The following is a 111,812-nucleotide window of genomic DNA, read 5'->3' on the forward strand; positions in this document are numbered from 1 at the left end:
GCTGGCCTGCCAATTTCTATTCCATCCTCAAAGCAGCCCTCCTATAAAAATGGTTGCTGACCGGAGGCTTGGAAAGATCATTCACCATCCCGCAGGACGGCCAACATAACAGTAAGATACTAATGCAGCCACACAGCAATCTTTCCTCGGGTTTTCTATCACACTGCCACATTTCCTAGGTCTGCTTCAATACAAAACAAAATCTAGAGCAGCACAAGCGTGTGCTTAAAGGAGTATAACCTTTTTCTTTTTTTAAAAAAAAAAGCTTTAAAAATAGTTTGAAGGCAGCACAAAGCATTCCAAGTTACACTGTCAACATAATGTACATGTATCGCATGGATGATAGCAATAATTCATAACGTAAATAAAGACATTAGTGCAATCTGAAAGGAAGTTAACGCAGGGATGAGGAAGAGAGAACATAAGATAAATACAGACAACCCTAAAAGTAATCCAGAAAGGCCTTGTCACATATAATACTGAAACCAAGGAAGAGTATGCTTCTTTGATATTTGTGATCTCCACTGATGTTCCTTTCTGGAGCTGCTTGTACACATCTGCACAGATGGGAAAAGAAGCCTTTAAAAGGAAATGTACAAGTCTGCAGTGGGAGAGGGGGGGAAAGCAAGAAAGGATATATACACATTAAGACAGGATGCAACATCAATAAATAAAATATTGCATATATGTCAAGCCTCAAGAGTTTCAAATAAGAAACCTGGAAGAGGTCCAGCACCACTTCCTATCTGCTTTCACCAAGGAAACGTCTTTCTAGACTTTGCTGGTATTAAAAAAAGAAGAATATATATATATATAATATCTATATGTATGTATATAGTATTGAACAACATGGCTCCTTTAGTGCACTTTTAAAATAATAGCAGTAAACGAAGGTGCATTTATAAAATACATTTAAGATTAAATGTTAGCTTAGTAAATGGAAGAAGTTGCAAGAGACTTGCATGTTAATACTGTTAACAGGAAGAATTAAGTAGCAGCGGCAATGGATCTTAACATACTAAGTGCTACAGGAGTTCAACAACCTACCCAACACCCATTTATAGAACTTATGAATACTGTATCAAGTTTCACTCTCTTGGTGGCTGAGAAGAATTGGAGGCTTTATAATGTTGGATGGGAAAGTGGTAAAATCGTATGCACACACGGAGATAAGGAACTTTGCAAGCAACTTTTTGCTTTGGAGAAAAAAGGTGCCAAGACCTTTAAAATGAGAGGTTTTGCTTACGTTGACTGAACAGGAGATAAAAAGAGAGATGGCGTAGACCAAAGAGCCCTTGTTTGATAAACAGTGCAGCAGGTTGAACAACCACATATCATCGCATATATCCAAAATAAAAAGGGAGGCGCAGAAGCAGCAAATATTTAATTGCTGTTGAAATGTTTTTTTAAAAAAAGACATTAAAAATGATGACTACCCTGTTTAGAGACATTTTAAGAAGTTTAGCAAATATGTGTAGTTTATGGACTTACACACTGCAACATTGCTGTGACAAGGAAATGGTTCATAAAACATAAGCTACGGTACTAAGCGTTGAAAGCTCATTTGCTAATAAATCCACATAAGGTTTTACCAGCTGACTACCTGTGTGCCCCTATATTAGATAGGATGTCAATGTGTGAAAAAGAAAATAAATTGCTCTTGCAATTTAAAACTTTCCCGACTGGTTGACTGGAGGAGATCTTGACCATAGGCTCCCCACACACAAAAAAAATAATTGTTGAGAGCATGTAAAAGTTGGTCTTTAATATACTAAAAGGTATTTTGTACATCTTAAAAACTCAGAGTTGCTTCCAATGCAGAAACGCCAAGCCTTCTCTGACATTGAGGTTGATGTCTTTTCTCCTAACTCTGGCTGGGGTTCTATCCACGTAGTTTTTATTTTAAAAAATTCAACCCAAACTGACACAGTGTTTTGAAAAGAGCAACCAGTGTCAGTCTGCTGGCAGTAAACACAACTAAGTGTCTTGTAGCACCTTAAACACTAAGAGATATATTATGGAATAAGCTTTCGTAGATGAGTGTCCATTTCAGATGATGCGTTTTCATTTATTTGATAACGTGGATCAGCCTGAACCATTCTCCAGCCCAGACTTCCAGCATCCAACACAGAACCAGTATGGGAGGATAGTTCTAGTCTGTCTTCAATCCACAAACGCATCTTCAGGCTTCACCTGTATGGACTGGGGCTATTGTGTTGACTTGTAACTTGAAATTCATTACAGGATAAAGGCAGGTTCAAATGTCTATCAGTCTGAAAATAAGCACTCCCATTCAGGAATAACGTCCCTTTCTTTTCTTTTCTTTTTTAAAAAAGGTGTCCCAGGGATGAGTTCCACATTTACCTTTCTCTTTGCAAGGTGGAGGTGCGGCACACGAGCCTGCTTGCATGCAGTAATTCACACAAAGAACTTTGTCAGACATTACCCTATGGGTGGGGTGTGTGCACACAGCTAACCCAAAGAGAATTATGTTCCTCCAGTATCATCTATTTTAATGGCTAAGAAACTGAGGTTTTTCCTCTATTTAAACCTCCCAGTTAAGACTTACTAGGTGACAGTCAGAAATGCCGCATATCTGATCTATTTGCAAGCCATAAAAATAATCTGATACACCTTTCAGAGGGTCCCTTCACTTTCCAGTATTCAACTGCAACTGAATATCGTAACTGATGAAAGACTTAATTCGGCAGGAAGAACGCAAGAGACAGATAAAATCTAGCAATGTCCTAAATTTGGAGAAAAATACAAACATGAAAAGGAAATTTTTGGAATACAAGAGGGAACATTGCTTAATTTTTAAGTTAAAAATCATACAAGCGAAAGCTACAACCTACACAACTGTAGGGTGTTTCCCCCCCCTTGCAACTCATCTTACAGCAGCCCCTTCCGCCTCCCTAGCCTTCAATGCCTGAAGTCAACCTAGTTGGAGGGATACATTTAAAAACAAGCCTGGTAATACCCACACAACTTGATGCTAAATGTTCCTTTTAGAAAAAAACGAACTCCATTCCATCTGCCTAGCCCAAATTTTATCCATCGTTAGAACGCATACTTCTGGAATAAGGAAGTACAAGCCAACATTACTACTGCTCTATCAGAGGAAAATTCAGTGGACATGTTTATAAAAAATTAGCACACTTGCTTGGTTTATGAATTGTTTCCATTCCACCCAATATAAATATTTTAGAAACAAGCCTTTTATTTCTGTCTTTGCCACAAAAGCTGTATACAGCAGCAAGACACAATGACCTTGATATATAGAAAGTCAGTTGCACTTAAGTCCTCTGGAAATTAAGAGACACTTAATTTAACCACAACTGTCTTTATTCATTTCAACAGGAATTAAGTGCAACTGTCGTTCTGGGACTTTCGTTCTTGATTGTTGCTTTCCTTGGTTTTTAATGATCAACAAGAATGTATGTTCGGTTCTCAATGCATCAAATTAAAATTTAAAATTGTGTTTTTAATGAAGAGTCCTTGACATTTTAGAATACTGATAATAAGCCTGTCTCCCACTTCAATGCAAACAAGAAATAAGGCAGCCAAAGTGGAGAAAGAAGTTGATTTTGCTTTCAAGCTAGATGAAAAATGAAACAAAAATATGCCGTGGAAGACAGGCAAAACCCCAGCGCCAGCTAACAGAGAAAGGAAAGCAAGAACAGAAATAAAAAACAGAAAAAGAAAAAGATGTGGGTCCAATTGTAAAATTAAAGTTGTCTTCAAGTTTCTTTCAGGCACAGAACAAACAGGAACAGTTCTATCAGATGCACAACAGCCTGCGGAAAAGAAAAAACACTCTCCTGCCACTCGCAACAGAAAGAGAAGTCTTTGGCTACAGAAGCATTCAGCTGGCAAAATTAAGACTGCTGGAGATGTTATCTGACCTGGAATAGCAAGTGTAGTATGCATTACTTTAAAACTGGTTAACTCAATACTAATCACTGCTCTTTTGCTTCCAGTACACTACTTGCCACCAGCAAAAAAAGACAGGATGCCAATCTAACACCTTCGCTTGTAAGTGCAATTGAAAAATATGCACAGATACCTCCCATATTTTGTCTCCTGCTTCAAATTCACTATTGCAGAAAAAGGCAGATTACCAAGTGAATGATCCTTTGAAGGATCTTTTTATTTACTTTTATGCCTACTGAGGGAAATACCTGGCTTACTTCATCTAAAATTGAAACCATACTACAAAGGGCTAACAACCGCACCCTGCATTTTAATTATTATTCTACACATTGCTGAAATTTAAGAGCTCCTTTTATGTACTAGGGTGGTGCTGAATAAAGGCAATATTCCTTTTTAAAAATTAAGATGTACTGTGCATTCTCGCACAAAATGATGAGAAGAAAAACATTTTATACCGAAAATGTGACCATAAAAACCAGGTGGACTTCCAAGTTAAAGCCATCTCTGATTCCTTTCCTCTCCTCGAAAGGAAAAGGTCAATATGGTCTGCATTTCGAAGGATACACAACAAAAGTTGTTCTCTGCTGAACATTAGACACACTGAATTTTTATTTTAAGGTGAAGTTTTCCAACAAAACCTCTAAACTACTTCCATGGCGGATCCACATGGAACTACTCATCTTGAGCAACCCCAAACTTCTCACACATTAATTTGAAAAGGGTGCAAGTGGCTCAACATCTAGAACGCAAAACCTGGAAGGATCAGAATCTGAAGGGGAATTGCTAGCCTTCCTTCATGACAAAGACCCATTAACAGTACAGGCAAATATGAAGATTTGGCACAAAAGGTCAGCGAGTTTTCATGTCAGAATCACCAAGCCTGAAGGCAGTGGTACCATCTGTAGGGCAATGAATGGACTCTCTCTCCTCATTGATCTATTAAAAAATAGTCCTCAGTGGTAGATGGCAATTTGAAGACAGCATCCACCAAAGACATCCAATCAAAATCAACCCTGATACACCAGGGATGGGGAAGTTTTTGAACTATAACTCCCATCATCCCTGACCATGTTGGCTGGGACTCAGAGGCGTTTGAGTCAAATGATATATGGGGGACCAGAAGGGCACTGTTCTGCACAGTTCACTGCTTCATAAAATTTCTCCATGATGGTTTAACAATGTAGAATACTAGGCATCTGTAGGATCAAGGCACACAGTAAGTAGAATACTACTATGGTCCCATCTCCTAGGATTTCCAAGCAGGTGGAGAACTGTGATAACATGGCAATGAAAAGGATGGGTGCTCCACTTGATTAGAGTGCAGAGAGAAAAGCTTTAAAGCAATTGGCCATGCAATGAATGGTTGCTGTATTGCACTGTGATTGAACTAATCAAGAATGGAACAGGAACATCAAAGCATTTTTAACCTTAGTGATGCTAAAAGAAAATAAAAAAGAACATGGGCAAATAAGGACAAAAATCAGCTTGCCTCTCCAAATTAAAGCCAAGAGTAGGATAAACAGAAGGACATGAACACACACAATCAGGTACTTGCAGCCAGGTTACAGCTTCTGCCAGCATCTGACTATTGCTGCTAACACATTTCATAATAATTCTATGCAACACCATTGCAAATTCCATCACATAATTTAAACAGATCAGACTGGATTGAGAAAGAAAAGGTAATTCCCTTTATACAGTGGTAGCCTTGGAAAGGATGGCAACATCATTTGCCAACGGGACATTTTCGGTTTGCTACTTAGCCATCATCAGCTTTCAGGCGAGACAGGACAATTCCATGTAAACAAGGGGAAGAGAGGGGGAGATTCCGTTATTACATTCCACTAGGTGTTTTTCCAACATTTTGGCACATCAAAAGACAAAGGGAAGACTCCAGAAAGTAAGACTAAAAACATTGAGAAAGTGTTTTCTTAAAAAAGAAAAAAACAACCACCTTCCTGAAATGAGAAGTTAACAGCAACCGCAAGGAACAAAGATACAGAAAGGATGCTGGCTAAGTTTCCTGAAATGCTGTCACTCGTAACAGAAGTAGGCCCTGATCCCAGGATGGCTTCCATTCAAAAGGCAGGGCCTTCTTCTACCTTGCTGTAGCTGGCTGGACATGGCCAGGATAGGCTCTTCGTGTGCTGGTGGCTTGCCTTTGTCTAGCCAGGAAGGACTGTCCTGAACCTGTCGTAGCAAGTCTGTCTTCTGCTGCTTTTTTATGAAGAGCCATACCCTAGGAAGACAAAAGGTAGGTAGATATAAGAGCTGCCTTGTTGGATAATATCAAAGGCCCCTCCTGTCCAGCATTCTGCTCTCACAGTAACCAGCCAGATGCCCATGGGAAGCCGTGGTATGGCCATATGGCTAATGCAATAAATAAATTGATTGAGTTCCCATGGGAAGCCCACTATGAGGACATGAGTGCCACACCAAACTCCCATTCATGCTCCTCATCAACCAGTACTCGGGGAGACAGTGCTTCTGATACTGGAACTAATGAAACTAATATGACTGGTAGTTATTGATAGCTTTATCCTTCATGAATTTGTTGAATCCCCTTTTAAAGGTGTCCATATTGGTGGCCATCACTATAAATTGTGGTAGCAAATTTCATAATTGAACCATGTGCTGTGCAAATCAGTAATTCCTTGGTCTGTCCTGGTTCTGCCATGGATCAGCTTCATCGATAACCGTGGGTTCCAATATTATGAAAGAGGTAATAACTAAAACATACATTAAGTTTGCTCTACTACGGTGTGTTGGCTGTGCTGGACTGTCCCTTTCCCAAACAGGGCCACCCAGATTTGGGGCAGGGAGCCAAGAGTCCATAGTAAAACACAAAGGTTCATCATCAAATTTAGCATTTCCATTGCACGTTTTGAGAGTTCTGGCTGGCTAAAGCCAAGAGTTTGCTTAAGGCCATCTAATAAATTCATGGCAGGGATGTGATGAACTGGCAACTTCCCAGGTGACATTCTTAGCCACACCGCACCAGCATGCATGACCTTTATCAATTCTCCAGCAGCAGTGGTGAACAACTACAGAGGTATGGCAATATAGTGGCGTGTCCGTGACTAGGTTGCTTCCTGTGTACATGTGCAAAGCTTCCATAGATGAGCTGGCACTTGCTGACCAACCCCTACGTATGGGTAACTCCTGGAGGATGACAAAAACATGCCCCTAGACCCAGCTTTAAGGTTATCAAAACCATTCCTTTCACACTGCTTGACTGATGGATCATGATTCTTGAATTATGGAGGCTATGACAGTAGGAACCTGCCACCCTTTATTTCCATGATCGCTTTCTGATTAGGGTAGGAATACTTACAAGCCTCACTTCCTGGCCTGTAGAGAGAAAATTGGACTTTGGGGAAGGCAGATGCTCATAAAAGAAAGGCAAGTTTACACTCACGTAAAGCAGCACTGGGCCACCGTGAACACTGTTTTTCAAAAGCTTTCCACCTTGTCTGTCCTGTTTGTGTGCAAAGCAGGAGGTGGTTTTATATATCTTTATGTACATACATGGAAGTATGTATGGCACATACACCCTATCCTACAATGACCGGAAATCTTATTGAGGCCTCTGAAATTTTATTAGGCTCATAGCCTACTTTCAGATGCACCTTCAGAGCTAAGAAATATAGAAAAAAAAGCTCTTTTTAAAAAATGAAAGCCGAGATTCTCAGGAAGCTGGATTTTGTACCCTGCTGTTTCAGGCAAAATCAGCCAGCCATTTAGAAGGGTTTTTGAACTATGTTTGACAGTTGAAAGAAATAGGCCTGGATACAGAAGCCACAGAAGGATGAGTCATGTTACGGAAAGAATTTTAAAAATTCCTCTAGCTCACACCTGCAACTGATCTAGTAATCAGGAGGAGGGGTGAAAAGTGGTATTTAGGTGGCATTTTAAAAATCAAATATGGGTTCAAAAAAACCTGAAAGAAGGTAGGCTTTTCATGTGAAAAGTGACTTTAGCCACAGTAGACTATCTCATGTACCTCCGTTATGGAGTTTCCAGGAATGTTTGGGGCTTGGGACCAATGCTGTGCTCTCCCACCCCTCTCCCACCTGTTTTCTGCTGCATCACAGCACACACACTTCCTCCTGAGGCCTGGAGCAGAGATCCTGAAGCAGCAAAGAGAGTGAAAACGTACCACAACTACAAATCTCTATGGTAATCAAATAGACGCCCTTGCACTTAACACTCTCAAGTTTGAGAGTCATCCTTGTTCAGGAAACCATATTACAAACACAACTCATATCTGAGTGTTTATTTTCACTTTGGACTACTTACCATATTGTACCAGGCACTGACAAGGTATTTCTCCTCCATATCTCTTTGAGTTTTCGTTTTCTCGTATTCTTTCTAATTAAGAAAAGCATTATCAAGCACTTTTGATTATTTGGCATTCGTGCTAAAGGTATTTATGCAGCATTGCAGGTTCAAGTGCATAAATTTTACTCCCCATTAGTTGTAGCAACATGTGCTGGAAACCACAGACACCCAGCTCCCCATGTCATTAGAGCCATCATAAAAGAGCATTTTCAATTAGTGACCACATGGTGCAACAGGGTGAGTTCCCTTTGCTCTGTCCCAGTTCCTGCCCACCTAGCAGTTCGAAAGCACGCCAGTGCAAGTAGAAAAATAGGTACCACTGTGGCGGGAAGGTAAACAGTGTTTCTGTGTGCTCTGGTTTCCATCACAGTGTTCTGTTGCACCAGAAGCGGTTTAGTCATGCTGGCCACATGACCCGGAAAGCTGTCTGTGGACAAACACTGGCTCCCTCGGCCTGAAAGCGAGATGAGCACCACAACCCCATAGTTGCCTATGACTGGACTTAACCATCCAGGGGTCCTTTACTTTTTACCTTTACATGGTGCACGGCTGCCTGTTTTTACATTCAGGCTGCTACTTCAAATTAGGAGCCCAGGATGAAAACTTAACCCAACAGTGAACATTCAAGAGTGCAATCTAACTGCCAACAGCACTGCAATTCTATGCACAAGGATGGAGCAATCCTAACTTGGGGCCAGGAAAGAGTGAAGTGGCAGATCTCCTGCTGCATCTGGAGCTTTGGCACTCATACCAACCAGGGCAAAAGGTTTGTGAGTGGAGGTGGGCAGGTGAGGGAGCAGTTTCTTGTAATTGTTCATTATGCCAGCTCCAGAGCTGCAGGCATTGCACCCCCTTTTTTGGCATAAGCCAGTTGGAAAATCAGTGAAACTTGCTTCTGAGAAAACATGCATAGAACTGATCTGCAAGTTACTACTACAGTGGAACCTTGGTTCTCGAACATATCCATTGACAAATGGTTCGGAACCCAAACGCCAAAAACCTGGAAGTAATTGCTTCCATTTTCGAACAGCTTCCACTGCGTTCCCCCCCCCCCCATTTTTTCAATGGATTTTGCCGACCGCCCATTGATTCTCGTTTTTTGAACATTTTAGAAGTGGAACGGTCTTCCGGAATGGATTACGTTCAAAAAGCGAGGTACCACTGTACTGCTATTTATTACAGGTGTCTTACCCACCCTTGGCAATAAGGTCTCAGGGTGGGATACAACCAAGTAAAAATACAGTGGGGAAAATTCAATGTAGCCCCATGGCAATCGTTCCATCGGTGCAAGCTTTTCAGCTTTCAAAACAGAAAATCCCCCCTTCTCCTTCCGCTTGCGAACTATTCTGGGGTGTGTTTCTCCTTACCCCCCCCCCAAGTCAATTTTGAAGGGCGTGGTGGTGGTGGCGGTGGGGGGGGGAGCCCTACTGCGCAAGTGGACATCTTTGTACAGGCTTCCATTGGTGTGACTTGTTGGTTGAATCCTGCCCAATGTTAAACTCAGGTTAAAACAATTTAGGCTAACACCGCATAAGTTACCTCTAAAGAATGGAACATCCTTTCACGCTCTTGCAGCTGATTCTTCAGTGCCTGAATCTCGGGTGCCGACCCTTGGTTCTGTTTGGGATCTAAAGTACGGATCACCTGCAAGGGGCAAGAACCATACAGCTCAAAGTAGGAACACAAGAAAATGCCTTCTCCTGGGTCACACTATTTCCCTATCTATCCTAGCATTGTCTGTTATTATTGGAAGTGACTCTGCGGGGTCTCAAGGCAGAAAGACATCTTTCCCATCACCTACGTCTCCATTCCTTTAGGTGGAGATGCTAGAGATTGAACCTGGGAACCTTCAGAATGCAAAGTATGCATTCTACCAACTGCGCTGTGGATCCTTAACAAGATACACAGAGCTGGCAGAGTTTAAAAAAATAAAATCTTAAAACATTATCTAATTCATTCTTGGGATTGGCATATTGTTAATTCCAATTGATAATTTTGTGAGGCTACAGAGGGAGGACAAGTCTCAGCCCTCTAAGGAACATGGTGCAGAACAGAAGATACTCACACTTTTAGCCTTTTCCAAGTATTTCTTGTATCTTTCCTCCATTTGCTTCATTTCTTCTTCTTTTTTACGCAAAGCTTCCTGCAATTCTTCTATTTTGAGAGCTTTATTGGGAAAAGATGTCACATTTCAGATATTGCTGACAGCTTATAGAAACACTTTTTAAAGTAAGTTTGAAAAGATAGGTGTGTTTAAGAATATTTTAAAATGAAAATCCAATCCCTTTGACAGGGAAGATTGCTGGCTTGTAAACACCCTCCCCCAAGAACACCCCCTCCATTGCACATGATGTTCATGTCAGACAGCTCTCTCTCTATACCTATACCCCCCCCCACACACACACTGGGTGGGGAGACTGAAACCCCTCCGCCCAGAGTAATAATGGAGATGCAGAGGAAAATTTGGCAGCAGAGTACACCAAACCTTGTGTCCTCCTCTTCCTTTGGGTTTCATTTGCGTGGAAGTTTTTTATTGTGAGTTCTTCAAGGAACATGAAGCCATATGCAATTAAACTGCTGTTAGGGAGTTTAGCACACCATTTAAATGATGTTGTGCAAATGGATTTCAGAGACTGGACAGGATACTCAAAACTAAGATGTTGACAAGCCTAATTCTGGCATATGTATTGGGAATGTTCATGGCAAGGAGAGTGCAGTGTCTACCTCAAGCAGAAGATTTGAGGTGTAATTAAGGGGCAGCAAAATGTTCTTTGTTTATTTATTTATACTCCCGGGGAGAGGTGTTTGTAGGATTTTTTGCATGATATGGGCAATCTTACATACCATGATCCTTGACTCGATTTCTCTTGGGAGGTGGGGGAATTAGAGGATGTCATTTGCTGTTTTGCTACAGGCAGCAAAATGTCTTGGGACAGCCTTGCAACCTTTTTTTTTATTTTAAAGATTACCTATGCCAGACTATTCAATTTCTGCCATTTAGAGTGAGTGCCAGTTACAAACATACAACACTGTGTTATCTAAATGAAGAAAAGAGCCAAATAATTATCAGGGTTTAACTGATCTAAAGGAAAACAACTAGATGCTGTGTTGTAAATAAACCAAATGCAGAGTCCTAAATTAGCTGTGTTAAGACATTTATTTGTGTTTTGAAAGAAGTATTTTTACGATTATAACAATAAAAATCAGTTACGAGGCAAAATATAAAACTACTTACAACTGTTGTTATATCGAGGCTCTAACTCTTCAATGATAGCTCGCTTCTTCTGAAGCTCATTATTAGCTTCATGCAGCTTTTCACTATTAAAAAAGGTAGAGCCAGAGTATGATTGGTTGCTGAACTACTTTTCCCTGGAAAATTCCTATTTCAGAATAACACTCTAAAACCCCTGTCAAATTTAACAAAACATATGCCACCTGATCCCTATCGGTAAAATTCATTAAGCTAACAATACAGTCCCAAGATACCCTGAACTGGTGGTACTAACTTTTCAATAAAGAATATTTAGGGTTAGGCTCTAAAAATAGCTTTTAAATGCTCGATGTATTCACCATCTTCAGCCGGTTCACTCCTAACTGTGCTGCCTGGGATAAGAATAATTGTTTTACTATTATTACATAAGTAGTAGGAAACATTTTACTACTTACAGATGTTCATCAAGCTTCTTTTTCAGAATGACTGACTAAAAAGAAAAAGGAAAAAAAAGTGTCATTTGAAGCATTCATTGCGGCATAGATTTGAAAACTGAGGGTAGAACACAAAGTTAAAGCAAATGTGTGCAACAAAGCCTAAATGGGCGGCCTCAGGTACTTAATATTTTTCAGCTGGACCCTCTTAAGTTTCTTTCTTCTCATAGTGCAAGACATGTGAAAGCAAGGAAAAACAAATATAAACCTGGAATCCCACCAGAGGAGGGGTGAGAATTGGAGCAGGGAAAGGTTAAGGACCACCTGCTCTTATTCCAAATATCACCCACCTCCCAAAAGTAGCTTTTCTCTGACAAAAGCACACCACCGGGTTTTGTTGCCAACATTAGCATATAGATGTATTTTATGGGCAGAACTAACATTTTTACAATTTAACAAAATGTTTTTTTAAAAAAAATTAAGGTTGTTCTGCTTCGTACCGCTCATGTACAATGTAATGTGCATCGATAAATTCATTTCGAATCCAGTTCACACAGCAGCCCCTAAGCAAGGTCCTACGTGACCCATTCCATCTGTAGCAGCTACCTGTTCACTCACCCACCTCGAAAGATGAAGGAATCCTTGAAGCTGTTGGAAGGTCAGTGAAAAGTAGCAGTACCCTCCAAGCCGTATGCATGGCCAGGCAGCGAGGTCTCATTTAGTGCCTGCTGCATGAACTGACCCATGGTTGCATTGGGCATGCTATGTTACAGGCTGGGTATGTGGCTCCTCTGTTCTGGCAGCAATTTGGTCAATTGCCACACAGCTACTACCCTCGGCGACTTTGTAAAAAAATGAGGTAAGGTCTAGGGAGTTAACTGGTTCCACACAATCCAAAAAAATAGCTGCTACATACATGCAACGCAGCCCTATTCAGACAAGGCTCACAGCATATGTGCAGCCTTGATCTAAAAGCACTAACTTGACCAAGTATGGAAAATTTTTGCTTTCTAAATATATAAGAATGCATAGTACATAAATTTGTCAAAACCACTTCCAAATTGTTCAAAAAGGTATAGCTAGGTTTTGATGAGCATATTGCAAGTCTCATGTAAAAATCTTGTACATGCAATCGACATGTACATTGCCATGAGCAACATTTGCAAAGAAGCAGTGATGATCTCCAATGCCCTCCCCTTCAGAAGGTATAGCTGAGTCACACATAGGTTTCATGCCAAATCCTACACAGAAGTGTGTTTGTTTAGGAATGTTATAAAATATTAAGGCACCCCTATTTAAGAAACAAGGGATTTACAGCCCATGTCATGATTTCTGTCATAAGAACAATGTGAGAACACAGCAATAAATATAAATTTTAATGTGGCCCAGTCCTGCATGGAAACGCCTACATGAAAATAGTGTAAAAGCATTAACTACACATTAAATTCCGTAATAACTGAAACTGTGGTTGTTTGCAGTTCTTGTCTAAGGAAGCATGCAACAAATGCAGCTGAAGCATTGCCACAATGACAACACACATAAAAATATTTGGGAGATGCACGCCCCTAAGGTTCTGCTAAACCACAGGTGCACAACACGTAGAAAATGTGAAACATAACATGAATAAGAACGAAAACTTTATCCATTTAAGTTTCTCTTAAAAAGAAAAAACAGAGCCACAAATCGGCATTGACTGATTAAGAGCAGATTGAAGTAAATAGGAAGCCATACTCACAATAGCCTTCAGCAGAAACCCGTGCCGAGAGACAGAGGCAACAGATTAGTACGAAGCAAACAGCAGCCAACAGAATAAACTACTTAGTATCTTTCTGAAGAGAACACATTTAAAGCAAGGCATTCTCAGAGCATGCACATTTTCTTCTCTCTCTGCTCTCTAAGGTCTCTTCCTCCTGTCTCATCCTCTAGAGAGCTGTGGAAAGCTAGCACAAACCCGTTTCAAGTATATGAATAAGTGCTCTAATTAAAACACAAATGCTGCAACGAGACATCTTTAAATAAAACACATACAATACACAAATATCAACTCAACCTAGACTCAACCTAGAAGATGGCTGAGGTCACTGTAAGCAGGCACCTTGAGAGTTTCACAGGAAGGTAAGGACTATATGCGAAAGCAACCAGAAGTAATTAGATGAGGTGAATGGCAGCCCACCTAACAATGATACAAAATGCAAATCCTTTTTTCCCATTCAAAAGTGGATGGGGTTGTACAGCATATACATCCAAAGAAAAGTAAAAAAACAAAAAACTGACACACTTTGTTGAATGCTTTTAAGAGCATAGGCTGCTAATCTGTGGGCCTCCAGCTACTGCTGAATCACAACTCCAAAGGCTCAGAGTGGGAAGGGACCTCAAGGATCATCTAGTCCAACCCCCTGCAATGAAGGAATATCCTGCCCACAACCATCCCTGGGTGGGCTCAAACCAACAAACTTCTTGTTAAGAGCCAGATATACTGACTCACTGTGCCACAGATGATGCAAATTGTAGTTCTACAATGCCTGGAGGTCCACAAGTTAGCCACCTATGATTCAGTGTTTACATGGTGGTCCTGCACAGTGAACACACCAAACAGATGATCAACCCTGTTGCTCCATATTGACTAGGCTTGCCAGCAGGAAGCTTCTTAGCTGAAACTGGGAACTCTGCTCCCATTTAAAAATAGTTAAAACCAGGGAATCACATTATTTTATTTTTACATGTGAAAGCAAATGAAGCTTTGCAGAAAATTTAAAGTTGATTGAGTTAGAATACCAGGCGCTGGAAAAGTTAGCATTATTATAAACTGATTGCAAGCAGTTTTTGTCTTTTTCCACTTACATCTTCTGTTTTTAAACCTTGCTCCTGTAAGGATTTCTGCAGTTCTTCAACCTGAGATTGTACTTCAAGCAGTCTCTGATTTACGAGCCTAGAAATAATAATAAGAAAAAATCACTTTCTTCTCAGACACAACTATTTAGTCTTATTTATTCTCTTAAAAAAAAAGTCACCCAATTTTGTTTACAATTCTGTGTGCAATTCATACAGCATTTGAACAAGTGGCACAAAGTATTATTTTTAAACACACTGATAGCCTCACTTTTCCTTTTGCATTTCAAAGTGGCTAAAAGAAGTAATAAAAACATGTGAAAAATAGCAAGGTAGCAATTGAAGAAGTTAAACATAGCAGCAATAAAAATCTAAGACATAAGTAATTATGACAAGTCCAAAGGCCTTAACACTAAGGTGGCAGGCCAACAAGGAGGCAGCAAAACAAACCTCTGTAGGCAGGGAATTCCCAAATCAGGGCACGGCAATAGAAAAGGCCCTCTCTGTCATTCCAACCAAATGGGGAACTGACAATAATAGGGCCTTTCTAAACAAACTTTATAGTGTGATGAATTAAAGGGCAGCTAAAAAAGCAATTTTGATTGCCATCTCTTGCTGAATAAAAGCACCTTGCAAGCAAGATTACTAAGAAAATATTAACACAGTATAAGAAAACCCCTCTGACATTAAAACTTTTCCAGAATCCCATTGTCTCAGACTGCAAGAAAGCAGAGCTCGGCAGGGCATGCCTTTGAACCACCAAGGATAAATCTTGTGGCTAGAAGACTTCCTAGAGCCCCAGTTTAGAAGCTTAATTTCACCAGAGAGTATGATCTTTTGCGGAATGGAGAGAAGAAAGGAGAAACAGGGTCTTCAAGCTTGAAGAATTTTAGAACTACCTTTGAAAACATATAGCATGTGTCATAAGACTTCCATAAGACCTACACTTCAAACATGGTGGGGTTTTTTTTGCATTTTGTACAGATTTAAGATTACACAGTAAAAACACAGGTGTATGCAATAAATGTCTCCCATGATGAACACAGCAGCATATGAAGGGGGCACACAAAGATCTTCAAACATGCAAGAAACATATCCCAGGGTCAGCTGTGGCTTATAAGTGTGTTTACCAAATATCTGCAGTCACAATGGCCTTCTTCAAAAAGTACATTCTTCTTCCTTTCAAATATTATCATGTTTACCATGGGTACATGCATCTCACCTTAAAATACTGTGGAATTCACTGCAGAAACAGAACTTTTGCCATGTTGTATGATCAGTGAAAGATAAAACTATTAGAGCCCATAACCTTTGTCACAGGGCAAGTAGAACTGAAGAAGAGAGGAATATGGCCCCATTTTGAAGGAAAAACATCCCTTTCTTACCTGTTCTCAGTCTCCAATTCATTCTTTCGGAGATTAGCATCATCCAGAAGGCTCTGTAACAAGGCAATTTTTTCATTATCAGATCCTTCTTGGTTCAACTTTAGTATCTTGTTTTCATGTTGAAGGCGAATGAGTTTTTCCCTTGAATAAACAAGATGAGAGCCAGGATTAGAAATTCAGCAATGGGACTCAGAAGAACACATCAGTAATATCAACACAGAAAGAACAGTATTTTAAGAACTGTCTTACCAAACATTGGGGGGGGGGGACATTATAAACTGAGTGGAGACTGATAACAACAGCTTCTCGTACTACTAATGAAAACATTAATGAAATACAATGCTAAATGCATACCTATACATCCTGACATAAAGAGGACCATATAACTCAGACTTACTTGATTTCAGGGGTACTAATTTCAGCTGCTAAACTGTCAGAAGATTCCTGACCTCCCAGGGGCAACAATCCTATTTTAAAGAGTGAAAAAGAAAATGCTTAGATCATGTAGGGCTAATCTAGGATGCAACAGAAATAAATTATTTCAAATGTATTTCTATGCATATTCCAACTTTCATGATACATTAGAAAGACTTAAAATGTAACTGATATAATCTATAACTTAATTTTGATTAATGAAACCCAGGTGCTTGAGAAGAATTCCGAAATAAGGCATTTAGAGCTCAAACTGCTGAATCTGCATGCACCCTTGCTCCAGGTGAACAGGCAAATGAGCTATATTTCAATAGACTGTTATACCTTTTATGACCCATGAAGCAAACCACTGTGAGATTTTTATGATATTGTGAGAAACAACAGCCTGATCCTCCAATTCTCTAGAATTCAAGTGCTCTGAAAAAAGCAATTTATTTATAACATCTGAAGGCTCTCTCTCCCTCCCTGCTTGTTTTATCTTCCGTATAGAAGGAACCTACTCTTACACCCTAGGACCATAAAGCAAATGACCCTCTTCTCTAGCAACATCAACCAATTTATTTATTCCATGCAATATAAACCAAAATGTGGGAAAAGCAATAAAGGAATATTAATGGAAAAGAGACCCAGCAAAGGATACTGAATTGGGGCAAACCGATTATTAAAATATACTCATGAATAACAGCACCAACCTATTCCCTGAAATGCCACAACAAAATCTTGTATTTCACACCACAATCTCTACATGATGTTTTAGGTGAAATCTCATAATCTTGATTTTCTTTACCTGAAGTAGTAAGCTGCCCCTCTTGTGCTTGTACACATCGAATCTCTTCAATGGTTTCTTTCAGGGAATCTCTCTCCGTTCTTAACCGCTACATAAAAAGAAAAACATAGATAAATATTTGACAATTCTACAAGTCAACTCATGAAGCACTTCTAAAATGGCTACAATTGCATGTCAGGACTTTAATCATCTAGGTATCCAAAAAAAGTCCTCCATGTGAAGAACTTCAAAGCAAAACTAAAAGAAATGAAATGAAATATCTGCTAGTTTGTCTTGTGAAAGGGCTTATTATGCAGTAGGTAAACACATCCAGACTCCACAGACTTGTGGACTCTGAAACCCATCAACATCATGCAGGGCTTTGAACAGCAGAGGGAAAATGCCAGTGCCAACTGTCAAATAGTTCCTTCCACTAACTGGAAAATTGTATTAGCAATTCCAGAAAGTTATGGGGAAGGAAAACAGGCAAGGTAATGCAGTGATGAAATATCTTATATATTCCCCATGCCACTTTTTGGGGGACTGTGGCATCAGCAGCATTGCTTTAAAGCAGAAAGGCATTAACTCCTTGTGAGCCCCAGAGCAATACTGCCTGTGTGCCTAGCAGTTTAAGGCTGGCTGTATCCATCTACTAAACAGAAAGAAGACAAATGCCCCCCCCTGCTATATATTAATTGAATGTTTACAAACACTGTCCCAACAGTCCACCACCTCCAGTCAAACCCTCTTTTACACTGAATGAGGGGTTGTTGCCAAAAACCAAAACTTCCGTCTCAGGTTCCACTCCATAGCAACTAGTTCAATTTTTGTCAGTGTTCCAACGACATTACAATGTGCATTTCCTTGCCCGCTGTCAACCTATGAAATGGAGTGATGCAGCAAAATGCACAACATAACAGTGTCAGGGCCAGACAAGTTGAACTAATTGTTAGTGGAAGGAGGGTTGAAGGGCTGGGGAAGAGACTTGGCAAGGGGCTGCCATTTTCAGCCACATCTCAGTGTTCTAACATGTACTTAGTAATGTATTTGAATATAAAAAGCTAGACAGTCACTGCTCTAGAATGCCTGGCTCTTTAGAACCTGAAATTAATATACGTTATATGTTTTCAATGTATGAATGGTATGTAGGTTCAGAAATGGCCCAATCAGGCCTACACTATGGTGGCAGTAGGGCCCTCAACAATAAAGAACAAAAAAGGAATCATGCTGAAATATGTTGATAAGAGATTTAATTTCTACCTAGGAAGCATACAACGATGAAGCAAGAACCAAGACAAGGCTTTGACACAGCAGTTGCAATTGTGGGAGGAAGGGGAGACAGCATTAGGCTGGAGAGGCAAAGAGGTGCCTCCAAGCATAGGGAAGGCGAGGACGAGACAGACAGTAGCAGGGAGGAAAAGCAACGAACACAGATGATGGAAGAAAATATGTGCAGCAGGAAAGACGTTGATGTACAGACAAACCTCCCTTTCTCCACAGAGCCTGCTCTAGTTAATGAAATAAGGGCTTTTCTACCTAAGGTTGTGCAACTACTCATGTATATCATCTGATGAAGGGAAAAGTAGTGTTGATGACAGCTGAGCTGGCTCTGGTGTTACAGTCAAATCCATTTTCTCCCTGCACGCTGAAAGCTTTTTCAAGTTTATTTTATACTCTTTGTCAACAGAGAATCGAAGTATAGAAGCAGATTTAAATAGAAGAGTACAATGACCTTAGTGACAGGATGTTTTGTGAAAGGTATTCTGAAGTTTTTAAAGGATAGTGAAAGTGGCAGGAGAAAATGCCAGCTCTGGGGCATTGCCTGAAAGAATGCAGAGATGAGCTAACTAACTATAGTTCTGGTAAACAAGAAAGATAAATGCATCAAAAACAGTGATGGAAAAGCATAGGCTAGGGAAAGAAAACATTTTAGTTTTCACCACGTTAAATCTGAGATGGGAGACACCCACATCCAGAAGGAAACATCATACGTCAAACAATCACATGGAAGACAAAAAATCAGGTATGAGAAAGTAGATCTGGGAATTATTTGCATAAACCTAAAACCACAGATGAAAATGCGAGCACCAATAGACACCATGGGTTGGTTGACATGTAACTCCAAGCTATGGTTTTATGCCAACAAGAAAGAGCCCTGTGCTCACAATGCTCTTTTGTCCCAATCTCTGTCTGAACACTAAGTTATTTGGTTTATGGCAAACCATGGCTTCCACAGGCCCACTAAACCCACAAATAAACTGTGGAGTGAGAGAGGGAACAGCATGCAAGCTCAACCCATAGACACGGGGTAAACCATGTTTTGGCATTATATATGAACTGACATGTGAAACAGCGATGGACCTTGTAGAAAAACCACGCAGAAAGTGAGACAACATGATCAGTTGCAGTAGTTAAAAGAAGTTACTAGGAACTCTCATGGAGACTTAAGAGTGGGAGAGGAGGTCAAAGAAGGTAGACAAAGATAAAGAAGGCAGGAAACCAATAGAAGAGCTGGAAGAGGCTTTTAGAAGCACTCTGGAAATCTACTACATTACAGCACAGAAAAAGACACTTAACCTAGGATTTATAAGAGGACATCATCAAAAACCAACTCTTTTAAGAGATAAGAGTTTATAAAGTTGCTTCTATCAAGGAAGAAAAAGCAACATTTAGATACATACATCTTTTTCTTTTTGCAGACTGTCTACTTTTTCTTTCAGCATCTTGTACTCAAATTCTAATTTGTCTGCTTTCTTGGATTCTTCAGACAATCTATTCTGGAGTTCAACTACCTGTAAGAGCAAGAAGGGATCACATCACCAATAACACACAAATGTATGAATCATCGCAAGAGCCAATGGCACATTCATTTGCAACAATAAAAAATGTTTTATTGTTACAGGAATGAGCCCAGGTGAGTCTTGGACTTGTCCACTCCCCTGCTGCAATCTTCCTAGGGTGCAGAAATTTTCGGTTAAGTGCAGATTAGTTTTACTGTATATCCCAACCCTAAACTGGTAAACTTTACTATGGTTCACTGAAACGAACTGACTGATAAGGGAGATGTATCAATGGTCGATTTTCACTCAATGGCAATCACAGCTGCCTTCCATTTTCAAATACTGAAATTGCTAAACTGAGATAAATACAATTATTACTCAATCTGTTTTACTGGTGGTAATATCAGCAGATATGGAGAAGCAAGTATTAATGGAAATGAAACTGGTGTCCAGCTGCTGTCTCCTGCAGAATTAACTACCCAAAGATGTAAGCAGACTGCTACTGATATCTCACAACTTACTCCATAACACAGCTACGTTAATGCAGCTGAATCTCAATTCACTCTCTTCAACACACTGTCTCAGAGTATGACTTACTTTTCTTGTTATTATGCCAGATATATAAAATAAATGCAATATTTGTTCAGCCCTATCAGGGACTCTTAAGAAAGACAAAACTGTTGTTTCCTCAGATACATGGAGAAAAATCAGGTGGATGATTTTGCAACAAAGGATAAAACTAAACCAAAATGTGGCAAATTGGAAGCTTTTTTTGGACCATGGGCCCAGGGTGTCCTGTAAATAACCCATTTTAACTCCGTTTTACTTTAAAAAAAATTGATGCAACAACTGAAAACATTTATACAAAAGAATATAATTACAACAAAAGGCATTGTATTTTATGTTTATAATTTCAAAACATTATAAATAATGACTGTCATTTGAAAAACTATTGGCTGTTCATTACACACTCATCTAAAATGTGCCATTTTAATCAAAATTATAGTTGACCAGATTCTATCAAACATGTCTGTTAATAATTGCTTTTCTTCTAGTTTTTACTTGTTCACAAATTCACCACTATTTCTAAGTTCACTTCTAAGACTTGATCCTTTAAAAATAGCAGTCGCCGAGTGAGTTTTGTAGCTGTGGGAATTTAAACCTAACCGTCCCTAGTCCAAGTCCAACTCTCAATCCAAAATATCATATGGATTTTATGAAATTTGGAAAAGTGTTTTAAAGCATTTCTGTGAAAAATTCCACGAGGGATTTTTTTGGTCCCTGGCTTGGCTGAGGAACAGAAGAAACTGTAAGGTGACTGGCATAAAGCGATTTACAAGTGAGGGGAAATGCAGTGGCTCCAATTCCACTCACTCCTGTGCTCACCTGTCTCTTGTACGTTTCCAGCTGACTGCGGGCTGCATTGGCTTTCCTCAACTCTTCTTCTAAGCTGACAGTGTTTTGCATGTACATTGTGTTCTTCTCCTCCAAGAGCTTCACTTGCCGCCGTAGATCTCCAAGATCTTCCAACTTCTTTTTGTATGATTCCACCTGGCCTTCTAGCTTGTCCACTTTGTCAGATGAATGCCTGGAGGGAGGGATGTTGCACAGATTCCATAGGTGGAAAACCTTTACTGAATGCGTTTTAATGTAAGCGTTTATTAGCTGCTGCTTGGCTAAAGCTCTTAGAAAGCATTATAAAAAAAATAAGTATACTACAAAATAACAACAGAATTCCAGCATAATATATAATCAAGCAATCAAAAAGACATGGGGAAACAAATATATTTTCACCTGGCACAAAAGGAAGACAAAGATTGCACCAGGCAATCTCTCTGGGAATTTTAGACGCAAAAGACACATCTGAATGTGCCCCCACTCAGTTATCACACCACCAGCCTTAGTTCAGATGCTGGGAGGACATTGAGGCAGATCTTAAATGTTGAGGGAGTCATACAGACAAAGGCAGGCTGTTCCCAAGCCAATTAGGGCTTTAATGTTTAAAACTAGCACAATGAATTGTCTCAGTAATGGGCAGGAAGCCAGTGTAGCCTATTCAGAACCAGCAATCAGAACCATTAGAAAGCTGTGTATAGAATGTATCACTGAATTTTGTTCTTCAGAATCATCCCCATGAAGAAATATGCATTCTTATGGGCAGAGAACTGGCTTACCTTAATACATCCATTTCGTCCTTCAGAGACTGAGCTTCTTCAGCCAGATTTGTTAATTCTTCATTTTGTTGCCGCAAGTCTGCAATTTCCTTTTCCAACTCTTCACAACGAATTCGATAATCATCCTTTGCTGCTTCTAATCTGTAAACCACAACAGATTTCTTTTTAACAAGCAAACAAACAAGGCAACACACACAAAATGCTTAGCAGCTCCTAAGCAGGATTCAAATTTTCCTCTTCTGCAACCTGAAAACAAAGAAACATAGATAGGACACAACTGAGTTTCTAATAAAAGAAACTTAGATTACAGTGGCTGAAAATCCAAAAATAGTGTGCCAGAGTTGCCTCATTCAAGCTCCATCCTCCAGTGACCTCGCAACCAAAACCATATTTTGCCATATAAATTGATCTACTTGCATCAGGAACTCAAATAGGTTCCTGCCATCTTGTAGTAAAAACATCAGTTACAAAGCACATTCAGCCAGGCTGCACACAAAATTAAAGCAGAGCAGCATAACATGGAAGTGTGGAATTTCTTTCTCTCACACGCAGGCATTTAAAATAGTTTTCTCTCTTTAAAGTGAGGAAAGAGATAATGGGACCTTGCTCTGTGGCCCACATCCAGCTTACAAACTTCCATCTAGCACAGGAGTAGGGAACTGTAGCTGGTCAGCAGGCCACATCCTTACCTCCCCTTTCACACTGCCAGAGAACAGATGAGAGGTGGGTGGGGCACTCCCTGCAAAGAGCCCTGCACGGTGCTTTGAAACACCACTGATTACTAGTGCTTCAAAGAGCTGAGCAGGACTCTTTGCAAGGACCAAGGGGCTTTCAAAGTGTCATGCTCAGGTCTTTGCAATGCCCTTCAAGAATCGGTCCCCTGGGGAATTCACTGGTGCAGCCAAGCACAGGAAACTTTTCTGCTGCAATCAACTGGCTACAGAATTTCCCACAGGGAGATCAGTAGTGCAGTCTATCCCAGCTCTCTTGCTCTCAGCAAGCCTCCCCTGCCAAGGTACAATCAGGAGTGTATTTTACGGCTCCCCATTATGCACTAGAAACTGTGCCTCCTCCACCTGCCCTTTACCTTTCAACAAATTACATAATAATGCCAGGTCTGAGACAGGTGGGTATGGTTTGAAGTAGGTGGCCTTGCAGGAGAAATCAAGACTGTGCCGTACCTAATTAGGCCTGTAGTCTGAAGGTTGCCCACCCTAATCTAACCAATGGGAGGGAAAACAAGTGAATTTCTGATCAACTTTAATTTATTCAGTTTAGAAAGTGAAATTGTGCTAGTTCTCAATGCAACATTCATAGTAAGCTTTCAGTGAACATTTCAATTGCTTTCATTGTCAAAATTATGTGCCACTGTGGAAGTTTTCATGATCTTTGATCTAAAACAAATGAAAAAAGATAAATCATTGTGTTCCCTATTTCTTAAGTCCCTTGTGCAAAGGACTTTAGGTGGTGGGATATCAGATAGTTGAAAGGTGGATTGTCCCACCAACCTGTCAAAGCTGGTGTATGGGGTGTGTGTGTGAGGACAGATAGCAATCTCGCTTGCCAGACCAAAAGCGTTCCCCACTCATGACCTAATGTGAAGTTATTAAAATACAACTCAACAAGTTAATATAGTTGGACTGAATTCATTATCTTCCAATACATGGTGGCTGCTGTGACTTTACACCACCATGAAACTCGTACCTGAAAGTTTCCTCTTGGAGTTGCTCTAACTGTGTCTGTAGCTGCAGATGTCTACGTCCCGCTGGGCTATTGGGATCTTCTATAGAATCAGACTGATTTAGGCGTTCCATCAAGACCTGGTTCTCTGCTAGCAAACTACTCTTCTCTTCTTGCAGTGTAGCAACCTATTACCAAAACACAACGGACAAATGTACAGCTAAAAGCAAACAACGGTGCCACTAATAAGTCTTAACAAAAACTAACGTAGAGGTACAGGGCCAAACTACATATTAACAATAAAATCAGGGGGAAATCAGTTTGGGGTACATGTGTGTAATTCTCATAGCATAAACCAAAGATAACTCTACACCCACTAAGCAACTCAAACAGGGGTTGAAACAATTCAACAATGGGACAACCAAAGGAGTATGAAGGAAGAAAAATAATAATGGTGCCTTACAAAGGCAGGAAGAGCATAGATAAATTCTTTTATCAATAAGGAAAGTAAATGCAACTTCAAATACAAGTGAACCAACAATATATATGGTTGTATCCAATGTTAGTCATACTCTGAGTAGATGCACTGAAAATTATGAACATAACGAGCATAGGCCCATTATTCTAAGTGTCTAAGCAAAACTTGGTTGGCTAAAATATATTCTCTGGTATGGACTGTAAGCTACTAGTAATGGGTGGACTGATAGGAACATCACAGACATGGATCAGATCACATCCTCCCTCCTCCCTGACTTCTTCTTTTGCAACAAATCATGACTTGCTGTAATACCTAAACTGGGCAGACTGGTTTGCTATGAAAGGTGAAGTCAGGGAGAGCACAAGGGAAGTGAGATGTGAACCCACAAGCTTGTGTCTGCTTCATGTAATGCCAATAATAATAACTTTATTATTTATATGCCACCCATCTGACTGGGTTGCCCCAGCCACTCCATGCAAAATCATAATTGACCATGCTCAAATCAAGACACACAATTGTGAAATGCACTTTAAAGATACAATTACATATGTAATATGTTATACAAAAATATTTTTATTTTCTACAGGCTGAGATTTATAACCCAAAAATCTTATTTTACATTTACTGTGCAAGAGTCTGCTTACCTGCATATCAAGTTCATGGCATCTCTGAGAAATTTCTTCTTTGGTTGCTAAGGCTTCATTTAGTTCTTCTGTTGTTTTCTTCAACTGTATTTTTTAAAACACAATATATTTCCATTTGCTAAAAAGATTATGATGCAATAATTTTCTAAGGCTGTGATCCAAAGAAGTCATTCATGTATAAGTAAAAGAAACTAGGCATGCAAGGCACAGCTTAGTTTTATTTTTTAATCATTTCTCTGCAAAATCTCCCAAAGAAAGGCAAAAAAACTGACAAAGCCTTGCTTCTTTTGGGCTAGGAGATGCTACAGAGAAATGTCTGAAAGCACCAGACGTATACACAAATGATTTTTTGGAATCACGATGCACCACTGTAACAACTTGCCTAGTTACAGTATCTTAAAAGGACAACTACTATCATGGTTAGACCACTAATTATATGTAAACAAGAAATAGAAGTATTTTACATATTCACACTGAGCCCTATGATCTGTACATAAGAACACTACAGAAAAACATTACCACACAAAGTTAATAAAGCTTTTAAAAAACCACTTTTCTTTATAGTTGCATGAAATGAATATTGTTTGCTTTAACTCTTTTTCACACAACACAAAAGACTGGGAAACAAAACACAAGGAATAGACATTAAAGGTAAAACCTCCATAGACCCCTGGGTTCTATCCTTACTAGGAGAGACAGTGTGCTGGGTTATTTAGGAACATACCAAACCACTTTACATCAGGCCACACAACTTGTCTGTCTAGTCCAGGGGTCAGCATTAGGCTGCAACTGGCCCCGGTCCTTAGGTTGCCTACCCCTGATCTAGTCCAAAACTGTATCAGGTAGAGGCCTTTCCTTTTACCTGATACTTGACCCTCTTTAAAGTGGAATCATCCCAGATTGAGCCTGGGACCATTGCATGCAAAGGATGTGCTCTACTAACTGAGCTACCATTTGCTTCCAAAATGTTGCAGCATTTACCCATTTTCTATAAATAAAATGGCCCACACCAAGCATTCTGCACATAATGCTTATATACAATTAGATTCAGATTTGTTGTATGCTGCTTACTTTGATTTTTTTAAAGATACAAACTCAAAAAACAAAACAAAAAACAAAAAAACGCAAGCTGCAGCTCATTTACAATATGCCAAGAAAATTGCATACTGAGTTCCACTAATAAAAAGAAAGAAAGAAAACATCTGGCATTAGGTACCTGACGGTCAAGATCAACGTAAGCATCATTTCCAGCAGAGACTGGAGATTCTTTACTCATCAACTGCAATTAGATTACACTGGATTAGAAAAAGCAAAAGATTTATTTTTATTCGTTTAATAAACAGGGCAGTCTAAAATGTTCAGAAACTTTGGGGTTTGTAGATATATACCCAAAAAAGAAGTCATAAGTAAGCAATCAGGAAAATAACTTACTTTTACTAGTTGATTTCACAAGAATAGATACTCTTTTGCATCATTGCTTGGAGTGGGGGTTTGGGTGTGGGAAAGAGACCTTTTCGTTAGGCCGTGTCTATGTGTCTGAGCCTGCCACATTCCTTGTTACTTTATAGTCCCTTGCTATCCCAAAGTTATCTTTGTACATTTGCTAGACAGAACACTTCTCACTCCTAGAACGGAATGGTCAAAGTTTTCTTTTGTATCAATGTCAAAATTTCCTAACTGGGCCTGCAACTGTACGCTCTTATTCACGTTCTTAGTTTTATGCTGCGTTGTGATCAAAAGCAGAGATTACCTTGAGGCATGATCATAAATCAGACCATATCCAAGGTTGTGGAAGAGCCAGGTTGTCAGCTTCTACTAGCAGATGCAGTTGGACAACTCAGTATGTGAATGGGTATGTGTAACAGCGCCCACACATGGTGACTTCTATTTCATTGTTATTGTTGGAGATCATGTGCATTTTAAACTAAGCTGAGGTCATCACATGAATGAAGTGTGCCAATGGCATGAAAATTCACTTCTCTGAGCAGAATTGCAGTTTTAATATTAGTATTAATTGTGTGCCATGAAGGGGAAGAACCAAATTAGGACACAACTTAATTGACTATAGATGTGAGGTGAGATTTTGGCTCAGGCACTGGGTACTTCCTAAACCAGCCAGCCCGCCTGCCAGCTGCTCAACTGGGGTCACTCCTGAGTAAAGGATAGCCCCTATGACATACATCAAATAGGGGCCACTTATCAAGAACACCACCTTTTGAGGTGTGCGATGGCCCTCAGCCCCTATGTAGATGTTCAAACAAAATCACCTCCCCAAGGTTCAGGATACTTTGCTACCATAGAGGGTGAAGGCAAAGGCTTACAACCCCATCAACAGACTACGGATCCTACCCAATGCCTTACAAATGGCATGAAAGTTCACTTCTTTGAGCAGTAGTATATTTTTAATATAAATATTATATTTTACTACATACAGTACTATAAAGGATATTACTTGGCATGTTGTGCAATAAGTGGATGAATTACACCTAGAATTCTAGTCTAGACACATACAAATTTTGTCTGAGGAACCCATGCATGACCCATTGTTATTTGTTTCCATTTGTTGCTTGTCATTTATTGAAGCAATCTAGAAAATGTGATGCCTGGTGAGTTTCAGCTATAATATAAAGCCTTTCAACACAGCAATGGTCTCTGCTTTTCCTGCTCAATGTACTTTCAAGTGTGTGTTTTAATAACAATAGTTTTAAAAATCAGCAGTTTTGGGAATTGTGTCTGCCTTCTTTCTTCACCTTAAGGCTTTCCCTAGATTTCCTGGATCCCAGAAAGTTCCAAACATTTTAAATTCTGGGGTCCAGAGGGATGAGAATCTTAAAGCACAATATGGAGGGCATGTCCTTTAAAAACACAATGCTGAAAAGTAAACATACTGTTCTACACCAGAATGGTTTTAGTGCCATATGTGTTCCAGAATATTTTCTTCCCTGTTGACTGCAGAAGAACCTCAAGTGCTATAAAGAAGAGATGGGAAACCTCTGACCCTCCAGAAACTGTTGGACAAAAGCCATCAGCCCTAGACAGCATGGCCCATAGGGATTATGGGCACTCCTGATACAAAGGGTCCAACATTGAAAGTGCAATGCACTGACTTTCCCTCACCTGTTATGTATGTGCTTGTTATCAACATTACACTCATGCTGGACAAAAGCCAAAGAGAAAGTAAAACTAGTTACTGAATAATTAGTGAATGCTCTCTTCTGGGCCAAGGTGATTTAGCTTCATAGTACCTAGACTGCTTCCATGCTGTTTTCTTTGCAACTGCCATCCGTTGCAAGATACTTAGTGCTACAATGAATTCCACCCTTGTTCTTTGCAAATTCCCTCTTTTATACCACTCCATGCTCTGGGCTTGGAGATTATGATGAAAACCCTCTTGAACTTACTCCAATGATGGGTTTTTTTCCTTGTGAAAAGGTGGATGGCTTTAATTACTGATTTGATTTATATTCTAATTTTACTATCTCCTCTCACAATTTATTATATTTTTAGTGGCAAAACAGTACGAAGAAAAATGTTAGGCAATTAATAATTAAAGCCACACAAACCCTGGCAGGAGAAATTGACACTGGGGCAATTCAGAGAGACTATGCAAGGTGCAAATCAAAGTCTACTCATAACTAATTCCCAGATGCGATCAAGAGGAAGTGAAAAACAAAGGCTGAAACTTGCAAACAGGAAACTTTTCAACTGGCATGTGAAAGCTTTGTTGAATGGAGCCCGCAAGCAGACATGTCAGAAGGATGGGGAAGGGCACTGCTGGAATATACAGTGGAATATTAATTTTTATGTCAAACCTTTGCTGAAATTCTACTTCCAGCTAATTGCAGAAAAGCAGTGCACTAGAGTAGAGCCCTTTTCTGCAAGTGTGTCCTTCTTTTGTCTCCAGGAGTCACGGGGCAGCTTACTAAGCTGTACATTTTCTCTAAGCATGTCAGATGGTGTTTTAGTAGGAATGCAGCTGTTTCATATGGACTAGTTTGCCTTAAGGCTAGTAAGACATTCAATAAAATTACCTGCCCCTCCCAGAAAAGCCTGCTCAGTGTTGACCAGCCAGTTATGAATCCTGTTTCATGCCATACACAAAACTACCAACATGCAGCAGCTGTGTGCCAGAGGTGGTTGAAAAATAACTCCACTTAAGTTCATAAATCTAACGATCATTCAGAAGCAGCAGGGTTCAAAGAAAATGTTGCTTAACACACCACCCTATGAAATATCCAAATCAACATTTACATTGTTCTCAATTGCACCACTTACAACATTAAAACAGAAAGCTGAAATGGCTTCCCTTCCCTTCCCTTCAATTAGACTCATATCAGTTTCTAGTATTTCTTAAGCTGCTAAACTGAAATCTGGGACACAATCCAACCAACATTAAAACACTTTTCATCCCTATTAATTTCAGTGGTAACGATTTAAACAATTTTTTAAACATGCGCTCTTAAATTAAGGGGACTTAAAAGTGCTTAACTTTGGTTCAAGTGGATCATTGGTTTCCCTACTTATTCCAATACTACTAATTACTCATAAATCACCTTTACGCTAGCATACTGCAAATAGTGCTATCAAATCCAATTACAATTAACCTGAAAACCAGTCATCCAGTTTTAAAAACGATGTTCAAATGACATTTAATGATAATCACAGCATAATCCTATGCATACCTCCTCAGAAGAAAGTCCCATAGAATTCAGTGGGATTTATTTCTAGGTATGTATGCACTGAATTACAGCCTCAGTGGGCCTTGTTACCCTTACTGGAAATGAAGTTCAATCGCCAAATCTTCTATTACAAACTAAACTAGTAGTTCTAAATTGTTGTGGGAACCACAGGGAAGGAAAGGCAAGAAGGGAACCTAGTATTGGTATCCAGAAGGTTATATCTTCTAGATTTAAAGAAAAGTGGAACAGTTTATTAAATATGCGATATACATTAGAAATTTTATTTTGTCTATCAGAGGGTGACAATATTTCTCATTTTTACATACCATGCCCTTTTGTGTTAAATTACTTCTTTCTGCTAAACTGAAAGAAGCAGTTGTAACAAACTGCTGTCTCAGTCTTCCATTTACCATCATCCAATTCCTTACCTCCTGAATGGCTGTCATGACAACATGTTGAACAGACTCCTCCATCATCATGATGGTCTGGATATACTCTGTAAGAGAGAAATTTGGGCACGTAATCATCCATACTTACAACAATCAGAAGGATAAATAGCTCTGTGCTTCCTGCAGTATTCATAGCTTCCATCTATCATATAGTAAAGGTAATTTTTTGTTTATAAACATAAATGAGGGAGAAGAATGGTTTTAAATGCTTGCTGAAAACCTTGTTGAAGTTTTATTATGCATTTTTTATTTTAAAAACTGTTGATTTCATCTATATTTTGATTTATCTATATCTATATTTATCATTTTATTGTGTCTATATGTTTTTGAAGTCTGTTGATTTTATTGATGTTTTCTAACAGATATTTTATGTTACTTTATGTAAACCACTTAAGATGGTTTTTGTTTTTATTAGGGGGTATATAAATATTGTTAAACAAAACAATAAAAGTTGTGTTTGTGTGTCCAGTTTGAATGATGCACCCTTTCCACCAAAGTTTAACTGACCTTGTTTTTGTTCACAGTTTACAGCACAGCCCAAAATAAGTTGAAGCATTCTTCCAAGCTCAGCAACTTCTGAATGCTCCCCAATTAAGTTGACATCAGGAAGGATAAAATCATTGATCTGTTGTCCCAAAATCTGTGAAAATTCAAAGATGTAGACATGGTGAATAGTATAGGAGCCCATCTCTTGAATTTGGCAAGCCTCCATATGTCAAGGACACTAGATCTTCAGATCCAGGTCTGGGCCAACAAGGAACTAACCAACAGTACAGAAGGGATTTATCTATAGTGGAGAAAAACAGAAGGCAGAAACAAGAAAACCCTTCCTTTGCCTGCTAATTTCATCCAGCAACCCAATCTGCCAAGATGCTGGGGGAAATTTAGTTATAGTCATGCTGTGGTATACGTTCAAGCCCCATGACGTTGGCGGCTCATTTGGTCTAGACGCACATGCACATCGAACCAACTAGTCCACTCTTTCGGTGAGAACAGTCTTCTCTTATGTAAACAGCACAGTAACTCTTCTAAGCTACAGCTGACTTTTAACAAGTATCTTGAGCCACCAACGTTCAAACACTTAGCTCCATAAATATTTGTTGTTGTTGTTTACATTTATTGGTTGCTTTTTTGCCATGGCAACTCAAAGCAACTTACATGGGTAATTATTATTATTTGTCCAAAATAGTGGCACACCAGAATATTCTTAAACGTATTTATTGTAGATTGTTTCTCTTTGTGAAAATAGAAAGCAGAAAGAAATTTTCTGAAGTGAGAGGCTCTTCAATGGATATATCTAGAATTGCATTAAGGACTTTTTAAATTAATACTACAAAGCTGTCTACAAAATCAAATAATGCTGAACACTTAAAGTTTCCTATCTTTCCAAAATAATAAATTTGAATTCTGCTACTGATGGGAAGGCATAGCTACTGCTGAGATAATAAAGCTTAGCCTTTGTGGTTTTATCAAGAGACTTTCCAAAAGTATCTATTTTAATTGCTCTAAGAAAAAGAAGCTATGTGAGGAAACATCCATCAGCTTAATAGGAGGTACATAAACAATGGACAGCACACGGGGGGGGGGGTGAGTGTGTGGGATTCCTTTTGTATAAATTACAAATTTGGGGAAAGACTGTCAAAGGGCCTTCTAAAATATTTATAAAGGATCAGTTTTCTGAATTAAAGAGCTATACTTTTATCCTTAGTAATCCTTATTTTCCTGTTACACAAACAGAATAATGAAAATGAAGCAAAACAAGTTGAAAGGAGAATGAAGTGGGGAAAATCAGTTTGTATAAGCAAACAAAAGGCCTTACCTCATGATTGTAGTCCAAAATTCCTTTTAAAATTTTCTTCAGATTGCTCACCTTTTAAAAAAGGAAGGAAAAAAATTGCATACTGAGAAACTGTGAGAGGCCGCATCGAAGCGCAATCTTACGTTGCTCTCTACAAGAATTTATCTTTCTAGCCAAAAGCCATTTTTGCCTAAAACAGCCAATCGCTAAGATTTTTTTCGGCCTAAAGCAGCAATCATCAAATAAAGATTTTGCAATTAATCTTATTTTTCATTTATAGATTTTCTCTGCTCATATTCAAAGGGACGGGAAAGCAAATAGATATAGCAACTACCTACAGCAATGAGTTTGGGGGCTCAGGCTTATACCCCCATGGTGCTTCTCAAATATAAAGATTTCTTTTTGGGCCACACTGGGAACACTGTGCACACAGCAGGGTTTCTGAGCCCTTTCTTGGCAGTATCTGCTTGTCCAAATTGGCAGAGCTTCAAAAGCAGCATCAACACAACAGGAGTTGGGGGTGGGGAGGACAGAAACAAGTTCTTACACACAACAGAGCCATTAGACAGGCTTGAAACAAGTATGTTCATTTTTTCACCCCACTCTTTGAAACCTAACGGTCCTTTTAAGTTGATAGCAAAATGTCAAAATGCCATTAAATTTAAAAAGCTGGATGGCATTTTGACATCTTGTTTTCAGGTTATCAAGACCACAAGCTCCCAAATAATTTAGATTTCCTCATTAGCCGATACAAATCAATACTTAGGCTTGCTCTCGTTCTCAAATTCTTTAAACAGCCAATGCCAAAAACTGTACCCTAGGCAAGAATCAGGACCCACGAGAATGGATTCAATACCATGTGACAGTACTATAATAAAATGCTTGAAATGATTGTGCAAATAAGCATAATCCTTGAAGTGAAAAACTTTATTGGGCAGATAAATTATAGTGTAAACAGAAGAAGTTAAGATTCATTACCAAAAATTTTGAATTACACAGAATTTAAGGAGCGCAGTTCAATGGGAAGACATGATTTACGCAGAAAATTATATAAACTGATTATCAGAAATGTATATCTGGATCATGCACAATGCTTGCTTTGTCAGATGATAGATCACGGAATCACAGAATTGTAGAGTTGGAAGGGACCATGACTGTCATCTAGTCCAACCCCCTGCAATAAAGGAATCTCTTGCCCAATATGGGGCTCGAACCCACGACTCTGAGATTAAGAGTCTCATTCTCTACTGACGGAGCTATCCCAGGCAACATGCAAAACAACAACCCTCAATTATCTAGACAAGTTATTTCTAAATGGAACACAAGGGGTTGGGGAGTAAATGGTACCAACATAGGATGCAGTCTTGAGTGCCAGAAGAGCATAACAGAATTCCACCCAAGAAGAGCAAAGTATTTAATGTCCCTGGTGGCGCACAAAGCAGTCATTGGGGCAGTTTATCTTTTACTCTTCTGTCGGCATGCTATTGGTTGCTCCAAATTACCATCAACCATATCTTATTTTTGAAATACTGAAGTATCATTTCAAATAGTCACAGGCAGAACATTTTGACTGTACTGAAACGTCTTAGTTTTTGTTCTCTGCCATTTCCCCCAAAGGGAAAGCCACCAAACTGTTCCTTGCAAGCAACTGTATACATAAGAAATAATGCAGCTTGGGTTTCAATGCTGCTGCCTAAGCCTGCAGTGTGAATTCCGAGACAGATTTAGATAACCTGGGGTGACCCACTGACAATACTGCTTCAATGATTGTACTGTGTATCCTACTGTTAAGAAATTTGGAAAGCTGTTAGACCCCTCGCCAAATGCAAATCTTTGATACGTCTTTATGAGAACATTGCCCACGTATGCAGTGGCTGCTAATGCAATACATGGAGAAGTGTTCAAGTTGCCTCAACCCTGAAATCATTCCAGATATTTTGGCTATGGGTCTCAATGGCTCGTTTTCAAATATCAGGGATCAAAATCCAGCAGCAGCATCTTAACTGTTTAGAAATTTTATCCATGTGTTGAAAATTCCATACAATTCTCTTGAACTTTCCTGTGAAATTTCCCATCTTCAAACTGCTCAGATATGTAGGAGGGGCAATCTTCTGTATACATAAGGAATGCAAGCATCTATTTGTACTAGAACATTTTCATTTGGGAACAAATGGGTAGAAAAAAAGTATTTCCACCACCAATGCAATCGTCTCTCAACTTTTTACATTCATAAGCCTTACAAGGACAAAGCCATTTGTGCAAGTAAACAAGTACTGTCAAGGATTCTGTTTTTCTCATCCATGAATCACCACAAGGCCAGATTATACCCAATCCAATTTAAAAAGGTAATTCGTAATGTTTCATTTCCCCCTATGACAACAGTACCATCAAGAAGCAAAGATTTCAGCAAAAGCTCTTGAGACTTGAAAATCAACAAATGTGGAATAATGAGAGTAAGGTGTAGCAGTTCCTCCCCTCTGATTTTTACTAACCAAGAGGAATCTGGGATTCAAGACAAAAGCTCCCATTTTACCTCCAGATCAGCAGGTTAGACTGAAAAAGACTCCAATGGAAAGAATTTTAAGGCTTTGCCTTCTGCAAACATGAACTGCAAACATAAAGAGGGTTAATTCAGTCTTTTGGCCTGTAGTGTAGACTCCTCATCAGCAACTGGTATGATGAATATGGCACGTGGATGAAAGAAACAGTAAAAAATAATAAACACCATAATTCTATACAGTCGTACCTTGGAAGACGAACAGAATCCATTCCGGAAGTCTATTTGACTTGAACGTTCAAAAACCAAAGCACAGCTTCTGCTTGGCTGCAGGAAGCTCCTGCAGCCAATCGGAAGCTGCGGAAGCCCTGTCGGATGTTTGGCTTCCAAAAGAACACTTGAAAACTGGAACACTCACTTCCAGGTTTCGATCGTTCAGGAGCCAAAATGTTCAAGAACTAGGCTGTTCGAAAATCAAGGTACGACTGTACTTTCATTCAGCAATTAAAGTCCTTTGGTGGATGAATGAATGAATCTAGTTCCTCTCTGCATTACTGTTATATTCTTTCTGAACACGTTTTTAATGTTTTGATTGGTATCTTATTTAACTATTTAATTGTTATTTTGAAGTGTATATATCCTGGTCTGGAACCAGGTAAAGGGTGGATTATAAATAGTGTGTGTGTGTGTGTTTTCAAACCCGCAAACACTGAAAGTTCAGAGGCATATGGCATACAGGGATATTAGCTGAGGGTCTCTTAGTTTCCATGTGGTCCAACAGAACCCCCTTTACCATGCTACTTTCCTCTCAACTCAAGGTCTCACTTCTGAATCAGCTCAACTCAAGAACTCACTTCTGAATCAGCATAGAGTAGGGAGTGGTATATTGGTGTAAAAACAAACAAACACCTATACATAAGAAGAAAGATTTCGGTATTATGGATGATATTGAACTAATTTTTACTCAAAGCAGACCTACTGAAATTAATGGACCTAGCCCAGTCCTTTTCATTAATTTCAAGGGGTTTACACTGCATAAAACGTCACTGAATACCACCCTATATATTTATTTTGGCTTGATCTTATGTCAGTTGGGTGTGGAGAGTCCCATTGTGCAAGCAGCAATCCTTCAGCAAGGCTTTTGCTGACGGGACCGGTTAGGTTAGGTAAAATCAGCCCTGATTCAGTATTAATCCTTAACATACTCTGAAACTCTGGAAAAGGCAACATAAAATTCATAAAATGCACACACACACACGTATAACTGCAATAATTTGTGTACTGAAAGTTAAAATCAGAGTTAAACTGTGAAAATACCTTTAGTCTCCAGTTGTCCCCTACTTCAGTTTTGATTCTGTTTAACCAGTTTTCATCAAAGTACGTTGGATCACTGAAAAAACAAAAGCAGAATATTAGTTAGCAATGTCTCTTACCACCACCTATAGTTTTTTACTAAAATATTACATTAAATAAAACATTAGGCTATTACTTAATAATATTATTCATTTCATTTCTATTTGGCTGTCTGGAATAGATAGCATGATTGTCAACTCCAACAGAGCTTTCATAATTGTATTATTATTACTGACATTTATGAGTTGTATGTCTCAATTATATGTTATATGTTTACTTTCATCCAAAAGTTCTAGAACATTAATTAATGTCTTATGGTTCCTATATTACTTATCACAATATTTTTCCAGCCCCCCCCTTTTTTAAAAAGCTGCTTTATTGAAGATTTTCCTGCTTTCATTAACCACCATTAAGCCCTCCAATGTTTCTATGAAGTACTAGAATTCCTCAGTTACAAGATCAGCTTCCTTGCCCACAATTACCAATGCACAGTTGAAGGGAAATATTGGGTGTGTTCTAGCACACACCATTTCATTGGAGGAAAGCCAAACTGACATGATCGACAACTTATATAACATATAACTGAATGAATGGAACATTTCCTAAAGTCCTCTACTGCAGTTTTCTGAAATAGTTGCATCACAAAGTTTTCTGGTGCCCTAGAGTGCTTTAATTGAGCGTGTTTATTTTACTTGTATTTATTGGCTTGTGGGGGTTTGTTTCTCATTTTATTTGAAAATCCACACACTGGCTGACTAGATCTGCTGTGGAATTACAACTTTAAAACATTTTTGGTTCCTTTGCCTGTTCATACTTTATTGCTATATAACTCACCACTTTCTTTGTGAAGGTTTATAACAGTGTGTTTCCTGAGCTTTTGGAAGCAGAAGCATCCTTTTTCAGACGTAAAAATCAGTCCTACACTTCACTCACACCTGCAAAATTTATTTTCAGTGTGTATAACACCACTAAGAACTACTTACCCACAGAGGAGCCTACTCCCAATTTTTTTTCTGCACAAGTCATTGATCAGTGTGTGCCTCCTAACTAGAAAGAGCTAAGACCATTGCAGTAGTTCTTTCAGAGAGGAAACAGGAAGCCCTTGCTGCAGCTGGGTACTTTGGGCTACAGGCCCTTAAAATATTTAAGATGGAATTCAACTGGATACTTTGCGCTCACAGAATAATTTTTCATCTAGAGGACAGTTCTCCTAATGGAAGAGGAGGGGAGGTGAATTTGCTGATTTACCTTCATGCCTGATTGAATTCCCTCCTCTTCCATCAGAGGCAGCATCCACTGGGATAGCTCAGTTGGTTTAGAGCGTGGTGCTGATAATGCCAAGGTTGCAAGTTTGATCCCCATATGGGACAACTGCATATTCCTGCATTGTAGGGGGTTGGACTAGATCAGAGCTTTCCAAACTGTGTGTCGCGACACATTAGTGTGTCGGCTGCAGTGTGTAGGTGTGTCATGCGAATGTTCCCTGCACTCCTCCTGAGGCTGAAAAGGGGTTAGTTTAACCTCCAGTTTGCTAGTAAAACTGAATTACTGTGTCACAAAATGATACATGTCCAAAAAGTGTGTCCCCAGCATGAAAAGTTTGGAAAGCTCTGGACTAGATGATTCCCAGGGTTCCTTCCAACCAGATTCTATGAAAGGCCTTTCTGTGAGCACAATAACTGCACCAAATGTATTCCACCTTTAATTTCTTTCTCATAGCATAATAGTGCACTCTGCCACACAGATTTGAAATTACTGGTCTAACACCTACCTTCCTGCTGTCATGCTTTTTTACACTTGCAGGTGTCCCACCCCCCCTCCCAACTGCTTGATTTTGAAATAGCAAATTATGCTACTGATCTATAAGCATGTCAATCCCTTGGACACTCTCCTTCACTTGAACAGTCTCACCTGCCTCTGGACTAAGTCTTTTCTGTGGTACCTGTTTGGAGGAGCAGAAGGAAGAGTAATTTGGATATAGTATAGTAGTTCATAATTTTTTTAAATCACAATTTTTAAAATCATTGTTGGGAGGGGAACTTTTTTGCTTACATTCTTTTAAATGCTCTGAAAACATGTTCTGTATTTTTCTGTTTCAATGTGCTCTGGGAGGATTCAAATTCAGTTTTTGCTGTTTGTTTTCTTTGTTCTAAAAACATCTTTCTTCAAACTTATGGGAGTTCCTACTATGAGATTAATGTAACTCACAATGAATGAATTATTGTATCAAGTATAGCTTTGTACCAGGCTGCAATTAAGAACAACTAAGAACTACAAAATCCATTGTACAAAGACCAAATAATCTGTTATGAAGCATTTCTGGTAGAAGATTCATCCAGAATATTCTAGAAGTTTCTTAGAAATTGGTTTGACAGACCCATCTGCAAAAATGAATTTGGTATATACTCTTATTATCTGAAAGGAAAACTGTTGACATTACTCTCAAATTACACAAATTGGAACATTCACAGTTAAATGTAATGCCTATGCTAAGTACATAGCTTGTAATTATAATTAATTAATGTTAAAATCTACCAGTATATTAAAGGCTTATGGTCTCACAACTACTACAACTTCCTAAGAATTGTCTTGCAGAACAAAACAAGGAATTAGGAGCCAACGATGTTAGCAGTGTCAAAAGGACTGATGAATACTCATTTGTATTTAAGTCAGTTGCATGGGAATATAAAGAGCTGCCATATAAGTCAAGGGTGGGGAACCAGCCAGCATGGGCACCAGTCAGGGATAACAGGAGCTGTAGCTCAACAACATCTGGAAGGCCAAAGGTTCCCCACCCTGATATCAGTGCTACAGCCCTGTCTGTCACTCTCATTTCTAGAATAGATTAGGAGCAGTTTACATGGAATGTACATGAGAAAAGTACAACCTTAAATCTCCAGGTATGTTTGTATACTTTAGCAGTGTGAAGGTCAGAGTTGTACTGACCTCATTGCCCTGTGCACTCTTTTCTGGTTCAGACTGCACACATTACTCTTCAAACATAGATCACCATCTTTCTGCTCTAGAGCATGAGATCCAAAGTGTGATATGCAAAAATGTGATTAGCCAATGATATGTTGGGACAGCTCTACGGTTGTCATGGCAGTCATAAGGGATCCTCGTGGAACTTGAAGTCCCCCACAACCATTATTTCGAGAACATCTAGAACAAGTCATGTAGGAGAATGGTGGGAAGCAGGAAAGGCTTGCTTTGGGTGAGGAGGATAAGATTTAACTTTCAAAATTGTAGTTCAACAGGACAGGAAGCCTGGTGAATGTGATGGAATCCTCAGAGACTATGATCCTCCCTCCACCCCCACCCCCCATCATTAAGCCAAGGATCTATGGCTCATTTATCTCATAATGCAATATTCTTAACTTATTTCCACTGAAGAGGAAGTTCATGCCACTCTTTAATTTGTAGGAATTCGAGAGTTAAATTTATTTTGAGCTTCTAATATATTAGTAGCACAAAATCTTTGAAGAAGATGCAAGTTAAACCTGCCGAAGTACAGCTTGATTCTCAGTGGTGAATAATAGGATGGTTAAAATAGAGAGTACAGATGAAGTGCCGGTCACAAAGCCCCGACAAACTGGTTTGGTTAGTTTAAGCAGTGAATGAGCTAGCTTCCATTCCATTTCTGGCATGTTGTGGAGGAACCAATACATTCACAATGTCTGTGAATAAGTTCTCTGCATTTCTGATGTAAAAGTGACACAAAATGAGCACAAATGTTTTATTATGCCATATATGTTAACCAGCTAGATGTCTACCAAATGGTGGGAATGCCTATGGAAATGTAGATACAACTTGGGATATAGCCAAAAGAATGGGTAAAGGAACCAATCAACTTCTTTTCCTTGATAGCTTTTATCTGTCTTTATTTGGCATACCCCCACTTCATTTCACTCTCTGGGCCAATTTCTTCTGCTTCGTCTTTGCTTTACTTCAGCTGCATGCCCCTTTTTCTCAGTCCCATTAAACTGTAGTCCACCCACACTGTCATATTATTCAGGGAAAAGCCCAGTACAACCAATCCCCACCAGGAAGTCAATCTCTCTTTCTTTCTTTTTTAAAAAATTATGAATTATTTTCTTTCTTTACGTATGTTGATTGCTATAAACACAGATCCACGCCAAAAGTAGAGATTAATGTAGCAACTGCTGACTTCACAAAGAAAGTTCTTCATCCTTATTGCAAGAGAAATCTGTGCTGTTTCCCTTCACAGCTGAAGGGAAAGAGTCTTTTTGTAGGCCACTCTCGCACATGAAAGGTTACAGGCCCACCAAACATAAGCTGTTACTTTTCTCTCCCTCTGGTTTCAGAATATACCTCTCCCAGATAAAGGGAGAGCTGATTGGGAGGAAAAGGTGGAACAGTGACAGAGAGGTGTAGGACATTATTATATTCTAAATGCTTTTCGTGAATATTACCCTCAACAGAAAACCAAGTATTGGGGGGGATTAGTCATCTTCAAGCACATTTAATGTCCTTGAAAAATGCTAGATGTAAAAGTGCAAGAAACAGAGCCACTCTGTTTCTAACAGAATGCATCTTATATAAGCAACAGCACTTCCCCCAGCACTGCCTTGACAGAGTCATGACACTGAAAGGCTAACACAGAGTTTAGGGGGGGGGTGAAAGGGTAATTTAGACAGTTTTCAATGAACAAGGTCATTACCAATGCTACTCATGAAGAAAAGCAATAGTGTATGGAGATGTCATTAACTGAACTCTTAGTCACACCAGCTCTGCTATTTCTTTCACTACAGCGTAATTTACTTAACAAGCATTTTATTTTTTATTGTGTATGCTCTATATAAAAGCCCACCAAATACATTAAACATCCATTCCCCCATTCCCTTCCTCTATTGCCAACACGACTGTCAAAATATGCTCTTCTGGGTGGAGATCCTTATTCTTTAGTTAAATATGCTATCTTGCAAGACACCATATACATTAGTCACTGTCTATAAATATATATACCGTATATTCCAGCGTATAAGACAACTGGGCGTATAAGACGACCCCCAACTTTTCCAGTTAAAATATAGAGTTTGAGGTATACTCGACTGCAGATTCTCCACCCGGCGTATAAGACGACCCCTGGCTTTTGAGAAGATTTTCCTGAATTAAAAAGTAGTCTTATACGCCAGAATATACGGTTTATATTTTATTTAAAAAACTACTACTAAGAACTGGCCATGTTTGCACATAATGCTAAATCATAAAAGCCTGGGTTAGTAAACTATACTGTGCAGAAATGCCTCCCTTCATGAGAGTGGATAAACTAATAACAACAGGGATAGCCTAACATAGCAGATCCATCTGGCATTGTGGTTTGTTTCACTTTAACAGTCTTGAACTACAGTTTTCTGTTGGATGGGCAATTGTGGTTTCCTGGATCAAGGAAAACCAGGTTTGGTTGTTACACTAAGCTATGGTTTACTTGCTCATGCAAAAGGAAGCGCACAGCTCATACACAAATTGTTTTCTATGTTTGAAAACAAAAGCTTGATTTACCAACAATTACATTCATTAATAAAAGTAATTAATGTTTTGTTGTTAAACAAAACTTATTGTTGAGCAAAACAAAATAAAAAATTCTTTCCAGTAGCACCTTAGAGACCAACTAAGTTTGTTCTTGGTATGAGCTTTCGTGTGCATGCACACTTCTTCAGATATTGTTGAGCAGTAAAAGCACTTAAGATCAGAGTATAACATAGCAAGTTCATATTAAGTGGATACTTGTCAGGGACAAGGGGGAAGTTACTTACTTACTTACTGAGTGAGTAAACACATTCACAATGATTTTTTTAAAAGTGTTCTCTTACATCTTTTGCAGGACTTGGGCCATCACGACTCCATTGGTTAAATCATCCACAGTCTGGCATGGTGCTTCAACATTAAATGTCTGGATCTGAGGAGGAACAGGTACATTTAGTCAAGTTACATCTACTGAACCATGCCAGCACATCAAGAGATTTCAAAAGTGCTGCAACTCTTACTAGCCAACTACAATACAGTGGTGCCCCGCTAGACGAATGCCTCGCTAGACGAAAAACTCGCTAGACGAAAGGCATTCGCTAGCGGAAGGCTGCCTCGCAAGACGAATTTTCCTATGGGCTTGCCTCGCAAGACGAAAAAAATGCCGATTTTTTTTTTTTCTTTTTTTCGTCAAACTGCTCTTCCCCCGTTGGTGCTTCGCAAGACGAAATTTTCGCTATACGACAGCACTCGCAGAACGAATTAATTTCGTCTTGCGGGGCACCACTGTACATTATATTATTTATATAATGCAGAGAAAAGTAACAAACAAAAACAATTTAACCCAAAAGGATAAATACACTGTCCCTACTGGTAATCAAAATTGTAAATAAAAAACTAATGACTTCCTCCGCAAGGCAGTAACTCTCTCAGCCCCTTTAATTATTTTACAATTCATTGATTATATTTATACCTCACCTTTCCTCCAATAAGCTCAAAGTGGCATACACAATTCTCCTCCCTCTCCATTTTATCCTCACAACAAATCTGAGAGGTAGGTTAGGATGAGAGACCATGACTGGTCAAAGGTCACCAAGCAAGCTTTAGGGGTGAACAGTCATGAACAGTCCTCATAAAGTCATGGATCCTTTAACAGGGTATCTACATTAGATTTCCCCACCCCTCCAGTCACTATGAAATTTACTTTTTCTAGGTGGTATGGTAGCTGAGCCAATGACATCTTGGCCCTTTTAATAAAACTTCTGCTATAAATATGCCCTCAGAAGGTGACTGTTAAAAATCAAAGTAGGAAAAATGCACCAACTGAACTTAACTCAAGAGAAAATAAATTACAGTGGTATCTCGGGTTAAGAACTTAATTCATTCTGGAGGTCTGTTCTTAACCTGAGGTACCACTTTAGCTAATGGGGCCTCCCACTGCTGCTGCACAATTTCTGTTCTCATCCTGAAGCAAAGTTCTTAACCCGGGGTACTATTTCTGGGTTAGCAGAGTCTGTAACCTGAAGCGTCTGTAACCCGAGGTACCACTGTATATGGTCTGCACAGATCATATAATGCCACATTAGGTTAAAGTTTCTTTTTATGTCACTTTTTGATCAAACATGACTCACAAGAATAAAATACAAAAATGCAAACTAAAAAGCAAAAGCAAAATACAATTAGTATCAATCAAATCCAACAACAGTGACAAAGGGCACATTATCTCACACAAGAACCAATGTATCTATGTGTGAAGTTGAGCAAGAGTATCCATGTGTAAGCAGCCCTTATCAGGATATTTCTGCATGCTGTGTCTTAGCTCTTTCCCTCAATTAATACTTCCAAACTTCCACATCGTCCATCATATTTTCTTATCTGGAGATGCACAGGTATTTCTATACCTGAAGGCACACACCTTTAAAAACAATTTCCACAGGATGGAAGTGTGCATAACAGAAGATTGCATCATAAATTTGTTAAGCGTTTTGCATACTTTCCCCTAAAAGTGAATGTTGTTTTTCTCTGCACACCGACATGCTATAAATAACCACTCTTAAGCTTCTTTGACTTTGAAATTATACCCCTTTCCACCTTAAAATACTGTTTTGGCCTTCCTGGTGTGCTGTGATGGAAATGCAACTCACCTCTTCCCTGTCTGTAGCAGCCACCTTACTTGCTTTCTAGCCAAGTGTGCAGCACCAACTCAATAATAAATATTTGATAATAGTGGTGATTGCAACATTAATACAATTTCTGCCCATCACCTCCCCCTTTTAGTGTGTGCATGTCTTCTCAAAACTAAGTCTCTGCATTCCCAGTATATGATATTCAGGAGTAAGCGGTCTCTAAACTTGAAACTTTTAGCTAGAATTTATTTTAAAAAGTGACCTTTCTCCCACAGCTCAAAAAAGATAACCTCAAAACAAAGCATTAACAACACCTCAGGGAGAAATGAAAATGGCAGCTGGAAGACACTTGACAGTGCTCAGTACTACCAACTACAAGGTAACTACTTTGGCTGAGAGCCCATACAACCTTGAACCCATCCCTGGTTTTACTAGACATTATGGCAAGGGATGTTCCTTGGCAGCAGCTGATCTTTTATTTTATTTTTATTGTTGCAAAGAGGCCAGTTTTGGCCTCATCAGATTGCAAATGAATGGGAAGCACCTGGAACAGCTAAGAGATGCCTACTTCCTGCTTCAGAGAGGGAGGATATTTTGGACCATAGCTGTCAACCTTTCCCTTTTTTGCGGGAAATTCCCTTATTATAGCATTGAGAACAGCAGGGAGGGTTGACAGTTATGTATATAGCAGCGGGGAACAGCAGGGAGGGTTGACAGCTATGTTTGGACTCTTACATCTGAGAAATCATAAAACCCAAGGCATGCTGGCATGTGTTATACTGCAAACAAAGTGGCTGCTCAGAAACTTTGCCAAAAAAAACAACCACTCTCAACACACAAACTAGTTTAGAAACTTAAGTCCTTCTGTAGAATACAATATTCTGTGTTCTGTAGAATACTGTACTCTGTATAATACAGTATTCTACAGTGCATGAACAACAATTTTCAAACCTATTTCCTAACCCTGGAGAGTAGAAATATTCAATCAGTTCCTCATAATAAAACAGGAAGTTAACACCCTGGAAAAAGAATGGGAACACATTTCAGCCTGCCCATCTTCACCCAGCTGCTATTTGTTACATATATGGAGAGTTTCAGCTAAACAAGCTTGTCGACCTACTGATCATTTAATCTACCCTAACCAGTTCTTAAAATGTTCACAAACAGGTTAGAGTGCTTGGGTGGTTGTGGAAAGTTTCACAAGCAGCTCAAGGACAAGTTTAACTCATTTTCTCACCCAAGTTATCAAAAATACATTTTGGAACACCCTTCCATCAAATAATTAACATACACGCTTTGGACACAAATGTTAACACTGGAAATTTCCTTTCAGTTGATATCTAAGTGGCTCAAAGCCTTTAACAACAGGAAAGTCTTCTGTTTGTATGCAGCTTCTTCTTGATTTTGATTGCACATTGTTATTCTTATTATCCATTGTTAGGTGCCCTGAAAGGAAGACTGACAGGTTTCAGTACATATTTTAAAATAAACTGTTTACTATGACTTATTAATATCTGTTACCTCATCTCCATGTGAACAGATGCCCTGGGTCCAGGAAACACCCTTATGCATGCACTTTCCTTTCCAGTTCGGTTCAGATGTCACCATCTCAGTCCAATGAACCACAATTTGTGTACCGGTAATTGGAGACGAGCTTTGTACTTACATGCTCCCCATCCCTTCTCTTCTGCATCTTATTTAAATATTTGCAGGCATTATTTAACCACAGTCTATGACTTTGAAACCAAGAAGCTATTGTTTAACCCAAAATGCTGCCTTCCAGATGTTTGGACTGCAATTCACACCATCCAATGACCATTGGCCTTGCTTCCTGGGGCTAATGCAGTTTTAATTCCCAACCAACTAGAGGGGTACCACGCAATGTTAGAAGCTCAGTTATATAAGCTAATTGCCAAATGGCACTTTAAAACTAGGTTGCAGTTGCCACAGCAGAATGTCTAGACATCATCCACCCCCAAATAAGATTTATTATTGTTAGTATTATTTTTCATTTCAATACTGCTTTATATTTTAAAAGGGAAAAAACCAGTGGTTTACAACACATGAAAACATCAAATAAAGCAATCCAAATAAAACAAATTCAAGCTGCAATGACAATATTTCAGATCATTTTGTAAGTGACATTTTGCTTTCTCCATATTTATTTACCTACTGAATTTATATAGCTGCCCCATAGCAGAAGTACTCTAGGAAGCCACTGTGGTATAGTGGTGAGAGTGTCAGACCTTGAGGATCAGGGTTCAAATCCCCACTCAGTCATGAAGCTCACTGGGTGACCTTGGGCCAGTCACAGCCTCTTAACCTACATAATGGGGTCATTGTAGGGAATAACTGAGGAGGGGGTGAACTAAGTACACTTTGGAGAAAAAGGTGGGATATAAATGCAATAAATAAGCTGTTCTGCTTACCTGCTTAAGATAGCTGGAGGAGCCAGCCAGGTGGAGATGTCAGTCGCCAAACTGGCATCCAGAGATCTCCACATGGTCACAACTGGACCCACACCAGTCACAAAACACACCTGGCACATAGCTAGTTTCAAACACTGACACCAGGTTAAGCAAAGATGGTTTAAGTAATCCCTACTTTGTGATTCCTCCATCATGGTTTGATATCCTGGGCCATAGGAATCACCTGTACAGACACCACAAGAAACTGTGGTTTCTCCAACCTCTGGAAATATTGAATTAAGGCACACAAGATAAGTGAACAGACAAATGAATTTCTCAGTCTGAGATAATTATGTCTTAACTGACAAGCCACTCCAACAGTTGACTTTCAAAAGCATTTGCAGGCAGTCCTGTATCGGAAAGTTTTTAATGTTGCTGTTTTAAGTATGTTCCAATATACGCTGTGAGCCACCCAGAATGGCTGGGGAAACCCAGCCAAATGGGTGAGGTATAATAATAATAATAATAATAATAATAATAATAATGCCTACAGTGCTACAGACGCACTGTGACTGAATGTGCATGAAAGGGTGCATGCACTGTTCAGCAGTAACCTCCATTGTACATTCATGGCATTTCTTCTTTGGATCCCAGCCCATAATTCCAACATAGGCATGTCAGTGAAACAAGAAAATCTTCTGAACTAGTAAACTCTAAGCAGAATTCAAGGCCACAGCAGGGACAGAATGACTCAAGTTGGTGTGTAACAGACATATGACACAGACTCCTTTTGTCAATTTCATTCCCACCAAGCAAATATTCTGAAGAAAAATCATTCTCTCTTGCTTAAATTGTGTGTGCAAATATACCTTCTTCCCATCATTGAAAAATAAATAAATAAATAAAAAGAATAGGAAGCTGTTAAATCAGTTATAGAACCTTAAAAATGTAACTTTTTAAAATAAAAAGAACAGCCACCACCTTACAGATCATAATTATAGTAGGACTGCTGCAAATATGTTTGAGAAACATTTCTCAAAGGCTGTGCTGCAGTCCATAGTGCTATAGTTCACAGATATGAAGAATTCAAAATCTGAACCCAATAACCACCTTATTTAAAACGTCTTCATTGCTGATTGTTGTTAGTTACAAACCACATACTGTACTATCCATAATGTAGTGAGTTGCCTTCCTCAGGCTGTACCAATTAGCACACACAGATTTTGTAAATCCTTCTAATATTGGTCTCCATGAGAACTACGAATCTATCATCAAAACAAAAAGGTCCTGCAAATGCCTTTATTTTTTAATGCTTTTGTTCTATTCAATAAAAGCAATCAAGAGTTTTCTACATAGGGCTGGATCCAGACTTATGAATGCAAGTTAACTTTAATTGATGTTTGGGGCAGCCCCTCACTCCATCTTCCCTGGAGCTACTTAAGTCTTGAGAGAACTGAGGAAAGGCAGACAAGAAAGAGCCCAAGTAAGAGTGCATGAGTCATCCGTTTCTGAAGAGACCACCACTTGGCCTTAGAGGACTCTGTTGCTCTACATTTTATACCATTTATTCTTTCGGTATTTTAAAACTGTATACTACCTCAGGTGCACTGGTATAAAAGTGGTATATAATAAATGCAACAAATAAGTATTGCAGGTGCTATTTATTTCACTGGGTCGCTTCTTAAGAATAACTAAATACGCATCCAACCCATAAATGTTTCTCATACTGATGACAAGTCAGTTTAAGGAGAAACACTGCGGTCACATCAAAACCTGTGAAAGTTGTAGCAGAGTAGTAATTTGTAAGATCAACTAACTATAACGTCCTGGGTATTTACAAGCTTATGAACAAGTACAACTGTGTGACTTGAAAAACACATCATACCAGTGTGTCTGGATTTAGGTCTCTGCTTCCTTCGTAAGTGTCAAGTATGATCTACAAAATTATCAGAGAGCTTCCTCTTAAAATTACCAGCTAAACACCAACATAGGATTGCAAAGGCATTCCTGGTAGCTGACCCTCACCTAAAAAAAAAAAAAAATCCCTAGAGACTCACTAAAACCCAAACTTCTTTTAAAAGCAGCATAAGACATGATGTATCAAATGATTCCCATTGACAAGAACCAAAGTGCTATTAGGACATAAGAAAGAACATAGGAAGCTGTCTTATACAGAGTCAGACCACTGATCCATCTAGCTGAGTGTTGTCCACACTGACTGTAAATGGGTCTCCAGGATTACCAACAGGGTTCTCTCCCAGCCCTACCTGCAGATGCCAGGGAGCGAACCTGGGACCTTCTACATGCAAAGCAGATTATCTACCACTGAGTTACAGCCCTTCTGCAATTTATGCTACTCACCCATCCATAACTATACATTATAATTTAAAAAAAAAACTTATTTGAATTAAACTGTAAATGGAATGGGCTTGCTTTATCCCTTTTCTCTCTCCCTTAAAGGTTATGCTGATTTAGGCAATGAGAAAGACAATGCACATATGGGATACATCAGTCTGCACTATAAATGCAGAAAACAAGGCCACTGAAATACAGAAAAGAGAATAATTTATTCTGAAATGCATTTTCATAATATAACAACAACAATACAGTAATAGGATCTGATGTGTATCCCAGGGTCATTTAAAGGTTCCAACATACAAGGACTTTCTACCAGTTAAGATTGGTGCAAACACTGCCCATTATTTATTTCTGTTTCCAGGAAATGTAGAATGCAATAGGTATTCACTTCCTTATTAATTACTTCTCCTCTAGAGAAAGCAGCCAGTTGGAGGGAAAAGTACCAGCAATTAATAAATATGGACTCAATGCAAAGCAGTGGAACAGAAAGTCTGCCCTCCACATTGTAGAGTTTACACACAATGAGAAGTTTCTCTCTCCCTCTTACAACACTAAAACTTGGGGAAATTCAATAAAGCTGAATTTTGAAAGATTCAGAACAGACAAAAGTGCGCATAATGAATTTATACAAATCATTACCCCGAGTTGTAGCTGATGGCTACTAACCTGGATGTTTTTAAAAGGGATTTAGTCAAATTCACAGTGAATAACCAATGTAAAATCACACAGATTTCAATGAGTCTGGTTGAAGCAGGACTTAAGTTTGGAACCAATACATGAAGTTTTAGATGCATATTAACTAAAACAAAGAAAAATCGTAAATGCAGAATACAGTAGCAAGTATAAGATGAGCTTTTTTACCCCAAATCAATTCAAAACGGGGGGGGGGGTGTCATCTTATACATGGGTAGTGTAGTTTGCCCATGCGATTGGTTCTTGCCATGAGCTTGAGATTGTCAGTGGTGATTGGGCGGGTGCTTGGTGACTGCGGCAAGCTCTGTTGTCTATTGGCTGCCGCTATGTCAATCAGGAGTACTCAACAACTCTGGGCAATCTTCCCCCACTTTCTTTATTTAGAGCCCTCCAAAATAGGGGGTCATCTTAAACATGGGGGCGTCTAATACACAGAAAAATATGGTAGTACTACAACAGAAAAAGTCAAATCTGGACTCCACATAAGGTGAAACTGAAAGCAGTCTCATTTGAAAAATATTAGTTTCCAGGAACTCGGCCTGGAAATGAATTGGCAGCCAGCACAGGTATTTCAGTCTAGCACAACATCTGAGTATACTTTCTCAAACCTTTCAAAAGATAAAAAGCAGTATCTTAAACTAGCTTGAGTCTGATGAAGAGTGTATTGGTGTGATCTTCTGTAGCATGGTGAGCAATATTGTACTTTGCTAACTGGAAAACATCATAGGATGTTGCACTAATACAGTAGAATCAAGCCTGCACTGGCAACAGTCACCCTCCAGACACCTAGCACTACAATCACAGAAATGGACATAGCATGTGGGTGGCAAGTAGAACACTGGAGACAATTTATGCTCCTTTTCAGCAACCACAAAACTATGTCCGAACATAACACATTCAATATGTAGTTGTTAAAAATCAAAGTGCAATAAGACAGCACAATAAAATCTGCATACATTCATTTGGTTATTTATTTATTTCAGAATAGAATTTGCCCAGCTGCAATCAACATAATTGAATTTGTTTAACTTCAAGGGTGCAGATTTCTTTTTAATTGAAGTAATAATAACACTACCTACAAACACGAGTGGCGCTGTGGTCTAAACCACAGAGACTAGGGCTTGCCGATCAGAAGGTCGGCAGTTCGAATCCCTGTGATGGGGTGAGCTCCTGTTGCTCGGTCCCAGCTCCTGTCCACCTAGCAGTTCAAAAGCATGTCAAAGTGCAAGTAGATAAATAGGTACCGCTCCAGCGGGAAGGTAAACGGCGTTTCCGTGCACTGCTCTGGTTTCACCAGAAGCGGCTTAGTCATGCTGGCCACATGACCTGGAAGCCGTACGCCGGCTCCCTCGGCCAATAAAGCAAGTTGAGTGCCGCAACCCCAGAGTCGTTCGCAACTGGACCTAATGGTCAGGGGTCCCTTTACCTTTACCTTTTACCTACAAAAGAGTTAAGGACCCCAATACAAGTTGTTATTCTTTATCTCCAGCACATAATGAGAACTTTATCTTCAGAAGCATTGTATTCCAGGGTATTTGATTATGGATTCACACATAGGAACATAGGAAACCAGGCATGGATCCCAACTGTCTGCATACACATCTGGCTGAAAATAAACAGATGAAATTGGCTACAACTATTTGCCTCTTAGCAATGCAGGTTGCCTTTATTTTCTCTCTGCACAGTGCTCTACAAAAGACTGAAAAGTATGACAACATGGAGGTATACCCCAAATATCTCCAACAGTGTATCTCTGTGATCTGTCACTCCTAGCTCTAGACCAGTGGGAATAATGCTCCTCTGATCCCAAATACCTGAAGTCTCTTTAAAATGGAACAAAGACAACCTACTGATTTTAGATAGACAAAGCACACTACAACAGGATGTGTGGGTAGATTTCCCCCCAATGCCTAAATTGCTTGGATGTCAACATCTGAAAACCACAACTAGATAAATAATCACTTCTCTGAAATTAACAGATTATAAGTAATACCCCACCTTCAAGAGAGGGAGTTATGTTAGTCTGTTGGAGAAAAACCAAGAGTCTTGCAGAGTCCAAGTACTAGTAGCCTTTAAGTACCAGCGGGACAGTTTGCACCAAGAAATGTGATTAGGTGCAAACTGTCCCGCTGGTAGCCACAAGTGCGAAGTTTTGCACAAGTTTATACAAACACTAAAAGAGACTGATGAGATTTAAAGGGAAGCAGAAGCTGCATTTACAGCAAAGCTGTGAAGGGAGAGATGGCGAAATAAGCAAGCCCAGCCCTTTCATGGCTTTCTGCTTGATGACATGAACGCCTTCAAAGGACAAGAAAGATGGGGCTGCATCCAATATTAGTCACAGTCCATACAGACCTATTGAAACTACTGTAATGGACATCAAATAGCTTAGATCCATTAATTACAGCTGGTCTACTCTAAGCTGGATACAATCCATGGGGGGAGAAAGTAGATAGGAGGTGTTCTATTGTGCTTTTTCACACACTAAAAAACAAAACAACAACCAGGTGGACCTTCACAGGGAAACCAATGCCTGGTTCCTTGAGACTGTGTACCTGCCCAACACATGCTTTGCAGAAACTTACTGTACTTGCCACATTCGCGTTCTGAATTTTGCATCTGAAAACAAATAAATACATAGAATCATATACGCAGAGTGAGTTGATAGTTAAGCCCGGATGAATCCAGCGGGTTGCCTGCATCTGAATAAGCAGGATGAGGCTGGACACATATTAGGGGGCAGAAGCCCATAACCGGGATGAGCGAGGCAAAGCGTGTGGAGCCCCTCAAAAGAACAGAGAGGAGGCATGGCAGGGCCCAACTGGGAGCTCGAGTTAGAGACAGAAGGAAGCTGCCCAGGGACCAAACCGTGAAAGGGATGGAAAGAGAGAAAGCACAGGCCCAGGGGGCAAAAGCTCCCGGAGAACAGCACCTTTCCCAACCCCCACAAAGCCTCGGTCACTCACCCAGGTGAGCAAGCTCTCCCCGAGCTCGGCCCGCTCCAGGCTCTCCACATTGAACATGGTGCAGGCCGGGCGGGGCTTTTTCTTTCAGCCGAGGAGCTGCCGCCGCCGCTGCCTGGGCCTCGCAAGGCAGAGTCTTCGAGAGGCGCTGGCCCGCTTTCCGCCACCTCCTCTTTTCTTCTCTCTTCCCCTCAACCCAGGCCGGCACAGCCGGGCTGGGCTGCTCTGTAGCGCAGACACGTCACCCGGGCCCCGTCGTGGGGGATCCGCCCGCTCCGCTGGCACACCGGCCGCCGACAAGGCGCAGGCGCCCGCCGGCCCACTAGGCCCGCCTTCCCTCAATCACGCCGCGAGGGAGGAGCCGCGCTCGGGTTGGCTGAGGCGCGCGGGTAGGGCGGGGGGGGGAGCGGCCGAGGCTGCCACTGCCGCCGCCGCCGCCGCTTCTGGGTTGCTGAGAGGCCTCGCTTGAGCCCGTCAGGAGCTGAGGTACTGAGTGGCCGAGCGCTCGTGAGGCGACCCGCCGCGCCCACTTTGGCGCTCTTTCCCGGCGCGGGACGGCTGCCGTCCCGCCATTAGAGGCGCACCCCCTCGTTTCCTTTCAATATTCTTTCCACTCGTGTTCGCTTGGGCTGCGGCAGCTTTTCCTAAGCCCCCTCGGCGGGACGTGATCCTTATTCCGAGTCCTGACGGTTCTCATGGGTGACTAGGTCGGAGAAACGAGATTTAAAAAATAATATTTGGGGGGGAGGGAGGGAGCTTTAGGGTTCCTTCGCGCCAGGCCTCTCAAACGGTATTATGAAATATTTGCTAGGGGAGGGTGCACTGAAATGAACAGGGGGAGTTTTATCCCCACCCCCGTTGGGTTTTATTTTATTTTTATTTGGCATTGCAGGGTACTTCGCTGTAAAGCAGCGTTTCCCCAAACTTCGGCTGTGTGGGGTGTTTTTTTTTTACTACAACTCCCATCAGCCCTAGCTAGCAAGACCAGTGGTCAAGGATGATGGGAACTGTAGTCCAAAAAAAACCAGCTGGAGAAACACAAGTTTGGGGGAACGCATTTCTCGTCCCCATAAAGTATTGAAATGCTTTATTCCATGCCGCTGGCGCTAGAAAACTTTTATTTAAGTGAGGTTGGTTGTTTTTTTACTGCTGAAATTGCTATTCTGGTAAGCAACTGCGTTTTGAGTGAGTGGGTGTAAATTTACCCTGGGGTTGCAGCGGGGTGGGGTGGGGTGGGGTGGGGTTGCACTCCTTATGGGGGTTGAGGAAAGAAAGGAGATCTAAAATGGATCTGGTCTATGCAGTCCCAGTTTTGTGCACTCTGGAGGGTAAACTCTGAGAACTTCTCTTTTGGGTGGTGCTGTATTGGGGTGTGTAAAAAATACAGTGATACTCCTATCTGGGATTAACTGGGAATAACGTGGCACTTCTTAGTCACTAATGTGTTCATGCCTTATCACTCTAGTATCTTCATGCGTCTCCTCATTCCAAGGTAGAAAATGACACACATACACACCCACCTTCTACCTGGTCACACCGAATATCCATCTAACCCAGTATTGTGCACTCTGAGTGGCAGCAACTCTCCAGGCTTCAGAAATCTCTCCAAGCTCCTGATACCTGGTGCCTTTAACAGGGCTTGCTAGGGAATTGAACTTGGGACCTGCTGCATGTGACTCATGCAATCTCCTACTGGATTATGGTTTACAAGGTACAATTTATTGGGAAACTTGCTCTTGCAAGCCCCACTGAAATTACCAATTGTGTTCTTGCAGAAACTTTACTAAATATCATTTGGGATTGCAAAGGAGAAAGACCTAGTATGTTGGGTTTATTGTTGCTTTCTGACCCTGGGGGTCAGGACCTGTATGGATTCAGTTTGTATAGGTATATTTGGGTCTCTTTGTTTATTGTGTAGATAATTGATGTGAGGCTCTTAACAGTGTAGTAAAGACACTGAGTAAATGAAGTACATGTAACTTGCAACTTAAGCAATTATGGTAAACTAGCACACATTTGGTTTTATGTGCTCTGTAAATAAAAATAAAAAGGGGTGAGAAGGGGTGGTCATTCAGGGGGTGGAGAGAGACTTTAACAATCACACCTGCCATGGAACCCAATGTGTTTTGACTATATGTGATTTGGCTTTACGTGATACCTTTGGAACATAACCCCTGCATAAATTGAGTTACCTATACACAAAAAGTGGTGTTTTCTTCCTAAAAAGGAATTTAATACCAAAGAATCCAGGCCATTATTCGTTTTATGCATGATTTTCAGCATTATTTGCCAAACCCTAGGGAAGAATAACTCAAAATGCTTATTGGAACCTTCTCGTTCCCTGTTGTGCCTTTGTAAATATGAAAGAGGGTAAACACACAGTGAGAGAAGGTATGAACAAACCTTTGAATTGTTGTCAATGGAGAAAGAAATCATTCAGCATGAATGTAGTTTCTCTTTCTTGCCTAATGAGAGGTGTGGCGACAATTCATAAATCTTCCCTTCTTAAGAACAGTTTTAGCTATGCGTTCTTTCTGGATGTTCGCCTGCTTAGGAAGGGATGCACCTTGGTGCTCAGAACAGTGAGAACATTCTGTGGGCTTTTCAGAGTGCTAAAGTAATAAATTAACACTTACTGCTTTTTCTTGGTTTTCTTTGCCTTTTAGTTCCCATGTGTAAACAAAAATATAAAAGCATTAATTTTTTGGGTTTGTGTTCAGTTGCTCTGGTTTGGTACCAATTCATGCCAATAAAAGTTCAGCAACTGATTTGGTAAAGGTAAAGGTAAAGGGACCCCTGACCATTAGGTCCAGTTGCGGATGACTCTGGGGTTGTGGCACTCATCTCACTTTATTGGCCGAGGGAGCGCGGTGTACAGCTTCTGGGTCATATGGCCAGCACAGAAACGCCATTTACCTTTCCACCGTAGCAGTACCTATTTGTCTACTTGCACTTTGACATGCTTTCGAACTGCTAGGTTGGCAGGAGCAGGGACCAAGCAACAGGAGCTCACCCCGTCACGGGGATTTGAACCGACGTCCTTCTGATTGGCAAGCCCTACGCTCTGTGGTTTAACCCACAGCACCACCCGTGTCCCTAACTGATTTGGTACACATAATGTAACTAGTACAATTCAAGTTCACATGAGAAATGATGGTCATGATGGTCATTTGCTCATTGCGATGGAGCATGCCAACAGTGTTGCAACTAAAGGTGTCTTCAGGCATTCTGTTGAACACACATAGCCAAATCCAGCAGTGGTATCCTTCCCCCCTTTTCTTGGAGGAAGGCTTGTTACCTCCCCCATTAAGATTTGTGTTTCACACTATTCATTTCTGTGTACGCTGATTGCTCCTTATCTCTTTCTTTCTGTCTGCAATATTGGTTTTTCATGTTTGGCTTCACAGTTTATTCCCCATTTCAATTTTAAATTTACATACCTGTATATACCGGCGTATAAGACGACTGGGCGTATAAGACGACCCCCAACTTTTCCAGTTAAAATATAGAGTTTGAGATATACTCGACCACAGATTCTCCACCTGGCGTATAAGACGACCCCCGACTTTTGAGAAGATTTTCCTGGATTAAAAAGTAGTCTTATACGCCAGAATATACAGTATATGGTCTCATTAATTGCACTGGTAAAGAACATTTGATAAATATGTGCTGCATTGCTTACTTTGTATTATTCTTTCACCTCACGTGTTGCATGTTCAACTCTTCCATTTTTTTTAACTTGTTTGTTGACCAAGCCCCTATTATAAGGAGAAGGAGGTCTCCATTGGAATCCTTGCTTAATACTTCCCAGCCCTTTAAAAGGACAGAGTATAAAATTTTGGGAGAACCCAAATATATAAACCCTCCCACACACTGGGTTTATTTTATGAGCTTGTTCTGGTTTTGTGTGAGTCAGAGAATATACTACATCAGGAGCTTTGTTGCTTAGACGAATACTTATTTGAACTGGTTTTTTTAAAAAAAAGTTCTGTTGCAGTTCATACTCAACAGAGACTTTCTGTTATGGTTCAGTTCTCCTATGGTTTAGGGAAAAAATGAATGTTCATTCTGGTTTTTGATTCAGGTTTGATTTGACTCCCCATTCTAAACTAAATAATGTCTCTACCATAAGGGTTCTTCCCCCATACATTGTATCTTTCGAGGACTTGAAAAACAGTGAAATGAGCAACCCATGTGAAAAGTGAAGCAATGAAACTGAACAGCAGATAACTGGAAAGCCCTTGGATTGTGCTGCATGCATGATGTAAAAGGGTAGCTAAAAGAAAGTGAGAAGCAGATAATCTTTCCATACTCGTTCCTGCTACTGTATTGAACTTCCCACTTACTAGAGAGGAAATGGATGCTACAGTTAGAATACTTTGTAAAGTTCTGATTGCTGCACATCAAAAAGGATATTAGAGAGCTGGAAAAGGGAAATCTAAATTATCAAAGAACTGAGGCAACTGGAGAAAAGGTCAAACACTTGGGGATTTTTAACTTAGAAAAGAGTTTGGGAGACGTGTAAATTATGCATGGTGCGGAGAAAATGGCTAGGGAAAGGTTTTACTACCTCTTGTATGATACTACGGAGGAACCTGGGTTATCTGGTGAAGCTGAAAACTATCTGCACATCCCTATTTTAGTTTTTGTTTCTTAGTCATGCTAAAGTATGATCACACCTTGGAAGAATGGGACAAAATGTTGGCATTTTGCTTTTACACTTATTGGTTAGGTGATCAGCATATTTATTTAAGCTCACTTTCTTTAAATTATAATGGTTACACTATAGACATCACTGCCTGTGCTTTACTACATAGCCAAACTATTCAGGGCAAAAAAGATCCCCAAACAGTTAATTATGGGAGTTTGCAATCAGTTAAATGTTACAAATTCATTTTTCACCTTGTTTCTATTGTTCAATTTAAATTGATCCTCCTGGAAATAGAAAATGACACTATAGAAAATAACTCTTACATACGTTTTTGTTGCTTTCCGTTTCTTTTCCCCATCACACAGATGTGAGCCGCAGAAAAGCCAATTTAAGTCTCTTTTATTAAAGTGGCCTTGATGAACTCAGGAATGCAGATTACCAGTCAACATGTATTCAAGGCAGCTATAGAAAAGGGCTACTTGTATACTCAAATTTTAAGAGTCTTATATACCCATTGTGCATTTTACATGAAGAGCAGAAGCTGTGGTTTGCCAGTGCCAGCTGACAGTGCAAACCTATAAAGGTCTACTGAAAACTAAATTTCATTGAGTTCAATGGGACTTACTCCCTGGTGAGAGGGTATAGGAGTCTTTTATTTAACATTAAGAAAGGAGTACAATAAATGTAGTTACTCTGGAAGGATATAAAAAGATCAGGGCACATTATTTGAAATTACGTAACACTTGTGCTGAAATTAGCTGGACCTGCCTCTAAGGCTAAGCAGATGCAATTAAGATTTCATTTTATTTTGACTGGCCATTTACAATTATTTATTGTATTCCATCAGGCACTGGAGGGCATTCTAAGTATTTCTGAACCATGCCAGCTTTACCACATGAGAAGCATTTAACAAAGTATTTTCAGTGTCTCTCTTATTAGCTATCTATTCAAAAGCCTAGTGAAATAATACATCTGCATCAACATGTTCTTTTGTGACCTTAAAATTCAGTGCTTTTTTAAAATAAGAAAGAAAAACTTTGCTCACAAGAATAAAAGCATCTGTTGTAATTAAAATGTAGCTGTTTTGTGGTGCTTTGTTCTTATTCAAGAAGCAATGGAAATAAAAGAAAAGAATGTGAAGAACTTGAGGTTTTTTGCCGTAGGGCCAGTAAATTAAATCGGCCTTCAAAAATTCTATTTGCTAAAGGCAAGAAAATTGTTTTTCTCCCCTGCACTTTGCTTTCTTATTGTGTTTTTTCATAGCAAACTGTCATCCTGGTTTTGCTATATATAAGTAAATGCTTCTGCTTTTATCAGCACTCACCAGTCTATGTACCGGTATGTATATTTGTAAACTCACAATATTTTGAACAGTACAGTACTTGGTTAAGGTATGCATCCAAGGAAAGGAGACTGCAGTTGGTTTTGGTCTGTCTCCTTGGATGCATACCTTAACCAAGTACTGTTAAAAATATTGTGAGTCACAGGTTATGTGCATATTTTCTTCTCCACACTCTGTTCCTTTTCAAATGCAATTCCCCTGCTGGATGTACCTTTGGCAAGCTGTTACATCAATAATAACATTAACCCAATTGTAGTTTATGGTTAACTATGGCTACTCTTTAACCAACTTGAAATCATGGTTTCAGATCCTATTTCAAGCACATCCCTGTTAGGGTTAAGTGCAGTTCATCTCATGTCCCGTACAACAACTAACCGTGGGTTAGGCCCAACTGAATCTTTGCTCCATAGGGAAGGAGTAGCTGTTCTTGATTGCTTAACCCATGGCTTAGGAACTGGCAGTATTACATGTTTGCAAGCTACAATACATTAAGAAAAGGAATTGTCCCATTAAATATAGGACACATGTTCTTTTCTTGGATAAAATAACTTTTACCATCAGTTCTTTATATATGTCAACTGATTATGTATGAATATATAAGCACTGTTCTGTGTGATTCAGTGAAGACAGTTTCTCACATCTGTCTCTTCCTTTCACTAGCCCATTATGTAGAAGACCTCAGTAAATTAGAAGACAATAGTGAAATATCGTCTCCATGTAGGTATGGCCCAGCTTTGTACCAGAATGTGTTACAATAAATGTTAACAGATTATAGGGAGACCCTATTGAGGTACAATAAAATCCAGTCAATCTCAAATATGCATTTTTAAGAGCAGCCCCATGTCAGTGTAAACCTGATTCCTTGCCCCACAAAAACAAACCCAAACAGATAAATAGTTCTTCAGATTACCGGTATGTGACAGCTTGGACTTGGCTATGTCTCTGACAGGAAGCTCCATCATTTTGGGCAGCCATTTAAAAAGCCTCTGCCTACTCTTGCCAGATACATGTATTATATCAGGGATGGGAAATATGTACTCCAACTCCCATCGGCCCCAGACAGCATGGTCAGGGAGGAAGGGGGTTGGAGGCCCCTATGCAATTGGAATGGTTGGACAGTTTTCTCGAAGCGACTAGCATGAGTTTGGCCAAACTGCGGGAGGCAGTGGAGGATAGGGGTGCCTGCTCTGGTCCATGGGATCACGAAGAGTCAGACGCGACTGAACAACAACAAATGCAATTGGAATACCCAATACCTATATTGTATCATTGAAAGGATGCCTTTGGTCAAGCACTGACATTGCAGTGAAAGGGCAGGAATTAATCTTTAGAATGTTGGCCCTATGCTCCTTACACCTTTATGGTTAAAAATGGGCAGATTTTTGCCCAGATGACAATAAAAAGCTAATGCAGATACTGAAGCTTTGGTGTAAAATATTCCCAGCACCACAGCTTTGTTAGGTTTGGTCTCTGTACCTGTGAGCTTGAAATACTCCCTTATTCCAAAATTGGCAGCATGCATGGTTTTCTCTCACACACACTCATTTCCCGGTACTTCATTTGCTGTTCCATAATAGAATGTAACAGGGTTTGGAAATACTGTTGCCTTTTTAAAAGAGTGTTAATATAGTATTTGATGATAGAACAATAATACTTTGGCCAGGTTTACATACCTGTATGAGCATCTAGTGACTGCTTTGTGAGAATGCTTGGGAATATTGGGCCAGTTTCCCTATAAGGACCATGCAGGAGTCCAGCATAATATACAGTTTAGGAGAAGATACAGTACCAAGTTTGTTGGCAAACCTGAGTTGCTAAAGATAACAATGATTGTATATTTGGACAGTAAGTAACAGCAAAACCGAGGAATGCAGAAAGCTGAGTCAGGCCATTGTCCATGTCTACTCACAGAGTCCATGTCTCTCTGGTTTCAAGCAAGTGTCTTTCCTTGCTCTATGTCAGGAATTACACCTTCAGCATGCAAAGCATTTGCTGCACCAGTGAGTTGATAAATTTCTTATGGTTAGAATTTTGAAGGGAGTGGGAGGTCAGTCCTCCAATACTATATGTCCACGATTATAGCATACTTCAGATTTGCATATTTAAGGGCTAGTTAACAAGTCTTATGAATTTTGGCAAACATGAATGATCACCATGCACAGAAAGGTGCAAGATAACCATGCTAGCATTTTTCTCAAATCGCTTGGAGATAGATGGAGAGTGACCCAAAACAGAAACAGATTAAGTGCGTATAGGTGGGAAGTAGACCATCTTGTTTTGTGGTGCAGCAGGAATAACTTGATGCTAAATGCCCAGAAGACAGTGGAAATTATAATCAATTTGAGAAAACACTCCCCCATCTTGCTGCCACTTTCCATTCTTGGTAACATGGTTGTAGTGGTAGAGTCCTTTAAGTTCCTGGGCTCTATAATTTCTCAAAACTTAAATTGGTCAGGCAACATCAATATTATTGTTATATATATATATAGAGAGAGAGAGAGATTGTATTTCTTGCGACAACTAAGAAAATTTAATTTGCCCCAAGAATTGTTGATCCAATTTTACAGAGGTACCATTGAAACTGTTCTCTGTAATTCTATTACTGCCTGGTATGGCACAGCCTCTAAGCTGGATAAGAAGAGGATCCAACGAGCAGTAAGAATTGCAGAGAGGGTAATTGGTGTTAGTTTGCTTCCAATAGTGACACTGTATGCTGCTTGAGCCAGGAAGAGAGCAGAGAATTGTCGCAGACCCTTTGCATCCTGGTCATCACCTGTTTGATTTACTTCCATCCGGACGTCATTACAGGACTCTATACACAAAAACGTCTAGGCACTGGAATAGTTTTTTCCCTTGTGCCATCAAATTGTTGAATTTGTAGTTGTGTGTGGAAGGGAAGTCAGTTGGTGGTATGGGGTTCCTTTGCTGTGCTGTTGTATCGTGAGGGGAATAGTGTTTGTATGAGGTACATTTTTTTCTTTACATTGCAATGTAGTCAAAGCAAAATTCCAAGTATGATTGATACTTGGCCAATAAATTATTCCCTATTCCTTATTATTCCGTATATTGCTGCAATCATGGCTTTATAAACAGCAATCCAGCTTAATATTTTTAAATGTTAGCTCTTTCTAAAGGTAGTCAAATTTCACCTCAATTTCTTAATGTTTGTACCTCTGTATGTTTCTAGAGTGGATAGGTATGATTTAATAGCATATTCCATCCACACCTGACTTGTTTGATATACATACAGCTGCACTTTACTCTGTGTGGGCATAGAAATTACTCAAGCCTATATCTGCAGGTGCGAAAATAATGTGAACATATGCTGTGTTGAAGTATATTTTAAAAAGTAGCCTGAAAATGTTCTCTTTTTCCAGTACAGCACAGCGGTTTCTAAGATGCTGTGTGTGAAACATTTGCTGTGGGCCTGAAGAGAGCTGCTAATGACATGGTGCTGAGTCTTCCAGATGAGGTAAATAGAAGGAGTTGATGTTGTCAGTGTCATATCACTAAACAAAAGGATTTACCCATTGGCATTTTCAGTTATGTCCTTTGAGGAGGGGAAGCTTATCTGAAAATCAATTTATGCAAGCATAAAAAGGAAAAGGGAGGGCAAGCAAAGAAATTGGCATAAAATTATAGTTTTAAATGCATTTACACATCTCACCACTGCTACTACCACTAATAATAATTTTATTATTTGTAGCCCGCCCATCTGACTGGTTTGCCCCAGCCACTCTGGGCTGCTTCCAACATATATAAAAACGCAATAAAACATTGCACATTAAAAAGCTTCCTTATACAGGGAAGCCTCAGTGTTATTAAATGCATTTACTATTAGCTAATTTCCTCCCAAAACTGGGAAAGCCAGCTGGCGGTGCAACAGAATATTGAAGTGGTCAGGATGGAAGATAAGAGTAGTTTGGATGAGGAAAGTGGTTGATTCAGTCTGCCATCAACTTCTCTGATATATTTATAAATTGTATAAAAATGGAAGGGAAAGTACATTATTGTACTCTGTTTGCAAGGAGTGGCTTTTTCATCCATTCAGAAGGAAGTTGAATTCTAAGTGTGTGAGCAAACAGGAGGCCACGGTTGTTCAGTGGGAAGGGGGAAGTGGTCTGCATATGCTCAGATGGACTTTCCCAGGACTCAGACCTGGTATGGAAAACAGACTTCTCGGCTAAGCCCTCGTGATATCTTAGCACAAATTAAGTTTCCAGACTTCTGGGGAGGAGTTTGGAAAGGAGAACAAGTAAAGACAGCTTGTCTGTAACACAAGTGGAGGGAGAAAGAGCATGTTTTTGTGAAGAGTTGCTGGAAAACTGAAAACAATGCATGGATTCTTGCATAGAGGGGAACACTGTGTATGTGTTCTCTGGTTCAGTTGTCTGGCAGTGGAGGTGGAGTTAGTACTCAATTTCAAGGGAAATGCTGGAGCTTTAATCTATAGGGCAGATATACAATTACCCTGTAATCCTCTTAATTCTGTGATGGCAGGGTAGGCTGCAGCTTTTTAATGCTGCAGGGGGGGGGGGAGAAGCACTCTGTATATGCCCCGAAGCACACACCATTACTACTTGTTTCTGCTTCAAAATTCTGTGCCATAGCTTAACTGACTGATTTTGGACTAATAACTTATTACTGTGCCTGTGCTGCCTAGCTGTTAAATGGGATTAACCTCCTCTAAAGGATAATAAGTGCCGTATACTGCATATATGCATATTATATGTGTTTGTCTTACTGAGTAGCACATGGCTTGTCTATCTGCTTTTGATTTTTGTCACTTCTAGTTCATACTTTACACTGACAACACATATGAGACTGGATTGTGTTGGACGTGTCATTAGGCTATTGGCTATTCCCACTGACTATTGTCCCAGTTGTCATCCATGAAGCACATGTCACCACATGAAATCCCATGGAATTTTTGAATTCTAGCAGGGTATGTGTGACGTGGTGTTTGGCCATGTGGAAATCTACCAGTGTGTCAACTTGTCACAGAACACAGTTTGATTTTAAAGTTTGAAGACCAGTAGCAACTTCAGGGGTTTTTTTTGTTTACCCCTCTTTAGTTGTAGATGTGAGCTAAGCATGAATAATTTTTATGTGCATGTATAAATCTGAATGCATGTCTTTCCTGGGTTCTAGCTCTGGAATGGCCAGCCAAGAAACAGAAGTTCAGGGATTGATCCTAGATAGTGATTCAATGATCGAAGGAATAAGTGACCAGGTCCTGCTGGCAGTGGTGCTCAGCATCACATTCCTTGCTGCACTGGCATACATGCTTTTAAGGTGAGATACTGGTAGTACTTGACAGTGACCTACTGTATTTGTAATGTGTCAGACATATATATTTAAAGTACAGTATATTCTGGCGTATAAGACTACTTTTTAATCCAGGAACATCTTCTCAAAAGTCGGGGGTCGTCTTATATGCCGGGTGGAAAATCTGTGGTCGGGTATATCTCAAATTCTTTATTTTAACTGGGAAAGTTGGGGGTCGTCTTATATGCCCAGTCGTCTTATACGCCGGAATATACGGTAATTTAAAATACTTTTAAAGATACAACACACCTGTTTTTTGACTGCACATTCTTGGAAGCAGCACTTCAAAGACTCAAACTGGAAAGTCAATAGTAGATTTGGGTTGATGAAAATCTCCCTTCACCCACAAAGCTTTTACTGATCTTGGGCCAAATGAGATGATCTCCAGTCCTGCATGCTACTCATACTTAGTATATTTACAACACTAGCCAAATTGTGGAAGGAGACAGAGAAAGCATCTTTGCACTGCAGTTACATATATACATATATATATACGCGCACACACACCCTAACCTGAAAAACCAGTCATAGAAATTGTATATGTTAACACCCTTAGCCTAGCTAGCTTGGCACATTAACTAGCATAATAAAACTATGATATTTTCCCACCTAAGTTCTCTGTTTCCATAGCTGCTGCTACTTAAAACTGAAAATTCAGCTTTAAGATAGTCCATTTTCAAAATTAATATATGAAGAAAACTAATGAAGAATACTTTGATGGGGATAATAAATTCATTAACATAAAGGAAAAAGGGAATGATGGCATTACTTTCATCCTAGAGCACAATTCTGTGCATGTCTGCTCAGAAGTAACTCCCACTGAACTTGGTGGGACTTACTCTTAGGTAAGAATGAGTAAGATTGTATCCTTGAACACTCAAATATTTTCTAAAGCTTTCCATTTATGTGCTAATAGTATTTTTTAAAAAAGACATAGGGTTAGAGTTGTATCTAATGAAGCTCTACCCAGAGTAGACACATTTCAGTGGATCCACTCATGATAGTATGGCTAGCATTGGATACTACCCTTACTATTTGGGACAGGGGGAGGGAATTTTGCACTGAAGTTTGGATCAAGTGACTTACTACTGCATAAAATGCCATTGTCCTGCAGTTAATTGGAGTATCTTAGAATTATGAACATGCTAGATGAATTCCATCGTGTATAGCTCTGATTTTGAAGTGTTTTGTTAGCATTATATTATGCACTGTATTTTCTCTTAACAGAAATGCCCACCCAGCTATTCATCCAGAAAACCAAGAGCTAGTGAGAGCAATTAGACAACAAATACAATCAGAACAGGTATAATGTTATCTGCTCTTCCTTGCATAAATTGCATTTGGTGCCAACTCTCAGATAATTCCTCATGTGATGGCCAGGAGGTAGATAAATCTGAACCTCGTGGATTTTGTGCTCCTTTAGAGCCAAATCTGGTTATAATACACGGATGCTAGAGAATAGAATTCATGTCTCATGAACCTTTTGTAATAGCTGGAGACTATTCCCTCTGTTTCCCAAGTTCAAGGATGAGTGCTGTGACTTATGAAAACAAAATGGTATAGCATATGCACAAGAAGGAAGCATTGGCATGCTTGAGGCAACACTGGAGAGCCAGTGTGGTGTAGTGGTTAAGAGCGGTGGACTCGTAATCTGGGGAACCGGGTTCGCGTCTCCACTCCTCCACATACAGCTGCTGGGTGACCTTGGGCTAGTCACACTTCTTTGAAGTCTCTCAGCCCCACTCACCTCACAGAGTGTTTGTTGTGGGGGAGGAAGGGAAAGGAGAATGTTAGCCACTTTGAGACTCCTTCGCGTAGTGAAAAGCGGGATATCAAATCCAAACTCTTCTTCTTCTTCTTCTGAGAGTGACAGAGGTACACATTTAAAAGAAAAGAAACATTTGGGGGTTGAAGGAAGCACAAAAGAGGGGGGAAACAATGACTCTGTATGTGTGCAGTCCCATGAGGAAGGAGCAAAATAAAAACACAGACACAACCATCCCTCAGGTGAGGAGACTTCCCCATTCTCAGCAGGCTCCTTGCCTGAGAATGGGGAGCTCTGAAGGTGCAGGATGGGGCCAGCTGACAGTCAACGTGATCCACAACTCCAAAGGCTCCTACACACAAGTTGGAACGGATAATCATGCCTCCTGTGTGGTGGTGTAGGCAGCAAATAAAGTCTACTTCATAGCCTCAGTCACTTCCAAAAGTAGCCACTTGGTAGAACTCTTCAGCGAGTGGTCCATGGTCTGATTAAACCAGCTTTGGTACACACACACTTGAACCTTCTGTGAATGTGCTGTTACTCTTTTGCTAGGTGCTTTGAGGACAAAATCACCTCCACACCAACCTTTATGCTGTTGTTAATGTGGCTTTTCCTCATATCACCCTGCTTGAACCCTTAGGCCATAAAGTTTATTTCAGGCATAGGCAAACTCGGCCCTCCAGATGTTTTGGGACTACAACTCCCCATCATCCCTGACCACTGGTCCTGTCAGCTAGGGATGATGGGAGTTGTAGGCCAAAAACATCAGGAGGGCCGAGTTTGCCTATGCCTGGTTTATTTAATGAGTACCGAGGGAAGAATTTTGTGTGGTGGCACCCTTACTTTGGAATAGACATCCAACAATTTGTTCTTTTAGGCAACTCCTTAATATATTTTTTAATCCAGCCAGGCCTTTTCAGGGTACATTGTTAGATGTTTTTCTCATTGGTTTTACAGATTAATTTAATATACAGTATTCTCATAGCTTTAATTAACTTGGTGTTTTGTTTTTACTTTTTTAGACTCTGTAGGCTAATAAGTTGGGTTTCTTCCCTTTGTTTTCTACTGCATGGTTGTTCTTATGTAAGAATAAAGTCTGGAAAATATCACAAACACTTTCTTCGGATCTTGCAATAAGGATTAGCTTGCAGCTTCTGGGAGGTACAGCAGTTTGCTCTCCTTGAACAGGTGACACTTCTCATTTCTTCCAGCAGAATGTACTTGAAGACAGACAACGTTTCTATACTGATATGTCATGCCCAGTGTGTTTACAGCAGGCTACATTTCCCATTGAAACAAACTGTGGACATCTTTTTTGTGGTAAGCAAAAGATGTTTCTGCCTCACTTATTGCATTCTGTTATGCTGGTAAGATGAGTTAAGTAAATGATGCGCAGAAAAAGGTGCTTTTGAAAATGTGGATTAGTTTTACAGCAGCATGGAATTCCCCTTTGATTGTTTTCATTCAGCTGAATGTGTTAGATACTAGTTGTGTCTAACAGGTATTTAAACTATTTCAAAAAATGTAAAAGTGATAATTGCTATAGTGAATATATTAAATTACTGTCCATTTTTATCCCTGTCCCACTTCATATATAACATTTTATTTATATTTGTGTAAGAGGCTCACAGCAACTCATAATACCAGTTTCATAAGAAAGATTAGGCATCATTGGCATTTAAAGCTGGCAGTCGCTTAAAAATGTAGATTGACACATATTTCAATATAGTTTGTAAAGATTTCTTAAGATATTGCTCTGAACAGATGATTTAATGTGTTGTGGAGAAAATAGTCCTTTCACCCCACAAAATGTCACTTTTGCTCATCACTTTTGAGTGTTTTTTGAAATAGCAACTTCTATTTGGGATACTGTCAGTTTAAGAAAATAGTAATGGTATTCTTTTATTTAGGTTCCTGCATTATTGCATACTGGAGGTGTGGTCCATGGGGAGGTGCAATACATTGCCCTATCTGCAGGCAAACGGTAATAAGCTTATATTCAAAATTCTGGTGTTAACTTTTGGTAACTTTCCCTTCCAAGTTTTTACATGTTTATTTTTCAGGAATATACAGAACACCATTGATACCTGAGTAGAATAGCATTTGCTTTAGAATCTAATTCTAGGCATCATTTTAGATTATGAATCCGTAAAGCAGTATTTAATCTTTGTAGCAAAGCCAACTAATAATCCCATAGCACCTGCACATTAAAAAAAATTAAAGACATTTATTTCAAAAATATCTTAAGTGGGGAGGATAATGATGTCATCATCAGTTACAGAACAACCTACTGCTCTGTCCCAGCTCATGAAATAATAGCAACATGCTGCCATCTATATGTTTTATAGTGTGCTCAAAGTGAGCAGTTCTTATGGGCTATGCCTCATAGTAAACATAGGACTGAAAAAGGAAACTTTGACTCCTGGATTTCTTCCTCCCTGGTAATTCCTGTTTCAGAGACAACATCATGACAGCTAAGCATCTTAAAGGGGGCAAAGCAGACACAGTGAAACAAGACAAAATAGATGCCATAGCAAGCTTAGTCTCATAGATTTGTGAAGAACTAGCATAAGATTGGTCTAAAGTTCTTCTGTCTCTAAGGGAAGATATCTCTAAACTGACAAAAAGTACGGCTGAAACTAAGGGCAAGTGACATGATCAGGGAGTATGTGTAGTAGTTTCATATGTAGATAATAGTTTAATGTTTAAATCTCTCCCCTGCAACCATTCATACCAATCTTATGGACTGAATTTCCTGTTTGCTTTGGGTTGTGGATAATTTACTATAATATCATGGACTAATTTGGCAGGTGGTTCACAGCCAAACACCCTGAGCTCAACAGTAACTTAAATCTTTGTGGTTATAAGAGAGGCCTGACAAGAAGATAACTACAATTGCACCCATCTTAGTGCTTGAATTTTGTTTTTATGCTTCAACACATCATTAGTTGGCTTAAAAAAACAATTACATTCTGTAACCTTTTAAAAGTACGGTATAAGAAAAGAAAAAATCCACATGAAATTACTAAGTAACTGATTTTCTATTGTGTTCAGGTAATTTTATTTTTACCTCTCTTCAGTGAGGGGCGAGAGGATGCAGTGCAGGTGCTTCAGGATGTCAGTGATTACAACAGGAGATTCTCAGGACAGCCAAGATCGGTATGTTTAGGGACAGAGTCAGGAAGACCAGGGACCCACAGTTTCACCCATCTGTTGCATCCAACTTTCCTCCCAGCCTAGCCTTGGGAGCTGAAGAGGGAGCTGAGGATTGTTCTTCCATTTAGTGTACCTCTGAAATCCACAAGGACAGTCCCCTCTCCAGCTGCAAGATTGAAAGAAGGACTGGGCTTCTGAGGTACCTGTGGCGCTCCAGAAGCAAAGCAGGATAAGGACATGTCTTAACCATCCTCTTTGGCTATCAACAGCGCAGCCAGGATTTGTAGTTTTGCAGCTGTGGCTCTGAGAAAAGCCCAGGCCCCCTTCCAACATTGGAGCTGGGGAGGCGGTTGTCCCCTTGTTCTAAGGTTAGTCCTCACCTCACCCCTTCTCTAACTCTCGAGGAGCACAGGTCGTTTTCACAATGTGCTGTGTAATATAATTGTAAGGCACAATTCTCATCTCATCCCACCCTCACCCCTTCCCTAGCCCCAAGCTTGAATTTGGGGTTGAGGAGTCAGGAATTGTCTGACTTGGCACTGTGTTACAGAGATGGAGGAACAAGCCCCCATCCTTTGTAGGGAGGGAACTAGAAATAACATCTTTTGGTTGGTCAGCAAAGCCAGCCAAATTTGAGAACCCCAAAATTTGTGAACTCTTTTGGACGGAAGTTGTGGGTGTGTCCAAGGTGTAATGAGTTCCTGTCTGTTTAGGAACAAGTTTGTTTCCTTGAGGCCAAGGCGGCATATCTGGAAAAGCTTAGAGAGGCAGAGAGAGTGGTGGATGATGCCCTCGGGGACATTATAGCTCTGTTCCACTTCCACAGTGATAGCTACCCTGCTCTCAGGGGGAGTGAGGGTCTTGATATAGTAGGTATAACAGAATCCTGGTGGAATGGAGAGAACCAGTGGGACACATTATCTCTGGATATAAACGCCATAGGAAAGATGTATTGGAGATGGTGTTGCTCTGTACATCAAAGAGAACATTGAGTCCAGCAAGCTAAAAGTCCCCAAAGGGGTAGACTCCTCCACAGAATCATTGTTGGTGGTGATACTGGGCCCCAAAAGCAATTTAGTACTAGAGATGTGCTATTGTCCCCTTGATCAAAACGCTTAGGGAGATCTTGAGATAAAAAATGAAACCAAGAAAGCATCCCAAGGGGGAAATGTTGGTAGTATTGGGTGACTTCAATTTTCACATAACTTGCTACATTTGTGTTCCAGTCACAACAAATAGGTAAAATTTCTAAATACTCTAAATGATTGTTCCTTAAAACAGTTGGTCATGGAACCAACCAGAGGGGTGGTGACCCTGGACTTGAATGGCACCCAGGAACTCTAGTGTCTGGACTAACTTTTGCAGGAGAGTCAGAGGAACTGAGGCAGATAGCAGGGACAATAGATGAAGTTCTAGGCCTAATATAGTGTTACCTTGGTTCTCAAACAACTTGAAACCCAAACATTGCAAACCCGGAAGTAAGTGTTCTGGTTTGCGAACTTTTTGGAAACCGAACATGCTCCTTTTTTAGTGTTATGCTTCCAATTTGAATGCCGCACTTCCGTTTTGAGTGTTATGCTGAAGTCTGTCTGTTTTTGCTATTTATTTTGCGTTTTTTATTTGCGGCTCTTTGTTTTTGTTTTTGTGACACTTGGAAAATACTAGTTAAGGGGGGGGAATAACCAAGCATGTGTTGAACAAAACATTCCTGCATTGCAGAGAGTTGGACTATGTGAATATGTGATCCTTGTGGTCCCTTCCAACTCTACAATTCTATGATTCTGTGTATATACCCGTAGAAGAACAAACCTTGCTGAAGCAGAACCAGCTTGGCTTCTGCAAGGGGAAGTCCTAACTCACAAACATATCTGAGTTATTTGAGAAAGTCAACAAGCATATTGATAGAGGTGATCCAGTTGATATAGTGCACTTGGACTTTCAAAAAGCTTTTGAAAAGGTCCCTTGCCAAAGATTCTTTAGTAAGCTTAGCAGTCATAGAATAAGAGAGGTCCTCTTGTAGATCAGAAATAGATTAAGTAGCAGGAAGCAGAGAGTAGCAATAAATGGACAGTTCTCTGAATGGATTGATGTAGAAAGTGGAGTCACCTAAGGATCAGTATTGGGACCTGTGCTTTCTAACTTCATCAAGAGTTAGGACTGAACAGTGAGGTGGGCAAGTTTGTTGATGATACTAAATTGTTCAAAGCTGTTAAAAAGAGATTCTAAAGAGCTCCAAAACGATCTCTCCCAACTGAGTGAATGGGTGGTAAAATGGCAAATGCAATTCAAGTGCAAAGTGATGCATGTTGGGGCAAAAAAATATTAATTTCACATATATGCTCATAGGGTCCGAACTGGCAGTGTCTGACTAGGAATGAGATCTGGGGGCTGTAGTAGTTAGCTCTATGAAGATGTGCAGCAACTGTGAAAAAGGCAAATTCCATGCTAGGGATCATGAGGAAGGAATTGAACACAAAACTGCCAATAGCATAATGCCACTGTACAAATCTATTGTGTGAGTGCATTTGGAATACTATGTGCTTCTGGTCCCCACATCTCAAAAAGCGTATTCTCATTTGGGCCAAATCTGTGCCATTTGCATTTGAGTTTCCCTATTGCATTTATTAGGCCTTCATTGATCCTGCTGGGGTCCCTAGTGCCATTCCCATTCCTCATACGGCAACACTAACATTTCCCCACCTCCATCTATCTGTATAAAATTAAGCAAGTGTAAGTTGTTGGCCTAGGCATAGTGATGTCTTGTGAAATCTGCTACACATTATATGGCTTTTAACCATGAATGAATGAATTTATTTTTTACGGTCACGGACCAACTTACTAAATCAATAATACAAAAATAATACATTAAAATTTACACAACAAAAACAATACACACATATATATACGTATACAGCAGCATTCAAAATATATACCGTATTTTTCACTCCATAAGACACACTTTTTTCCTCCTAAAAAGTAAGGGGAAATGTCTGTGTGTCCTATGGAGCGAATGCATGGTCCCTGGAGCTGAATTGCCTAGGGGCCAAAAGCAGATCGTGCTCTTTTTTTTACAAAGAGAGAAGGGGGTGTTGAAAGGAAGCTGCTGAACAGCAGTGATCGGGAGAGAGATAAGGCTCCCTTTCCAGCCCCGCCCCCTTGCCCAGGCCTCCATTGTTGAATGCAGAGGGAGGCTGTTTGTTTCCCCAGCGACATGTGACTGGCTGATTAGATTATCTGTCTGGAAACTGTAGAAATGGCTATAGGACTAGAAGCTGCAGAACTGTGAGTTGAACCCCATAAAAACGGGGCTTTTCCTCTTTGAAAAAGAAGCTGCACGACTTTCAGCTGATCATCAAAAAAGAAGGGCTTTTCCCTTTGCAAAAAAAGCTGCACCACTTTCAGCTGATCCTCAAAAAAACAGGGCTTTCCCCCTTTCCTCCTCTAAAAACTAGGTGCATCTTATGTTCAGGTGCGTCTTGTGGAGCGAAAAATACGGTAGACTAGAATTGGGGCATTAAACTATGGCCTAAAAATTGCCACTTAGGGTCCTATTCATAGCGATAACACCGCTTGTTTTATGTAGCTTTATGGCTGCTACACAGTATTTAGCTACTTTCAGGGTAATCTCAATGTCCATATCTTCTACAAGGCATTTAAGGCATAGGAATTCATTTAAAGGATTTTGTATGACCGGGGAAATAAAAACCCAGCGTATGTCGTTGTAAAAGCAACAGCGTAATAAAACATGAGAAACAGATTCTACCTCCAGCAGGCCACAGGGGCAGAGTCTTTCCGCATATGGTTTACCTGCAAAGCCTATTAACCATGTTTATATTCTACATAGAATTTAATACTATATATTCCCCCACTGCTTGGGGATTCAGTGGCCTGATGCTAGTCCTCCTTTGTAATCAAAATTAGAGGCAAAGTTCTCATGGCAGAATACAGCTCTAGGCTCAAGTTCTTGGGAAATCTTGCCTCTGTAATGATACATGTGTTTGTGTAATAATACATGTTTGTTTGTGTGTAATGTGATATGGGACATGTGTAGTCTTGTTAACATTTTATGTGCAGGTAATAATTTAACATGTTTTAAAATCTCCTTTGTGCAGCCATCCAGATGAATATTTATAGTGAGATCCTATAGTTATCTTGGGGGCTGTTTCCTGTTTTGCTTCAGACTATGGATAATGCTACTCTAGAGTATTGGACTACTTTGCAAATGCTTCGCACCTTGGTTTTCAGGACTGTAAAATTTGTCTGAGCTGTATGGTATGTGTAACCCCTGTACAGTAGTTGTAAGATACGCCTAGTAGGAATATTTACAGTCACATATTTTGTTGTTATGCTAGAGCACATCATTTGTTAGGGTATGGCTTTTCTGTAACCTTTTAAAATTTAGGTGGGGAACCTGTGGCTTTTCAGCTCCCATCATTCTTGAGCATTAGCCATGGAGGGAGCATTTGGAGGGCCAACAGGTTCCTCGCCCCTGTTTTAAAATCACTGCAGTGGAAAGGGGGGAAAGTTTGCATGCAGGTATTAAATGATTAATTTTCTATTGTGTTCAGGTAACTTTATTTTTACCACTCTTCAATGAGGAACAAGAAGATGCTATGCAGGTGCTTCAGGCTGTTGACGACTACAACAGGAGATTCTCAGGACAGCCAAGATCGGTATGTGTGGGGATAGAGTCAGCGGGACCAGGGGTACAAATTCCATTCACCAGTAGCACACAACATTATAGAGTGCTGGAGCATCTGTGAAGTGCCTTGCAAGCACAGGAGCCAGTCCCTGCCCTTCCCCAGCATTAAGGTTGAAAGGAGGAATGGGCTTGTTTGGCTCTAGTGCTTTGAAGGTGCTCAAGAGTATAGTAGCAAAAGGACAAGCCCTAGCTTTGTTCTTTAGCTCTGGAGAGAAAGGTCTGGGTTTGTGGTTTTGCAACTGGGCTTCAGTGACATGTCCAGTCGTCCTTCCAACCTTGGAGATGGAGAAGAGCTTGTCCCCACGTTTGTGCTAGGGTTAGTCCCCACCTCATCCCTTTCTAGCTCCAAGGTGCAGAGGAGCACTGGGGCCATTTCTATAATGCACTGTGTAGTGTAATTCTACGAACAATCTTCCCCACCACCTTTCCTAGCCATAAGCTTGCATTTGCAGTGAGGGAGCAAGGGATTCTCTTTGCATTTGTACTGTGTTGCAGAGGTGAAGGAAGTAGACAATGACCTTTGTGGTGAGGGATCCAGAAACTACATTTTTTTTTGGTCAGCCAGCAAAACCAGCCAGATTTGTGGACCCCACCCAAGACAAATAATAATCCCTGTTGATGTGTTGAATTTTTGGGAATAAAATAAGGAATCTAATTGAGAAATACCAGCTGTAGAAGCCCCAGGCATGGAGAGTTCCCAGCTTTTGTATGTCTTACAACCCTTTAGAGACTCAGCAAGCTTAGTCAGAAAAGAGTTTATGCTATGGAACAGTTAAGAGAGGGAGCTGTAAGCCTAAAGGCTCCTTGTTGAAATCTTGCCCCAACCCATTAGCGATGCTTTGGCAAGCCACACTCTCTCACACTCCCCCTCTGCAATCTATTATGATTAATAATATTGGTCTGCCTTCTGGGTTCTTTTGGGTAAGGATTGTTGAGATATAAAGCATTCTAACACTTAGAGAAAGTGATGTTTCAGTATTGAATCTTATTTAAGTATGTTTTGTATTGAATGTAAAACCTTGAAAAATATTTTGTTTCTCCCATGTGTTTGTTTAATCTTGTACTTGGTATTTTAAAAAACCTGATCCAAGATGCTGTTTATATTCAGAGTCCCTATGAATGAGAATATAGATCTTTAAGAGGGAGATACTGGGGGAAAGGGTCATGGACACAGTCCTGGAAGGAATTACACTATCATGCTTTTTCACCAATATTACAATTTGTATAAATGCATGTGAGCTTGTAATATATGTGTCAAAAGTCCCTAAGATAAATGTACCATGTATAACATTTACCAAAAATTGGTCTTTCTACATTTTGTTTAGATTATGGAAAGGATTATGGATTTGCCCACGTTATTGCGCCATGCGTTCAGAGAAATGTTTTCCGTTGGCGGTCTCTTCTGGATGTTCCGCATCCGAATATTCCTCTGCCTCATGGGAGCTTTGTTGTACCTGGCATCCCCCCTGGATTTTCTCCCCGAAGCCCTGTTTGGAATTTTGGGGTTTTTAGATGATTTCTTTGTGGTGTTTCTGCTACTCATCTATATATCTATAATGTACCGAGAGGTTGTAACACAGAGACTGAACAGATGAAGGCAAATGTCAGTGACCAACATTCAGGAGCACTAAGGGGGGTGCTTAACTAAATGAGCCACTATGAAATAATCATCTTGACACATTTTCAGTTTCTGCTATTAAATAGCTTCTAGCCAAACATCTTATGTAAGCATGAAAATTGTCATAATGGTGATAGCGAACTGGATTTTCAGTGTTTGTTATATAAAAGAGATCTGATTCAATATGTAATATACTGCTTACATATGTTTACAGTGGATGAGTAATTGTATGTTATTCAAGGTACCACCAATTATAAGGGAATTTCTTTTTGAATGTTTAACAACAACAAAAAAGTATTTGGTTTAGCTGGACATGTATTTAAGGCACTACTCAATGTACAGTTTTTTATTCAATGTACAGTTTCAAAGACTGCTTAATGTCTCATTGTGGGTGCTGAAGTGGGAGGGAATCGTTGGTTTTTTAAATAAACTAGTTTAGCATCTCTGCCTATGCAGTAAGTGCTCAAGCTTGGGCAGCAGCATACTATTGCACAAACATTCTAAGTACAGTATTGCTTTAGCTGCAAATACATACATCTCTCCATATAACATTTGTACCTTGCAATGTACACTTGTCCATACCATGATTCATGATGGTATGTGTTACAGATAATTGCTTTTTACATTGCAGGTTCAACACGATGGCTTGGATAAAATAGAAGACAGCCCATCTCAAGAGGGGAATATATAGTATAGTATAATGTAATCTTAACTAAACATTTGAACTTGAATCAAAACTAGGCTCCCTGATCATGTGAAATGCTATGTGCTAGTGATTAGCTGAAATCTAAAACTGAATGTTATACTTGAAATAACTTCTCATAATGGGGACTACCACTGTCTAGTAGATATACTTACATGTGTGCTTGCTTAGAAGTAATCCTTATTAAACTCACTGGGACTTGCTTCCAATTAAGCATGCATAGAATCGGGGTGCATACCTTCTAAGCTTACACCACATGGTGCCCCTGAAATGCTATGAAATACCTTGTTTGAGATGCTTACCCTCCATCAAATTTAAATGGTTCTTGAGGCAGGAGAGAAGTGTTGAACAGGTGCAAAAGCACTCCTGATGCTATTGCGTTTGCACTTGGGCATGCACTGATCTGTGAACCACTTGCCCCCTTACATCTTGGACATACAAAGAACTTTGGCACTGGTGCTTTGAACAGCCCAGGAAGAGAAGAGATAGCATCCTTTTTATATTCCTATGTACAAGATTTACAAAACACACCCCAAAATGCACAGATTAGATGCAGGGACTGTGCCTGGAATGCTCTTTATCACTTAATCATGAAGTCACAGCCTTGTTTGGCCAGTTCCTGCCTCAAATAGTCATTGGGAAGAGAGCATTTTGGCATCACTAGAGAAAGAGCTCCTTAAGAGAGAAAGATATGGGATCTTTTGGAGCAGCCTATGGGATCTCACCCCACTCCTCTCCAGTATGAATTTTCTACACCAGCGTTAACTATGGTGAAGGTTTATAGCAATACTAATATTAACTATAGTTAATATCAATCAAGGCCTTATTTTAAGCAGCTTCACTCTCTGTTTTTTCCATACTGGCAAAACCTGGCTGGTGTTAACTATGGTTGAAGTCAGTACCAATGCAACCCTTAGACATAGCAGGGAAATTCATGCCAGAGGAGAGGAATGTGAGACACCACAATCTACTCCCAATCATATAACCATGGTTAAGGGAGCGAGAGCATTCTGTGTGCTGGTCCTTTAACACTTTGCTTTGTTTAAGGCAGTAACTCCTTCAATTTGATAAATTCCTTGCCAAAGAAAACTCACCCCTCACTTACTAACTGTACTCTTTTTCTGTTAACTTGAAAATAGACTTGATCCCCTTTGTTACATATTCCTGACAAGAGCATATTTTGAAATACTGTATTTGTGTTGTCCATGCATCCATTTCCTTGCAGGGTATCTGAGTGACAATGTAAACATATGAACATGTATCAAAATCCAAGTTAAGTGCATTGAAATACTAACTTTTGTAGAGTGGGGAGGTTTCTCTCTAGTCTCAGTTTAAGAACCTGTGCATGAACAAGGCAAAGGTTCTCCTAAAATGCAAAGGTGATTTCATTCTCACAAATGTTAATTGTTTCTATGAACTTAGTCTTAAATCTCCAAAATCATGGCTGGAGAAAATGTTTGAATGTATTAATTCTGTCTCGAGATTTACATTTGGTTTGTTCTATCTCTACTTGACATGAATGTTAAAAACAAGGGAAGGAAAGAAAGTGATTTTAAAAAGAGAAAACACCTCCATCAGTTTTACTGGTTTTTAAAGCTGCCTCTAGTTCCTTTCAGTACTTCTGCCTACTCTTGTCATCACTAGTATGTGATAGTGATGTGTTGCCTACCTCGGGTACGATGCCAGCCTGATGCACTATACAAATCTTGCTTTATTTTTGGTCAACCGAAACTCTATGTAGAAGTTGGGGGAGAAAATAGGAAGGCACTACTGCACGTCAAGAAGTGTAGAACGTAAAATAAAGTATATAAGAATATATGTGGGCTGTTTCAGTCTTTGATGTTCCTCTAAAACATCCAAAAACAGTTGCAAAAAGAGGTTGAGTCAAACCCTAATACATATTGCCTTATTTATTTTCTGGTGGCTGAACAGTCTTCTTATGCAACCCATTTTCGCTTTGAACAAAAACAGATTTCAACTGATTACAGTAACCACAGAGTTCTTTAGTAGCCTTAATGCCCTGTTTGTTACCTGTGCTGATAATTCTCTTCATTCAAGGCTTACCTTGTATCATCAGTGCAAGTCCCTTTACATAACTTTAGAATGTCTTCCAAGTGGCTTTTGTGTGCCTTCCTTGTCTGTCACTGGTGCTGATGTGAGAAGTGGGCACGGTCCACATCACACCTTGTCACCTGTCACTGTTCAGCGCTCCACTTCTGGAATCCCTGCAATCATTCTTGCACCTCATAAAAATAATACAAATATTTTTGTTATACTTAGCTATCCCTGTTCGCAGTGCTGATACTATGCACAGCCTTAGTTATTGGCGCCTTATGCCTCACCCACACTCTTCTTGCACCTCTTCCCTATAGGGTACCTTGTTTATTTTTCTGCTCAGTTGTTTTAGCTTCAAATGACAAGGCTGTATTTCTTATTTTTAAAAACTGGAGAAATCAACATTTTATATTCTCAGTATATAATTTTAATATGGAATCAGTCATATGATCTCTGTATAATCTCAAACACATACTGTTGCTGCCAACACAAAACTGTGGAGGATAACAGGAAATTTTTATTTCCTATTGTGCATTCTTCTGCATTGCTCTAGAGACAATTTTCTTCTAAAAGGAAATCTGCTTTCTAATCCTTGATGGATAATGTTTGATGTGGGGCATGAACGAACTAATACTATTTTACAGGAATCATTGCCCTTTTTGCCTGCATATTTTCATATGTCCCTCTGAATCGTATCTGAGGACCTACATAGCAATTTCATTCATTCCTAATAGTAATAAAAATCCATTAACTTGGGGAGAATATTTCAGATCAAAAGCCAGATGCAGTATTACAATCAGATAAGAGAGCTTTTCTGTTTTATTGCAAGGCACTTCTCATTCAGAGGAAAAGATGGATTTTCCCAGTATTAGCTTTAAACATTATCTGGAAGAATCACTAACCAGAAATCCTAAAGTTTAGGAATGAATCCTGTACAAAATAAATGATTAAGGTAATAACTATAAAGATTTGGAGAAGAGAAAATACTCCAAACAGAAATCTTGTATTGTATCTCTTTTTCTTCCATTTCCCTGCTAATTAATGGTCTGTATTAATAAAGACACTAGTGGCTACATAATGCTTTTTGATGCACACACACTCAATTTCCCAAAACAACCTTGAGGCCACCTACTGATTTATTTGCTGCAAGTACTATGTCAGTTGACTTTCATATGAGGAACAATTAATGACCAAAGTTGGTGTAAAAAGGCTGCCAGAGATCTATGCAGTTGTAGGCAGCATGCTACCATAGATGTTTTACACAAAATGAAAGCTGGCTCATATATTTACTGAAAATAAACCATGTTTGAAATAAGATTTTTTGGGGGGGTCCATTTACTGTATTTCTGCATATTTGTAACACTATAACCTTATGCTTTATTCCTCGAAACATGTTTACGGACACAAAAAAAATCTATTGCAGACACTTTCCTTTAAAAAAAAAAAAACTGAAATGTTTGAATGGTAGCTTGTTGACTTAGTAGATTTTTCTGAAGTTTCTCAGGCCTAAAAAACATTTTTACGTTCCAGTATGTAAAGGTGGTGGTGGTGGAGTTTATTAGATACCTTACCTGATCTTACAATAAGGTCCCAGGACAAGTTAGAACAATATAAAATTCAATATTAAGTTCTATTAAAACACAACCTCACTTTGGGAAGCCCCTTTTCCATTGATGTCTGCCAATCACTTCCTGTGCATTTGCCACAAGAACCCCTTCACACATTACAAAAGAGAACACAGTTTATTTTAGGGCATGTACTCAAATTAATGATTACATTGCCTAAGCCGGTTGGGTATTACATGAACTGAGAGTACATCCCAGAACACACTCAGAATTCCCTGCATTGCAGGGGAAGATCACTAGTACTGGGCAAGCTGTCACTTAAATAAATTTGCCCCTCACTGAAATTCCTACTGGGAATTTCCCTCATAAGATTTCAAGGTGTAATTGGAAGACAGTATGAAAACAATAGCTTCAAACCATCTCTATCCCTTTAACCAGGAAGGTCTCCGAGACCTGGGCCCTAACAAAACCAATAAATTCCATTGATACTCATGCGTTCCATTCATTTCTATACATGCAGCAGAACAGAGAGAAAATAAGGTGGTAGAATAGACAGCACCACTTCAGACTACAAGCGAGATCCCAAATTTATATACCAGGGAGCATTAATTCAATAGCAGAATAACAAAAACTAATATTTCTTCCCAATGTGCCAATTCCTTTTTGTAAATTGCATCTCCTGCCTGCAGCCTCAAGTGTTTTTGTCCAACCTGACTCCTTAGGATGCTACCACCTCGTTTGGCTGCATGTGTGCTAACTCCCGTACTGAGTTTCCATTCTGCAAAAGAAATTTGTGTGCTTTCCAGAATGATGCTTGCAACATGCCCTGTGACAGAAATTCCCAAACTGTGGTCCACAAGCTTCCTTCAGGTGGTCCACAGAAGGTCTGTGAATGTACAATTTCGATTCCATATAATTCAAACTGTAGTAGAAGAAATAAAAGAAACAATGGAATACAGTTAATCATTCAGCATCTAGCCTAGCACATCACAATTTGAAACAACAACGTGGAAAAAAGTGGTCTGCCAAAACCCTCAGCAATTTTCAAGTTGTCAGGGAGGGGAAGGGTGGGAATTTGTAAACTGCCGCCCTACGAAGGCAAATTCTTACTTTCTCTGGATCCTTTTGACATTCATTTACTTCAGCCCAAGTCACCATCTCCTAAGAGCACCTTCATTTATACATATTTCATTAGTGAGCCTCGTTCAAATCCCTGCTCAGTCATGAAGCTCATTGAATGGTTTGAATCCATCAATATCTCTCAGCGCAACCAAGTGAAGCAGGCCAGGCCTCTTGCAAGGATAAAATTGGAGAACTCCATCTACACTGCCCCATGCTCCTTTTTTTTAAAAAAAGTTTTTGTTTATACTTTGACTTCCCCCTCTTTCTGTGGCCCCTTAAATTTATTTTTAAAAATATCTTCTGCATATGCAAATTCATTTAATTTGCTCATTTAATTATCTACTTTAAATATATACTCTTATAAAACTGCAGGTTATTACAATAACCCTGCTAATGTTTTTATCTGTTTGCAATTTATCTGTAAATATTCAGTAAACCATTTCCATTCTTTTATTTTGAAAAATTTTCTATCTTGATTTCTTATTCTTCTGGTGAGTTTCGCCATTTCTGCATATCCCATAAGTTTTTGTATCCATTCTTCCTTTGCTGGGACTCCTGCTTCTTTCCACTTTGGGGCAAGTAGCATTCTTGCTGCTGTAGAAAAGGTAAAGGGACCCCTGATCGATAGGTCCAGTCGCGGACGACTCTGGGGTTGCGGCGCTCATCTCGCTTTACTGGCCGAGGGAGCCGGCGTACAGCTTCCAGGTCATGTGGCCAGCATGACTAAGCCGCTTCTGGCGAACCAGAGCAGTGCACGGAAATGCTGTTGTAGTAGCAGACATCAACAAATTTCTATATAATTTAGGTATTTATGTCCCTATAATTCCCAAAAGAAAAGCTGCTGGGTTTTTTTTTTTTTTTAAATAAGAGTTATTTTGAACATTCTTTTCAATTCATATCATTTCCCAGAGGCTCCTTGGAAGAGTGGATGAGATAAATAAAAGGATGTCATCAGAGTAAATTGAGGTAAGAAGCCCTTTAGGAGCCCACAGTGCTCCATGACAAATTAAAGCAAATCTAAATTTGTAGTGTACAAATTCCCCCATATGCTGCGGAGAAAAGCTGTGAGTCACTAAGGCTCACTTGGACCCAAATCCTAGAAAGGAACATTCCCCAACTCAACAGAAACTTTTTTAATATATATTTTGGGATGACTTGGGTGACAATCTGGTTCTTCTATTCTTATTGGGTGAGGGGGAAACACTGACTCCTTAATTATTATTTACAGCAGATTTCTTTTTGTCTGAAAATGAAATGTTTTGTGCCTTCATAAGGAGATGATTTGTTTTTGCCCGGCGAACAGATGCTTAATTAGCGGCAGAGCAGGAGAGGGAAGATCAAAGCGGAGCAAGAATGCTAATGGAATGGCTCATTGCTGGCAGGTGACTAATGAGTAGTAGGGGGGTATATCAGGTGTTACTAATAGCTTGGCTCAGAAAGCTGTTGTGCTCCGCTCGAAACATATGCTGTGTTTCAGATAACAAATCTATTTCTCCCACTCTTCCCTGAAAATTCAGGCGGCAGTAAACAAATGGTTTGCGCTTCAGCGTTGCCAACTGACCAGCTTGCTCTTGTACCTTCAGTATGGGTCACCCCGCTGTGGTAACGGGGCCCACATGGGTGCAAAAAGGACTGACCCCAAAAAACAGGACCTGAGCAATGTTTTTGCTCCAGTTTCTTCTTACAATGTCTCACTTGGGGCAGTAGTGGGGCACAAGCAGCCACTCATTGTTCAGGAATACTAAGAATTCATTCTAAAAGGGTTCCAAACCACCCAATCAACAAGTAGAAGACTTAAGGTTGTCATACCCCTGCTGGGTTTTTCATACCAACCCTTCCTATTTCACAAGAATCATCTTTAAAAGTCGGGAAAGAAGAGAGCATTGCTGAGACCTTCGTCTGGGAATCTACCCTCCATTTCCAGGGAGGAAGATCAGGCAAATAATGCTCATCAGTCATCCAAAGGTAGAAGCATCCTTTGCTATTTGCTCACCAGCTCCAAAAACTCAGACCCTCTAGTCCAATGATGGCCAAACTTGGCCCTCCAGCTGTTTTGGGACTACAGACCCCATCATCCCTGACCACTGGTCCTATTAGCTAGGGGTGATGGGAGTTGTAGTCCCAAAACAGCTGGAGGGCCAAGTTTGGCCATCACTGCTCTAGTCAGATTCCAAACCTACCAAGCTCTTTGCCTTTCTGGTCTTTGCCATGGGTAGGGATGACCCGTAGCACAATCTGAAGATCAGCTATCAAATGTCCATGAAGCACCCTTAGCTATCAAGCTGTACAAAAACCCAGAGAGTTGGTAATCTTTGCATAATGCAAATAAATGCATGCCACAAATTTGGTTCCCTTCCATTATTGTAGGCAGATGTTGGAGCTTCCTCTGAAGAAGAAGGAGGGAAGTCGCTGAAAATTCATGAGTCTCGATCTAGCTAGGGAGAATAGTGTGCAGAACCAGACTGATGCAAGCGCAACTGTACATAAAAATAGTCATCCAAATCCTGGCCAGATACACCTTTTATGCAGATGTGCAGCAACATCTGGGGACACTCCTTGCACATGGTTAGGGCTGGATTGAGGCCATGGGTTTGTATCTGCATGAATTTATTGACTGAAGATCAGACCCATTTTCATGTATTTAGGCTCCAGTCTGATACCAGCCTAGGACTAAGCACCATTCACTGGGACTTATTTCTGAATATACTTGGCTAGGGTGTATGGCTGTATACTTCATTTATTCCATACCTAATCATGACACTTCTCTACTAAAATAAGCAAGCATGGCTACAAAAACACAATAGCCATACCAGTTCAGCAAATGAGAGCAAAGTGTTTCATGGCACCCTTTGAACAACTACAAAAAAATCCACTGGAAATAGACAAACATTTCCCTGCTACTCTTACTTAACAACTGGCAGTTCTGCTTCTCTTCCTGAAAATGTGTTCCATGAACAGCCTAAAAGAAGTTTCCTTGCATTAATAACCAGTTTAATTTTTGCGGATCTAGGACTCAGATTTAGTCTCAACTGACAACATACGATCCACTGTTATGTTCTCACATCTAACATTTACCATCATTATAGCTCTCTAGATCAGCCTTCCCCAACCTCATGCCTTCCAGATGTTTTGGACTGCAAATCCTTTTCATCCCAGCAGCATGGCCAATGGCAGTTGTTGTTCAAAACATCTGGAGAGGACCAGCTTGGAGAAAAGCTGGTTTAGATCTACTGTTTCGCTTTTTCATCTCTTCTCCCCTGGTTTCTTCAAAATGTTGTCTTGATCTACCAAATTAAAACCAACAATCAAATTCATCTGAATTGTTCTTGGTCTAATCATTCATTCCTACTCTTCTCCAGAGAAGGTGACTCCCTACAAACATCAATCAATCAATCAATCAATCAATCAAACAAACAAACAAACAGGCCTTTATACATTTTAATTTCTGTTCAGCAATGTAACTCCCAAGCAGTTTAAACGACAATAATAATATAAAACAACTTTAAAATTGCAAACACGTGCAAATAAAGTCCAGGGATTATAGAATCGTAGAGTTGGAAGGGACCACAAGGGTCATCTAGTCCAACCCCCAGCAATGCAGGACACAACAGAACTTCTTTTCCCTCTCTTTACACACACCCTTCCCAAAATATATTCTGGGATTCCTCCCCAAACATCTGGAGCAGATTGGAGGGGGTGTGAAGACACACAGGGAGAGGAAATCCCACTGAGCAGGCAGCTGTCCTTGCAGTAATGGGACAACCTTTTGGAGACGTACTAAAAACCAGCAACTTCCAATGCCAGTAAAAAAAAAAAACTGGTGAAACATTACTGTTTTAATAATAATTTTTATATATTAAATGAAAGAGTCTGGTGAGGGGGAGAGAATACAAGAGCAAGAGTGCCACCACTCAAAATACCCTGTTCAGTGGGAATAATTCCTGAAGATCCAGGCCACTAGGACTTTGCAGGTCAGGAGTCAGGACTCCTTTGATTCTGCTAAACTGGTGGCCAGTTAAGACAATGAAGAACAAGCATCGTTCTCTGTATGCCACTCTCTAGAGCCGGGCTGCTGCATTCTGCACCATTTATGAGCATCCTTCAGGGCAGCCCACATACAGTACATCACATTAATGATGTTTAGATGTCACCAGAATGTGCTAGAGAGAGTGGCCAAGCCTTGGAATTAGTTACAGCGAATTCATTCTACACATCAGCTGGTGAGCAGCCTGTATCCCTCCAGATGTTTTTACACTCTTCACACCTGACAGCCAGCATGGCAAACAGAGATTAACGGAGCAAATATAGTCCAGCCACATCTGCAGTGCTGCAGGTTCTTCTTCACCCTTGCTATACATACTTCCTATAGTTAAACTAAACAAAAAAACAAAAAAAAAACTGCTGGCAATGTGGTGTTAATAAAGTGATCAAGATGGGAAAAGGTGAATCAACTTGGAGATTAGTCACAGAGTGAGTGGGCTTTAGAGAGGCGTGAAATAAGACTTAAAATGTAAACTAGCTTGGCGTCCACCCACCCTCCCATCATTAACAAGATATGCTTTTCTTGCAAAGAAACAGATCTGCAATAAAGCAACTGGCTTCTTACCAGATTTTCTGCCGTCAGAGGTCAGTGCTGCCAGCTTGTCTGATGGATGTTCAAGGATGCTCAGATCAACATGCATACTTAAGAAAGAAAGCTTCTAGGATGTCATTTTGACCTTGAGTGGTTCACTAGTCACTAAGGGGAAACACAAGCTCAGTGGGTAAAGCATGAGACTTTTAATCTCAGGGACATGGGTTCATTAGTCATGCGTCCCCTAATGTGCCATTTTTAGGTGACCAGGTGCAACTGAGGACAAGAAGAGGGGATTCTAGCAGGTGAACCTTTTCTTATGCATGAGTAGAGAAAACTGCACCTGCCCAAAATCTGCTCCCCCCCTTCCTGGCAAAGCAGCACACTGAGAGTCTTCAAGGTTGAGAAAGCTTGATATGAAAAGCTTATCCCTCAGTATTCTTGTTAATTGCTGGCATGTACTTCAATGACTGGACAACGCAGTCAGCGACAGCTCATCTGTGATCGCTCTTACCTGTTACGATTGTCCACTGGTTTTTAGTTGATTAGTCATCGCCAGTTAAGGAACAGTATCATCTTTAACTAAAGAATTTGGAGCTCTTCAGTTTAAGGATGACTAATGGGGCATGTGCCAGAGGCTTATAAAATTAGGAACAGTGTGGGGATGATATAGAAAGAGATTTTCTCTCTCTCACGCACACATGGTTGGAAGGTGCACCATCAAAAATGATGATGGAAGTTCATTTAAGAGCAGGATCAGGCCAGGTCAAAGCTGAAGTGGTATTTCAGTCAATACATAATTAACCAGTGAAATCGCTACCACTAAATGGGGTGACTCAGGCGGATCATGGCTTTGGCTTAGAGAAACTCGTGAAGAATAGAGCTGTCCATGGTTATGTGAGCCAACAACTTTATATTTATTTAATCTATTTTTACTTGGCTCTTCAGCTGAAAAAAAAAGGTTCTCGATGCAGCCTTTAAATGTTTTCAGTAAGACAGTTCCTGCTTATCTAAAAGACATAGCACCAAAGGAAAAGGAATTTAGTGGGAGGAGGAGAAAAAACCAAATCTGGCACTAGTTATTAGTTACAGAGTACAGGTACTTGTAAGGACCATCAAGAACAGAAAGAGCTCAAGGGCAAAAGAAGCCAAAAGTTGCAAATGGGGAGCTCTGCCATATTGTATTTGCAAATTAGGAATAAATGAAGTCTGTGTTTACCGGTTGCATCTTTCTTAAGTAGCAGGTGCTAGAAACCAACTAGAGTCCTTAACCTTCATGCTTTGCTTGTGATCTTCCAGATGTGTCTGTCTACCTGCTGTTAGAGACTATTGGACTAGGATCCAATTTAGTCTGATCCAGGAAGGCAATGTGTATGGTCTTATTTGATTATATTTAAATAAATTTGCTAATTGCAACATCTGCAGTATTGGCTGCTTTTTGAGATACTGAAGGAAGAGTTCGCCAGTTTCTTTGTTTTATAAAACCGAACAGAAGAAAAATAACAGCTGACTATTTTATTTTTCATTCCCTTTTACAGTAAACACTCACACCAAAGGTCTGCCCTTAAAACTGTCAGCCCCACTAGTGAAAAATATTCCATATATACAGTATTGCTCCCTACTGGTTAATCAGCTAAAATTTGAGTTGATTAACCTACATTTAAAGTGCTCACACCCCTAATTACGATAGATGGATAATGGTTCAACACGGGTGATTAGCTTCCTAGCTACTGAGAGCCCAAAGTAGAAAATAGCATGGACTCACAAGTATAAATACAGAATTAGAAGGGGGGGAAATTAAAGTTAGATATTTTTTAGATATATTTTCAAAAATGATGCCAAGCCATCTGTGGCTAATGTAAAAAAGAAGAAAAAGATGTAAACAGATGACACATTGTTTACTGTATGCCATGTGAGCGCTCCATCTGCCACAAGGAAAGTCAACACTCCTGAGTGGTAACTCTCAATGCTTTTAAGAGTACTTGGTGGATAGAGAGATAAAACATTTCCAAAACTTTATAGATAGTTGAACTCTCCCCTTTCAGAGAACAAATCGATCACCACTAGGCAGATCATACTGAACAACTAACACCCCGTCATGATTTGCAGGTATGAAGCAGCTGGCACCCACCGAACAGCTCAGAAAGGCATTTCATCATATTAAGTCAAACGCAATGTTTTCCTTCCAGCAGAAGTTCACACAGCTGCAGATCATCCAGAAATAAGAAGCCGAGCTATATCTATGCCTGTGTGACTCACAATTAAAAAGGGGCTGTGGGCCTTTAACAGCAAAACGAGAGGCTCAGCTGCTGAGTGCTAGAGTACCTGCTTTGCATGTAGAAGTTCCCAGGTCCTTCTTTAAAAAATAAATAAATTATACTTTTCAAGTTTATACATTTCACTAATTTTACAAATCATTTTGACATTTCAAAGCTTGGCTTCCTCCCCCCTCTTCCGGCGATTCCTAAAATTTATTTTTAACGTATATTTTCTGCATATCGAAATTAACTTAATTTGCTCTTTATTCCTCTTCTTTAAATATATACTCTTATGAAGCTGCAGGTTACTACAATAATCCCACCAATGTTTTTTTTCATCTGTTTACAATTTATCTGTAAATATTCAATAAACCATTTCCAGTCTTTTATATATAATTTTTTTAAAATCTCGATTTCTTATTCTTCCGGTAAGTTCCACCATTTCTGCGTATTCCTTAAGTTTTTGTATCCATTCTTCCTTTGCTGGGACTTCTGCTTCTTTCCACTTGGGGGCAAGTAACATTCTTGCCGCTATAGTAGCATACATGAATACGTTTCTATATAGTTTAGGTAGTTCTGTCCCTATAATTCCCAACCTGAGAAGGTCCCAGGTTCGATCCTTGGTATCACCGAGGAGGGAGACCTAGGAAAATCTCATCTCAGCCTTGGAGAATTGCGGCCAGTCAGCACAGACAATATTCTGCTAGATAAGTCCACGTCCTGACTCAGAATAAGGCAGCTTTCTATCTGAACAAACCGGGGAAGAAGGCAACAGTTAATGTAGTATTTGCATCTGCAGGTGGCATCTTATTTAACACCAAAGCTTCATTTACATTTCTCATTTGCATTCAGTCATATGAAGATGATCCAATACTTGCTTCAAAGTAATTTCAAAGGGAATGGAACTTGGAAAGCTGTCAAGCTGGGATAGAACATGGTGCTGATAAACCTTTTTATTGGGTATAGTGGGTTTACATGTGGGAAGATAAAAGACTGTTTGTGTATGCAACAACTACCGGCAAGAATTCTTTTAGCCCAAAAATGGAAACAACAAGAAGTACCAATGAAAGAAGAGTGGCAGATGAAGACGATGGACTTTGCAGAATTGGCGAAGCTGACAGGAAAAATCCGAAACCAGCATGATCAAGTATTCCAAAAGGACTGGAGTAAATTTATACGATATCTGAAAGATTATTGTAAGCATTTAACATCACTAGCAGGGTTGCCCTAAGGCTTGTAATGAGAAATTTTCTACCCTTCTATATTTATTTAAATTTTGAGCTATTTTGTAATGAGTGTAATTGGAATTGGAAAACATACAAAAAGAAATGATATAAAGCAGGGGTAGCCAACTCCCATGAGACTGTGATATACCCACAAAGTTAAAAACTGGCAGTTCAGGTAAAAATTGTTGAGCTTTTTTTACGAAGGAGGAAGGCCCATTTTGGGGGGAGGGGGTTTCGGTCCAAGTTGTTGAGATTTTTCAGGGAGGAGGTAAAATGTTGAGCTTTTTGGGGGGAGCCACATTTGTTCAGCTTCTTTGGGGGAGCCAATGATCTACCAGTGATCTACTGCAGACGTCCAGTGATCTACTGGTAGATCACGATCTACCTGTTGGAAATGCATGATATAAAGGTTAATTTTGGAAGCCATATGAGGTGGGAGGGAAGGAAGTCAATTGGTTCTAAAGAGCCAGGGAGGTAAAGTGGATAACAATGATGTGAATGTATATCATTAAATGGAAAATAATTAAAAATCACAAACACATACACACACATTTCCTTTGATTGGAAATGCTTCATACAATAAATGCTCAAAGTGGGGAGCACCCTCTGAAAATGCCAAACATAATTTGCTGCTGTCTTCACAACTCATACAATTCTGAGAGGAACAGACTATCAGCTATACACTATATACTACAGCAGATAAGGAAAAGTACCAGCTGGGATGAGAGGATGCTAGAGTTGTGGTTTGCGTGTCGAGACCCCAAAGCCGCCCTCCCGGGAATGAAATAAAAACGCCAGGACACAGAATATAAGGTTAATGAGATTGGGAAAAAATTTGGCCACAACTTTATTGGTTACAGCATGTGAGCGGTATTGGCTTAGGCATTGAGTGGACCTGACTATATCTGACTCCTGCCCGCAGAGCAGGAAGTCCAGTAAGGGTAAACCACTGATAAGGGGAGCCCCGTCGATTCAGACCAACTCGAGTTCCCCTTGGGTTCCAATGGGGTCGTGGCATGGCCCTAGTCCCACCCCAGGCTTCGGACAAGATCCCACACCCCCGGATTCCTTTAACGGACTACCCTTAAGCTTGGAGGGGCAGGCGATGGCCAGGCCTCCCCTCCCCCACATTAGGTCACTCAATGCCTAACTGCCACCTTACAAAGTTGTGACGATTGCTAAGTGGTAGGCGAAAACCAAATGGCCCAGCCAATCTGCCAAGTGGAAAAATTCCTACCAGGCCCCCGACAAGGGCAGGCGACCAACCAAAGTCCAAAGCAAGACCATAGGGTGAAACCTGCCTACAGGGAAGGGAGGGAGGGTGGGAGATCCGAGGAAGCGAGCCGAAAGGAGGTCTCTCGGCTTGCGCCTCACCTTTTGAAAGGGAGCCCCCGGCCACGCCCCCAGCCGGCTGATTGGCCGGTTGCCTGCTGACGCGGCCGGGGACTCCTCCGAGCAGCGAGGGACAAAGTCCCCCACCCACAGGAAGTGGGGAGAGCGGCTCTGTGGTCCACCGCAACTCCTCCCCACGAAGAGGTGGAGCGGATTAATGGGCAGAGTCAAGGAAGCTTATCAGAGGCAAGAAAGGCTTCCTTTAGAAAAGGGAAGCCTTGTCCAAATGAAAACATAAAGAAGGAACACAATTTTCTGCGAGAGAAATGCATGCAGACAGTAAAGAATGCACAAAAAAGTAAAGAACATTGCTAAAAAACAAAGGACAGGAGTTCCACAGGCAACAACCTCCTGTGGCACCCCTGAAATTGGTTCAGGGGAGTCAGGAGAACCCCAATAACAGTGTGCAGGGGAAGGAGAAAGGGCTCGTTCCAGCTGGCAAGCTGCAATGATGGGATGCTCACAACAGCTCAGTGTTGAATGCCACCAGTTCAGATCATAGATACACACAGACGCATTATTATTATTTTTAATTGAATTTATATACCCTCCCTTCACCCAAAGATCACAGGGTGGTTTACAACCTAAAAACACAAAATCCAACATGAAACACAATTAGCATTAGTAGCAGGGGACCAGCTAGGCAGGTGGCTGCACCTTTGGACAACAAGGGAATCAAACAAGGAAAAGGAGATTGTGCAAATATACTGTTACAGATTTTGGTAGAATTAGCAAAAGTTAAGAGTTAATGAAGGTTTGATTAAATTCCTGAAGTTATGATTTGCTAACTCAAGGCTGCTTGAGTGTAGCAATTAAGAAAGAAAGCAAAGCAATGGCTCATTAATGGAAAACCATAATCAAGACAAGAGATTCTGTGCGTGGACAGGGGGGGGGGGGAGGCTTCCCATGGTTATTGTGGGCAGAGAAAGGTTTAGGATTCCAGCTTCCATGATGTAGGAAAACAGGGGAGGAAGAAGGCTGTGCCCACAGGGGGGAAATGTGTGATTTGACACAGGTTTAGGGTTTTCTAGCAAGGGTATTTGGGAAGGAGAAGGGTGGAGCCAGAACTCCAGGCAGAGGCCATATGGGGCAGAACCACCTTGGCAAGCTGGGAGATGGCATGCAGGAGGCCTTAGACTCCAACGACCCACTGCTGTGGGGAACAAGCCCCTCTTGAGATGTAATGCTCTGAACTCTCTCCCAAGCAGACCCAGGCATAAATATGTGTACAATAAACCATATTTCTTAAAGACACTATTCTCCTTTGTGCCTTGCTTTCCCATCAGAAACACAACCCTGGGTGAGAGTCTGGAACTCCTGGAAACTTGTGGAGCTGCTCAGCGGAGATTGGGGTGGCATGCAACAATATTCTTTGCATCTGTCTTCACAGCAGATGTAAAAGCAGGTCCCGTTGCTTGAACTAGCTTTCTCAGGAAGCATGTCTGAACAACATACAGGAATAGTGATGGCAAAATACAAAAGTTCTAGGCATTATGGATAAAGCTAAAACTGGATAATTGTCGGGGACAGGTGTCATCCACCAGTGAGTTCCTAACAAATGTGTAACTGCTGGTCTTACAACAAAAATATGTAGCGTGTTCCTAAGATCAGCTTCTGTACCTGAGTGGTGGAAAGTGGTCAGTGTAACACTGATTATTATTTTTTAAAGGGCACCAGGCAGAATCTGGGAAATTGCAGACTGCTCAGCTTAACATTTCCCCCCAGGAAAACTGGAGAGACCCCTGTCTAAAATCCTTGAGCGCTGCTGCCAGTCAGTGTAGATAAATTTGAGTTAGATGATGGGTTTGGTTCTAGTTATGGCAGCTTTTGTGTTCCGTAAGGCAGAGGAAAGCAATTGTCACTGGAGGACAGGCAAGTTGTCAGTTAATTTGGTTTTCTGAAGTAGAAAACATGTTGAAAACCATTTGTGTTTGCTACTCTGGGTACGAAAATATCTTGGTGGGTTGGACCCGCTCCTATCATGGGGGTGAAGCCAGCTGACAAAAAGCTAAGCCTATTGTTAGATTGCTAACTACACTTTTTAGGGTGGGTCAAGCACCAGATTGCCTTAAATCTGTTCATGCACACCCACCACTATCACAACAACTCACTGCTGCTTCTCCAGTCAGTTCCTCCCTCTCTCATTTCTGACAACCTCCAAATGGGTGGGTGGGTCTTTCTTTGCTTCTGCAGTCTTGGAATATCCAATTCCTAGCCTAAAGCACAGGCAGATTCCAGAGGTGCACTTCCGTCCTGGAAAAACGTGATGGTGGTTAAAGCTAGGGCTTTTTTTCCTCCCAAGCAGAACTCAGTTCCAGCACCTCTCAGGTGGGCGCCATTGCCATCCTAAGAGAACATGGGAGGTTTTCACGGTAAGTTCCGGCACTTCTTTTCCTAGAAAAATAGCACTGGTTAAAGCCTTTATCCCACTCAAAGTCTTTTGAAACTGAATACCTGACCGTGTTAAAGTAAATAGAGACAAATTGAAGAAAGAGTAAGAACCCAATTTGAATCCCTTTGATGGACACTGCTAGGAAATTCTTTGCCGTTACTACCAGGATATAGACACACCCTCACATGTAAAAGGTAAAGGTAAAGGACCCCTGGATGGTTAAGTCTAGTCAAAGGCGATTATGGGGTTGCGGTGCTCATCTCGCTTTCAGGCCGAGGAAGCTGGCGTTTGTCCACAGACAGCTTTCTGGGTCATGTGGCCAGCATGACTAAACCGCTTCTGGTGCAACCGTGATGGAAACCAGAGTGCACAGAAATGCTGTTTGCCTTCCCGCCGCAGCAGTACCTATTTATCTATTTGCACAGGCATGCTTTCAAACTGTCAGGTTGGCAGAAGCTTGACAGAGCAACAGGAGCTCACTCCATCGTGGGGATTCGAACCACCGTCCTTACAATTGGCAAGCCAAGAGGCTCAGTGGTTTAGACCACAGCACCACCCGAGTCCTTCACATGTACCCATATATGCACCTCCAAAGGCCACCCCGCCATTTTGCTGAATTAGATAGATAGTGTATGGGCCAGTAGTGGGTCCAGATTACAATGTTTAATCAGGGCTCAGAAGCCTGACCTAACTGCAATAAAAGTGTATTGTTGTTTTTTAAAGTGGATGTTTTCCTGATAATATTGTCATGGACATAACTTCAGAAGCCAGAGGACCACTTACATGAAGCGTATTTGCTCAAAATCATTGGCCTCATATTACTGGAGTGTGTGTGATCTCTATAAAAGAACCTCCTATTGCTAGATGCTGCCCATTTTATTATAGATGCTGACCATGTGTAAGGGTGGTTGCCAGAGTTCTAGCGTGCCCCCCACCCCTATAAGAAAGAAACCGACACTAATGACATTTGGCATATCCACTAGTTGTCAGCTTGCATCTGTACACTGGGGTTATTTAAACAGAAATGTGACACCATCCCAGGGATCTGGACCCATTCATCTTCCGTAGCTTCCAAACACGCCCCCTTTGCAATTGCTTCTTTTCAGGATGGCCTTAATTCTTACCACCTGGACAAGTAGAGCCTTGTCTCCTTGCAAACTGCAGCTCCACCCTGTACAAGCCACCCTTCAATTATCTGCCAAAGTACTTTATAGGTAAATATTTCTTCTGCAGTCTCAGACACTACCTCATTCCTGTTTGTCCAGGCTCTTAATCCAGGACTTTGAATGTTGCGCTTAGTCCATCAACACCCTGAGGTGCTTACATGAAAATTTAAGTATTTAATAACAGACCTCTGTGTGTCTATGTGTGCATTTTCTGATACCTCGCTTTTATAAAGAAAACTCTATTAGTTTAGGACTCACCTGAGATTACAGTTCTCTCTCACACTACAGATGTTAAATAAGCAAAGCTAGGAATTGTATTATTTATGATTGCTATTGTTGCAAATGATCATTATGCTTAACTGAGATACATCTAGGGCATGCAGAGAAAAGGCAGAAACCTCTTGAATATAATGGATTTGGGGCTCTGTTTACCCTTCATAAAATGTTAAATCGGCCAACCAAAGACAACACTTCATGCAATAGTACCATAATAACTGTCAAGCATAGCAACCTTTCTGAAATTATTTATTCCAGTATACAGATTTCAGGTTCAGAAGAGCTACCTAGGAGGTACAGTGCTCATAATTATTTAAAACAACTCTGCCCTCTTTTCTCTAAAATTAACATAGAATACTTGCCTGAAATGTGTGCAAGAAGTTTTTGCTGCTAAGATGGTTAATATTTCAAAGGGAGGAGGGATTATCCAGATAGCTGTCCTGTAGTTTTGACCCAAATTTATTTGACACCCCCCCCCCCCAATCCTTTTGCAAGCTGTGGTTTAATATCTGCAAGTTCCCCTTTGGCACTGAGATATTGCTAAAACAGTTTTTTATAAATTGTGCCTGTTTTCTTTGCAATTGTATGGACTAAGAGTAAACAAAAGCAAGATTGAACCAGGCAATTTCCATCTGCAAACCAATTGCAGGAGAGCTTCTGGATCTAGTAAAATCGCCAGAACCAGGGCAGCATTTCTAAGGAAAGCAATGCTAACTGTGAATACAACCTACAGAACATGAAAGGGCGGCGGAGGCGGAAATCACTGAACATGGCAAACACTACCAATCAAATCCCAACCCAACTATGGTGAGTCCAGTGGGGACCTAATAAACCAGCCATGTGTTCTGCAAATACGTAAGCTGTCAAGCATTTGGCAGCCCACAATACATTGTTTGATAGGTTCCAGGTTGTGTATGCCTGTTATTTAGAACACACTTCCATGTGATTCATCCTGTGTAACATGCCCTTGAAGATATCCTGGAAATTGCAGCTAGTTCCAAATATGACAGCCAGACTATCAAATAGGCCTGGCTGTTGTAAGTATATTATGCCGTTGTTGAAAAAGCATCACTCGCTGCTGATTTCCTTTCAGACTTTATTTCAAAGTGCAGATACTGTATTGGTCTTAAAAAATCAGGTATTTGTTAGAGGTGCTTCTCCAGGTGCCCCTGCTGTCCAAGGGATGTCACCAACTCTCAGCCTAACCTTCATCAGTAGACAGTTGTCAGGGTGAAGGAGGGTACATTAGAAATACATTTACCCCTTCCCTAAGGCTTAGGCCTTTCTGATCTGTTAAACCATGAGCATGTCACATGTAAAGCTATGCTGAGCATCTTGCTCAAGCACAAGTGCTGGCAGACCAACACTGGAGAAATATTGTACATCTGCTTGTTTAATAAATGGCCTATCTACTTGCTAAACCAATGCAGCATACCATCTCAATTGCATCCGTATCAGGTCTAATGTAGTTTGGAAGTAATCTGCACTATAACCAGTCCAGAGATCAGTAACACTTGAGAACCATTGATAAAAACAACAACCCAATATCCTAGTCTTACAGAACTAGGTTTTTTCAAAACATTACAATTCCTATCTAACTTGGAACATTCAAAGTGTCTACCTGACCAGTAGTTGAACAAAACCAAAACACAGGAGCTAGAACTTAAATTATCTTTACTTGGTTTTCTTGTATATGTGTGAAAGCAATTGTGGTCCTGTTAGCAAATCAGCTATTTATTCTGCACAGAGTAGTATAAAGACACTCACTCAAAACAAGACACTCACAAGCAACTGAGCCAGGAGAACAATCACATGGCAAGTGTTTTAGAGCTGAAGAAAACAGCAGATATGGGCCTGGAATCTACCGTACTTGGATGGGCAGTTACCTGGAAACCCCACTTGTATGAGATCTTTAGAGGCAGAGAAAGGTATAAGCATCACAAATAATAAAATACCTGCAAGCCATCTCATGGGTAGGTGGTATAGATAGAGATTGGGTCAGTGTTTAGTTTTGAAATCTGATCTTTTATTGAAGGTCTCCCCAAACTTTATAACTAGTTCTATAAAAGGTTGTAAGGTTAGACATCAGTTACCTCAAATGGATAATCACAGCAAATTTTGCTGTAAACCACTGAGCCTAGGGCTTGCTGATCAGAAGGTCGGCAGTTCGAATCCCTGTGACGGGGTGAGCTCCCATTGCTCAGTCCCAGCTCCTGCCAACCTAGCAGTTCGAAAGCACGTCAAAGTGCAAGTAGATAAATAAGTACCACTCCAGCGGGAAGGTAAACAGCGTTTCCGTGCGCTGCTCTGGTTCGCCAGAAGCGGCTTAGTCATGCTGGCCACATGACCCGGAAGCTGTACGCCGGCTCCCTCAGTCAACAAAGCACAACCCCAGAGTCGTCCGTGACTGGACCTAACAGTCAGGGGTCCCTTTATCTTTACCTTTTAACCATGCTGTTATCTTTGGAATGATTCTAGCTTTGCTCCTTTGGCTTTAGCAGGGCAAAATAAGCAACACCAACAAAAATGGTATGAATATAAAGCCATTTTAATGTTCTGATATTTATATCAAATACTCAGTCAAGTATTTATACATACAGTATCTTATAAACTTAGTTTTAACACAACATGTACAAAATTGCACATCGCCGATTACAAAGTCATAAATGTAATCTTTTTTTTTCATGTAAACAATTTCAGCATGAGAATGTTCTACATTCCAGAATGCCTATACCTCCCACTTAAGAATGTTCACTTCAGTCTCTATTAAAGATCTACAGAGTGATAAAAACCAGAGAATGTTCATGTAAGCCACTACAATCAGATACACATACAAGGCAAGTCGCCTTTTAGTCTTAAGTGCTCAACATAAAGTTTGGGAGATCTGATCCTGTTCCCACAAAGTCATTGGCAAAAGGCCCACTGTTTGCAACAGCAGCAGGGCCAACATTACCATCCTAAAATCTCCACCTGCCATACAGTATAATAAAAGTCATCCACAACCCTCAGTTCATAAGAGACAGAAAAAAGAGGGGAGGCAGCTGACTGCTGTTTGGCAGTAGGAATTGGGAATATTCTTGTAAACATGGATTTAAACCATTAGACAATTCCAGAGGTATAACATTTTACCTCCTCAGTCACACACACACACACACACACACACACGACACAACACAAATCAAGCTGTACATTTAGTCAAGAGGAAGTATTAGGTTATTTTTTAAAAAAACTTTATGTCTATAATAATCAATTTTAACAACTTCTAGTTCTATGCTTTATGAACAGTGATGATGAAAAGCCACAATGGGCAGGCTCTGGGCACATTTTTATTAAGTCCTGCATTTTATGTATGTTCACATGCCATCCCCAATCAATTTCTTGAACACGGTCTTTGTCAAAAACCAACCACTCAATACAGAAATCATGAATGAAAGCTTAGCTATTAACCTTTGCAATGCTGCAATCCTATACACACTTACCTAAGCACAACTCCAATTGAGCAAATTCCCATTGAAATTACTACAAGGTAACACCCAATTACTTTCAAGTAGACATGCAGAAGATTGCACAGCAAGCCATCATTAAAAAACACCTATTTCCAGTGAATTATTCATTTCTCCAAACAAACTGTTAAAACGCTATTTTTCAAGGACCTCTAACCTCAGCAAGTAAAAGTTTGCATTTGTTCTTGCAACTGAACTCCCGCCTTCTTTGCTATTACTACTAGCAAACAGGAAACTTTTTGCAGATGCTGGCAGTCCCACAGGCTTGGGTGTTAGAACTAGTATCTCTGTTTAGGAGGACTTTGTTACTGTGCAATAACTGGATGTATGAGAATGACCCTGCCTGAGCTGCTTCTAGCCTACTTCGGTACATATTCCCCGTGCATAGTCCCCACCCCTCACACAGCATTTTGTACCTGACTATCAGCTACTTGCAACCAAGTGAAGATGTCTGTGCCTGACGACGTCTCTACCATCTGGAAGTGTATGCCTGGGGATCCTTGGATCTTTGACTGTTTTCACACACTAGCAACACATCCTGTAGAATTCTTTCCATTATATTTCAGTTGCACAATCAGAATGAATTTCAGGAACTAAAAGGTCGCATTAAAACCAAAAATGGCAACCAGGCCTTCCGTTTTGGCGACTGTAAACCTGGTTTCAGGAGCCATTTGGTGCCAAGCTTATATATCTGAGTTTCTAACACTTCCCCTACTGATGAAATGCCGTTTCCACCATACACCTAAGCCAGAGAAGCTAACCTGTGACACCCCAGATGCTTTTGGACTACAACTCCCATCAGCCCCAGCCAGCACAGCCAATGGTTGAAGGTTATGGGGCATGCAGTTCAGCATCTGGAGGGCCTCAGGATAGTCACTTCATAAACCACACAAGCCTGGATGTTATCTATGATTGCAACACAGGATAGTTACAAGATGCTGTTTTGAAAGAAGGGTTGAGAGAACTTCTTAATTTCGCCATACAGCTATGGAATGCTCCCCTTGGTTGTGCAGGTGTATCCCAAGAAGACAACCCATTTAAGAAAATAATAAAGCCAAGTTTACCATTACACAGGTCAATTCCAAAATGAAGAGGCAAAAACAGTGTTTTGGTCATTGAACCTGGAGCTCCAGCACAGGGACTATTGGAGTATCCCTCCCCTAATACGGATGAGAGCATGCCAGCTACTCCAATGCCACAACCACTGATCACTGGGCAGTCACTGGGTTGGCAATTCCTGTGCCACCTCTCATCGGTTTTCCCCAAAGTAGGGACACCACTCTACAGTTATCAGCATCCACCGCTTTTGGGATTTACAGTGTGGCTGGGAAATCAGGTGGGCAGCTACCCAACATCTGACATCAACATATAATTCTAGAGGAACTATAAAAACCATCTCATCCCCCCCTTTTACAACCTTTAGTTCTGAAACTGTATACAGTGGTACCTTGGTTTAAGAACAGCTTAGTAGTTAATGAATAACTTGGATTAAGAATGCTGCGAACCCGGAAGTAGGTGTTTTGGTTTGTGAACTTTGCCTTGGAAGCAGAACATGTTCCGCTTCCTGTCGAGTGTGTTCCATTTGTGAAATGAGTCCCGCGCTGCTATGGCAAAGCATGCCTTGGTTTAAGAACGCTTTGGTTTAAGAACAGACTTCCGGAACGGATTAAGTTCGTAAACCAAGGTACCACTGTAGTATAGTAGCAAGATATGAAAAGGGTGCATTTGATTAAAGACGCATGACCTACCCATCAACCTAGGTTTTGCTATAACAATAAAACTGTCTTGTCTCAATTGCATTTAAACTAATACTTCACTTGATTACATTTCAGTATGGGGTTACCGTGGCTAAGTTTAGGTAACACAGAAAATACACCAGTAGTGAAATCAATATTGGGAGAGAGACACTTCATAAGGAAAGCCAGTGTGATACCTACAATGACACTGCCCCCCTCCAACACCCCCCTCACATTTCCAACAATGAAATAAATTCTCAAACACTTTAGTTTTCGTAGCTAAATCAAATTGTCCAAAATTCTAGGCAGTACTAAGCCATGAAGCGGTGGACCAACAACCTGAGAGGGCTACACTGCTCTATTCTCCAGGGATCGCTTACCAATGGTCTCTTGTGATGCCGTTGGACTCTAAATGCTTTCTGCCCCAGAGAAGGTGGGAACTGAAGTCTGACACCATACAAAAGGCCACAGGTTAGCAAAGTTAATTTCACAAAGAGAACGTCAAGATTAGGCTGAATACTTGTTCCTGGTATGCTCCTTCTTAGTTGCAAGGTTTTCTCCTCACACACAAGAGCATTCAAACATGCAGCCCCCAACCTGCAGCCTGAAGAGGTACAATCCTCAAAAAGCTTTGCCATTTGATTCCTCTGAGTTATAAAATTGGCCCTAAAGGCCTTATCCTAAAGCTTGCTGTGAACCCTTAAGTTCTTTTGTGCCAGCACACAAGATGTGATAAATGGCAAACATTTCGGGCATTATGGTACCAGCATGTAAAACCTTAACTGATGTTTAGGAATATGTCTGTTATACAGTATCTATAGCAACTCTTTTTACTGAAATTCATTAAAATGAAGCTCATGCACCAATTAGGAACCCCACTTTAACAACATATAATACAAAGTGACAGAATCCAAGCTATATCTCAACTGCTATGATCAAGTTGAAAGATGTCTGCGAGAGACCCAGTCCGAAGAATCTATATGAAATGACTGGCAACAGTGTTCAAGTCAACAGTGCAGAAAATTGCATTTTCCAAAGATACTCAAGACTTTCAGCATCACCTGAAAAAAATGTAGCAGGAACAACTGCTCCCTCAATAGTCTTTCCTTCTTGGAAGAAATATTGTTTGGCAGAACTCTAAAAAAACAAAAAACAAAACCTTGCCATCTCAGTGAGATTTAACATCCCTTGATCTAATTTAGTGCAAGGGGACTAAATTGTGCTCGCTCGCACAATTCTCTTTCACACTTGTAGCCTACCATTGCTTCAAAACACTCACGGAGGTGTACGTGAGGTTTACTCCTTTTAATCCTTGCAAAAATCTGGAGAGGTAAGTTAGGCTGAAATACAGTGTGTCATCCAGAGATCTCCATCGCAGCCAAGCTGAGATTTGAACCCAAGTACTTCCAGTCCAAACCAAGTCTACCCAACAACATATATATCCTCCAGTATATATAGGGTTCTACCTGTATATTCTAATGATGAGTGGATAGCAACTCATTTGCTCACCATCAATAATCTGTACAACTCTTGCTTGAACTCATCCCAGTGATTCAAGTCTTCCTGTCTCTATGCTGAAGACTCTCAAGCAGGTGTGGGCAGCCTGTGGCTCTCTAGGTGCCTGCTAGACTACAACTCCCATCCTCCTGTGCGTTGGTCATGTTGGCTGGGACTGTTGGGAATCAGAGTCGAACAACATCTGACGGCGGAGGGAGGGCACAGGTTCCCCATCCCTGAACTAAAGACTGCAATCCTATGCACACATATCTCAGAGAATGCCTCCCTGAGTTGAGGAGGACTTGCTCGTGATAGTAAATATGAAAAATGTGGGATGTGATACATAAGTAACAGTCAAGTACAACATTCCTTGTTCTCCTAGAGTGGACATGCGGGGGAATGTTTGGCCCAGCCAGTTGAAAACTTCCTGTTTCCTCCTGGCTGGGGTATCCTTCCTTTACATGTGACTAGAGGTGGGCGTGACCTTACCTGTTCAGGGAACAAAAGGACAAGGCATGCTGTCACACACTCTCTCTTCCAACTTCCTTTCGTCATGTGAACTGCAGTGACTGCTAGCTTGCAGTCACTGGAATTATTCCCCCATATGGGGTAGATCCACATGTATATACTTGTATATACTTGTAACTAAGTCTGCCTTCAGGGATCCTACCGTGAACTGATGATGTGAGTAAATTGTGTTTATTCTTTTAAGAGGGATATAAGGGAACTTACCAGGAACCTAATAGTGAAAGGCTTACACAAGCCTGCAACCAGCTACCCGCTGTGTGTTTAAAAGGGGAATGTAAAACTCTGATAAGTAAAGGGACTTGCTAGCGCAAGTTAGGAAGGATATTGATAAACAATATATTCTCTCCTGCCTCCCTGAATATTCCCACAAAAAGTTTGATAGGACTCAAGGACAAAAGCTACAAAAAGAGAAAGGAAAAGGTCACATTTATGCTCTTCTCACAGTAACATGCACATTTACAGCATTTGACATCAAGCCATTCATCTTAATCTGCTTCAAAGCAGTTTGGTACAGGTGCCATACTATAATTCACTATTGCACTGCTAAGGATTATCAGGAATGTGATCATTTTGGAGGCAGCTGACAGAGACCAAGCAGGGTCCCAATTTGTTTTACTGTTTTCTATTACTGGGTCTCAGCATGCCTACTTTGGGGGGGACGGACCTGTAATGCAACAGACAACTCACAGTGAATGCTATCCAGGAGCATTACGGCATAGCAGGATGGAAGCACTTGCCCGACTTCCCGGCAGATGAGCCGCTGCCATTAACTGGGAGGGCAGCGCAGAGCAAACGCACCAGCAGGACCACTGGGTTGGCTCTGCTGGTAGCATTTGCACCATTGCCACTCCCGGAACGTAGCGGTGGCTCCCCTTCTGGGTCAGGCATAGGCAAACTCGGCCCTCCAGATGTTTTGGGACTACACCATCCCTAGCTAACAGGACCAGTGGTCAGGGATGATGGGAATTGTAGTCCCCAAACATCTGGAGGGCCGAGTTTGCCTATGCCTGTTCTGGGCAGTCAGGTAAATGCCTCTGCTCCACCACACTTGCCCACTGCCGATAAATCTACTATGGGAAATAGTAAGCAGATTACGAAAAACAGGGATTACGGTATGCTAACAGAAGAAGGCATCATTCAGTAACTGCAGCAAGTTTTAATCTTCTGATATAATATACAGGACAACGAAGTCACACTCAGGAGTAGACCTACTGAAATCAATGGACAAGTGTGACTTAGTTGGATATTATTATTATTATTATTATTATTATTATTATCCACTGTTTAAACATTTGCAAGCGATTAGAACCAGAATATCTGAAATAACTCCTTACCTGGCACAGCAGGTTAGCTTGTTTGTGATCATATGAGCAGGATACCTAGAACATGGACTGATGATATAACTCAAACTACAGTGGTACCTCGGGTTACATACGCTTCAGGTTACATACGCTTCAGGTTACATACTCCGCTAACCCAGAAATAATGCTTCAGGTTAAGAACTTTGCTTCAGGATAAGAACAGAAATTGTGCTCTGGCGGCGCAGTGGCAGCAGGAGGTCCCATTAGCTAAAGTGGTGCTTCAGGTTAAGAAGTTTCAGGTTAAGAACGGACCTCCGGAACAAATTAAGTACGTAACCAGAGGTACCACTGTAGTGTGAATACATGTAGTCTTATTTTTTCATGCTTAACTCACACAAGGTTAAGTCTTGACAATTCTCTCATTCCCACACAACTCTTCTAGTTACGAGACCAGGTCTTGCAGCCTGATCCTCTCTAAATGCACAAAAGGCTGCAGCTTTGCTGATCGGCATTTCTAGGATTAAGCATGCATAGTAATCATGGAGTCTTAAATCTAAAACCTACACATCTTAGAATACCACTTTAAAATGCAGACAGACTATAAGCTTGGAATGACTGCATCCAAATGTTGGATTGGAAACATATGCATTAGTAATCTATGAAATTATAGCTAGTGAGCAAATCAAGTGTCTCTGCCTCAAAGGAACAGGTTAAAAAAATTCAAGGTATCATTACTAAACAGTGATCATTATTTTTAACCCCAGCTGAAGTGAAGAGAAATCACTTTTAAGTTTGCTGCCTCTGAGCTACATCATTTCAACATTCAACCACATCTTCACAATTAACCAGTGTATAACTAAAAATGGATTCAAATTTGCAGCAGAAAGATATATATATATATATATATATATATATATATATATATATATATATATAAAAAAACCCTCACTTACATCACTTTGTGCTTTATATATTCTTCTTTTCCAGGGAAATGTTATTAAAATATTCTGGCTGTAATATAAAAATCCATAAGTTGTTTCAGCAAAAATTAGTACTTTCATACCCCACTGATTTCAGTGGCAGAGTTGAGAACATGTTTAAATCAATTGAAACTTTAGTGCCGTCAACATCTCTGCCTGTTGTATTTAAGCTGTCACTTAGTGCAGATCTGCTTTCAAGTACTTCAAAATGAAAAACACCACCCTACTATGGCAACAGTTCAGCACTGGTTAAAAATGGAAAGCGCCACCACCATTCAGATAGTTGACATTTTAAACCCAGCAATTCATTTTTTTTGTAGCTGAAGAACATACTTGCTATAAAACCACGCACCATTCCGAGCATCTAGGTCCACAAAAAAACTATCGTGTTACGTATTTGAAGATCAAGTCCACACCTGAACATGAGCTTCTACCTAACGATAGGGGGGGGGAATCTTTTGAGAGCCAGACCTATACCACCAGTGTGTTAAAAAGAGGAACTGGGTAGGAGTTGTGACACATCGTCACTCACTAAGTTAGCAACAAATTAGTCAGCTCTTCTAGACACACAACCATGCGAGTTACTACCTGAGTGTTCATGTGGGCTATGTAAGTGTGCAGGAAACCAGCTGCCCTCCCCCTGCTTAAGGAAAAAGGTTTACAGTCCCTTTAAATCGCCTTTTTCACTGACAGAAAAGTGCCATGCCAGTTCAACAATGGACACCACCCGGATCGCCAAGCTCACTAGAAACTGGAATATTTGCCCAACAAAGTGCTAATGCAGGTGAGTACCATTCAGCCTAGAATTTTGTGTGTGCATGCCTGTGTGTGTATCTGGTGGGTATTCTTAAAATTATCAAACGTGCAGGAGCCAAAGAAAGCAAACCAAAGACTTACTATAATGCATGCACACAAAAGAGCAACCAGAAAGGAGTTAAAAGGTGAATGCAGATGTGAAAAAGTGCATTTTAAAGGAATGATCAATCAGGTACTAACTCACCTCTGCAAAAAGAGAGAGAGAGGGGTTCTCAGAACTTGGGTGGGTGCGAGGAGAGGGACAGACCACAACATGGAATGGGCTTGAATGCATCTGAGGCTGGGGAATGAGAGGAATTCTATTGGTGGGTCAGAAAGTAAAATTCGTGAACGACACTGCATTTAAACAGGTTTGCAGGGACACTGACAGGATGATTGGTACTTTTAGAAAACAAGAGCCATTAATACAAATATGAGGCAGATAGCAAACACAAAGTTGTTGACTTTGTGCTACTGACTTTAGCAGAAAGGGCTATGAAATGGGTGAACAACCTAGAACACTGCAGGTATTTCAAGATGCAAAATACGATTTGGGCAGAAATGATGCAGCATGCAGCCCTACCAATCGCAACAGGTAAGAAAATGTAGGTTCTCGGCTCCAACCGTCTCAGGACAGCCAGAGTTATTATGTACCCTTAATCAGAAAAGTTAAGAAACAAGTTGCAAGAAACATGCCATTTCCAGGTACATTTGAGAAGCAGCAACAACCATGATTTATCTAAGCCTGAGCTTTCCCCCCCTTAGATTTAATATTCCAGATCAGAACCCACCTGGGAAAAAACAATGTCACATCATCAGGCATTTTCAACTATATAAATGTAGTAGCTGCTCTGGTCCCAGCTAAGGTGATACCTTTTGTACAACTCGTTATCTAATTTGCATCCCTCACACTTAAGGCACTGCTATAAAGTCTCCTCCTTTGCTATATTATCCTTTAAGAGTATGCAAGCTCAAGTACTTTTTCTGCCATATTGATGGAACTGTGGCAATTAATGCAAGATGGACTGATCAAATGAATTAATCTTTCTTCCAAGTTTCTCCATTTCTAAAAGGATAAGACTGGTTATTTCACTTATCTGCAGCATTATGCTTCCAAATACAAAAAGCTCCTGATGTCATTAAGTTGGAGCTGCAATCCTATGTGCACCTAACTTGGGAATAAGCTTGACTTAACCTATTGGGACTTACTTCCAAGTAAATATGCAAAGCATTGCTCCAAAGCATGGGAATCATACTGTGTAATATAATCTATGACATCTGTTTGTACTTATTTATCAAGCAAGGTTGTCACAGTACTGCCTTATGGAAAGTAATATATATATACTGCCACAAGCTCATTCACATGTTATATCCAGGCAAGGATTGTTATATTTAGAGCTCAAGTTTAAAATAAACCACAGAAACACTAAAACTGCATTTTGAGAGGCATCCAAACTATGTTCTATACAATTGGGGACGGGGAAGAGATTATGCACGACACACTTTGACCAGAAAACTATCAAAACTCGCAGTTAAACAAATTACAGGCATCAGTTTCTTTTAACTGATCCCACTTTAAAACAAATATCAAAGACTTCAAACTTCTCTTTCCTCCTCCCACCCGGAATCACAAAATCACAGAATTGTAAGTTGTAAGGGGTCAGGATGGTCATCTAGTCCAACCCCCCAGCAGTGCAGGAATCCTGCCCACAGCCATCCCTGGGTGGGCTTGAACCACCAACCTTCTGGTTAACAGCCAGACACACTGAGAACTAGAAAATATTTACAATGGAAACTGCAATAAAATAGCTTATACACTGTTCTTGGAAGAAAAACTACCCACGTTTCTATGTGTTATTCAAAACACAGTACAATAGAATTGTTCTATTTTTTTTAAAACCAAGCCTTTTCTGCATAGCAGTGGCAGTGCAAGTCTAGACATGTCTACTCAAAGGCAAGCTCCATTGAGTTCAATGGGACTTAGTCCTTAGTAAGTAGGCATAGGACTGCAGCCTCAGCCACTATACTTCCATACAGAGCAATTACAGCTGGAATGTACACCATGAAGAATAAATCATCTGATATTTACTCTTCCAAAACCATTTCTTTTATCATTCTGCACATTATAAAAATAAAATGTGACATTCCAAAGCATTTCAATAAATAAGCCTATCAATGCCCCAGATTTGTGCTGGCACAAGAAATAAAATGGAGCTCATAAGTCTAGAAAAAAAACATTTTCTTAAAACACTAATTTTTAAATAAATAGTTTTGTGTGGCACATCCTCTTCTTTTGCTGTACTTTAGCACTACTCATTCATGATGAGCAAATTACCCGGCATCAGAAATTCAACCAAAACGTTCTCACAGCAACTACGGTAATCATTTTTAGACTTTCCATTATTACACCAAGATAAACCACACTGCTGTATCTTCTATAATATTTACAGTATCTTCCTAAACAATTACATTTTTGGCTCTCTCAAGGTCTGAGCAATTCTATAAAACTTCTACAGCAGGAAAATAATAAGTTCTCTCTCTGTACATATGACTTGACAAGCCGTGTATTAGCTACAACCGCCTCAAATTCTTGAGAAACATTTCACAAAACTACCCCATGTCAAACCGCAAGGATTGTATCTTTTAAAAATATTACTGTTCTTAACAAAACACCTAGCAATCTGCATGACATAGATCCCCCTTACCAAACACTTAGCACCCCATCATAGAAAATCTAAAGCCTTTTTAAAGAAATAAATAAATAAGCCAGTAGCCACCCAAAAAAATACTGGAGTTTTTAACAATCCCTGTCAACTTGAAGAAAAAGCTATACAGGTTGACTCTCACCACCTTCCACCACAAAAGGAAAAAAATAAGATTCAAGAATCTCTAAAATATACAGTCCTCAACAAAGACAATTTCTGCCCACACCATAAGCTGGGGTGGGATCATTGAAGAGATCTTTGGACTTCCAGCAACAATCTGGTTTTGTTTTTTTCTATGTCTGATCTGCAAAGCTTTTCAGATTTGTTTGAGTTGGAGAAGCTAGAAAAGTGAGCATATTTTCAAGCCGGAGTTTTTTTTTTTTTTTTGAAGATCGCCAGCCTCAGGCTTCCTGATGTAACTGGGGGCTGTCAGAATAGCATCAACCAGTGTAGCTTCACACACCCTCCTTTCCCTTGATGTTTGTGCACCTGACCTGTGCTCCTGGAAAAAAAACCCAAACATCACAATCTGGTTATTAATCACTTCAGCGTCACTTTCACAACTTGGCAGGAAAGCTATCAATGCTGGAAATGATCTCAATTTTGTTTCGACTGAAGAGTACTTGTTAAAAGTTTTGCTTCCGGAGTAAACAACATTCCCTGGCTGTCCAAAGCGCCTGTTGTCCCATCCTGTCCCTTGAGGAGCAGAGACTGTTGCTCCCCACACTTCTTCTCCCTCCCCACCTCCCATTAGGCCTACACCGCGGTTTCTCTCTGGCTCTTGGGGCTCCCTTTGGAGCTGGTAAGAGGGCACAGGGATGCATAGGGGGCGTGTGGGAGAGGAACCTCTTCACCCATCCGTTCGCCAACCTCCTCAGATGACCGAATGGCACCTTTGGGAACCGAAGAAGAGGGAACTGAAGGTGGCTCTGTCGTGGCGCCACGATCAAGGGGGTCATCCTTCCCGCTATGCCACGCAAGGCAAGCTTGTGTGCGCATCGGTATCTCTCCCCGTCCCGGGACGGTCGAGCGGCTTCAACACGCGCTGGTCTCCGGTTCTGTGGGTCCTTCTCTGCCGGGGGGCTGGCTAGCTGCTGCCGAGGTCTGCGTCGGGACTGCAGCCGCGGCGTTAATGTGGCAGCCGCTGGAGAGGTGGCTCCGGACGCGGCCTTGCAGCTGGGTGACCTGGGCGCGCAGGAGGCTGGCGGTGGCGGCCAGCTCGGCGTTCTGCCCTTTGAGCGCCTTGACTTTCTCCTCCAGGCGGGCGATGCGCTCCAGCTTGCGCCGACGGCACTTGGAGGCCGCGATGCGGTTGCGCAGCCTCTTGCGCTCGGCTTTCAGGCGCTCCTGGCTCTCGGCATCCAGCGGAGACAAGGAGGAGGCCGGCGGCGGTGAGTCTCCGGACGAAAGCGCCGGGGGTGGCGGAGGAGGAGGAACCGACACCACGGCCGCCTCCGGCACCGTCTGCGGCTCCTCCAGAGGTCTGCCCGTCGAGCCGGGCGCTGGAAGACGAGCCACGACTTGGGGAGAGAAAAAAGTGCCGCCGGTCGACGGGCTGGCCGGGTTGAAGCCGCCCAAGGTGGTGTAGACGGCGGGCGACTCCTGGCGAGACGGAGGGCAGCAGGGGGCCCCCGGGAGCTGGGTGGGCGAGAGGGGCGCCGGAGACACGCCGAGCAGCTGGTTCTGCTTGTGCAAGTCGGCCAGAGCTTTCACGAAGCCGTCGGCGAAGCCCTCCTGTTCCTGCGTCACCGCCTGCTGCTGGGCTGAGGGCTGCGGAGACCGGTACAAGAAGGAGCCCCCGGCTGCCGCCGCCGCCGCGACCACCGAAGGCCCTCCACCGCTGGGGCTGGCCGGACCGGCCAGGCCAGGGCTGCCCGCTTGGATCAGCAGCTGTTCTAGGTCGGCGGCCGCCGGCAGCTTCAACAGAGGCTGCAGCACGCCCGAGCCCACCTCCTGGCCGACTCCGGGCGCGTCGGGCATCAGGCGGTGCACGGTGTTGCTGGTGCCGCCCCGGGGGCGCAGCGAGGTGAAGGGACCGGTTGGCGGCAAGGCAGCGCCGGGGGTGGCCGCCGCCACCACCAAGTCCCGCTGCTGCTGCTGCTTCTTCCCGGCCAGGAGAAGCTTGTGCTGTTGGTCCGCCGCGCTTTCCTCGGCCGGATCCAGCCCCGCAGGTCCCGCTGCGCCGGGCCCGCCCGCGAAGCCCGGCAGTTGCACGAAGTCCGGGAGCAGCTCCAGCCCTTCCTCGCCGTAGAAGGGGGCCACCTCCATCTTCACAGCCACGCGGGCGCCCGTGCGCCCGTCGCCACTGCTCATGCTGGGTGCGACGGCGAGCGGGGCCGGAGTTGACGTTGCTGCTGCTGCTGCTGCCGCCGCCACTAACTAAAGCTCCTTCGTTCCCAGGAGGGGAAAAGAGGAGGCGCGCAGCCTCGAACGCGCCGCCGGCAGCAGACCTTCACCGGGCGCGCCCGTTTGCCGCCTCCTGCCCCAGGGCAGCCGCCCGGGGCTCGCCGCTTTCTACTTGTGGCATTTTCGGGAAGAAAACTCTGCCCACCCACTCCCCACTTCCAGCCAGAGGAACTGATGTCAAGAACGCCTCGCCTTAGCAGTTCCTGCCGCTCCGCCTTTCCAGGCTGCGGCCGCGGCGCTCACACTGCCCTCTAGGCTGTGGCGCTGCCGAGGCTGGCCGAGCGGCCTTGGGCTGGCTCGCCTTCTGCTTTTCTTTCCATCCTCTTTGTTTACGGAAGGCGATCGCAAACAAAACAAAGGGAAAGGGGGCGCTGCTGCTTCTAGAGAGGTGGCATGGGAAGTCTAGGGGGAGCATAGAGAGAAGAGAGATTAGTACTGTACAGTACTGTAAATCTGAATGTGGGAAGGGTTCCTTTTAGATCCAACCCCGCCCTCCCCCAGTGCGCGCCCATACTATAGAATATCTTCGGCCGCAAATCTCTTCCAAGGCGCTTTGCAGTTAATACCGCAGGCTGTTAAAGACGCCTGATGAGGAGTGACAGACAGAACACGTGCCTGCTTTACCAACCAAAAGAAAAACCTAACACACAGAGGCATGTGGATTTAATTTCAGATCTTTAAACAAAAATGCAGAGGAAAGTACGGGAACTTATAAGATGCTTGAAATGGTGGTCACAGCAGGTTGGCAGACGAATAGCAAACAGACTTGTACAACCAACAGCCTAAAGTCACCCCTCAACTTGATGATATTCAGGGACCACTCAGGCAGTTTTGTTGTTGCCATAGGTGAAAATTAATTTTGTCCTTCTCCTTCTCTGATTGCAGTCCTCCTACACTGCACAGAGGTAACTCATTTCTTCAAGTATAAGGAGTGATGGAAAAGGGACTGTTGCATTTAGGAAAATAGAAGCTTAGGCAACTGCTGCCTATCATGCCAGACCATTTGTCAATCTATGAGAGGACTATATACATGACTGGCTACAGCTTTCCAGGGTTTCAGACAAGAATTTTCCCCAGTCCTATATGCAGATGCAAGGCAATCAGCCAGGGGCCTACCATTGAGATAAGAGTTAAAATATGTCAAAAGCTACGCAGAACAGAAAACATCTAAACCTTCACCTAAAAATCTTCGAAGGAGCCAATCTAGCCTTTCTTGAGAAGAAGGTCCTTAATCAGGATGGGCCCAATAAAAAGACACACATCCCAGCCAACTTCATCACTCTTGCCAGCAAAATCAGGGCAGGGCTTCCAAATATGAATGCAATTGATGGATAGTTTGTGCAGGAGGAGGTGGCCCTTCAAATATCCTAGTCCAGGACCATTCAGGACTTCAGAGGTAATAGCCAGTACCTTAAATTCAAACAAGTATTTTTTGAAATGGTAAAAAAGAAAGCACCAAATATTATTGTGGCATCAGCTGTAATTTCCCAATATTTCCCAAGGGCAGCAATACGGCACATTGCAACAATTTACCTTGGGTGTGAATAAGGCAGGTGTGGGAGTGGGCAGGTCTGCTTTCTCTGTTGGGTATGTTTAGCCTGGTAAAGAGGAGACCAAGAGGATAGCCGTCTTCAAATATCTAAAAGGCTGTCACATGGAACAAACTTGTTTTATTCTGCTCCAGAGGCTAGGACCTGAACAAATAGCTTTAAGTTACAAGACAGGAGATGCTGACATCTGGAATAACTTTCTGACAGTAAGAGCTTTTTGATAGCACGATCCAATATTACTCCTGAAGTTCAGCTGGTGGCTATGGTAGGAAGTGGTTTGCTTAACACTGGCTGGTGCCCCAACTAACTCCCCTCAACTGTTCCTTATAAGGCTTGGTTTCCAGATCCTTGATCATCTTGGTCACACTCCTTAGCAGACATTCCAGCTTGTCAATATCCTCCTTAAACTGTGGTGCCCTGAACTGGACACAGCATTCCAGGTGCAGTCTAACCAAGGCAAAATAGAGTGGGACTATTCCCATGATTGGGACACTATAATTGTTGATGCAGCCTAGAAGAGCATTTGCTTTTTTTGCTGCTGTATCACACTGTTGACTCATGTTAAGCTTCTGGTCTACTGTGACCTCTAGACTAAGGTTACCAGAATTTTGTTCAAAGAATCTGGGGACACTTTTTTTTTGAAAAGAGAAAAAAAAGTTATAAAAAAAGTTATTACCGGTATTATTATTACTAAAAAAGAAGAAGTAATATCTTCTCTTCTGTGGTCTTCTCTGTTGCATGGCCTTCCTCTGGGCACCAGCCTGCTCTCTTGGAATGCTAGCTGCCATGGAGTAGGCTCGGGTCAGGCCTGGGCTCGGCCACGTGTCCTTGCCCTCCCGGTGCTCTCCTACCTCTCCTCCTCAGCAGCAGTGACGTGGCAAGGTTGGGGCTCCCTCAGTGCTGTCAAGTATCCTGGATTGGCCGGGATTCCCCCGTATTTAAACGCGTTTCCCGCTCCTGTCCCGGATGACACAAAACCCCGTATATTCCCGGGTTGCGTGAGAAAGTGGATGGGGCGCTTTAGGGCAGCAGCTTGTTCCGCTCCCCTCCGGCCGTGCGCCTTGCAGGCCTGCCGAGCAACGCGCTGCCCCCCCCCTGTGGGACGGGGCGGGGCGCGCTGGCCGGGCCCTTAGGCGTTCCCGCCCTGCAGAGCCGGCCCCTTCTCAGCACACAAACTTCTTGCCGGGGGAACAAAAGTCTGCACGGCAAGGCTCGCTCATATGGAGGAATGCAGAGCGCGCAAAGGCTGGCTGGCTGGCAAGCCGCTCCTCTTCCTCGCCCTTGCAGGAGGGCCGGCGGGGCAAGACCAAGCAGCAGTCCACCCCCCACCCGGGAAACCCAACTCCGGCAGGAGAGCTCCGGCCCTCAGCGCCAACGGCCAAGAGATTCTGGCTGGGCCAATGAGCTGCCAACTCTGAGGGGAGGAGATGCGCCGAGTGGCGGGGGGGGGGGGAGGGAGAGAGGGAAGGGAGGAGGAAAGTCTTAAGATTTAGTGTCAGGAGTATAACGTATTCCTGGACACCGCAGAGTTAGACGCAGACTTTTCTGCAAGCTTCTGGCTGTTGTGTAATTGACTGGACAGCACAACGCAGGAACTCAGCAACTCACTGGATAACTATATAC

At 41.0% G+C, this 111,812-nt stretch overlaps 3 protein-coding genes across 12 annotated transcripts; 1 reads left to right on the top strand and 2 right to left on the bottom strand.

Annotated features, from left to right (window-relative positions):
• Positions 1-4,125: 4,125 nt before the first annotated feature.
• HOOK3 (hook microtubule tethering protein 3) lies at positions 4,126-52,237 on the bottom strand. 4 transcript variants are annotated; one of them, XM_033173143.1, is made up of 23 exons: positions 51,902-52,237; positions 41,698-41,783; positions 35,828-35,900; positions 32,035-32,085; positions 30,723-30,855; positions 30,195-30,262; positions 26,304-26,366; positions 25,088-25,171; positions 23,990-24,153; positions 22,286-22,426; positions 21,498-21,699; positions 20,013-20,123; positions 17,353-17,440; positions 16,531-16,600; positions 16,134-16,274; positions 14,761-14,848; positions 13,655-13,660; positions 11,941-11,975; positions 11,510-11,592; positions 10,340-10,440; positions 9,814-9,918; positions 8,233-8,304; positions 4,126-6,172 (listed from the first exon to the last, which is right to left on the bottom strand). In XM_033173143.1, exons 1-23 carry the CDS (start codon positions 51,956-51,958, stop codon positions 6,032-6,034), a joined length of 2,163 nt encoding a protein of 720 aa, XP_033029034.1. In that variant the 5' UTR covers positions 51,959-52,237; the 3' UTR covers positions 4,126-6,031. The 4 variants fall into 4 exon arrangements, with proteins under 4 accessions (XP_033029034.1, XP_033029037.1, XP_033029036.1 ...); XM_033173146.1 differs by lacking the exon at positions 51,902-52,237 and adding an exon at positions 37,775-37,805; XM_033173145.1 differs by lacking the exon at positions 32,035-32,085.
• A 66-nt stretch (positions 52,238-52,303) lies between these two features.
• RNF170 (ring finger protein 170) lies at positions 52,304-74,752 on the top strand. 7 transcript variants are annotated; one of them, XM_033173148.1, is made up of 8 exons: positions 52,304-52,384; positions 61,269-61,363; positions 63,043-63,186; positions 64,447-64,522; positions 66,196-66,304; positions 66,895-66,968; positions 72,709-72,813; positions 74,168-74,752. In XM_033173148.1, the coding sequence occupies exons 2-8, from the start codon at positions 61,359-61,361 to the stop codon at positions 74,435-74,437; spliced, it is 783 nt and encodes a 260-aa protein (XP_033029039.1). In that variant the 5' UTR covers positions 52,304-52,384; positions 61,269-61,358; the 3' UTR covers positions 74,438-74,752. The 7 variants fall into 7 exon arrangements, with proteins under 7 accessions (XP_033029039.1, XP_033029040.1, XP_033029038.1 ...); XM_033173149.1 differs by lacking the exon at positions 72,709-72,813 and adding an exon at positions 68,039-68,143 and having other exon boundaries at positions 61,274-61,363; XM_033173147.1 differs by having other exon boundaries at positions 61,274-61,363.
• A 31,958-nt stretch (positions 74,753-106,710) lies between these two features.
• Positions 106,711-108,922, bottom strand: LOC117061085 (transcription factor jun-D-like). Its single transcript, XM_033173767.1, has one exon. The coding sequence runs from the start codon at positions 108,544-108,546 to the stop codon at positions 107,269-107,271; it is 1,278 nt and encodes a 425-aa protein (XP_033029658.1). The 5' UTR covers positions 108,547-108,922; the 3' UTR covers positions 106,711-107,268.
• Between the last annotated feature and the right edge of the window lie 2,890 nt (positions 108,923-111,812).

This window comes from Lacerta agilis, chromosome 16 (assembly GCF_009819535.1).
Source record: "Lacerta agilis isolate rLacAgi1 chromosome 16, rLacAgi1.pri, whole genome shotgun sequence".
Lineage (NCBI taxonomy): Eukaryota > Metazoa > Chordata > Lepidosauria > Squamata > Lacertidae > Lacerta > Lacerta agilis.

What these genes read in the sequence shown, in the direction of transcription:
- HOOK3 (XM_033173143.1), bottom strand. Translation starts at nt 51,958, where the DNA reads ATGTTCAATGTGGAGAGCCTGGAGCGGGCCGAGCTCGGGGAGAGCTTG. An exon ending in TGGAAACGTACAAGAGACAG is followed by an intron (nt 20,124 to 21,497) that starts GTGAGCACAGGA and finishes TTGCTCTTACAG; the next exon opens with GTAGTTGAACTCCAGAATAG. An exon ending in ACTTGGAAAAGGCTAAAAGT is followed by an intron (nt 9,919 to 10,339) that starts GTGAGTATCTTC and finishes TGCCCCTTGCAG; the next exon opens with GTGATCCGTACTTTAGATCC.
- RNF170 (XM_033173148.1), top strand. An exon ending in CTGTGGACATCTTTTTTGTG is followed by an intron (nt 66,305 to 66,894) that starts GTAAGCAAAAGA and finishes TCTTTTATTTAG; the next exon opens with GTTCCTGCATTATTGCATAC. An exon ending in TCTCAGGACAGCCAAGATCG is followed by an intron (nt 72,814 to 74,167) that starts GTATGTGTGGGG and finishes CATTTTGTTTAG; the next exon opens with ATTATGGAAAGGATTATGGA.
- LOC117061085 (XM_033173767.1), bottom strand. Translation starts at nt 108,546, where the DNA reads ATGAGCAGTGGCGACGGGCGCACGGGCGCCCGCGTGGCTGTGAAGATG.